The following is a 144,179-nucleotide window of genomic DNA, read 5'->3' on the forward strand; positions in this document are numbered from 1 at the left end:
AAAATCAGGAACCTAATGGTTCTTGAACATCTGCAGCTACAAGAGAAGAAAGGGAGTATGACATCTCAACAGGAAGTCAATGGGCCAATTATCTTCTGGGTCCTCCACTATGACGTCCAGTTTAACAACTCTGTTTATAGTGGCAAAGGAGGGGCAAAATAGTATCCAGAGAGATGGAGAACAAAGCAGAAGAGTGCAGTCAGTGAAGCAGGAATGGTTTTCAGCTGAACAGCCTGGTGCACATACCACATTTGATCTGTGATGTCAGTTTCCTCTGCTAAGTGCTTACTGAAGACCAAAGTCTGACCCACCAGAAACTTCAGGTGCTTAGCACAGGGCTGTGCTATATGCATTTGTTTGGGAATGTCATAATGCAAGTCTTCCAGCTCTACAGCACCCATGCATCCTCTAAAAAGGATCCTTCACTCTGTATCTCATGACTGATCCGGAAATTACTTAGGCACTGAATTAGAAATGCCACTGCTCTCTCCTCTGCTGCCCCTTTGTGGCATTATCTAAGGACTGAGCCACCAGGTTATTTTACTAGGACTGAACTAGATTTTTGTTAGCATGTTTAAAAGAACTAGTAGAACTTGATTCCACTCTTCCCTTAGGGTAACTACCTGTCCAGTGGGACAGGAGTAAGACAAGGTGTTTCTGGCCAGCAGTGGGAGCTGCTCAGATTGAGGATTGTTTCAAAAACGACAGGGTCACATGAGAGAGAGACAACATTACAGATTACGTTTTTGCCACTTCATAGGCAACCCTAGATTGATCTGTGTTCATCATTGCTGTACCAGAGCAGGGCACAGACTTCTGTGTCTGGACAAGGAAAGCCTGCATCTGTACTCAATTTTGGTGGTTTGTTTGTTTTGTTTGTTTGTGGGGGGTTTTGTTTGTTTGTTTGTTTTTTCTGTTGTAGCACTGGCTGCTTGGGCAGGAAGAGTGCTTTCCAGCATGACAGTTAGTAAACCCACAACATGACAGAGTACCACAGATGCTTCCTGCTGCTACTGTATAGATTTTCCCTTGAATATTATTTGTGGCTGATGCACAGAGAAAAATAAAGGGGGTGGTAGTTGTTTCAGACTCTCAGAAGTTTTATTATTAAATGCATTGTTCTGTTTGTGTGCCTGTATCGAGTACAAAAGCTGCCACTATAAATGAGACAGCTAGACACTAGTGGTCTGATTCAAAAAGTGGTACAGTTACATCTTGTGAAATGATGCTTATAAAATGATAAAAATCTGTTCAATGGGCCCTGTTCCACTGATGAGGCATGCAAACATAGTGGGTCATTTTGGGGGTAGAGAGTCCAAGCTGCAAATACCTTCCCTGTTCCACACCTCCTTTTTTAAAACTCCCTCTCCTGCAGGAAGGCTGTATACATGCATAGCTGGATGAGCTATGCTGATTGTGTCAGCCCCTTCTTGCAGAGGCTCTAATATTTTGAAATTTTATGCTAATTTGAGCATAATGACAGGTTTTATTTCAGAGAAAGACAACTTCTGAATAGCTGAAAAAGCCATGTACAGTAGAGTGGAGTGAGGCAGAAGGAGGCATCTGCTTAATGTCACGAAATGGAGCTGGGAAGAGTGTCCCCAATTTCCTCATTAGAACAAGTTTACAGGAAGACTGCTCAGGCTCCCTGTAGCATTCTGTTGTATCACAGAACATTACTTGTTTTTATCATCTTTCACACTACTAATTGCAAGGCTGCAGCATATGGACACTGTCCTGGTTAGAACGGCTGGGACCAATTCATCCCTGGATGGGTGTAACCCAAAACTGTGTATTCTATAGCCTCCATGCCATTTCCCAAAAACTGCTGTCAGTAGAGGCCTGCAAGGTGGGAAGATGTTCCTGTACCCTTTTATGGAATTCCCCGCTCTGATATCCTTATATGGAATTCCCCGCTCTGATACCCTTATATGGAAGAGGGACTGAGCATCCGCATGCCCTTTTATGGAATTCCCTACTCTGAGGGAGGGACTGAGCACTCCCGCCTGAACTGGAGAGTATATAACTGGGAGTTTCAGAGCCTTGAGACCTCTCGTGGGATCCAGAGGAAGACTGAGACCACCGCCTTCAACCAGACTGAGACCACCACCCTCGACTGGACTGCAATCATCACTTCTGACCAGACTGCAGCAGCTCTCCCACCAGCAGGCTTATCCCCTCTCCCTTTGCTTTGGACTCGGGGGTGGGCCAAGGTACACCACTTTTGTTCATACCCCAGGGTGCTGAGTTACACATTTGGGTTTTGTGGGTTAAAACCAATTGCCTGTCTGTATAATTGTACTTATTGCATTATTTTAATAAATTGTTATTCTGACTTATAAATCTCTCTTTTGAATTGAGTTCATTTTCCCTTGCTGGTTAACTTTTAAACCAGCACAGACACACTATATTAGGAATATCCATCACAATCCAGTTGCAATTCCCCAGGGTGTTTTACAGTGGCAATTAGCAATTCAGGTACTGTGGAGACTGGTCCCAGCTGTGGGGAGAGTCAACAGGGCCACATAGCAGACAGGATATGCAGCACATCACTGCAATTGCCTTTCAGAGATAGTAGGAATATCTGCTTTTGCAGATGCAGTAACAGGAATTGCCCAGGAAGCATCCTCTGATGGCTTCTGCCCATTCAGAACTAACCCAGGCAGTTTTCCTTCAGTATGCTGTGAGGCTGCAACCTAACAAGTATTTTCACACCACACAATCTTTCTGATGGAGACAAAATATTAAACTCACGCTAAAATAATCAGAAGGCAGCCTGTTAGAGATGATTGCACCTAATTTACTCTGTGCAATCCTTGTATTTTTGGCCTAAGTCTTACTTAGAAATTGTTTGCTGGCTACTTTCACTCTAGTTTAAGAAAATTCATCTTTAACCAGGTTTTTGTTGTGAAGAACATAGCCTGTTGTTAGTATAAAAAGCTTGTTCTTGCTTTTTTAAAACAGACACTGTTTTTTTAATTTCACAGTTGTCAGAAAAGGGTCCTACATGCTTGCTACAAGAGCTGCCTTCAAGATCGCTCCTGCTGCAAGGAAGTTTTTCTGCCTTAGTATTCAATATGATCGTGAAACTTATGTCTTCACCAAAAATATAGGAACACTTGCAAAAAGGCACATTTTACTGTGACACACCACCCAGTTATGTTATCCACATTTAATTTTGGTAATTTAAATAAAAAGCACTAGATTAGGTTTCTTACATCACTTTACCAAGAATATTTGGTGTTCTAGTCTTGTTACACTCCCTCAAACCTATCATCACTTAATGTGAAATCCTAGAATCCATAGTGTGTGTCAAATTTTGGTATTCAGATTTACAGCACAGATCATAGTGGGTTCTCCTCCCAACCAAAACAAGAAGGTAACTGAAATACTCAAGCAATAGTATGAACTGATAGAGGGCATAGTTTGTAGCACTCCTGACATTAGTGCCTCAAGCTGGATGAATCTGCTTTGAGAGATGAGCTTTTCAACCTGCATATTTATTCTTTTTCTTCCTTTCACTCCTACCCTGTTACCCTGCTTTTCTTCCCTAAAAGTTTTCAGCAACCTCCTCGCTGCTCATGCTTTTCTTTCCACTCTCCTCTTTCAAATCCTCCTTAACTCCCTTCATCTGCAGTTCTTTAGCTGTTCTTTCCTCCACCTCTAGACTAGGGCACTAGGAGTCACAGGGAGAGTACATTTCTGCTAGAGTTTTGCTATGCAGAGAACAGCTAATGCAGCCATAGCATTCCATAAGCATCAGCCTGCAGCAGCAGTTTACCCAGAAGCAGTTCCGGTGTGGTTGACAAGGCTGTCACAGAAGCTGTTGAAATGGCATAACAGAGGGGACTGTGCAAGAAGAGAGGAGCAGAGCAGAGGAGGTAACCTGAGCCAGCATCAGGCACTACAATCCCACTGTGTGAAAGGCTCAGTTGCAAACTGATCACATCCCCCTGCAACTAGACAGAGCAGTTTGCTCAGAACAGGAACAGTTTTGTTGGAAAGCTAAGGCTGACTGTATAGATATTTAACAAGTTGCAACTTATCCATGCTTTCCACTGGGATAGCAAAAGAGATCCCCAACACCAGCTGATCCTCCTTGGCAGGTGTCAAAGCTTGTTCAAAAGCTTGGAGATGGTAGAGTATCAGCAACAACAAGCATGAACAGAAAAATAACAAATCATTCTTCATAACACAAAAGCAAACCTCTTGAGCTGTATAATTTTATTAAGGTGGTTAGTACTTAAATATATTTTTCCATGAAGTTTCCTCAAAGGCCTGATTTCTGAGCTACACTACAACCATCAAACCTTACAAGATTGAAGCAATGCAAGAAAGCCATAAGAGCACTTCTGTTGTATGTGGCAATATCCCAGACACAGTCAGTTTGGAAATAGCTATCTATTGGTCAATTCCAACTGCAATGTTTCACATTGGTTTTATGATAGTATGCATGAATATGTTCCAGCATTCCAATCTTTTTGACAGTGATTGTCAGAGATGAAGCATGAGTTTGGAAAACAAACATGAGGGGTCTATTGGTTATGCTGACTGCCTTCAGGGACAGTAATGAGGAAAGCAATGTAAAGTAGTGTTCTCAAGTAGCATTTTATCAGCTCAACTCCTCATCCAGTGATCAAAAAGCCTGTAGCACTTCTTTTTGGTACCAAAATGACACTTGATCATTTAGTTGATATTCAGACTTGGACGGTTTGTGTCCCTTTTGAAAAAGACTGAAGTCAGTAAGATTTAAAGCTATAATAACTATATTCAAGTACTGACATGCCTGCAGAATTGGCTAGGCACCCCTGCTATCCCAAGCTCTTTAAAATAGCAGCTCCAAGTACTTTTAACCTCCTGCTGTTGACTTTCGTTTATTTTTTATTGAAACGTTAATGCATTTGAAATTAAACATGCTGCAATATACTGGTTTTACAGAAGAAAATTCAAAAAATTTCTGCACCTTTAAGGTAGGGAGCTAAAACACAGCATATTGGAACTTAGTGTTGTAGGCACTTCCTCACATCCTCTAAACATCCTTATTTTAAATCTGTTTTAGTTTAAAAAGCAATGTGGTTTTTCTAACAAAAAAAGGCCGTGACAACTGTTTTGCAGAAATCTAGCTGTTTTTTCAATAGTTAGAATATTGAATTTCTGTTTGAATCATCTCACATTAACATTTGGTCAGCGACCCAGCTAGTTTTACTATACAGCTTATACATGGACTCTTTGACAGAAGCTTTTTCCTGTTACACAATTTTTAAGATCAGAATGGCAGTTTCATAATGTTAGGCTTCCTACATCAGCATTAAAAGTTTTATAGGCAATTATGAGAGAACCATTAAAAAGAGAATCCAAACCTGATATAACACTGAGTTCTCTAAGTATAGCAAAGTATTTCTGGAACTCAAGGCTGTGGTGGTTTGGGCTAGGCCTTCCTTGGTGACCAGTTTGTAACCAAGGAAGGGTCCAGATTTACCCAGTATTCCCTACGATTTTTACGTAAGCCAGACTATAAGAAGAGAGGAGGAGAGGCCTTCACTCTCTTTCCTTCCGGCGGCTTGGAGGTGCAGGTTCCCTGCTGTTGAGTCTGCCGTGTTGGGGAGCGAGGCCTGGCTAGGCCTTGCCGACCTTGGGAGACAGAGGTTGCCGGCGATCGTTCCGGAGCGACTCTCGGTTGTCCCAGGAGAGTAGTGAGATATCTTCTTTGCTAACTCTTTTGTTCTTTAGTTACTAGATCTCGGGCTACTGATTGGGATATATATATATATATATATATATATATATATATATTTTATTATAGTTTTGTTCTTTTTTCCCCTTCCCCTTTCCCTTGTGAAATTGTATATAAGTGTAAATATATTTATATATATAAGTTTGGTTGTCCTCTCTCTCGTTTTCGGGTTTTTCTTAGTTTTTTTCTCCCTCTTCTCCCTGAGGTTTTTTTGTTGGGGGGGGGGGGACTTCTGGTGGTAAGGTTTGGAGACTTGGCAGGGAGCCAGCTTCAAACCATATCAAAGGCAAAAGGGAGCATTTGTATGTAACAGCAGAACTGGCACTGCATTTCATTTAATCTCACTGATACTTTACGCAATTCTAAAACTTAGGTAGAAGCCTGTAACACCACCACTCCATGAACTAAGGTAAGAAGAAAAGTCAGTTTCTCAATTCCATGTAAATTATAGTCTTCTATGACTGAAAAGTATGTTTTCAGTGCTCTTTGTTCTTGATCCACTAGAACAATAATATAGATTTCATTAACTTTATACAGCTGCAAGAGAATCTTCTTTTTTAAGTAACTGATCTTAAATTCATAAAACCAGAAAGAACCCCACAGTAACTTTGAGAAGAAGGAGCAGATTTCTAAGTAGAGAGCAGGGCAGTGAAACCACACAAATCTCCAAATAAGCTAGTTTTTAATTTTCCTTAGGAATAGCTACAACTTTTATTCTTTATACACCTCAAAGAGATAAATAACAGAATGATGAGAAATCTTCTTCTTCCTTAAGGAGCAGCTGCTTTCCACAGGTCTGCAGCATAGTTTTCTGGAGATCATGTTAAAATCTCCAGGCTTTCCTATGAATTACAGACTATTACTTGGCAGTGGCTAAGCATGCCTGGCTTGTAGTATAAAACACAAATGTTACAAGGCATAAGCAAAATTTAGCTACCCATTGAAGGCAGTTTAAAAATAGGATCTCAGGATAATTCGGGTTGGAAAGGGCTCAGGAAGTCACCTAACACAAACTCCTGCTCAAAGCTGTAGAACTTCATGGAGTTTCAGATTATTTAATGAAGTATCATTCCTTTAATGCCTGCAAAGACAAAAAGGCTGTGAATTTTCCTCACTAAAGAGTTATTGTCTGCTGAATAGTCTCCCATCTGCTCAAAAGAATAACTGAATAAGCTGTTAAACATAACATTTGAATACTGCTTTTACCCAGTATTCCTCTTCACTGCTCAGAAATCTCCTCAGACAGCTGCCTGCATAACTGCATTGCACTGTGATGGGATAAACTCAGGAAGGAGGGGAATGGCAGGGATTAGAAGCCTCACAAAATCTATGCAGTTCAGCAGTGAACAGTAAAACCTAAGCTCTGTGTTATTTCTCCTGCAGGTTTCTCGTGTAACAGGAGATGAGAAAAGCTCAAGTACAGTTTAAGCTTCACTGATCTTTACTGAGATTCACTGGAAGTAAGAAACCGAAATGCCAAAGCATCTGAAGCTTCCTACAATGAGTTTTTTATTCATGACCAGTAACTTAATCCTATCTCTGAAATTTAAAAACATCACCACTGAAGGCTTCAACATTAGATATTAGTTTAAGTTCACTAGAGAACAACTGTATGAACTGTAAAGAGCACTATTTGCACCAAGCTTTGTGTTACTTACATTAATCATAGGGCAAAATTTTAATTATTTTTAGTTTCTTTTCAACTTGTAAGGAGATGATATGAAAAAGAGCTGCTAGAATAAACAAAAATGCACGCGTCTGTTTAATAAAAGAAGCTTCTACAGAGGAATGGGCACAGCAAGTTTTCTTCCATGCACTTATGCTATCCCATTTCTTTTGCCCTTAATGGCCCCATCTTTCAAAAAAAGATCAAAGGCACTAGTGACATTTCAGATAACAAGTTCCTGTCTTGTAACCCTATGGGCCAGCACACACAGGACATCATCTTGCATGTGGTAACTTAAAGCCTGAAAGTTGTAGCATTTTAGATAAAAAACAAGACAGGTAAGCTTGCTTATACTTAATCATATAGTTTTGGGAGTAGTTTTTAAATGGTAGCATCTTTCAGTGCTGTAGACCAGAGCAACTCATAGAAGAGCTCTTTTGACAAGATGTATGGAAAGAACTAGCTGTCACATTGAGCATTACAGCAGGCAAGTATCAGCAAGCTCATTGGTAAGGTCAGTTTAAGGTAAGAGAAAGGAAAGTATCAGTTCTTTTCTTACTCAGGTTTGATCATTCCAGTGACTGATTTCTTTGTTGAATTCCATTTAAGTATACAAATAATATCTATGAGGCTAATGGAAAAACCCTATAGAATTACACCTCCTCCTCAAGAATTTCAGGATTACAGAATGGCCAAGGCTGGCAGGGGCCTCTGCAGACCATCTACTGCAAGCCCCGCTAAAAGCAGCATCAGCTACTGCAGTTTGCTCAGAGCTGTGTCTAGTTGGGTTCTGAGCATCTCCAAGGATGGAGACTCCATAACCTCTCTGTGTATTTTCTTGCGTTCAGGCAGTTTCACATGCTGTCACTTGTGCCTGTTGCCTCTTCTCCTGTCAGTGGGCACCACTGAGAAGAGCTTTGCTCCCTCCTGTGATTCCACCTATCACACATGCACAGTTGTGGCCAAATAGAGCCCTATACCACTGAAGAGCTTAAGGTTTGTTTTTGGGGTAGGGTGGTGGAGAGCAAGAGGGGCTGTTGAGCAGGGGATCTGTGCAGTACAGCACAGCCTGTGCCTGCTTATGTTAATTCAATTGTGGATTGATCACTCCTCTGTGTACAGGGGCTGCAGGTCAGGATCACTATGCTTGTTCAAACAGAAGTTATATTAGCTGGCTACCATACAACGCCTTCACATGTATTTTCCCTATTAAGTCCTCATAGACCTTTTATGCATATTTTCAAAAGCCCTGCCCTTAGGTCTTTAGAAGTGGATCCTCAAGATATACCTGGCAAGACAAAATGATTTCCTGTCCAAGGCTTAAAATTTAAAGTGTTAGCCTAATTCTCAGCATTCTGTACATCTCAAAACACGACCAAAGTACCACAATGTAGAGCAGAACCATGTCTATATACCGAAGTGCTTTCATATAAGCAGGCTCAGAGTTATGAATGAACATCAAGGGCCCAGCTAGGTAAGGGGTTTTTCACAAACTATCTGGGAGAATCATTTGGTCTTAAATGTTCATTCTTAGTCTAAAACCTAATCCTTCAAGCTTTCACACCAACTAAAGAGTGGAAGAAGCAGATTAAGGACCCTTCACTAAAAACACCAAAGGCCACATTGCACAGCAATTTTCCAATGTGTTTACTGACAGTGGGTGAGATCTTGAAGTAGAAAGTAGAAGAGAAGATCAAAAGTCAAGACAGAAAGATGAGAAAGGAGACAAATCCACAATTGCACCTTCACTGAGTCCCTATAATAGTCCTTGTCAGACTGGAAGGGAGAAGAAAGGAAGGAGATATTTTAGGTCATGTCTATATACTGCTAGGTTTATTAGAACAGAGCCTAATTGATGTGGCAAAAGGAAAAAAAGCTAGTAATAACTCATTTTTTTTTAAATTTAAGTATGACAGAAACTACCTTTTCCAGAGTATTTTTTTTAATTTAAAAACATTAATTTGAGTGCTTTTTGGATGATGGTTCTCAATGAATTAAATTGTTGCCCCGATCAGAATATTAATGAGAAATACATGGCAAGTGAGTAAAGATATACCTTCCATCTTTAAAGCAGTGTTGTTGTTGTCCAAAAGCAAATCCTATTGTTTCCTACCAAAATATCCATTCAGAGAATTCCCTATTTCATGTAATCTGTGCCTGACTCATGTATCCTTCGACAGGTCCTATGACAAGGATAGAATGTTGTTAAGTTCATTTTGCAGATTCTCTCCTGAAGTACATAGCACAAAACACTATGCAGTAGCTGCCAGCACAGTATACAAAATAAGCTATGGATTTCCCCACAAACATCAGCCAAATAGAGGCTTACCTTCCTGAGATATTGAGACTATCTTAGGTCATAACTGAAGAGGCTTCATACCTACACCTATCAGAGCAAACAACTTGTGGTAGACTGAGAACATCACGTTAAATCTTGTATTTGTACAACTGAAATTGTCAAAGATAACAATCAAGTCTTCTAAGGTTTACTTGTAGGGTGGCTTTGGATTTTTGTTGTACTCTAAATCAGAAGTTTTGGGAGGCTTTTCACACAAAGCATTTGAACTGTACACTCTGATTCTCTACAAGAGACTGAAAACTTTAAAACATGAAAAGCCATATTCACTCTGTGCCTTAGCATTGTCATAGGGCAATGCCAAGATTGTGCCTTTGCCAAGGAGGAAGACATAATAAGTTTTCTGTATGATCATAGTCTTCCAGCTTACTTCAGATTCATGCCCTGCAAGAGAGGCAGCCTAGGAAAGCCAGTGAAGATATTCTGAATAGTCAGATGCTACTACTAGCTTTGCACTGATTCATAGTGATACAGCATGCATACTTCCATTTCAGTGAGCAACTACTGTTTCAGATATGGATTGACATTTGTCACTACACCAGAATGTGAGATGTCAGGTGATTTTCCAGTATTCCACAATGTACACTTCCACCAAAAGCTGTTAATCCCCAGAAATACTCCCGCTAGTTATTTTTCCAAGGCTTAATTTCCACTGTCTTCTAGTAGGGGCAAGCCAAGGAACCCTTTTCAGCCTAATAATTGTACAGAATTTGTAGCAAACTAGATGTTAGGTGAGGTGCACATTAACAGTAGTAAAGACTCACTGTCTAGTGAGCTACCTTTTACATGCTGTCCTCTTACACATGTCTAAGCCCATCTCACAATTTTCTAAGCATACCCTCATCTTTGAGCATAAAGGACAAGTAGTACCTATAGGAGGCTTCTGGTTCAGACACTGTGTAAGTCATATCTCCTTGATGGATGCTGCAGTCTCCTGAGGAGGGTGGTTAGATAGTTCAGTTTATTCTGGCCCAGAATTTCTCATTACATGGCCCTGAATAAGGAGGCCAATGGAGATAAGTTGGAGCTGGACCCTCCATGCTGGCCAGGCTCACTTCAGTGAGGGCTTGAAATCTGTAAGAGTAGAAGATATGCACTACTGGGGGAGAGGGTGGAGGTGGAAAAAAGCAGGAGCTCTTCAGAACAAAGTATTTGCATCAGAAAAGCAGTACAAACATTCTACTTTAATTCATGTAATTCTTAATATGATCTGAATTATGCTAGAGCTCTGCAGAGGCTGAAACTACTAGCAGTAGCAAGTGAACTTATCAGGCCTTTGGAATAACTTCCCAATACAGTCAGCCACACACAAATTATCCTTCCATGAATATTACACTTACTTCCTTACTTCAAAACACATTGGAAAACTTCCTGTTATTCTTAGAAAGTCACTGAGTGTGTTAGTTTATATTTTCTGTCTGCTTATACTTGCTGCAAACTCTGCATTTACCCATTGGTTTGGCATTAAGGCATTTGTTTGCATTATTCTCTCCAGACTATTCTATGATGCAGCATTTTCCTCTTCCTGTTAAGACCAATATGGAAAAAATGAGTGCTCTTATATGACAAGTTTCATCCCTCCTTCAAAGCCAAGATGAGGTGTCCTAACATTTGCCTTAAACACAACTATAATAGACAACCTACCCAGGAAATAGCATTTTAAGCCGTTTAAAACAGCAGTCAGTCTAGAACTGAGCTTATGTTCAAAGTTGCTACTACTTGATCATGTATAACATATATACCATGACCTCTTGAAAGCGAATGAGCCTAAAGTTGTAGCAAGAGCTATTTTATAGAATTGGCACGCATTTCAGGTTTAAATCAGTACTATACTGACATTCAAGAATTTCAGTCCCCATACAGACTGAGATGAACAGCACTTTTATTTATTTCAATTACAAGAAGAAAGACAAGTAAACCTTACAACCAGAAAGGCAATGAAGGCCTCATGACCTTAGTGAAAACCATTTAATAATCTAGGCGATGTTATGATTTCTTGAGATGACAAAGAAAACATACCCTCTCTTAAAACAACTTTTCCTCATTTCTATAAGGAAATTTTCCTGTAGGAACAGCACAGTGATGTTAACAGAATCAAGAGGGACTACTGATATACAAAGCCTACATTCACCCTCCCATCCCCCCAGCAAAAGGTTTAAGTGTAAATTTTATTCCAAAAAAGATAACATGCAGTCATGACCACATCTAGAGGAGAGGGAAAAATTAAAGTCTGTTTTTCAAATTATTACTCATTAATGAAGTTAAATGAAGATACTTTTTCACATGGCAGTGTACTTCATGGCTAAAGAAAATTCTCATTTTAAGCCAATGCTTATCTGACTTTTGTAGTAGAGAGAAAACAGCTTATATAAAAACTGATCCCCCTACCAAGTACTCTAGATAAGAACTATGATGTAAGAAAAGTGCTAGAAACACATGGGAAAAATTACTATACAAAGTGTCAAGTGCAAACCCCCCCACCCATTGCCTAAAATTCAGTGTATTTACTGAAGTACAATAGAAAAGACTGAATTCAGGAGTGGTTGACAGTGGGATACAGTGCTACAGGTTGAACATTAGCCTCCAAAGGACAAACTCAAGCATGCATGTATCCCACCACAAGGGAAAGATTTGCTTGAGCTTCCCAGTCTGCTCATTTCTGCAGATTGCTCTGGTATTGACGCCTTCCTCATGACCAACTTAATTCCTGCACTCCTTTGAAGGGACTCCTTTAAAAATTCTGGATTATTTGACAAAAAAAATTCACTCGCTATTTCAAAGAATACAGAACTGGGAAAAAAAAAATTTACAACTCCTCCCTTCTGTTGCTCTTCTAAGTAGTATTAGACCTAGAAAGCATGAGAAAGTGCCAGATCAAGTACTGTTCGATCATCTTTTGCTCTTTGAACAACACAGCTGAGGCAGACCGTAACTTCTTCAGTCAATCTCTAGTTGGTCAGTTCTGGTGCATTTCACCCATGCTATATGTCAGTTCTCAGTTTCCCCTCACTTAAATTGTCAGGGATACATTTATTACACAGTACTCACAGGAAGTCTCGGAATTTCAGGCAGACCTATTCATTCTCAAGGAGTATACTTTTGGTTCAGTGAAGGCTTTTGAGTATCTTAGCTTAAACATTCATTCTGGAGGCAGCCACCAGGATTCCATTTACCCAAAGTACTATCTGGAGTGGGGCTGTTACCATCTTGAAATCACAGTTTAAAGTTAACCAGTAATACAGAAGAGTACTTTTCCATATTTCCAGTGAAGGAGCTGAGAAAAAAAGATCTGTAAGAAACCATTGCTGCAATTTTATTTTAACAAAAGGGCAGATTTATTCATGTTTACAAACAAGTTTCAAAAACAAAAAGGAGAACATGTATGCTACCCACTAACAACCTTTCAAAATGCCAACAGCCCTCATGCTGCATGAAGGATTCTATAGATTAGAAAAAAATCACAGTTCCACTCACAGTTCACCAAGACAGCACTAAACTAACATGATTAGACAAAAACAAAGGACTAAGATTCTGATGTATTTTGATTTAATCCATTTTGCCCAAGATAACAGAAATATTTCAAGCAAGTTCCATCACATATTGATGTCCTGCATTAAACAATCCTAAGTTCTGAACAAAAGTTATTCATTAAGTTTCTCAAAATTTTTAAAAATTAAACAGTTGTTTCAAAACCATTAAGTAGTAAATGTATTTAAGAAACTAATTAGGACAGAGGCCATAACTTCATTAGAACACCACTGCTCATGTTTTTACAAAGCATTAGTGTTATCTATTTGGCTATTAGTAGTAGCAATTTATCTACAATATTTAACAAGGTAAATTGCAGGCAAAATTTAGTACAGTTTCAATAGAAACACCCTTTTCCTGAAAATACAGCAGTATTTGAAGGACTATTTTTTTTTTGGTTTTTATTTTTTTGTTTTCTTTTGTTTTCTTCTCTGCATCATTTATAAGGAAGCTTCCCATCTATGAACAGGAACAAAAAAGTATCTACAAACCTTGTAAACAGATCTGTATCATTTATAAACATAAATAATTCAAATTATTAACAGCCAACAGCAGAAATTAAAGTATCAATTCAATGATCCAGGGCCTCCTTGCCCTTCCCAGCTTTCCCCTCAGAAAAGGATCATGATAAACTAAAGCTCTGCTAACACGCTCTTCAGGACCATTCTTAAATACAACAGATGATCCACAGGTCACTTATGCCGAGTTACTGTTTATCTGTCAGAGTTCATTATTACTCCCACCCCCAGAAAAGCACCCTCCAGTCTGGCAGAAAGCTTTTTTTAAAAAAATAAATCTACATTCGTACAAGTGTGTCTTCTGTTGAAGTCCAAGACAAGAATATCATCTTGTCCATCATAATGTGTGAAGAGACCCAGTTTCAACTTCTTTACAAAGCAGCTAGTGTGTTAACATTCAGCTTACAATCAGAGTGATGTTTCCAAACTATGTAGTGGGCTCCCTGGGGATGAAGAGGTAGCAGACTTATTCATGTCTGTTGTAAGGTGAATTCCACTGTCAACCGCATTGTTATTTTTATTGGGAGAGGGTGGGGGAGTAGAGTTGCGTTTTGTTGGCGCATCATCTTCAGCATCAGTATCATCAATAAGGGGAATATGAGGCTCGGAATCTTCTATTCTAAACTCAGGATGCGTCATAAAATTGTGAATTGAACTTCGTGTCTCAGGTTTCTCTAGCCCCTCGTACAAGGAGCTACGAAATGCATTCACCACTCGGATCTGTAAACAAAGAAAAAAAGGTTGTTAAAATGCTGCAGATTTTACTGGTAATGGCATGGTTCTTATGAGTTTGAATCCACAAACAGCTAGACATGAGTGAATCAAATTTGTATGATGCAGTGGAACTTGCAATAAACTGTAAAAAATGAAGAGCATTTCAGTAGAGCACTGCCAGTCTACACAGTAGGAATAAAAATTGTGAAAGTACTGCAAAAAGCTGAAGGGCCCTAAAAATTCAGACGTGGCACTAGAATTGTTCAATTATTTAACACGGGCTAAGCATTTTTCAGAAGTGAGGCCAACAATTATTTACTTCTTTACAAATTACATAAATCTCAATTAGTGTTTTATTGAATACTTGGGGGAGATTGTAGGGAGGGAAGGAGGGATATGCTGAAAATAAGTTAGGGGATAAAAAGGGTTACTAATTCTCATGCTAGGAATTAGGATGTCAACTGACTATGAAAAAGCCAAGCAAGTGTAAGCCAATGTCACAATGACTGAACATTAACAAAGTCATGCAAAAAGGATACCACTATAACAGCTGTAAAAATTCGAGTATATACCCATTTACCACACTATAGAAAGTTCCTCAGTGAATAGTGCTTTGGAAACTTAAGACCAGAACTATGAAATTGAACAGTGTATTGTACAGTTTAGTAGCCAGGACAGGTTGTAACTTTGAAGAGACTACTGAAGTACCAACAAGTATGAGAAAAGCAGGGTGATCAGCCTTTGCTCGAGTCTTCAATTTACCTTGAATTCATGGACAAAATTCCCAGGCTGAGTATTGTTTTGTATCTTTATATTGTTCAATATTTTTCAAATCAGAAAGCTTACAGATTCATAGTTGAACCTTTCATAGTTAAAAGTATAGCTTCATTTGTGCATGTCTAGGTTGACTTGAATTCCAAATTTTAATTTGAATGATCAAATTTATACTACAGCTGCCCACACCCCCCTTCTCTAAAGTCCCACATTTCCCTGACCAACTACAGGAATTCAGGATTCATTCTTGAACTGATAAAACAAGTCCGTGACCCCTTTGTCCAACACTTCTGCCAATACACAGTTTCCCCCTTCCATTAACTCCCCATTCAATGTCAATATCCGTAAGTCTCCAGCAAAGCAGTGTCAAACAGTGTTAAATAGTAAGCAGCAGAGCAACTCCATAGTAAATAAGAACTTACTGTTACAAACAGCAAGTCAAATTTAAAGCTTTCTTTAGCACATCCAAGATGACCTGTTTCAAGCTGAGAAATACATCATGACTAGTGCTTCCATACTGTTCCTTGATAGTAAAAATAAAGTGACTTCCAGGTGAAGGAATGAGGCTGGGAGGTCAAGCAGATCAAGAGCACAGACTTCAAAGCAGCTAAGATACAACAAGGAAGTTCACTGTAAACAGAGAAGGGCTCCCCAAAAGCAATGCATTAAATCAAATTTGTTGAACAGAATCACTGCACATGATAAAGTCTTATGTCCTGACTATGCTCTTTGACCTCTAGAAATAGCGTTGGTTCCCCATGGCTCCTCCTTCAGACCACTTGCACAAAGAATTTAACTCAAAAGCTATAACGTCCCCATTTTTATACTACAGGTACATGCTGAGCCCAATTCACCATGGAGACAGGGAAGAGGGCACAGGGGGTGTGGGGACAATACGGGGATGGGGCACGCACGCAAGGGGGAGGATATAACTATCAATAAAGGGATCACAAGCAATAGGATGAATGTGCTAGAGAAAAGATTACAAGAGCAGCTAGTACTTTACTGTTCATCCCATGAAAAAATTGAGCACGCTGTCAAGGAGTTGGTGCATTACATGAGGTTTAAACAAGTCCAGCCAGCTGCATAAACTGTCTTGGCACTTACCAAGAAAATTAGCAGTGACAGTGTCAGACTGAAAGTTTGCAATGCCTTTATTTGGCATGTTGCATCCCACTGTGCCATTTATGTCGCAACATGAAATATGAATGTCTCCTGGGACAGTTTTTTATTGCTAACAGATGAGAAGTTAGAACATCAGCAGTAAGGGAAAACAATTTTTGGCTTAGCAGGACAGCTGTAATTATCATAGAATATAAACATACCCACAATAAAGGCTCAGTTTCCATGCAAAATGCATACTACCTAAGTGGACTAGACACTCCAGCAAACCCAGGACCATCAAAGAGTCCAGCCACAAAGGCAGAAATCAAACTATCAGCATTTTAAGCTATATTTTAAAAGGGTAAATCTAGCGTTTTTAAGGCTTTCTTTTCAACTACTCACAATAATTAGACTAGAGGGATAGCTATAAATAAATTGCATAAGTGAGGAGCAAACAAGACAATTTGTTAAGTGTAATTTATACTGTCATCAGGCCTTGCTCATATAAGTACCAGAATATCATGGAATGCAGTAAGCACTCCAAGTCGTCCTAGCCAGATGGCTGCTTAAGAGTTGCAACCTTCATAGGAACAGCTGAACTTTCTTCCAACAAACAGTTCCAAAAGAGAGACAGTAACACATCTGCTTCCCATTAATACATATATTAGCTATCAAAAGTTGTCCTTCTAGAGGGTGTAGCAGAAGGCTGTACTACTTTGTGAGGATAAAAAACTAGTTCTCTCCTATGGTAGCTCTGTATCTGCATTGGTCATTTGATGCAATGAGATGCTGCAGTGCCCAGTAGATTCTGCTCAAATAGCAGCATGGAATGACATTGCTCTCTAGAGAATTCTGAATGTCTAATTAATGTTCTGGAGTGTAGTTAGGGATACAGGTTACTAATTAGCATTTTAACTAGGAGATGCAATCCTGTGCTTCATTTTGTGTTCTTGAGGCATGCAAATTTGTGAGCAGAGCTTCTCAGTAATACTGCAAGGTAGGAAAATAGCTGTCTCACCAATGGAGAACAAAAACAGTGTTAAACACTTGTGCAAGCTCACACACAAATTCTGGCCAAGCCCAAACATAAAAATCAACAAATTAAAAAAAAAATCTGAAGAGACCATTTCATTTAAGACAGCTCCTGAAATTAAGGGTCTTCATCCACCTGGTAATCTGAAAGATTAAGTGGGTAGAGGAAGAGGGAGAAGAAGCCCTCTCAGAGCTATTTTAAAAAACAATTATTTACCAGATCTCTAGAAGTTAGAGAAGGAAGTTAAAAGAAGGAAGTTAAACGTGATATATAATTAAGATGGAAAATTCTTTTAGCAAAGATATTGGCTATCAGTATTTAACTACAACTGCTATGCATCTTCAGGCTCCAAAGTTTAGGCCTACATCCAAGAGTAATTAAATCTCTAGCCTCTACAGAGAGGAAGGCTGAAACTGAAACGCCACTTAATAGCACAATATAGAGAGGGCAGAATTAAGGTGACACAAACTTCTCTTTCACTGATGGCTTATGAACTGCTCCCCGAAGAACCTAGAGAGGAAAAAAACCCTTCAGATTTGAATGGAAGTTTCCCCATTTAATGCTTAAATGTTTTTTTTCTTTTTATGTTAGCTAATTACATATTTCTTCTGACTTGTATGCATTTTAGAAGCCTTGTTTTGCCACCTGAATCCTGATGTTGAGAAAGCTATTATGCAGTAAATAAGGTCCAACGAAAGCAGAGAGTCATAAAGTTCCTCACACGCTACAAAGAAAATGCATTTAGTGCTCCATGCTCTAACTACATTCATATTTTCAACATACCATTTGCTTCCAAATCAGCTCGCTTATTTAAGTATTGTACTGCAGTGCAAGAGATCTATTTTTGTTGGCCTGGGTCCACGATTATACAGTTAATTCACTTATTCAATATAAGTCACCCTATGAGGCATATACTCGAAAATTTACAACAGTTTTCCCTGTTTATCTTAAAAATCCCTCTGTACACGAATGGATGAAGGCACAGGATGTGCAGGCTCACAGCTTTCGCATTAAAGTCTTGTTGAAATTGTTCCACCTGTTCTCAGCCCTCTAAGAAAAAAAAAGTCTTGAGGACTCCACTTTGTGGAAGAGCTCTATAAAAGCCTGAACGATGATTTAAAGTACTAAGGAGAAAATGAGAAACGTTAGGTACGTGAATTAGGAAATGTTAATTTCATGCACTTTAGGAACACACACTCACACCCCACAGTAGTAGAAGCAGTAGTAGAGGAAAACACTACATGTGTAGGGGTAGAAATATTTGTTACATCATGGTGCTGGCTGGCGATGGAGGGTTGCCGCCTTAGAGCCCCCTGAATGGTACTTCCACTCTGGAAAGCATTCACTACATCCATCTGCAAGGAATCAGAGATTGTGACAGCTTGCTCAGCAAGAGAGAGAGAGAACAAGAGAAAGGACCATTCCATCTATAACACACAAAAAAGTAAAGAAAAAAAGGCACTTTTTTAAAAATAGAGCAGATACATAGGCAAGAGTTGCATTTAAAGCTGAAGAAAACAGAGGACCCTGACGGATCACGCATCCACCCACACCCCGTTTTGACAGTCTCAGTCACACCACTTAGAACTGCCACCTTAGTCAAAAGGGCTGGAGATGGAGAGATTTCCCTCATAAAACCCACTGTGTCCTACCTTTTTCAAGACCATACCTGAGTTTGTATTCTGTTTAGGCCTCTAAACCACAAGATCTGACCACGACGCAATTCTCTCTCAGCATGATCAATCTCCTCTACATCTTCTGCTAGTTCTTCTTCAGGAATCTCTTCCTTTTGCGTTCCATGACCAGCTTCTTTGAGGAATTTCAGGCGGCTGGTTGGAATTGTTGAAATCAACTACCAGTGAATGAAATATATAAATCAGGATTATTCTTTTCTTTTTTAACAACAACAACAAAAAAAAAGCTTAGCATGATATCCTGCATACAATTAGCAAAGTTGAAAACAGCAATTACATAAATGCATCAATGTAGAGTGATCACTCCAGTTGAACAGCTGCAAAGCTGTGAATATCCTTACCACCTCAACTGAGGTGCGAAATTAAACTTGGACTACAAAAAAACCTTGCCAGGGACAAAGAATTCCAAGTTAACGTTAGCTGACAATGTCAGGAAGGAGCAGTACTGAAGCTAAAAAGTCATTAATTCTGTAGCTTATACTTGTATCTAGAGCTTTCAGAGCTCCATGAGTTTAATGAGCATGATGTGTTACCTCAAGTGAGACCTACATCACCTAAAGTAGCCACAATTAATTCAGAAACACAGAACAGACATTCATTCATTTGTGACCTGGAAGTTATGAATCCATTTCCAAGGCGAGTGATGTTTTTAAAATTGTATGTATCCCAAACTGTTACTTTGCTACTTGGTGTATAGCAGTTTATTTATCTTAAGCTAACCAAAAGGTACATCTAGCTGTTCCAGCTTTCCTTTTCATCCCCACGTTCAGGGCTATTCTGGTGAACTATGTAGTTAGGGGAGTCATCTTTTCATACATCCCATCTAGCAGCTCCACATCAATTCCAAGTCTGCTTTCCTTGATCATCACAAACTTAGGGGACTATTTCCACAGCTGCAGAGGAAAAAAGACTGCTCCAAAAGCAAGATAAACAGCCCTTCATGCTGAAACTGCTACTATGAATGCTCCCAGCTCTTTGACTTTAATGAGATGCTAGAGCAGCATGAACTGCAGTAGGGAAGCTTTGCCCTTGCAAGATATTTTGGGTCAAAGGTATTTCAAGCCACCTCAGTTCTCTTCTGGGCTACTTTTAAACCTCAGAGTGACTCTATTTGATTTTTTTAAATAATTAATTTTCCAGAGAACCTTATTAAAAAGTGTAACCACTTTTAGAATATGTGTCTATGTATATATTTACAACTAAAATACACCTTACCAATATTATGCTGAAACATGGAGTCTCTTTTATATAACAGAAGGAAATAAACTGTAATGGAAAACTCTTCATGTGGTATGAAAAGTTTAAACAACTGTCATTAAATAATAGAAAACTCCATAGCTCTAAAGTTTCATGTAAATAAGCTTGCTGCTTACAAGCACTGTCATACATGCAATAGTAATGAAACCCTGGGGAAGAGGTGCTAAGTCAAGATGTAATAGCTTAATAGATGGAAAGACTTTCCAATTATTTCACAATTATGCAAATGAAGATTAAAGAGAAAGTTGGTTTGAGTTTTGCTGCCTTTCTTGCTACTCCAGGACATTTTGAAATCAAGAAAATATTAGCAAGTTTAAAAACTCTGATTTTAAAAAAAAAAAAAACAAAAAACATTTAACACCTAGTTAAACGTATTTCAACATTAACATGTTCATTCCATCTTGTATTCTTACAAAACTTTCTGGTACTCATCTGGCTAAAGATATAATTTCATATCTAAAAGGTAACTACAGCTGATTCTAGTTTAAAAATACTCAACAAATCAGCCACAGAACCTAGTTATGAAATGTACCTAACTGACCAACTCTAAGGAATATTCAACTAAGGACTTTCTAGCTATTGAACTAGTCAATTTTCATCAGCATTCACCATTGATCCCATATACCCACATACAGTACACTTGAAAGATCTGAATGCTAGTGTATTTGTATTTTCTATGCAACGTATACTAATACAAGTAGATATCTGGCATTTTGAAAAATGCTAATTTACCTGGCCCCAGAGTAGTGTGCCCATGCCCAGGAAAATGGACCACAGCCACTGTTCAATCGAGAGTTCTGAGCAACTGAAAGGCTTCCCACCAAACTGCACAATAACTATCTGTGAAGAGCAACATCATTAAACACGTATCAGTGACCTGTTACTAGAAAATTCCCTAATGCGTCAAGATCACTACAGGCAACTCTGCATTAGAACAAGATTTCTCATCTTATTAAGCATACTCTTCCACTATCTCAGCAGTTGGAGCAGGTTTCCAAACCTAAGCCATCTTCTTATGCTTTTCAGTATTTCAAGAACTACTCATTCATTCTTCAAACGTCACACTCACAAAAACCTGTCGAGTCCTTCATATTGCTTGCAGTTTTTTCCTTTCATTTCACAATTACAGCATGTATTTGATGCTACAAATTTATAGTGATTATTTCTCCTATAAACACCCATCTCAGAACTAATTTGATTAATAAACTTGTATTAATAGAAATCATAGATGTGTAAGACATGAAATATTTCAGAAGTAAATCTACAGGATACTACTATGTATGTCATCAGTGTTAAATGTCAGATTTTAATCACTACAGTGTGACAACTACATAGGAATCGTGGGGGAAGGGGGCAGAGATCTCAAAAGTTTAATTAAATGAGTTCCTACTGACTTACCTATTACAACAAGCTGTATGAACTCTAATAAGCAAGGTATCCCTCTGGATAGGAACTATATGCATGAAAGTCTGCCCGGGAGAATCAACAATTTAAAGTAACAGGGCAGGCACGAAAAGGAGACAGTATTGACCACTAAGTAGGACACATGACAGCTGAAAAGCCAAAGAGTATCTTCTTTTATTAACACAGAATAAAACACAGACAAAAACTCAGGACTTGGGAAGGCCACCAAGTTTATAAAGGGAACACAGTTGCATGAGTAATTTCTAAATGTTTGGCTTTGTTGCACAACAACAGTCAATCTGCTGCATATGCAACCCTAAAAATAAGAGTAGCTTCTGTAGAAGTGTCATCTAAAAAAACCTAAACCTGGGAGAGTAAGTGCCCTAACTTTACATGAAGCAACAGTGCATAGATTTGCAATGCTTGGACTGCTATGAATTCCATCAACTTCGTAGAATCCCACATCTAAGGAGAAGCGTAATGGGTAGGTTACATCTTACATCTGCAATAAGTTAATTTAAAATGAAAGCGTTCTGAAATAAAGTAGTATATTGATTTGTTTGTTATTTCTTCTGATTAATTAAAGTTAAGGCCCTTCAGAAGGTGAAACTATTTCTTGTAAACTATTTTCTTTAGATTGAATTTTAACTTAGTGTTTTTTTAACACCAGCTTGTTAACCCAATCAATTTAAGATAATTTCATTTCATTTGTCAGCATATACTGAGTTAACTATCTAGCTTTTACAAATCCCCCTACATGCACCTGGACATCAGTTTTCTTCACCTAAAACAGCACCTCTACAGATAACTCTAAAATATATACCAATACATATAATTGATTTCTGCACCGGTAAGATAAAAAGTGATAATTAAGTTTCTAAAGCTTATTCATGCCCTACTCTCATTAAGAAAATATATGTTGTATCTTTTCTATGCTTGTTTAAATGGACTCTTGTTCAGATGCACAGGCAGATACTATAAGGAAGATTTGGGGGCAGGGGATGAACGGACAGATGACACACACAACTTCTTCATATTTTGCCAAGAGACTAGAACACTAAAATCAAATTGAAGGACTAGAAAATTCAAAAGGTACAAGTACTTCTACATTCTGGTTTTACCAATTTCAAAGAGGTCTTACCTGAAAACCCCACGAAGCTGCAAGTGACTTATAGCAAGTCTAACACCGAAGTTTTTTCACACTGCAGAAATTAAATCCCTGGCACTAGCTGACTGGCATTTCAAGGTAAGCAAGTACATCAGTGTACTAGATACATTTCCCCCAACCCTCCAAGAATTTACTTACCTGCACAACAAATGTCCCCAGAACAATAGAACAGAAGATAGCGTTGTTAAAGATTCCTTCAAAAACATTTCTTTCACCATGAATTTTTCGGGCATTAATTTCATTAAAAAGCTGCATCATCACGAATGTATTAAATACTATAGTATAATGCTCTGAAGGAGGAGCATGTAGAGGTGCATTTCTTCCACTATCGATATCAAAAATTTTCTCACCTGTGTATAAAAGGCATTTATCAGCAGCTTAATTAGTGTCTTTACACACACTACAACAAAAAATAGTTTTAAAAATCACATCTCTCTACAACATTGAGAATAACTTCATAAAGCCTCAGTATTCTTACCAGCAAACAGGAGTGTGAATACCACAACAAGTTGGTAGAATGCATGACCCAAAATGTTCTTCATCATTGTACGAGAAATCAAAGGTTTGTTTCTACCATAAGGCTTTCGTAACAGAAGAGCTTCAGTGGGTGGTTCTGTTGCCAGGGCAAGCGAAGCTAATGTGTCCATTATGAGATTTACCCACAGCATCTGCACAGCTTTGAGCGGAGAATCCTATGAAGATAGATACATAAACTCTCCAGTAGAAGTGCAAAAGTTTCAACTATTAAAGGCATTTATTATACAACATCGGCATGATCTGGAAAACATTATGTTCTTTGGACTACAATTTAACTGAAAGTTTGACAAGAGTTAATCAGTCATGACATTTTCAACATTTCTTAGCTGAAACAATGCACTACTGGTACGTACTTGTGTTATGCATGCTCCTGTAAAAGCAACAATTACTGCTACTACATTGACAGTAAGCTGGAACTGAAGAAATTTGGAGATGCTGTCATAGACATTTCGTCCCCACATAACTGCTTTAACAATACTTGTGAAGTTGTCGTCTGTAAGGATAATATCAGAAGCTTCTTTAGCTACGTCTGTTCCAGCAATACCCTGGTAGAAAAAGAAAAACACCATGAAATATAACAAGAAGCACTGACCTATGTGATAAAAGCTATTACTACATCCTTGGTCAGCATTCACTTTGATGCACCATGTCAGAAGGATTCCTTTAATGTAAGTATCTAAAGGCCTACTGAATCAAGTTCTCCTCAAGCATGGGAAAATCTGAACAAACAAACAAAAGAAGTCATGTCTTTTAAATAAAGACCTTAATAGAAATCCCCAAGTTGATGATAAGGACAAACCCGTTCCCCAAAGAAATGTTACTGAACCCTGTTCAAGCTGAACGCCACCAGATGGTGCAGTGCTACACAGTTCAGGCTCTGTCCTAAACGGTTTCCTGTATGGATTCCAGCAGCAGGCAACACATGCGCTCGGAACACAGTAGAATGATAAACATTACAAAAAACCTTTTGCAGAAGAACATTAGCATTAAACAGCGGAATATGCAATGTTATTGCATAGTCATTGCAATGCAATATGACATTCTTAAATTTTAAGCACCTATAGTCTCCTACAGTATCCAAACAATTAAGATGACTTCTGTGTAACACCTACTTCAGAGATCTTTATGTTGCTTTTGGCATTCCAAAACATCTAACTCAATAGCAAATTTAATGAACCTTATTCTTGATATATTACTTTGTCAACGATATGAGTGACCGGCACAACTATGCGTACACCTTAAAAGGTTCCTTTAGATATCATACAGTGGATGATACATAAACTTTAAGTGCGATTTAGATAAGCAGTTATGGAAAATAGTTTCTTACACAGATGAACATAGAAAGCAACTGCAGGAAACATTTAAGTTCTAGAAGAGGAAAACAAATTGGCCCCTGACAGTGGCAAATACAACAGCTACACAGTTGCAGAACACTCGTTGAGACAAGACTGTTACAGTTTAGAGAAAATTTCAGATGTAGTTGTCAAATTTGTAAGTCAAGCTTTTGAAAAATGCTCCTTAAGAATGATATGAAAGCTCTTCCTCTTCCCATTTTTTCTCTCAAGATTAGAATCTGAGTCAGTGCATCTGCATGTGGTGTAGGAGGAGTGTGGTCTTCATTTTGTTTCCCTTCAAATGCTTAATAATGACTTTTTAAAGACTACAGTAACCTGCTAGCACCAAACTGTACCTCTTCAGTTTAAGACTGAGACGGAATCTTGTGGCAAAGGGAAGGTTGAGGAATCTATCTTACCGTGTCTTGAAAGAAGCACAAGAAAGATGAAACCTACATACTTAAGGCATGAGTCTATCTAGTATTAGCACTTAAAAGCCAAGGGTAGTTGAGAATTTAAACTGAGAAATCTAAGGAATCATCCAGACAAATGCAGATCCTAAATTGTCATAAAATCTTGGAGCTTCAGATGTACTTGATATGGCCTCCAAAGCCAGTTTAAACATCAACTGGCAGTCTCCCTATTCCTATGTATCATTTCATTGGAAAGATGATTAAGCTCATTCCATATTGCATATAAGCTTTACTTAAAGTCAACACAGTATGCTATTTACTGCCAGAAGTCACTTTATGTTGAACATATCTCATTTCAGATATCTTCAGTATCTGTAATTCTGTTCTGACACTTTGTAACAAGCTTTGGTGTAAAAGGTTTTTGATTTGCAAGTAACTGCAAATCTGCATTTTTAAAATTTTATTCAATGGCAAATGCCACAAGGACATTTTCCATCAACTAAAACATGTTAAAGTTGGAAGAAAAACAAATTAATATTAGGTAAGAGAGAAGTTGACTGCATTAACTTAGTTGTTAGACTCTTAATCTTAAGTGATTTGGTAAATATTGATAAAATATTGAAGATTTTTAAAAAATCATACCATAGCAAATCCAACATCTGCCTTCTTCAGAGCTGGACCATCATTGGTACCATCACCAGTTACTGCTACAACTTGCCTCTGGTCAAAAACAGTGCTGTCAATTATACCTAAAATAAAATGACATAGCAGCATTACAGCTCTAAATTGACAACACAGCAAAGATTAAACTTGAAAGAGAAAGCCAGTTGTTGTCTTCCTCAGTCTCAAAAAAACCAAACACACCAAAACCCCTAATAAAAACAAAAAAAACCCAACAATCACAAAAGATCGTTCTATAGTTGGCTCTATTTCTCAAGCAGAAAAAAAAATCAGTTGGCAACACCTTAACAGGTGTTTCCCACCACTTAGTCCTATCTTTTTCCCCTAGAAGCGGGAAAAAAAAAATCTAGCTTTACTTAGAAGCTCAGAGTTTTTATTTACCTTTTACTAGAGTGTGTTTGTCAGTGGGAGAAGATCTTGCAAGAACACGAAGCTTTGGCCAAATTTTATCTATTCGCTCTTGCTCTATCTGCAAAAAAAGCATTGGTTATATTTTACAGTTAGGACACTTAAGATATCTGTTGATGCACTTAACATAGTCAGTATACTCACCTCTCCTTTTTCATTGCGTATTCTCCTGTTAAAGTCTTTGCCCTCTAAACACAGGAAGTCTTCCCCAGGATTCAGAATACCACATTTTAATGCAATAGCACGAGCAGTGTTAATGTTATCACCTGTGACCATACGTACAGTTATGCCTGCACGTTGACACTTCTTTATTGCATCAGGTACCTGTAAAAAAGAAAAAAAACCCACAGGCTCAGAGGTTGTACATTAGCTGAATAAATCTAGACATGTGAGTGAAAAGAATGTTTATGGCTCAGGCCAGGATAACTCTTATTTTAAAATGAAGACTGTAGTTATGGAAATTTTTTAAAAAATTAAGTAGCATATCACAATCTTTTTCCTGAAAACACACAAATGGCAATCCTGGCAAAGAGGCTTTGTGTTTCTATCATGTCAGTTCCCCTTCCCCCTGCAATTTTTCAAATACTGCAATATTCAGAAATACCACAAAAATCCTCACAATATGTTAAGCTGTACTGAGTACTGGCATTTCATTCACGATTCTGTGAAATAAACTAGAGCTCATACTCCACTACTTCACCCACAACTTCTACTGTAAAGTGACAACAGTGCTTATATGTGGCATAAAAGCTTTCACTATTGAAAAACCTCCTTAGACCTCAACCACAAGCCAAACTCCTTACCCACAGTTCTCAGGCAACAAACTCACCTCTCTCCATCATCTCCCATGAGAAGCTGGCAACCAGCACAAAGACTAATATTATCCTAACCAAGTAGTCCTAATATTCCAAGAGGTAAAAAAAATGTCAAGTTGTTCCATTTACTGAGACCCTGCATAGTAAGCACCTTAAGTTATTAGTTTCTACAGAGCTTCAGTAACACAGCATAAGTGACATTAAGTAGTTTTAATCTGCTTTTATAGCTCCATTAACTTTCCCCTCAAGAAATTAGATTTTCATTTATTAACTATGCTTAAGGCATACAATAGCAGTTCATTTTATTGTACTCTCTGCATGATGAACAACATGAATCTCTTGTAACAGAACCACTCCAGCTTAGTTGGTGACCCTACCTCAGGTCTCACAGGATCTTCAATCCCAACAACAGCAATGCATGTCAGACCAGTAACAATATCATTTTCGTTGTCCCACTCTGGCTCAGGTTCCCCTGCTGGGAAGTCTCTGAATGCCAGGCAGATGGTTCTGAGACCTTCAGAAGCCATTGGCTCAATTACAGTTTTCACAATATCATCGCGGTCCCTAGGTCTAAATACCTTTGGTTCTCCATTAGCACTCAGTATTTTGAAGCACCTGGAAAGAAAGATTTAAAGAGTTATCAAATTTTAATTAGAAGTTTGGCCTATTCAATGGCTTATTACTGAAGTCCAGTAAGTTTCCATAAGCTTTGTTTTCATTAAACTCACACACACACACAAAAAGCCAGTAGTGGCATCTGTAAGGCAATCTTCTCCATACGCACGTAATTTCTTCCCAAATGCAAAACGTACTTCCTGTAGAAAGTTAACTGAGCCAGTCATCCTAGGATGAAAGTAAAGCTAATGACTTTAGGATACAAACATTAGTTACCTCCCAGAAGTATCCATTTCTGTATTGTATATAAACAGACCGGTGTTTGCACTGGTTGAGTCAGGCAGTCCAGTTCAACAAAATAATCTCACCTTGTTCACAGCTACGCAAGTAGTATACTCAGAAGTACAGCACGATTCTAGAACATGCACGTGCTGCTTAACAGCTATAAGCACTAAACTTACAGCACTAAAAGCAAACTCTGGTACTGCTAATCTTTAAGAGCAGAAAAGTTTGCACCCCTCCCCCCCCAGTCTAAGTGTAGAGAATTCAGAAAGCATGTGGCATGTGGTAATGTGAAATACTAAATTAAAAACAAATACTTAAACTGATTTAAATGTTTGTATAAGAGACTAGATTTAACACTATGGACTCTACCATTTCAGCACATGTCCTTTAAGTTATGCTTCTTCATGCCAAAGATGCCACTACTTTCATAGACAGCACATATACTTTATTTATATTGGTCTCATGAATATAACACTACCAAATATTTTGAACAAGAAAATTAGTCTTGTTCATGTGTCCTTTGCAAAGTTTTGCCATAAAGCAACACCATACACATTTGATTTACAAATTAGTACAAATGCAGCACTGAACAAAAAAAAGTTCATACCTGGAAGATCTGCAAAGATGACTACAATTACATTTAAGTGTTTAGTCTGAGGAGTTAGGGAATTCCCTAAAATGTTTCTGCTTCATACAGGAAATTAAAATTAAGCAGTCCCTGAGAGTTTTAAAATATCCATCATAACTGAAACTTGAAGTTCATCTGAATTTCCTAATTTGGGTTATCTGTTCAAATGTAGCGGTCCTGAAACGTTACATCAGGCATAATTATGAAACAAAGCCCCCAAAACTCAGGCTGCTGGAAGAAATACAGGCATATCAACATCGGAATGATTTTAAGTGGAAGGCTGAGCCAGAAGCACCCATTGATTACTGCTATGTTCACCTGAATCACATCCTCACTATAAACTCCGTGTGCTATGAATTCTTCTGGCCTGGTAAGATGCCTTCAGTTCTTGACTTTCTAAGCAGGGAGTGGTTTTGTTCAGAAAAAAACCTTCTTGGGCCAAATTTTTCTTCAGTAGGTGTCTGTCTCAGTTTTTAGAAAACTTATCTGATGTTATAGGAATGCAGTTAGATGGAGACAGGGGTGTCTTTGTGTCTTCAGATCATGTAGAAATGATCAATTAGGCCCTAATTAGCACAGCACTTACAGAAACAGGTGCCAATAGGAGTAGTCTAGTAGTTTGGTAGTTAACTAAACTTAAGCATCCAGTGAAACCTTTTGCAGAATCAGGGGCTTAAATAAACAGTTTTATATCAGAGAATTACTGTTCATTAGCTATGTGAGAAAGCAGCCATAAACTGGATATGTTGGAGTGAAAGTTTGGAAGCCATACAAGGAGTGGCTGAGGACGTTGCTTTTGTTCAGCCTGGGGAAGAGAGGAGAGCCTTCATCATGGTCTACAGCTTCCCCCTGATGGGAAGCCAGAAGGGCAGGCACTAATCTCTTCTCTGTGGTGCCTAGTGACAGGACCTGAGAAAATGGCCTGAAGCTGAGTCAGGGGAGGTTTAGGTTGGATATTAGGAAAAGGTTCTTCACCCAGAGAGTGGTTAGGCACTGGAACAGGCTCCCCAGGGAAGTGGTCGCAGCACCAAGCCTGCCCAATAAGCATTTGGACAACATTCTTAGGCATATGGTGTAATTCTTAGGGTTGTCCTATGAGGGGACAGGAGTTGGACTTGATGATCCTTGTGGGTCTCTTCCAACTCAGGATATTCTATGAAATATTTGACTTCATGTTAAGGAAAGAAAAAAGAAAAGTGCTCTACTTGAAAAAATTTCTGCATTTCTTCTACTCTTATTAGCGACTCATTTACATCTTATAAATGCTCATGTTTAAGTTTCAGTGTTCAAGAGTAGTCATACTTGTTATAATAAAGATGGAGCAGCACAACTGACAAACCAGGCTACAAGCACCGCATAGCAAGTGGCTTATGATGACAAGACTTTTTCCTATTTGATATATACTCTGAAGTAGTTTGGATACTATTCCAATAGTATTCAAACCAGTCTAGGTTTTCTTGTTCTTTGACAAATGCCCTTATTATTTATTTTTTAACTCAGTTATGAAGTTAAGTGGGTCACGTGAGTCTGGGATGAATGACATCTAGCAACTTCTACAGTTCAACTGCTCAATGTAATAACTTACAAAATAGTTCTGAAGGTAGAAGTAATGCAAATATAGGCATGCTTATTCACCAATGAGATCTGGTTTAAAATCTAGCTATGCAAAAAATGCATGGACTTCAAGTTCCACATCAAAAGGAACAAGAGTCCTTTCCAGATTGACATTTTGTTCTGAGCACTAATATGAGGAGAAGGAAGAATTAATCTTTTCTCTTAAGTGCATTACAACTTTCCTAGATAAAGATTTGGAGAGTTACTAGCAAGCAAAAGGTACATTGATTATGTTAATCAGTTCAATGTGCTACTCAGACTAGAAATAGTTCGACCTCAGAACCAAAACCAGCCTCGTTACAAACTGCTGTTCCTAGAGAACATGAAGCATACACGTTTGATGTCTCTCTTCACCTAGTTAGGAGTTACCACAGCTGCCTTCACATCTATACAGGTTTGTCTCAGTGCTGTCTAATCACTCACTAAGTCTAATCTCATTCTAATAAATCCTCCATAGATGGGCAGATGGATAAGGAAGCAATTTGCTTTGTCACATTAAACCCCCTCAAGTTTCTTCATTCATGTTCAACCTCCCATTAAAATGATCAACTTGGACATCAACTTCCACAATCTAACTAATAGTATGCTAAAAGTAATCACTGTTCAAGGGTACAAGTCCTTCCTGGAATTTAGGCTATCAGCTGTTGGGACTTTACTGGAAGACAGGTGAGCATTTTGACCAACCACACCTAAAAGTAAAATAGGTTAACAAAAGAATAGATCAATTCATAGATGCTATCAGAGAAGAGTTTACAACTTCAAATTAATCACCACCATTTTTTTGGGGGGTTTGAAGTGCTAATTGCCCACCTTACTGTAGCAAGTCAAGCAACTGAAGGAGACAAGCTACGATGCTGGCTGCAACCCTAAGGGTATAGGACTGCTGCACTTGTTTGTGATTAGGGAGACAAATATTTCACAGACTATGGCACAATGTTGTTTAGCACGTCAGTCTCCTCACCTATCACAACATTTAGCGAAATTTAAGTGCTGAATCACAGTAGTAGTTGTTCTTACTTTTTAAGAACTATCTCAGAGGCACCTTTACTGAATATCCGGAAACTGCCATCAGAATTTTTTAACACAGTACTCATAGATTTTCTAACAGAGTTGAAGGTGTACACTTTGTACAAATCCTCTTCTGGTATCTCATTTCTTACGTCCTGATAATCACGTTTTAAATCCAAGAGCAATCCCAGCAAGGCACATTCAGTTTTATTTCCAACATGACGTGGTAGGCCACCTTCTTTTTCAGGAGGCTGCAAGAAGAACAAGAGCCATCATTGAATAGGAGGTTAACTTATAAACCACCGAAGCACAGGATTTAGAAAACAAGGAAGACCAAGCTTAGCTCTGGGATGGGGAAGTTTTACTTTTTCAATGATTACTTTATAAATTCCTATAAGTCATGATCCAAAGTCATACTGCTGCTTTTTTAAAGGTAACTTCTGAACCTGTTTAGGATCCTTCAGTCTGTTTCTCAGACTCAAAAATCACCCATTAAATTCGTATCAATCAACACGATCTTTCTAAAAGGCATTTTCTATTACTTGAAATACTTATCTGATCAACTGTAGACCCTGAACAATTATTTTGGATTCTAAAAGTACAGGTAAGTTCACATGAACTGATTTAAGCAAGTTAAATTGCATTATTTCTGCTAAATTAAAGTATCCTCTCCTGTAATAATTCTTCCTCAATGACTTAGACTACGATCACATCACCGGTTAGCCTTCTTCTGAACAAAGTCTTTAAGCTTCTTAAGTCTCACTACAAGTTCTGTTTTCCAGGCCATGGCCTACTTAACTGGAAAGAGTTCAGAATCAAGTTTCCAACCCTTTAATACCAGAACAAGTTTCTTATCTCAACAATGTGGGATATGCACATACTAGTCCTATAAGTAAAGGAGTATTTCTTTTGAGATACTTGAGCTTATATGGCTATAACACTGCAGTGTAGTTTGCAGCAAAAAAGGGAGAAGCACTTACTCAGTCTGACATGCCTCAGGCAGCTAGAGCTGAACTAAATTAATCGTAAGCCAGTGATCCATTTGCATTGTTCAGAGCCGCAAGATTTTGAATTTGGCAATACTGAATACTTGCACTTTCAAAATGTTCACTTTAACATGCAGTTTAAAGTGTCCAGTTCTGGGCTCCCCAGTATGAGAGGTATCAACATCCAGGCACAAGTACACCCATGGCACACAAAGATAATACAGGGAGGGACTAGAGCACCTGGCATATGAGGAGAACCTGAAAGGGCCAAGACTGTTCAGTCTGAAGAAGACTCTGGGGAAGAAACCTATGAGAATGTATTAAATGCCTCAATAAGGCAGGTGGGTGGAACAATGTAAAGACAGCCAAGCTAGACTTCCTAGTAGTGCCCAGTGAGAGGACAACAGGCAATGGGTACAAACTGAAGCTCTTGAAATTCCATTTTAACATAAGGAAATATTTTTGTACTCTAAGGGTAGTCAAATACTTGACCAGGCTGCCCAAAGATTGCAGAGTCTCCATCCTCTGAGATTCTTAGAGCCTGACTAGATATAGCCCTGAGCAACATGCCCTGGCTGATCCTGCTTTGATCAGGGGGACTGGAACAGAGGATCTCAAGCAGTCTCCTTTAGCCCTCTCTGATTTTGTAAAGCAGACTAACTCTGACCGCATTGGACATAATTCGGTTAAAATGGTAGCAGTAAGGGACTTGGTCAGTTTACATGCAGCTACCTTTATTTTTCCCCTTGCTTTAGAAAACAGATTGTGAAACTCTTCACATGCTATAACTCATCAGTAGTATTTCCATCTTGTTTCAGAAAAATCAGTGCTGTTAAACTTGACTTGCTACCTCAAGTACAGCTATTGAGGAAATTCTTACAGAAGTACCATTTTTATTGGTTGAAAAGCAGCTTTTGGGCGGAGTTTTTGCTGCAGTTTGTATACAAATCATTCATAGTGGAGGCTTCTACTAAATCTTGAAGTGCTAATTTATTTACTAAATCCTAACTACTACTTTTACTTTTTACTGCCTTAAAAAATGTTAGGTAATGTATTGGAATATCTACAGCAAGGAAGCTATGTTTAGAGTTTCAGAAAATAATGCACACAAAAGTGCTAAATAGTCCAGTATTTAAAATGTGTAATAGTTCACTTTTTAAAAAATTTCAAAATATTTTGCAAGGTTTAAACAAGATTTGAGCAAATATAGTACAATTCTAAAGCCTACAAACTTATACAATGGTATCTGAAAAAAAAAAAAAATCCATGAAGATCCTCAACTATACTTACTTTTTTTCATTAGTCTGCTTAATGTTGTACTACATATATATATCTATATTGAAGTAGCACTCAAATCCAGCCAAGACACTCTTCAAGTAAGGTAAACAGCCTCATTTATAAAAACAAACCTAGACACAACTGTGAACTTAGAGGAAGTTATCTTCCTGAGATTGTATCTTTGAATTACCAATTCCAACTGAAATAAGCTATTTTTTTTCCATTTAGTCTCAAATGGAGAGTTCAGAAATTTACAGCAGGTACAAAATACCTTATGCTGCATTGTGCCACAACTTAATTGCCTACCACGTGGCCCCCAGACAATTTGCATTTTTTGCGGAAGTTCAGTTATCTTGACTGGAATGAAGAAATCCACTTACCAGTATTTTGGAAGTATAAGCACAATTAACAGAAATTCCTGTCACAAGGTAAGCCATGGTTTTCTCTGGAATAGCTTCTGGTTCTGGAATTTTTTTATAATGTTTTTCATTGATGTAGGCTTGGACCACCGTCATTCTGTTCATGGTCAATGTTCCCGTTTTATCTGAGCAAATAGCCGTTGCATTGCCCATTGTTTCACATGCATCCAGATGTCTCACCAAGTTATTATCTTTCATCATTTTCTAAGGAAATAAAAGCAGTTAACAGCGATTCATAACCATTACTTCACACTTCAGAAATTCTCATTTAAGATGTCCAGTCTTACACAGCAGTTTCAGAAAACACACAGTTTTTAAGTTATCTGGCATCTTTCAGAGGAAGAATTTGCAGCTGCCACATTCAGTACAGATTCCTTTAAGTCTATTATGTCGCAGTAAACTTCATTTTGAACAAAGTACATGAAGACAATCATAATCTCACGTATCTGCATGTCACGCGGACTACAGATACCATTCCAACTGTTACGAGTAAATAGTTTATGATGATATTTAGAAAGAGAGGTAAAGTTTGAGCTTTATCAGATACAATGTTTAAAAAGTCTTTCTGCTTACAAGAAAGATCAAATAAGCTGTGTTAGACTTATGTGAACCACAGATAATACAGACTTCCGAGATGCTAGGTTCAGACTTAAACCAAAATACAAACTGGGAGCCTAATGTTTCAACTAAAACAGTGAGGACTACACAAGTTTCATAGGTTAAATATTGCTTTAAATTCTTTACTTAACAGGCTTGTATAGTATTTTCAATTCCAAGAGGCAGATTAAGTTCAAGTGATACAACAAAAAGGCCACTACTAGTTAGTGATATAAGTTAAATTTTAGAACATACCCTAACCACCGATTGTCTTTATAATTAGATTTTGAAATAAATAGTCTCAGCATGCTGAAACAGTAAGAAAATTAAGAAAACAAAGAGCTTAAGTTAAAAAACATGCTGTATAATAAACAGAAAGCTAAATGTTTTACAGTATTCCATCTTCAAGGAGAATCAACCTGGAAGCTTTTGTAGCAGATGCTTAACAGTTCAGCTAGGTAGAAGTTCAGGCTTACAGAAGAACTTTATTTACAAACTCCTAAACATCTATTTATTGTAAACAAATGGTACAATGCTATGTACTGAACCCATTCATCTTTAGTTGGTGACAACAGGCTGGCAATCCTCACTGTTCATGTCAGCGTGTATTCAGAGATGAGGAAAAGTACTGCAGTAGAATTCTTTATAGTTCAGGGAAACAAGAAAAGCTTCTTCCCAGTCTATTATATGCATGTGATGCAGCATAATCAGTTTAGATTTAAGAGCTGATGAATACACCGATCTACCTTTAATACCTATTCCCCCTCTATCCACTTACCTTAACAGAGTAAGCCAGAGATATAGTGACTGCAAGTGGAAGACCTTCTGGTACTGCCACCACCAAGACTGTAACTCCAATAATGAAGAACTTCACAAAATACTGAATATAAATTGGTGTACATTCAGCAAGCCAAGGTCTCTTCTGAACCCAGAAGGTATCAATTACAAAATATAACACAAGGATAATGACTGTGATTGCAGACATCAACAAACCTTGTTAAAAAGAGAATGAACAGTTTTCAGAAATTATCTCAAATATTTGGCAAGACAGACTGTAGGTGAGTCAAGTACAAAATACTTCTACCTTTATAGAAGCTAGTTTATAACTAAGATTTTAAACAGCCAAGTCAAAACATAGAGGTAGTTCTCAGGGGTCTTCCAACTTCCAAAGCATGTATTTCCTCATGCATTTCACCTAGCAATTTCTAAAATCTTTTTTTCTTCCATTTAATTGAAAAGCATACAGCTAATTATGAGCAGGAGAGACCAATACATAAAGTCAATTGACTAAGCAGAAATAAGAAGTAAAAAAATTCAGCAGGCCTTCAATGATTGTACTGCTAATTGGTTCAGAAGAGTGCTTCAGTGTCTCAAAGCAGCAGGATAGAAAAATCCATGCATGAAGTATATAGGTATTAAGGGTACATGGGTAATTACAATGGGTCAAAAGGTACATGAAGGAAAACGAGAGCTTTTGAAATATATGAAAAAAACACATTTGACAAGAACAGTAGTTTACACTAAACATACCATGGAAGCTTTATTCAGCATTTGTTAGTACAAGTTCCTCTGAAAAATTAACACTGCTATACATAACTATGGAGTGCTACAGCTGTAAGTTTAATTGCTTCGTCCACAGACTGTAGCACTTTAACGACACAGATGCTGAAGTCAGCCCTTCTTGAGGTTCTAGAAGTTGCTTCTGGCCTGAATCATTCAATAATTCTACTGAACAAAAATGAATCCTGAAATATTTGAATGAAACCACCACACACTAGATAATATAGCCAAAAATTTACACTGAACTTCACTGTTCTTTTAGTCTACTTTCAAGCAGCAACAATCTACCAAATATTTTGACAAGATAGCTGAATATTATCTGATAGAAAAAAAAAGTTACATATCAGCAAGGCATATGTTAAGTGGAAATTCCTAAGCCTCTGAAAGTACCAGAGATAACCTAGTTGACCCTACCACATTTCCTAGATTTCACTCAATCTATAATTCTCTAGATACATTGCTAATTGCCATATCCTATCTACAAAGATCACTCCTAACAGTTGTCTAATGTTATGAAGCTGGAATTTTCTCTCCTAGAAGCTGGCACTTGAAAGCCTGAATCTATTTAAATCAAGGAAAAATAAAAGCCATCCACATGACACAGTTTGAGAGGCCATCAGCATACTCAGGCAGAACAGCATACTTCCATGCTTTAGAACTTTGCACTTAACGTAAGTAGCTAGCCCTGAGTGCTTTGATTATTTTATCTCCTCACAAACTATGCATGTTCAAACTTAATTCCAACATAGTATCAGCATAAAGGAGGGTACTGAGACATCATACCTGCTTTGCCAATCTGAACTGCAAGCTTTGTGAGTTTGCCTTGGAGAACTGACTTTTCTTTCTTTGGCAAGTTTGCTTTCTTCTTGTCTTTCTCATCTCCATCCCCACCATCCTCACTCTTCAGTGGTTGCATTTCCATGGCTGCACCATCTTGAGCTTTAGCTAGAAGGTAGGAAAAAAAATTAGCCATTGGGGAGTCCCCCAGTGGTACTTAAAGAGCTTAACACCAATACTGTGTACTCTTGTATCCAGACAGACCATACTACATGTGAATGTTTAAAGAAGTGTATTGGGTGTAGATGCTGGAATCCCAAGTTCAGTTAAGCATTTGTTTTGGGCAGTTTCACTTAATGCCATCCTTAGCATAAGCACTTTGGATCTAAGGATTCAATATGTATTTTTATAGGAAAGTCTGTATTCATTACATACACGCTCAGAAAATAGAGACTTGCAAGAAAGGATCAGAGAACCTGCATTTACCTTTGTTACGGTTTTCAACAGCTCCATCTTGCTTTTTACCTGTCAGAGAGAGGAACAAGTTGTGTTTTAAATTGGCTGTGCAGAATTCATTTTAATGTTTATGTTTATATATAATGACTACATTAATCTGCTGAAACAAGCAACTGCATTTAAAAAAAAAGTAAAACGTGCAAGTCAGCTCAGAGAAACAGCTCACATCAGTTTTTTGGACTTTACTTTTCCCATGCAAAACTGCTGCAATGTTAATCTACCACGGTTAAGTTTGCACAAATTACTGACACAGACACTTATTGCTTGTGAGGAAAGCTTTAGAAAGACTTCTTGACACATTTTTCTATGAAATATATTTGTTATATTAAAGTGATTCTGGTTGCCTCCATCTTGCTCTGCTCTTCCAACACTTGCCACCAGCATCTGACTACTACTGCAAATGAACTGTAGGATCTCACTTCCAGAACCAGTGCTTTTTTGTACAACATTGCAGAAGCTACTGTAGTATAAAATATTTATAAATCTACAGCCAAGTTAAACAGAGGGATACCACTGGATTACTGGATCTATGCTAACCCTATTTACACAAACATGAACATAATCTGTAAGCAAAATATGATATATCACTATAAGAATAGCTTGAGTTCATAATAAAATATTGCTCCTACTTGTGTTCAGAAACAGAGTTCAACAAGAGATCATAAAGAAGGACAGTAAAATAATGAAAGAATTTAGCAAGTGAAACATTAAAGGTAACTGGAAGACCAACACATCTTATGTTGTTTGGGGGGCTTGGCAAGTGACAAACTTTACTTTTAAGTAGAGAAAGCAAGGCTAATTGAGGAACTTAGAACAAAACCCAGAAATTTTCAGTAGCTTTGATAACTCACCAAGTTTTGGCCCTAGGTTATGTAGACTGAAATTTACAAGAGTACTCAGGTAGAAGAAAATCAAGTTATCAAGTGTGTGTGGCATGACACTTAACACCTCCATCACACTATTACTGTAGACACATAGTCTGATTTCTATACCTAAGATTTCCCCCCAGGCATTCTCACAACAGCTGAGGAAAAAAAAATAGCATGTTCGTTTTCTCCAGATGCCACTTCAGACTTCTAAAGAACTTGTCATTGTTTCCTAATGTAGTATTTTTTCCTTCCTAGGTCCCCTCTCTCTTTTACAAGAGCAAAGTTCTACACTTGAGTTACTTGTAACTCCTTGTTCATACATTATCTCCTTGTACATACATACATTTGCTTTCACTCTGCACCAAGCCATACACAGCCAACTAAATATAGTCCCCTTAATCTCCTTAACATTCACAGAGAGGCTAATTTAGTTTAACCTGAATTTTACCAAGGAGAATCTTATTATGCACCTAACTTAAAGGAAAGAGGAAGCTGTCTATCTTGAGAGACAAAAAAAGAAACCCTGCAAGCGTTGAGGCCCTAGGATACACCAAAACACCACTTGTCAAAGAGACTTCTGCTTATAGAATAATAAACACTGACAGAATATTAATAAAAACTATAATCCTCTCCATATCAGAGGTAGCAGCTGGTACGGTCATTTGCTTTGTCCCCTCTGTAAGGGGAAGAGCAAAGGATGGCAACTGTTTCACACTAATCCCTGGAAGGCAGGTCTTCACTATCATGCTTGAAACTCATTTAGAACTTTCAATTCTTCTGGTAACCATTTTTCTACCTTCTGAATAAATTTACTACTTTTTTCAAGTTTCTAGAAGGATCAGAATTGTAAAGTATTTGTGTGTTAGGTCAAGACAAAAAGAGTTCAATCTCAATTCTTGCAGAGAGCACACACTTCATTTCCATTATTGTTTCATATTCCTTTGATGAAAAAGTATATTTTGATTTATATTTATATTTTTTGGTTCTGCTGTCAAGAACCCTCAGACTCAGTCCCATCCAGTAGACTTCATAGCAGTTTCTTGAAAAATTTGTACCATGGTGAAAAACTCAGTCCTGAACATGCCTTGTAAGCGCTAATATCAAAACATTACTTAAAAGCTTAACATTTCCAAGCTTTGATTCTAAGGGTAAAGGCTATGGCTTAGATAAGTAACCTTATAATAAGGAAGACAGCCCACTCCACTCTTCACGGAAGGGCTCCAAAATACACTCAGTTACAAGCCCCTCATCCCTCCAAAAATAAGGATTAAAGAAAAGTGCTACCAGGGATTTGCCTCGTGTATATGTCTGAGCATTCAAAACTTCACCTCTGGAAGAAACGGAGCAGCAGGAGAAGCCATCTGCTCATCTTTTATTAAAATCAGTCTCATATATGCTTAAACTATCCACAAACTCAGCAGTATCAAAGATACGTTTTTCCCTTCAAGCGTCCCAGAAGAATGCCCTAAAAGGGGCATTTTCTATCTGTCAAATGCAGAACTAGATCCTTACTAGGTTGAATTATATAATAACCTGTTTGCCATAAACAAATATTTGCTATTAAACATGAATGTACTTTGAAGTTACAGAAGATGACAGTTTAACTATTTATAAATAGCATGGCTGGTTAGGAGTTGTAAACTTTCCAAACTCTACTTGATCAATGAGATTTGAAGTTTAATTAAAAATCCATGTGACAATAGTTCGAAGTAGTGATGCACTCTTAGGTCACTGGACTAGAGTTGGTCTTTTTTCCTGTCAAACCTACGGAAACTATGAATTATAAAAAATGATTTCTGACTCCAGATCACTAAGAAGTTTTTATCCAGTAATGTTCAAGGGTTCACCCCTCCTTCCCTAGGGATTTGAGATTATTAGGCCTACTTTTCTTGTCCTTCTTCTCTTTTTCCTTCTCCTTCTCCTCTTCATCTCCTCCAGCCCCAAGTAAAGTGAAGATGATTCCAGTCTGAGAGTTAACACCTACAGCAGTAACCACCATTCTTCCAGAGCCTTCCATCACATGTGTACCTGAAAGATTAAATCAGGTTTTCCACCATGACTTCAGCAGTTATATGGCAGACCACATAAGTACTTTAAGGAAATAAGTATTCAAACTTCACGTTAACAAAATGAAAATGTGTATATACACCACTGTGCTCCTCTAAAGCTTTAATCGCGAAAGCTATCTGAAAAGGAAAATCATTAGCAGCTACACAAAATGTTTGTCAGTTTTAAGGGTCTGTTCCCTCTGACAGTTTTGTAGCAGTAACACTGGTTTGGATACTTTTAGGAGACAACAAGGTACAGTTTGCTAGATTTTAACCTCAAAATTTTAAATAACCAGTTTACCCTAGAAAAAAGCCACTTTCTTCAAGCATTGTCATATGCTACACACCTGACAGCAGCATAGGATCTCTGTCCAGCGATTTCTTAACATGATCAGATTCTCCAGTCAGTGAGCTTTCATCAATTTTGAGGTCATTTCCTTGAATGAGTACACCATCAGCTGGCAAAAGGTCACCTACAAGAGATCATTGGGTATGTTGACTGCTGTTCCTTTTTTAAAACTAAAAGAAAGTTCAACTTTAAAAATATGTTTACCATATTTCACTTGTGCAATATCTCCAACAATTATGTCAGCTACTGGTATTTGGATGACTTGACCACCTCTGATGACTGTGAATTTCTGTTCTTGTTCAATACGGCTCTGCAATCCCCGAAATTGTTTCTCCTTGCTCCAGTCATTGAAAGCTGTTACTAATACCACACAAACTACAGATAGGAGGATTGCTGCTCCTTCAATCCAACCTGCTTCAGATTCCTCCTCTTCTTCACCAACATTTACTGATCCACATACTGCAGAAAACAGGTTTTAGATTTAACAAAGTCCAAATAAATAGTTATTTCAACAATAAAAAAAAATTGCCAAAACAAAGAAACTACTAATAGTTGCTAAACATTTTCTGTGCTAGCCTTCTTCGCAATTTTACCTTTATTCTCCATAAGGGTAACACGTAAAGAAGCCAAAGAACCTGAAAGCTAGAGCAACTTGAGGAATTTAAACCACCCTGCTTATCTGAACACAAGAGAAGTTAATATAGAAAGTTACCTGTCCTTATTATCTTGTTAAGTGATGGCATAAGAATGCCAGACTAGTTAATCACCTTCTGCTTTCTTAACATATCCCACTTTGTCTTAACAAGTCAGATATCATTACAAAAATTCAGTTCAATGAGGGCCTGATCCCTTTATTTTCTGTTTAGAAGCATAAATATATCTTCATTTCTTAAAATTAGAAAGTTACCAGTGTCATATTGCAAATCAAGGAAAATTTAAGACTTGCTGACTCCTCAGAGAAAGCCCATGACTGCAAATTATAAATTCCTTAAATACTTGAGGCAAAGCTAAAAAAAAACCCACTTGCACAGAAACATTGCTGGATTTAAGAAAAGTCCTTGCTCCTGCTGCTTGCAATTTACCTCTGGCATTATTCTGGTCAGAATGATACCAGATCATGACCAGGGAAATCTCATGTAGCCCTTTTAAGGCAAGCTAGAGTTTCAGTAGTATGCTCTCAAATAAGGAACAATAAGCTGCTTTTCCACTGACTTACTGTCTCCCATCAGATTTACAGTACAAGCACGTTGGACCAGGAAAGTCAGTAGTATAATAAAGTAGATACCTACTTTTAAAAAAAAGTTTACTTACATGATTCATTTCCTCCTGGAGGCTGGTAAAAAGAAAGGCCCAAGGATACTACAGCTGCAATTTCTAATATAATTAATGTAACATCCTGTAGTGCTTCCCATACTAACTGAAGAAATGTTTTTGGCTTTTTAGGAGGTATAAAGTTCTTCCCAAAAACTGCTTCTCTCCTTTCTATATCTGCCGGGTTTCCACTTAAACCTATTTAACAATAAGACAAAGTTAGTTGAACTTGTATGCATTTCTCCCTCACTGATGTTTCCCATTCATGGAATCAAGTCCCACTCCATATTTCAGTAACAATACCAAAAAGCCATATCTCAAATATAATTATGTACGTATTACCCTTAAGTCAGTCACTTTAGAAAACCAGCTATATTTTATAATTCTCACCTTGCCAAAACAAAGTTGATGGTCTACCTGCTTAGTATGTCACTTAATATGATATAGTAACAGAGTAACAGTAACATTCATACCTTTGTTCAAAGTAAAAAAGTTTGCAAGACAAGATCATTAGTAGTTACAACTATTGAGACTGAGTAACACCATAAAGCTTTAGCAAGACCACAGCCTGTGAAGGCAGTACTGTTTCCCACTACAGGGATTCTGTATTAAGAGACAACATCCTAGGATCCTAAAATTAATGTAACATTTATAATCACATATTATAACAATATACTATAATATTAGTGTATTATTTAATATCTAAAATACTATTAACAGTTGTTGAAGCTCTTCAGGCATCATGTGGAAAGAGGTAACCACTTTATGATGCTACTTCCACCTGGACAGTAGTTTTTTGCTCTTCTGAAGCTTCACTTTCTATCTTCTCTCACACGGAGAGAGCCCATATTTAGCACTGTGCAGGATCTGTCACCTCAGTTCTGTACCTATCTTCATTCTTATATGGCATACTTCTTTGAGTCCTCTTCTATCTCAATTCTTGTACCAACCTTAAGGGACACTAGCAGGCAAGAATAAGGGTCTTTCGCTAAAGGGTACTGCATGCCAAGAATCTTAAAAATAAAGGAATACCAAGAATATTCAGTGCAAGGTCATGCACTCAAGGTCTTCTGTAAGTACCCCTCCTGTTTACTCCTGTAACAGTTGCCTCACCCACCATTCAGAATGAAGCCACTAGCATATTTTTCAAAGCAAAATGATCAAGCATCCAGCCATGCTTTTCAGAGCAAAAATCTCGATACTTCAACCATATTGCCCCCAAGGTTATCAGTACCTGTTTAAAGACAACTATTCTCTTAGAAACAATTTTTTTAATAGTTAACCCAACTGCTTATTGATAAAGGCATTGCAAATGTGCTAGGTAATCAGTAAGAACAGTAGCCACTGCAACTTGCTCTCACAATAAGTGGGGTGCTTAACACCTGTAATGGACATTTACTAGAATCATCACATGATAGTTCAAGACATCATAAGACTTTTCAAGGAGTGGGATTCAATGATCCTTGTGGGTCCTTTCTAACTTGGTATATTCTGTGATTCTGTGAAGACACCTTGATAAGACTACTGAATTGCAAAGCTCACTTTTAAAAGCTAACAACTGCTACATAATCACTTAACTGAAGAGCAAAATATTATGTGCAGATCTTCTCAAAAGTTAAATGAATTAATCATACTCTTTGTGTGTATAATACATTAGATTTATTATAACACTCTTCGATTCACCTTGCATTCATGCCTTTGAAGGTTTAATACAAAGGAGCAATTGTCTTCATCAGCCATAACACTACACTTCTTGCAATTCAAGCTTTAAGGTGCATACTTTCACTCTCAGCTCAAAGAGCACCACAAGACTATTTTCAAAATCAAGCTACATGTTACAGAAGCTCAGGGCAGCTTGGCCATTCCAAAAGGCTGGGCCATATTGTGATTTTGCAATAGATATCACTTCTCTATTCCTCTTAACATGGCAAAGTTTGGAAGATTATTTACATAGTGTCAGCAGTATCACTTTCCTCCTCCCTTTGCAGGGTACCACAGTGTAGAACATCAGAAATACAGCACTGGTCTATGAAGAATGAAAAGCATTTCTCAACAAGGCCATATAACGTCTAGGCTACTATCAGAACCACTTAGCCAATATTAGTAAATAAGTCTAGCAAAGACAAAAACCATTTGTAATTTTAGTATACACCATAATACACCATGCACCATTAATGAACTTGCTGCATTTAACACACAGCTGGCAATTTCACAATTAACACTCTACAATCCTGAGGTCAAAACTACTGCCATTATATTGTTCATTAGGTGTTTTAACTACGGTAATTTATGCTATTTGGAGTCAAGTGTGAAAAATATTAGGCAAGAGACTAGTTAATATACAGTACTCATATACAGTTTTTATTAGAAATCTAGAAGTTACTAGACAATCAAAACTATGTAGACCTGTGGAAATACTGATGGTGGTTTATCTGTCCAGAATGTAAGATGGACTTTTGCCATTAAAGATATGCCAAACATTCAATTTGCACATTGTATACATGTAAGCAGTAAAGTCTGCTCAGTATCCTTTTTTTGAGTAATACTGGTAAAGGACTGCTCCCATTTCTCATTTCAAATCAGATCGGACTGACACAAATTTTGTCTGAAAACAGATATTGCCTTACATTGTCAACAACTTCATAGCAAGAAATAAACCAAGATGAACTCATCCACTATGTAGCACGTCAGAACTACCTGTATTTTTCCGATGAAGCCACTAGTAATTGCGTAGTGGTCAGTGTTTCATATCATAAGGAAAGCACCTAATTAGGAAGAAGTGTCATAGGGCCTTGAAGATTACAAAGAGTTAGAACCAGTGTAACACAGTTCTAGTGTAACACTAGAGTAACACGTAGCAGTTTTCTGCACAGATCTTGCCTAGATTTTTTTCCATTAGAAATGTCTCCATTTCTATACTTACAACTTGAATTTGACAAAGTGGAGACCTAGTTCTACCTTTACAAGATCTCTCCAGTACTCTCCCCGAGAAATTTATAGCAGCTTACCTGACAGAGAGGCTGGTACTCTAAAGATTCATGCAGTGATTCAGAGTCAAAATGACACCTCTGTAGAGGACACTGCTCTAACTCATCTTACTTAATCTTTTCGGAGCTAATTAACATGTTCAACTGTTGAGGCCTCGGTGTGTTTATGAACTTCTCTCACACTTAAAAAGATGGTGCCCTTTTATCAAGTCAGTTGTTGTATTTAACTGATTGCAGCATACATCTAAATGCCAAATTCTTTTAAAAGGGAAAGGCCTTGATTACGCAGTCCTCAGTACTGCCCAATCAATCTGCAGGAAAGGTCATCTAACCCTTTCTAGTTTTAGTACGCTGACACTAATCATTCTTATGTGTCAACTTGTTTCTTACATTAAGAGACAAAGTGAAACCTGTAGTTTACGAGGTATTTGGTGCTTAGTGCATCATGACTATCTAAAATTGTATGCCCACCTAGTAATAATGAGCCTTAAACCTTGCAGATCACTGTAAAACAGGATTCAACTCTCGGTAAAACTCCTGATTATAGAAAACTATATCCCCTTCCACTGAGAAAGGAAACTGCCTTTCAGTATTATGCAGCAGGTCAACAGGGTAACAGGAGACTACTGGTCCTATCTAACGTGTTACACTGCTTGTACACTGCAGTGCTTCACACATACTTTACTAGTCCATTGATGCCAAGGAATAGAATTTTGCACTCCTTATATTTTACAAACTTCCTCATCCTGAAATTGGTCTATTCCCATTCACTGGTAGGTCAGCCATGTTAGCTGGCTACTTTCAGTTTGGTAAGAGAAACCCAGTTCATGTACTGATATAATTTCAGGAGTCTGGAAATCTGGTTTCAGAAGCAGATCAAGACAAAACATGCTAAATGCAAATGTACCCAGAGGTACCTTACGGCATTAGTAGGCTGTTCTTGGTCCAAGGAGACAAATCTTTCCATAGCATTTGTGAAGAACAGAAAGCAACGGCTCTCCAGGATTAAGACAGCAGGTATTTTACTGCCACCAACATGACAACACATTGGTTAAAAGCTGTGTGAGTGCTTAAATGCAGAGACACCACAATCTGCCGACATCTTGATTTTGGTAATTCTCAATCACTCCCAACAGCAGGACTTCACAATAAGTTTCAGTTACTTAAGTACTTCTATTTATCTACAGTTTACTGTAGGTACTACAGTTTAGTGTAGATACTCCAGTTTAAATATTTTATGAAGTGTGACTTGCATTTTTCACAAGTTAACACTTAGAGCTTTCATTTACATTGGAAGAAAGTAGTAAGAGATGGCTAGGTCCTTAAGGACAACTTCTGGAAGGTTTTCAGGAAGGAGACTTGATAAATTTATTTATTTATTCACATTTGTACAGTCTGTCTTGGAGTAGTAACTCTAGAGAGGAAAAGCATCAGGTAGCCACACAACAGAAGGCTACTTCAGTCAAACATGGCAAAGACTTTAAAGATGCTTATTTCTGGAGAATAAGATTGTGTAATCACTTTGCAAACCTTCAACTAAGAGTGACAGTACATGTTAATGCTTAAAGCTGTATGGATAGTTATTTTGGACAGCTCAAATGAAATTTACAGAAATACTATAGATTTAAAAACTAGATCCTGCTATTAAGAACTCAGTGTAGCACAAATAGAAAACAAATGCCACCAGTTTTAAAAATTGTTGCAATAGGGAATGCAAGAACTAGGTGGCAACACCAAAGCATTAATAAGCCCTGCATTAGACTATTAAAACCTTGGCCTCTACAACAGCATGATCTGAATTGTGAACTATAGGTCATATGGACTAGTCACAAAATTTATGCTTTCACAGTAAGTTGAACATTGCTATGTTGCATTGCTACTTCATATGTGGATGCCTACACCAATGAACTTTGTTCCAAAGTGCAACTTCACCACTAATACAGCATCTCACATGCATTTAGACCAACCGAAGAAAACTCTCAACTTACTTATTACTGTGGAATACCTTTGCCTTAGAGGAATAAGAAGCAATATTTTCTTATGGTAATTAAAATACTTCTATAAACTTGGTTATATTAAAACAAGTAGTTTGCTGACTAAGGTTTTTTCTAAATGGAGTTTCCTCAAGAATAGTGTTAAAATTGACTTACCTTCATTTGGTGAAGTTTTCAACTTTGTGCAGATGCCATGCACATCTCCATAGCATTCCTGTATTTTATGCAGTGCATCTGCAGCTCGAAGTTCCATAAGAGAACGGAGCTCTGCAAGAGTAACTCCAAAATCTCCATGATTAGCTTCTTTTACAGCATTTTTTACGCCACTATATGCAACCGAGTTGTTTGCCATGTCACCCATGATGCATGCAGTCTTTAGTGTAGACGATTTCCAGTAAGGAACAAGATTTCAACTTAAAATATTTCCAAAAGGAAAATAAATCCTTTGGGTATTAAGACAGTCAGGAGAGCAGACACATCACCCAAGCAAGAGATCCCGTCTGGAGAGATCTTTGAGGTTGTCCCATGGCGCGTTCTGTTCCCCAAAACCAAAAGGCATGTACAATCTAGGGAAAGAATAAATACACATTCAGTTACATAACAGCTATACTGAAATACCTAAGACAACCCTACTCATTGTATTGAGGATACAGAACAAATTTATTTATTTCCTATAATATTTTTAGTTTGCATTCAGCTGGCAAGAGTGACAAGGTATAAAATGGACGTTTCCCATACCAAAACAACCTTGCATTATTTTATTTCCTTAAACCATTAACTTCTTAGAACAACTGTTGTCTTTAAGACTTGCATTCTCCTTGGTATGTTGATATAGTCCATCATCAAGAGGAAGCCTTTAAAATCACCTAAAATTAAATCTGTTTCCAGGGAAATAGAGTTTGTAGCATCCACAACTGATGTCACATAGGGTAAGAACATACTCAAGTTAAAAATCCCCAGTTTTCAATGAGCCTTTCACCTCACAGTTTGGGAAGAGCAAGCTTTTGTGCGTTCCCATTAATTCATTTGTGCAAACCTCAAGAAAAACAATTTCAACAGTAAGCTAGGCCACGCAGTACTCTTGTATTATAAGTAGGATTATATCTTCAGCCAGACCTAAGTCTTAATACATTTTCACGTCCAGACAGTTTTAGCCTTGCTCCAGCCCATTTCATTCTAACTCAAGCCTCCCATAGTATCTGCATTTAGTTCTCTGAACAGAGCGGGAAATTGCATAATACCTGCCATCTTCCTACAGAAGGGATAAGGAGACTGAGAGCAGCTCTTCTGTCTGATTATCAATGCATTGTAGCTGAGAAATTAACATCTACCCACAGGACTCTAAACTTGCACAGGCATTCTATATATAATTCCTGCTCGGCTGACACATCTTGCACGTACACATGTATCTACACAATAGTACAGTGGTACAGTGCACACACAAACTCTTCATGCCTATATAAAGATCTGCTGTGTGTCAAAGACAGACACCTGACTGTGGTGTAAGTCAGCTTTATTGACATAATGGTGCATGATGAGCACATGTAACAATATATTGCCCTGCAAAACATTATGAGTCCCAGGCTCAGATGAACAATAGCTCAGACACTTCCAGGTCAACAAGACCCTCAGGTGTCATATACCTAGCAAAGGGAAATAGTTACCACTGACTGCACTGCTTTATAAAGGCAAAGAGTGAAACAAAAAATTCCTAGCTAGTGCCCTGCTGAGTTAGAGGACTGTTCAGGTGAACCACTGTGTCTATGTTAAATCCAGGTATAAGCACCTAATTACCTGAAATTTAAGGCCTTGGTTCCAGGAACAACTCAGATTTCTGCTCTGCAAACAATCAGTTTCAGCTACAGTAAATCTACCATTTAAAGCACCATATCACAGTACTTCGTTTTCACTGAGGACAACCACTGATGCTGAAAGACCCTGAAATGATGTCCTCTGACCACAAGTGACAGTCTCATCTCCAGCAGAACTAAAACTGCTCTTCTCTTTCCATCACAGGAGACTCTGAGAAAAGCACTGTCTACTGCTATTTTCTGAAGAGTGACAAAAAGGATAAAGCAACCCATATTAATAAGCAAAAAACTTCAACATCCTATAACATCAAAGTACCTAATTTAAAAATTAATTTTAAATCTTAATTGTTTTCTCTGTTAATTGCAAAAAAATATTACAACAGCTGAAGAGTCCATGATGATGGTGTTAACCTGCATGCTAGGATGTAGTTTTGACTAATACATAGCTGACTCCAATGTGTCCTGTTAGAGTATACTGCAAGTGAAGAAATTCATGCAAATCATGTATGAAAGACTCTTCTTTAAAGATGTACCACATTGTTATCTAATGCCCAAAAGCTGGATGCTGTTGGCCAGCTGGTAGCCTAGGAGGATTTATCAGCTGGCATCTGATCATAAGCTATGACAGTACAACAAGAAGCAGATCAGGCAAATGAGTCTGTATAGTTATGGAGAAGATGCTGCAGCTGCTAATTAGGCAAAAATAGACCAAGCAGAATGTCCCACAACCAATTACATCACATTTGATTCAACTTTAATTAAGAAAAGCTCTGTTCAAGCCTCTAGCAGGAGCCCTGCACTTGATGCCCAAATACACCCAAATCCAAGAGATGAGGATAGGAAAAGCTACAGCTCTAGTCACTGCTCACTTGTATGTATATTGAGTGGGCAAGACTTGCTTTCATATGCAAGTAAACTTGAGAGCAGTAACACTGCCTAATCATAACTCATTTTGCTTGCACTCCAGTTTCTAGCCTCTCTATGCATCTAAATCCATTTTATTAATAATAGTACAGTGATTAGCTATTACTAAGTTTATACTGAAAGGGCTTCTCAGGTGTTCCAAAGCACCTCAATAGCACCCTAACATACCAATGAGCCCTTAAGGTTCACAGATAAATTCAGTAAGCTTACATCAACACCACAAAAACAGTGCGGTTCTGCAGATCAGCGCTAGCAGTGTTACAGATTATTTGGCACATCCATGTTAGGAAAGAGCTGTGGAAAATTGAAAAGAACAGCATGAAGACTCTTCAAATTCTTAATACTGAATAACAGCACTTTTGCTCCAAATCATAAAAGTTGTTTAAACATTATCAATTGTTACATGAAATAATTCCAGAAAAAATCTGCTTCAGTAGCCCATTTTTGCCAAGCATTTCAACAGACAGCACAATAGCTTCTTGTCACACAGGTTCAGAATGGACTTAATTTAACATGCATTTTTCTGTAGGAAACAGCAAAGAAACTTTATTTAAGAAATATTCTTAATGCAGTTTGATGTAAAATCTTGCAACATCCAATCACTTCCTGTGAAGCAACTTTCAACAGTCCACTTTTGTAACATTAGTGGCGATGCATAATGAAACCATTACAGTGAAATTCAAGTATCATAAAAGAAAGCGTTTTTTAAGCTACATAGATCATCTAATAGCATTTACCTTATCAACTAATGAAATACCTTATTTGTTTTGACCACTGTTCCAGTTCTCAATTCTTGCATCAGCCATTTGAAATACGTTATTTGAGTAGCATGAGCTCTGGAGCGCTACAGTTCAAAGCAATTCACCTCTGAAATTCCAATCTGCTAACATCTCAAATTTTAAATTCAAAGAACAATTATCAAGCTAAAAGTCATTTAGCTGAAGTTCCAGTCTATTTTAAGTTTAATTCAGTTGAAATTATGTAATAGCGTCCAGCTTTAACAAGCTGCACACAGGACGATTTAGAGGAGTCTTTCATTAGACACATCAACTTTTGGATAATCCTTTGTCTATATATCACTGAGACAAGGAACAACTTTAAAGCTATTGTCTGTCACACTCAAGTGACTAAAAAACTTGAGCTGCAGAGGCACCTTTGAGTAGCAGCACCTACTCCCATAGGCAGGATTCAGCTACTTATGCAAATCTCTCCGAAAAGATCCTGCTGCTCTACGGCTGTAATAACTTCACAACATATGATGTCATTGCAACTGCTTATGAGGAATACTGCAGCTTAACTTTCTTATCCAAATCAAATTAATATTTATTGCTAAGGGAGTGTGCTTTGTTACCAGACAAAGATAATAATTCAAAACCATAACCCATGAAACAAAGGTTAGATAATTTTGTCACTATTAGATGTCTGACTACCTCGTAAGCCTCTGTAGTTGGACTGGAGAAAGGACAAGCTCCAAACAGAAGTCTACATGTAGAGATGCTTACCAAAGCATGAAGAGACTATAGATTACAAGCCTATTTAGTTCCACTGTGTTGATCAAGCTAGAAGCTGCAACATGTTTCTTAAAGTGTTCCTGTAATGACACTTTAAACATAGACTCACATTAACCTCCAGCCCCAAAAAGCAGCTACCATCAAAACAGTCTTGAACATTAATAGGCTTCAAAAAGGAGTCCAGAAATAGTCCTTCACAGGTGAAAGTATTTAATAATTAGTGATTTAGTATTTAGTCATTCCATCTATTTGAAAGAAAGCTATAATATGTGTTTTACAGTCATTAAAATTAAGGCTGCCTTGAAGAGATAGTTTGCAGAGGTCATGCACTGACAAGTGTAAACAGTAGAGTTAAAGAGTGGCACAACTACTATTACCCAGATGCACAGGACCTAGCATACCTTGGACCCCATCCCAAGCCTTTCCTATAGTTAAATTTACGTGTAATACTTCACCAACCTACAGGTAATGCAATTTTGTTAATCAATATTAAAACAAGGCAAACTCATACCTCAAAAGTCAAAGCTTGGGCAACTATAGATCTTGTGTAATTCAATTTAATTTATACATCTGCTCAAACACTATGCATTCAGATATTAAGCATTAGCTGGTACTAGCATTTGACCCTCAACAACACACTAAAAAAGCTGGGCACTGTAATATAGGAAAGGGCTTGCAAAGTGATTATCTCAGGAAAGCCTTTGTTTAATCTAATTAGTTCAATGAGTACCAGACAGATCTGCATACCAAAAGGTTGCTGTGATAAAAACTGTCCCATATGTTTCAGTTGTCATGCCTTTTAACCTGTTTCAAAACACAGCTTTTAAGATACCAAAAATACATAATATGCCTTGGCAGACTTTAGTGTAGGTATGCTCCACAGCTTCAAGCCATCACATTCAAGCCATTGTGGGTGAGGGAGGAAAGACAAGGGGAAGAAGCTGTCCAGAATACTATTAAAATGGAATATTATTATAATGGAAAGTAACTGTAACTTAGAAAGTAAGGTGGGAATCACACTGAAAATGACTGATGTCTTCTGCTCTAGAGGGTCTTAGTGTAAGAGACATACCCTCACACTGACTTGACAGGCTACAGAAACTCACTGCCTGTTTCATAAGAAATATGAATGAATGCTAACGAAACAAAATGTTAATACAAAACAGTATGTCTTTACAGGTCACTATCCCATAAGTTAAAATGTGCCTAACCGAACAACTAGGAGTTAAATCATTTCAGTGGCATGCTGTTGTTTTAGTGCAAGCATCTCAGACAGCCTGGCTTATGAAGAGACAAGTAAAAGTAGATTGAAGAGCTAAGAGGGAGAGGGCACAAACAAAGTTTAACATATCTTCAGCCTTAAATGTGCCCAATGTGTTGTAATAACAAGTTTCCCTTATTACAGCTTATGTGTTATAAACAGTAAATTCACCAAAGGTCATGACTTCTCCTTAGTTTTCAAAGAGAAATCTGACTTCATTCTGAAGCTTAATCTCTTAGGTAAGTACATCTGCTTCCGATCTGAAATAAAAACTGGCCTAGATTCTCCAGTGGATGTAAACATTGGTATTGTTCCTGCTCATTGCAGGGAGGTTGGACCAGATGACCCTCAAAGGTCCCCTGCAACCAAAAATACTCTGTGATTTATGGCACTTATGGATTGCTGCTGCCTACTGTGATTGAGACTTGTAGCAGCAGTTTCATCCAGCAGTGGTTTCCTGGCTTTAAGATCCCCAATTTTCTTCTTATTGAAATGGTGGTTAACAAATTAGGACTTCAGTAGCCTGAAGTCAGTTTGGTAGTAATACAAATTAGCAGCGTTCCCACACAGGTTTCTGCATAATTTCCCTCCTATTTTGGTACCAGCAAGAAAAAAAAAATCATTTAAGTATTGAAGGTGAGTTATTATGGCATGAAGAGAATGACTGCCTCTTATGCAGCAGCTTGCTCCACAGCCTCTGCAAGGAGCCCAGCAAGCAAGCAGACATTGTGTTATGCCATCAACCAGCTGCACAGGTCTGTACTGCCCTGCCTTGTCCAAGCCATGGCCTTTCCACACTCACAACACAACTCAACTCCAGCTGAATGGCAGCTGGATTAAGAAACAAGATCAGAATGTGCTGTATAGTGCTATATACTCTGAGTAGGAAAACTATTTTATCAAAAGCTTAAACTAATCATTAGCTTTATGAGATAACTAAACAGATATTACTGATCCAACAACAGACAAACCGATCCAACAAGAAGGGCTTCAGAAAAACCTATGAACGCTTTCAAGGAACATCAGACTTTGAGACATACTGGAAAACCCAAGAGCACAAAACCAATGTGATCATTAGAGAAAGCATTGAGTCTCCCATGTATTTGAAATACTAGGCTTTCATAATCTCCTATTTTATATTACAATGCTGAGTTGTCCATAGGAAGCCAAACATTTCAAGACACAAAACCATGCAAAAGAGTTAAGTCTTTAGCTACCTAAAACACTTTTCTGGAAACTGGAATTACTTATTCCAGACATCCATTAACAGAGTCATGTCTTGAAGGGTTTCTGCAGTCCACAGCTCTCATCAACACTCAGGCAGCTTCTCCTTTCTCCACCCATAGGCCCTGGAACTTCCTTTTACTAGGCTCATCTACTTTTTGCTCTGTGATGACATCAAACTAAACTAAGGCTAAATTTGACAGGACTGCTCGTAATAACAGGTTAAGACTATAATCCCAGGAGAAAAAAAGTTTTAACCTCTAGATAGGACTCTGTCCCATCCAGCATCATTTTAAACGTGTTCAAGTACCTAAAATGCATTTACTATGTGTGTCAGCTACCTCAGCTAACTCGAGGTGAGCAGACTTGCCAAAATTTGGACTAAGGCAGCTGATGGTTGAAGGCAAACCTGCTGGTGTTTAAAGTGAAAGAACAAAAAAAGTGTTTTCCCAATGCCCATCGATATTTTCCTTTACTTCAGATCCACTGAGTCCTACATAAGATGACTGAGTATTTAAAGTCTCTTAATCCTGCACAGTTTGGGACAAAAATGTTTATTTAGGATAATTATGCTGTTTAATATATAAGCCTAAAAGTGGATTTTTTTTTTAAAGTGTGCAGTAAATTATCTATTGACAAATATTCACATTAAAAAATTCAGGAACAACTTACCACACTTTTCTCATCAATATTTATCAAAACCATTTTGGCAAAAATAACAAGACAAAAAGCTGAACTTTTTTTTTTTAAAAAAAGGATAGTAGGATGGTAGCATAGCAAACTACTTACTAAAATTATGCATCATGAGACTACAGCAGAGTTTACTGGCATTCCCAAAACTGCAAGATGTGTTCTGGTCACAAAACCTGACAGGTGTATGTTAAATGAGGCATACGACATCACTATACACAACTAAGTTTCAAGATAAGGTAAAGTGGGATGATACCAAATTTCATCCAACAGAGATGGAATTGGATTCCCGGATTTCAGTTACTTGTTGCATTTAAAGCTTAGTACATGCCTGTAAGCAATGCATCCAGCTGGTCAGGTCTGACAGTAATTATGACTCAGAGCAGAACAGCAGCTGACTTCATCAGTTATTCCTACAGGTCATGAGAAATCTTACTTTCTCTTACTTGAGAAACCTAACTAGTCTTCAGAAATCTTTTCACATTTTTTCACAAAGCCTCTAATTTTTGCTACTTCTTCTTAACCTTGCTTCCAATACCTTTTGAGTTAAATTGCATATAGCACTTCATCCAGAACTAGACATTTACCATTTCATCCTGATTTGAACACTCTCCCTTTCTTTCTTCCAGAAAGTATTCTTTTATGCTAATATCCATATAAGCAGAGCAGTATGCTTTTGACTATGACCACGCCTCCTGATATCAAAGAGGTGCCAAAAGCTCCCCAGAGTTATGAGCCTTCAAGTAAAGGGCAAAAGTCCATCCCTACATGATTCTTCTTGTATTGAAAAAACTGCAAGAGAAATTTAAAAGTAGTTTTAAAACTCTAGGAAATATTTATACTTATGAGATTAAGCCTAATTACTTCCATAAAGTCACTCCGAACATGACCAATTCCTTTCTATTAGGTCAGTGAAATTAACTTAGGTAAGTGTTAAGGCTTTTCTTGCTATTTAGCACTAATTTACTGCTATATATAAACAGTACCACAAAATATCCTATATGCTCATTGAACTGTAAACAGATGATATACAAATAGTGATAGTGTGGTAAAGGTTCCCCTTATGATCCTCAAAATCACCATCCCCACCAAGCAATGGTTTGGAATGTAAAAAAAAAAAATAAAACAAATGTCAGCTGTGGTCACCCATCTCAATGAGCACACACTGTGATGCTAAGCTGGATGTATGTTTTGTCCTCTTGTGGCCAAAGTTTAGGAAGCTTCTCTCATGGCATGTAACAAGACAGTTTAAGAACCTTCATATTCATAATTTTCACAAGCCTTCTAGAAATATAAGAACACAATTTATCCTTATCCCCAAACCCTTAAAAAGCCTTACTTCTTGAAAAATCTGTATTTTGAAAACTATCTTAGCTTTCCCTGCATGTTATTAATCCCTGCCTGCCAGAAATACACTGAGTAAACGAGCTAAAGAGCCATTTTGAAAAAACTCCTTTCAAAAACAGTAGTTATTTTTGCCATCTTCTATTCATAAGAAACCAGAGGGTTTTCAATTCAAATATCATAACGACTCTACACTTGAGTAGCACTTTCAGAACTACTGCACAAGTTTACTGCTCCTGCTGGTGGTGGCAAGAGATTCAGGGGTTCTTTTTTGTTTGTGGGGGTTTTGGTTGGTTGGGTTTTTTACCTCAATATTTGAATTTGAGAACCACTGCACAGATTTGCAGAAACGCAAGTGTGGAATTTCTTGCAAAATTTTCATTATGATTATACTGATCCTCCCTTTAGCTCTTTTTGTTAAATTTTGAGACATTAGCGCACTAATCCATTCTACTGGGCCTTCTCTCCTGTACAGTACAAGAAGCATCTTCAGTAGGTCATGCCTCATGGTATTATCTGATGTGTTTTGTCATTTAGTGATGCTACATATGACTTTATCCCTCAGGCACATCTCCAGTTTCAAAACTGGTCCTTCCGAACGATTATACGTTTTGATCTTTCTGAAGTCCGACACCCACTTAAAAACTAACTTGTCATGCTCCCTGCACTGTCACACATTTTTAACTACTCCAAACTTTCTCATTTATGCAAGGTTGTTTTTTTTGCACATATTTTACCACTACTGCAATATAGCTACTGGTACCTGTCTGTAGAATGATGTTAAATTAAATGCTCTGTGACCAGTATATGTCCACCACTCAATATAAGGTAATAAATACTTCTCTGGGCAGTTTGTTTCTTTAACATAGACAGGGAATGTTAAAGCAGTGTCAGCAGACAGGATGCACAAAGCTGAGATTCTCATCATAGCACTTTGTAAGTCTAACAATGAAAGCAGCAAGTCTGTCACATCCTCAGGTGACCAAAGGTATGGTTGTGCTACATTTAAAGGCATAACACTTCCACCCACAGAGGTCCTGAAGCAGCTCTCATTATTTGACACTACAACTTATTCCTGCCACCCTTATCCTTTTGCGCTGGGAAAAGCCACCTACATTAATTGGCAACTGTGTTAATGAAGTCATAGACTATGGAAAGTCTGTCGTCACAACAGTCACACAGGCAACCCGAGGCTCAGAACTGCAACTTCTTGTGTGCCTTTCTACTCTTCTTTACAGCACCTCAGCCACTGAGAGATGGCATTTCATTTTCAGTCCTGCTCCAAATCCATCTCTCATGGGACACGCAACACTCTAAACAGTTTTAGCACTTCTTCTTTACTAATACTTTTTTTTCCCACTGCTCTTGCCTTCTCCCTGCACTTCCATGATCTTTAAAAACAATTTTTGTTCTCAGCCCTGAAATCTGCCCCTCCAGATCCAAGAAGCAAATAAGTACCACGCATGTTCCCAAGTCTCCACCCTTCTGCTAGCTGTGATGGTAGCTATGCATTTCACATCTCATCTGTGAGCAGGCTACTCACAGCAGCTTGGTGCAGAAAGCAGTTGTCCAAAAAGGATCTCCTTCCCTCAGCCAAAAAAACTTAAATATCAGCATTTCTACTGTCTAAAGAAGTTTTTTCACAAGATGCCAGAACTGCTGATTTATTTGTAGAAGTTATACAAACAATTTGGATATGCCAACTTAAGCGACACACATTCAGCTAATGCTAGAAGCACCTGCATCATGGAACTATGTTGCTGGCTCCTTTAAGATAACATTAATCTCCATTCAAGGAAAGGTTCATCTTCCCTCCGTTATTTCACATAAAGTGACATGCCACTTAACAAGTAGCATGATACAACACTTTTTGGTCAAGGGTGAACACCATTTGAACTGAACAGCAAGTTCACCTGACTGTCAAATAACAGCTCAAGCAGATTTAGTAAATCTCAGTTTTGGTAGGCTCTTTAAAATTGCTGTACAAACTGGCTATGTTCAATTAACAATTGCAGCTTCATTTCTGAAGTCTTCGGGTGTGAAGAACTGTATTGTGCGTAACTCTTTAGGTTTTTGAGATTACAAAGACATCAGCTGCATGATTAGTTAATTTGAAAAAAGTGACTGGGGAGAAATTCCAATGAAACAATGCTCCATGATAATATTTAAAACTGCTATTCCACCCAGTAAAGGAAATCCTTTCTCCAGTTTCCCATAAACCAAAGGTCTTAAGTCTTCACTAGCCTCAGTGGATCCTAATGCAATTTGCAGACAGGCTCTGCTTCCAGTTTAATCAGCAAGCATTAAAATTATGAGGTGAACTAGGTGTCTAATTTAGCTCTGGCACAATGCAACCCTAGGAAGGGAAAGGCCATGCCTTGAAAAAACTTCATACAACCAGCTGGACTTCTCCAGTGCTGAGGACTGGATATTTGTTTCCCCTAACTCCCCTGGTCTATCAAAGCACAAGGCCATCAGAACTAACATGGGAAACCAGCAGGCACTTGAAGCATAACTACCATTGACATACATAGCAAGGTGTCAGTCTTCTGCTAAGGCAGCTCTGAATTCTCAGCAGTAATTGCTAGCAGCTAGTTCGATAAGCTTAATACTCTTCCTTCCAAAAATGGCCTCTGAATGGGGAGCCTAATGCAATTAGTTCAGCTGCAGCTGAACTAATTGCCTCAGGGCCAAGTCTACCTAACCATGAAGACTACAGATCATCATTCTGACTCAGCAAATTCAGACCTGTTTTGTTTCTTTTACATAAAGCTTTTTCCCACAAATGTTTGTTTTACAGTGGCACATAGTAACATTGTGCACCCTTTGCAATCACATTGTCTCTAGCAATACCAATAGCATCCAGTATCTCTGAAGACAGGGAAGGGCAATATCAGCTCCTCCACTCAAGTGACAAACTTCAAGCATCCTGCTGCATTTATTCACGTTTTACTAATTCAAACTGGTCTCTGCTGAAGGAACAAACTCTTTAAATAACCAAGATTCTTATGTCCGGCTCATGGCTTCCAATGAACTTCTTTAAAGGACCAGTGCCATTGCACATCTCACTGTAGCACATCTCAGCTCAGCATGACTTTCTTTCCCTCTAGAGCCAAGTAGGGGCTCACAGACCAAGCCTTGTTAGGGCAGAAGCCAATTACATTTTTAATCAAAACCCTGCAACTCACAAGTTTCTCTTATTGTAGAATGCAGGTTTAAGCAGAGTAGGGAAGACAAGAGCTTCAGCTAGCCTGAGATTAGCAAGACTCAGGGAAATGCCTGTTTCTCCATTGGAGAGAAGTGACTGAGAAGAACATCACAAAAACGAAAATGAACAAAGCACCATGAAACAAAAGATAGCATGAATTACCAAAACTCCCACAGATAGGGACTTAGTCTTTCTAGAGGAAATTTTGAAAGATGCATAGAAGTTTCTCTGTTCCCACTGCTCCACTTTCCTAAGCAAAGTCTGTATCTGTTTTTCTCACAGTATACCATCACTTGGTTTCTCAGCACTTTCAATAAACTAGGTAGCTTAAAGGAGCATTCTATCTCCAATTCTGATGGAGAAGAGAAAGTAGACTACTAGGAAGCAGCTGTGCTAGGACTGTTCTCCAAAAACCCGCTTGTCAGTCCCATTAAGGATGATTCATTTAAATTAGTTTGTCACAGGAAATACAGGAAGAATTATCTGAAAACCTTTATAATTGAGGATAACTTTAGCAGCATTTCCAAAAAAAACCTACCTGAGACAATATTTAGAAAAAACTGGTGCAAAAATGAAGTCTGCTACTAACAAGTAGCAGACTTGTTTTTCACACTTTCAGACCTGATAGTACCAAACACTGGTTAGGAAGATGAAGTGAAACCTCTTACTGAGGAGTCCTACACGTTGAAAACCAACCATACACCTCATTTCAAAGTTATGTTATGAATGTGGCTCCTTTATGTTACATACATATTCAAGTCTGTATACCAAGACAAGCAGGTTGACAGCCAAGTTCTACCATGCTCTCTAACCTATTAATTTCTTAGTTTTATTTTATTTCAATTATTTTATGTTTTTTCCTTTTATGAAGGAAAGGGATGACTCAAAACAGAAAAAAAAATTTATACCAGCAGAATCCTAATTATCCTTTATGTTTATTCACAGATATAACAGCACAGCTTATAAACAATGCTCCCAGTTCCCCTTCAGAACAAACATGCATTACACTTAATATTTATATGCACTTTTGTATGTTGTACTCATAGACTTGATACCAGTAGTAGCTTTCTCTAGATTAATAGCAAGTTGCTATAGCCCTGCTACTGGGGTGACATTTTTGAATATGTATCCATTCCCTTTGAAATCTTTCACTCTAACCAATACAGCATGAAATTGGAGTGGAGGTTGGTTTTGTTTGGGTTTTCCTCTTGTTTTTTGGGGGGTTGGCATTTTTTTGGGGTGGGGGGTTGGGGGCAGAGGGCGGGGAATAACTCATTTTATTGGTATTTGAACAGTTTAGAGCAGTTATCTAATTAGAGGAGCTCAGAAAAGTGATCAAACAATATACAGTCAGAATCCAGAATCAAAGTGTAGAAGAACAAACAATTTTAGGCAGTCAAACAGCTGTCTGTCAAAATCACAATCGAGTTTGATGTGCGATGCTTTATGCACATAATTAAGCTAAACAGCTTTCAAGACAGCTTTCTTCCTTAAAACTGAAGTAGTGTGCAGTTACTAAAACACCACCTTGTTGTTGAGCAACTATTATTAAAATAAGCCATTAGCTGTCACAAAGTATTTTTCACAGAGTAAATATTTTCAAGTATTTAAACAATTGCATCATGGCAAAATAGTCCAATGGAAGCCTAAACCAAGCTATTTTAAGTTATTTTATTATTTTAAGATATATTAAGATCAGGAATCTCTGACTCCTTAATTTGGAGGTTTCTGAAATACACTACTAGGTTTTCCTAGAAAATGGGAGCATTTCCCTGTGCACTGAGAATTGTCAGTTGTTTTTGCTTGACAAGACTAGGGTCGAAGGCAGACATTGTTAAGCTATATTTTCTGGCCTACATTACAGAGGTCCACAATTTTTGATTTATTTGTCAACTAAAACGAACATTTATAAAATACGGTTTTGGAAATTAAAAAACCCACTCTGAATACTAAGTGGAGGATAACCAAGTCATAGGGATAAACTTCAAGACCTTAATCCACAATAGCATGTGGAAGAGAAGGATATTCAGTAGGGGGAACACACTTGCTGTGAGAGGAAGACTTGTTCTAACCTCTGGCCTATTTTTATACAGCCAAAAAGTCCCTTCTGAGTACAGCAGTGCCTGAAGACATCTGCAGACAGCCCCAAGTATACCCAAAGAGAAATTCTACAGGAGGAACTGCAGTATTTGGCTGCACTGAATTCTTAAATTGTGTTTACTGAATTCTTAAATTGGGTTTGCACAGTAGTCTTACTGTTCTGGAACATTTGATAGTCATGAATTATACAAGTAAAACGTCTGGACAAAAGGCTGTGCTTTCCAGGAAATGTACCTTGAAGGGACAAAAATCCAGAAAACGTCACCAGACTTGGCAATCAGGGAGGAGCCAGACTCTCCACAAGGCTCAGAGGGTAAAAAGGCAGTTTGGCTTGTTATTCCCCTTACCTAGTTACTAACCAGTATATCAGGGTAGGTTATCCTTTCAGTCCTCTAAAGCTGTTAAACATCACTGAATTCCACAAACCAAAATTAACTAGAATAGTAGTATAACAGAGTAATCATATCAGAAAGTAAGAAAACAGAATTAACTACATTGGCATGTAAAGATGTCTACTGACTTCCAAGAGCAATTGTTTTGATTATGTACATAACACCTGTCTATACCAAGACTTTGTTCAAGCCCCGAACTTCTTCCATTCTGGTTGAGAATTTTTATATCTCTTCACACAGAAAAAAACAAGTAGTCTCAGAATAAGCAAATAAATGTACAGAGCACTGTCATTTATGGAAGTATATAAGTTTTCTTCCCCCATGGGACCCTTCCAGCTATCATACCTCTGCGTACATATAGCACACAATGCCTACAAAAACAGGGCTCAGACGTTTGACCAGATGTACAAGTATTTGGTATCTTAATTTGGATAGCCACATCCAATTGTTGATACACAAAAACAGACCAGACTACAATTACAAAGGTATATACAACACCAGTGTTTACCATTATAGCAGGAGATAGCATCTGAGACACCTGATTAGCTTTCAGTAACTATTTGTTGACCCATTTTCCAGGAAAATCCCTCCTCCATTCATTTAACTGTTTCTAACTCAGAATTTCACATAGGCATATTTGTAAGAGGTGATACTAGATGATTTAGGCTCATGAAAGCTACTTTTGCAGAGCCAGCAGAGGGAGTACAGACATCATTTTACTTATCAGCTGTGAAAGAGATACCTTGTAAGAAAGCACTAAAAGAGCTGTGCCTGCAAACCTAATGCGCTTAATTTAAGGCATGCCAAGAACTTCCTCAGGCTTTCACAGACATGTATGTCAATGGACAGTAGACTTGGTGTTTTGTTTCTGATCCTCAACCAGCTGCCACATCTCAAAATCTCATACTTGAGGCAGGAACAATTCTAACAGTACTAACAAGTACCATAAACTTGATGCCTTGTATGCAAAAAGAAAAAACAAAAAAGAAAAACAAACAAACAAAAACACATCAAAAAAACCCAACCAAAACTGTTATTTAGTTACAATTTAAGATAATCAAGTTTTTATTCCTATGGATTCTGCTGTCAGTTTCAGAAAAGCTAAACCCTTTCAGTTATTCATTTCTTGAAAAGCAGCTTCATCTAGAAGACAAGCTGAGAAACTCAGAGTTTAAGACGACCCACAAGCAAAGGAGCCAGGAAGGCACAGAGTGGTGTTGGACTAGAAGGCAACAAACAGCAAACCTTTCTGCTGGCATTCACAGAGGCACACATCCACTGGCAAAGCTGGTTTTACACATCCTCTGAGGCAAGAGCTCTGCTGCTTTATTTAGCATTTCCATTGATCAGCCTGCTTTGGAGTTGGCACTTACGACTGAACAGTGTTGACACAGTGGCGGCTGTGGAAATGGTTTTTGCAAGAGGAACAGGCTTTAAGCAGACAGATTGATAGCTTTTTGCCATCTCATGGAGGTAAGTGCAAAGCTCTAGGCCAACATGAGACAACATACCTTCCTGGCAAAAGCTCCACAAACAGACACTCCCTTCTTTTTTAGACTGCAAAATTCCAGGGATTTTTTTTTAAATAAAATCAGCCTATCCCAACCTGTTGGTAAGAAGCTAGGTTAATACAAAATTCTTGCCAATCTTCAGCTTTTTTGAAATCATTTTATTGGATGGCTATTTCTGAGTTTCACTATTTAAAAGTCTGCATATGAAAAACTCACACAAGTGAAATAAATGCCTTTGTCTCAAAGTTTCCTCTTGAAGAGCAGCCAAACACTCCTCCTCCCAAAGAAAAGATAAATTTCCATCATCTTAAACTTCATATGAACTTTAAAAAGCTTTCACAGCTTGAATCATTAGATTTTGATTACTACTTACCAGAAAAAAATGTGCCTGGAGTTACGTAATTTAGCCTTCACTTGTTTTAAGTTTTAAAAATAGAAGAACCATCCTTCAGTAAGTTAGACGGCTGCTTCTAATCCCCATCTACAGGAAAGTGGTGTTCACTTCTCAGCTTTTCAAACAGTAGATTCACAAAATTATTAAGTCAGTCCACTCTGAACTGGTTCCCATCTTACAGAGCTTACATGATATTTTATAGCTCTTTTACCCCTAGCATGCAACGAGACCACCTCACAGTTTTGCTGTTGAATATCAGGGTTCCTTCCAGCAGTGTTCTCTATTTGTGTGCTGTGCTTGGTTGGTTGGTTGCCAAGACTCTGGCCAGGCTGCTCAGTACATTTTATGTAGAGCAACCACAGCAAGAAAAGCCATGCTTTTTTCATCACAAATATGGTGATGATCAAGTATCCAGATGCATCCGAACCACTCTGATCATCCGTCCCTTCTCCAAGTTATTGCAGTCTCTTGTGACTGTTTCTGCAGGTATATGAGAAGCTTATCCAGATAGGAAAAATGCTGGTTTTTGGGCAGACTGGTTATCTAACCAGACTCACCATACAGATAATCCAAAACAAGTGCCAACTCAAAACATGGCACCTGAACCTGCTTGAGTCAAACAAATATGAAACCATACTTACAGGAAATATACCACAATTCTAATTCATCCTGCAACTGGAGCCTTGTTAATCTCCCAAATAATTATGTTTATAACACCCTTTACATTTGAGAGGCTGACATTAGGCTTCTAATCAGCAAGTTAAAACACATGATCCATTTATATAGACTAAGTAGGGTGGGGGGGAAAAGGGCCGAAAAGCCCCTTCAATCTGAGTATATTTGAAGAATCCTTCTTCTCAGTTAAGTGCCTACAGCAAATTCCACAGAACTTTACACTTTAAAATTACTAGAGCTGCCTTTATGGATCTACAGAGGCTTGTTGTTATCTCCATTTTTAACCTGAAAAGCTAAATACCTTTCATTTAGTACACAGCTGAACAATTACTGATTTCAGTATTAATCACTCCCCGAGATTTAGTACTTCAATCGTTAGTAACAGACAACATGCAGCAGATGCAAGAGTTTTTTAGAAGTCAATATTGAAGTTGTGCCCTTCTCCATGCCCTGCTTTTACCACCTGGAGGGCCTATCTGAAGTTCTGACGACTGTGTGCATTCCATGGTTCAAGTTTACATTCCTCCCATCATATGCAAGATTCACCTGACCAAATGGAAACACCTACATTTAAGATAAGCACTTCAGGCTTTTTTTTTTTTAAATAGGTAATGGATACATTATAACTTCTATACCAAAATATTCAATTTAGCCACTTAGGACAAGATCTAAAATAGTTACATGAATCTCATCTTAGATGTGCTTGTGTCACTTCAACAGAAGAGGCCCAGAGTGACCAGTTTCAGTTTTTAAGATGCTTATGTAAGCTGCCAGGATTGCTCTGCCAGTCGGCTAGGCTGAACTCACATATCAAGCAGCTGCACTACCATGTCAGAGCAGGCACACGCAAGAGGAAGGATGTGGCTTCACAGTTAGTTTAGGAATATCCGAGCCTGTGCTACAGTCAGAAAGTACAGCCCTGCGCCAGCACTGCCGCTCACCTGACCTCAAGGTCGGGGACAGCCCTAGATGAGAACCAGTGACAAGACGACAGCAGCAACGCCTGCAGTTCCTCCTGAAGGTCACATGGTGATGAGGACTGTCCCCTTCCAGCTCAAGTCAATCATGGAAGCTCTTCTCCACACCCCCACACTCATCCTGGGAAACAGAAGTGCCTAACTCCACCTTCTCTGCAAGGCCCGACTGCAGAGCCGTCACCAGGGTCCCACTTTAGCCTTCCCCCTTCCAGGTTAAGCAAAGCCATCTCTCTTCACCTCTCCCCACACACTATAGGATAGTCCCTTACCAACTTAGTGATGTCTCTGCCAGCCTCTCTCTGTCAGGAGAGGTGCAAAACAGGGCACCATTTTGGATGTGGCCTCAAGAGCATGACTGAGGGCAATAACCCACTGGTCACGCTCTTGCTCAAGCAGTCCAGTATGGACCAGTCCTTGCCAGCACAGGAGAGCCCTTCAGCTGGCTCAAGCTCCCTGCCAAGACCTTTCCTACAGAACTCCTCCACTCCACCACATGGTAGAGGTTCCAGGCAGCAGAGGCAGCCCCAGCTCTCCTTTTCACTCTCAACCCAGGAATTTAGACCACACAGCAGTCCTACCCCCATGTAACCATTTTCAGCTACTGGCAACTGTGGCAGTGAAGATGAAAGTCCATCAGAAGGATTTTTACTTTGCCAGCTCAGTGGTGCAGAGAGGGGCCTTTGGCAACTCCTCATAGAAGCATGAAACTGGCCTGTTCTATGATCACTGCCTCAAAGTAACATTTACTTCATGCAGTTCAAAGCATTTTGCCCATGGTTATATACATAGCTTTATTCTCCATATTAATTTCTGTAGCTTTAGATTTGACAATAGAAGGAGTCTATGAAAATTCACTGTTGCAGTTCTGGAGATGTCCACTCTGGAAGATGTTACTACTGTATCTTCCCAGAAAACAAAGTACTCCCCTCAAGCATCCACTCCTTGTATTTTTCCATCTGGTAAACTGATTTCCTGTGCTACGAGGTTGCTTAAGTTTACAACACAGCTTTAGGGTATCAAGACTTCATACAAACAAGACAATCTTTTCTAAACAATTGTGCTAATACAGTTTAAGAAGTTGCTGTCCAGTGTCCAGCAACACCAGGATCAACACAGGAAAAAGAATGCCATATGTGAATTGTTCGCTCACAAGCAGACTTAGCATGTCATGGCTAGGCTTCGCGAACGAAGATTTGGGAAAGGCTCTATCCACATCTGCTACAAGCGCGCTGGTGGCTAGGTGGTATATTCTGCAAGACACGGTTCTTTCTGCGTTGCCTTTTCTCGAGAGTGATCCTGAACCTGCCACTGGCTGCCGCAAGAGAGGAGCCCCGAAGAAAAGACACAAGGAGTCCCTGAAACAACATCTCAGCCTTGACCATATTGATCAGCATAACTGGTCTACTCTGGCCTCAAATTGGGAGGCCTGGAGACACACCATCTATAATGCTGCTGTTTCCTTTGAGACTTAGCATGTACCACTGCTTTATATGCTAAGTATTTCATTTTGGATGTGCATGCGTACTAAAGCTCTTTCAAAAGGTTCCCATAACCTGGTATGCAACCTGAGAGCCTGCCCATCTGAAAGGTAACTCCACTAATAGTAACCAACACATAAATCCAGAAAGCAAGAGATCATGCTTTCCTCAAATCCTAGAGAATTTAGCCCTTTACTACCAAATCTCAATTCGCTTTAGAAATACAGTTTTAATTTAGGAACAAATCCTTAGGTCTGCAGTCACCACAGCCAGATCTACCTATTACCACAACACATTTGAAATTAGACTCTGTGAAGATGTTTCACTATGCAAATCAAGCTCATTTTAGAATGTGAAAAATCACTGTCACATGTGGATTTCAGAGCAGAAGTAGGTGAACACAAGCTGAAACTATTTGCGTTATTAATGAAGCAGAAGCAAAGTAGTTGTATAGCCAGTGGTAAAGCACCTTTCCTACCCTCCCCAGCTGTCACTCTGAACTATGGATATTTGAAAGCCACCTGGCACAGATCCTGACAGCCAGTTTAAATCATTTCATGTTTCATACAACCTCACCAGAATGAGGCTGCTAGACACTGCTCTAATTTAAGTATTGATTTGCACTGTATTCAATAAGCTTCATGAAATTTTGCACCAGCTTCATTCCCAAGTGAAGAAAAATTGGCAGACCCAAGCAACGTAAAGCAATTTGAAGTGCCGTATCAACGTTAACTGCAGTAGCACCTGGATGGAAGTGAAAAACTCCTGCTCAATATGCATATTAAGATCCTGATTTAGTCTCTACTGTATCTAAATAACCAGAAGAGATTAAAAAATACCACCCTTTCTCAGATAGTTTAAGGACTAACCATACCTGTAATCTTTTCCGCCCATTTCTTGTTACTATCTACTCAGCCTTATCTATGTAAAACCCTCAGGAAGCAAATCTAGACACACAATACAACAAGCACATTTTATTTTCCTCCACTGTGGTATCAGAAACCACCTAGGAATACAGCTCATGTGTTCTAACATTTTTAATATTTTACTTAGTGCAGAGATCCATACGGATAGACACTAACTCTTCTGGAACATCGCTAGTTGAAGGCTGGCATTCAAACCACTCTCCCGTGTACAGTCAGAACAATAGCTTCAAGTTCTCCTATGTCAAAAGGTTAATACTCTCTAGGGAATGGTTTCACATGACAACTGCACAAGGAGGACCATTTCCACACCACCAATCCAAAGACTTGTGCTGCTTCCCTCATGCAAGCCTTGCTTCTCACCTTGAAGAGCCAAGTTTGTGCCCAAGGATTTTGTAACAAAGCATCTACTGGTGCAATGAGTAGATGCAAAGGGGCAGAGATGGCACAAAGGAGGGGGGAGTTATTGAGTAGTCTAAGACAGGGTGGAAATGCAAGTAGCCATGAGGCCACCTCAGCCAACCAATGAAACTTCACACTCACAGTGACAAGCCAAATAGGAAATTACAAATGAAGCTGATTCTGTCCTCACAGTCTCTTGAATTATGCTGATAAACCCAGCATCTCCAGAAGGTCATCATAGAAGTCTGACATAACTTTGGATATCAAAAAAGCATCAAACATATTAACAGAAAAAAAAATCTTTCGATGAGGACTTAGAAGACTCATCTCTTGAAACACCTACCATACAAAACCAAATGTTTTCCAAGCTTTTGGAGAGTGACATCCTTATATTTGCACAGACACAGAGGCAATCCTGAAAGAACCACACAGACAAGCCACCAGTCACTGCTGAAATAACAAGTGCAAAAAAAAGTTGTGTGATCTCTTTGTAAGGGCACTTCCATAATGCTCCAGCAAAAAGAGTACTTGATTTTTCTTTCACTGGTGTATGTAATGTAAAGGTGATAAAGATCATCTTTGATTCAAAATCTTAAAATTAATACTAAAGTTTGAGTTTCAATGAAGACATCAGCAGAAAAAGAGCACACCACTGTGAACCTTAGGTTGAGTCTCAGGAAGTTAGTTGCTTAAAGCAGAGTGGCTAAATCATCTTTTCTGTCTCCAGATGGGGTTTGTTGCTATCAACTATGCAGAGTATGGTACATCCCAAGCCTCCTCTGACCAGACACTGTACACCAAGTGGTGAGAACCCAATAGTGTTGTTTTCCCCGCTGCCACCTTATCTTTCTGTGAATATAAGGGCACAAGTAAGGGTAGCAGATTACAAGTGATAGGCTCCCAGAAGTGTGTTTTAAGAACATGGTGTTTCCTGTGCTCACTGGGAATTAAGGCAACATCCAGCTCATGTGCAGTTTTTAAAAAAAAAAAAAAAAGGAGACGTGAACCACTGAAGTCCATCACAAGTAGGAGGCCATGCAGGTACTTACCTAATTGTCTCCTCCAAAGCAGCATCAGAAAATTGCCAGCAATAAGCCAGCACTACCCCTAGTGCTGAGACTGGTCATGTTTTATGTGGCAAAACCAGCCAGACTGAGTGGCCAGCACCAAAGTTTATCAACTGTCATCCTCAAAATGCATCCATGCACTCTAACTGCACAGCACAGTTGCAAACAGCAGCCAAGGTAGATATACTCTCCTCCTCGGTCCATTCCCCTTCAAAGGCAAGGCTTTGTTATTTGTCTGTCTTGTAATAGCATATTACATTTTATGTCTTAGTGGACAAAAAGAATTTGTATTTATTTTCTGAGCTATTTCTGGACTTTTCAAACTGACTCCTACATTTTCCTTACATTTCTTCTCCCACCAGACCTTTGAAATACCAATGGAGAAAGCCTTATGCCTATTTTACAATTCACCAAAATTAAACTAATAACACTCCCATAACACCATCTGTCATTTAGAGTAAGATTTTTAAATGGCAGCAGAAATAATTTTCGTAATGTTTATTGGAATATGAATAGCTTTAACAGACAGATCCTTTAAAGTTACTGCTCACATAAAGAGAAACTTGTCATGAAAACTAGAAAGTTATTTTTATGAACTCTATTTGAAAGCCTGATAATTTAGAAATAAAAGGCAAATTGGACAATATGATGTACTTGTGCTGAAATTACATTCAGTGTTAATAGGTATAACTGTTCCAAGATGGGTTAGTCTAGTATTTTGCCTGTTGATTTCATGATGCATGTTACCTTCAGAAAATCATCGTTCTATAATGTGTATTAGCATTGCTTACCTCTTCTCTATGAAACTGCCCTGTTTTATGAACAAAAATCCTTTCTTCCTTACTTTTTTATCACTCTGCTTTTCAACTAGTGGACACAGTCTTTTCAGCTAATTGAAGTCTAAGCTAGGGGAACACTAACATTAGTCATTGAAAAGTAAAGAAATCTAATCTTTAAAAAGACAATCTATTTTGAATTAGATTAGTAATTCTTAATGCTTGTCAGAAATACCCACTCTCCACATATACCATCATAGGTTCACTTTTCCAAATAAGCAACATCACTTTGTGTCTGCTGCCTTCCTTGTTCTTCAATCTGTTAATTTTGTAAGGAGAAATAAAAATTATGCCTTCAAAGAAAATTTAACAGGTTTGAATTAAAAAAACCAGATAAACCTACTTGAGACTGTTGCACACACTATAGCAAGTCAGTAGACAGAGTTAATCTTAGCTTTTTAAGCAAAATACTGCAACCCCTAGATTTTATCTAATACTTAATTAAAATACTCTACAGAGAAATATCCTTATCTCCCAAACTGCAACTTTTAGCAAGTTTTATTATTATTATTATTCATTTTAAGTCAAGTTGCAAATACTAGATGGTACAATTTTAAGACTATTATTGCAGGTTTATTGATCCTTTTGGAAGAAAGTAAGCATGCATTTCTACAACAAAAAATCTTACAGATTCAAGCAGTCTTCCTTATTTCTCAAAAGATATTCAGTTTTAAATGCCCTGGACTAATCATGGCTGTTCGTTATTCTGTATTAGATTAAATTTTGCTAACTGAAACCCAACTTCAACTCTGACTAAAATGCACTAATATTTTTTTCTCTTTAAAAACAGAAGAGAACATATATTGAAATAAACAATCCAAACTCTGAAAGACATTTCTGAGGTCACATTTCAGCGGTAAAGAATGCTCAGTGCCATTAATATTTAGTCTACCTTAATGGAAGAAATTTGAGTTAGAAGATACTTTAGGTTATCTTGTCCACCTTATGTCAAGGGAGACTTGTTTTGCCAGGTCCATTTTGAACTTGTCAGCTAATATTAAGTTCCCAGCTCTAAAATCTTAAATATTGGCAAAGTCAATTCTTCCAAACCATCTGTTTTTGAGGTGGCTTCAACAGATTCAGTCTATGTTCCTCCCTTCTTAGTATCTTCATCTTATGACTGTCTCCAGTTTATCATATTCTTCTTTTCTGAATAAATTCAAACAGTAAAAAAAAAAAAACAAACAAGTTCTTTATATTGAGGTCCACAAGAGTGCCTTTCTAAATGAGACTAACTTCTTTAGACTGTAGTGCATTTTAATTGGCAGGATCACTCCCAGATTATTAGCTGAATGAATACTACACAAATGGGGATCCTTTCCTTATACCATTATCTGTATGTAATGCAACTTTGTGTAAGAAACCAATACACAGTTTAGTCAATGCTATTGTGACACAAGTCTTGTTTTCTGCTTTAAGTTCCCAAAGACAACTGTTTAATATGCAATAGTAAGTCACTGTATGTGTGCATACAAAGACCACAGCCACAATTCCCTTTAAAATTAGTTTTGACAGGTATCATTTTAGTAACCTACAGGGAAAGCAGCATTTTTCTTCAAACAAATTGAAGTAATAATGTTGCAATTCAGCACTGAGCAGCATTGATTGGGAAAACCTGCAAGTGGCTGTATACAACACAGGATCCACATTTCCGTCAAATAATCCAACCATGGTGGGTTATCATAATCAACAGTAGGAGTACCAATCAACCGAACCACACAACGATGCTGTTCCAGACCAAAAATTTCACATTCAAGTGTACAAGTTTTCTTTCCTCACTGAATTCAGTGACCACTTTTTCCACTAACACCAAGAGTTTCCATTAATTATGCCATAAGCATTAAAGTCCTAGTACACTGGAAGCTATTTCTGTCAAAATAGCCAATAGTTTAAAGATACACAAGTTTACTTCTATTGGAATTCATTATTGGTGGTGTTTGGAACAAATCCTTGAAATGCTCCAACAAACGGGGGGGAAAAATGGCCCTGGCTGTAGCTACAGCTACCACCTTCTGAATACTGTATCATGAACCAAGGAGTTCCCAAGTTATCTAACAAACACCTTTTCAACCACCTGAAAAACACTATTTCAACTCAAATTCATTAGGACTCATGAATGTTTTGAAGATGCAGAAGCTTTTCCACAGGCAGTGGTTTTCCAAAGGCACACTCATTTCATTCCCCAGCAAATCAAGATTACCAACCACTAATGATGGAGGATGTTTCACAAGTACAGTGGGTTTGAAACTTGATTTCTAAGAAGGGACACGAGTTGAATATTCACCTAGCTAGTCACCCCTCAAGCACTGTGAGGCCACCTATCAGCTACGACATTCTCAGAATGACGGTTTCAGACACAGCGTAAGGTACTACCGCCAGTTCCTTCCGAACACATCTTGAGAGGAAAGCCTCAGCGCCTGAATTTACAAATTCAAGAATATCGTATATAACAAATAGTTAAAGATTTATCTAGTGTGGATCTTAAAATGACAAGAAAAACGCCACGGAAATTTTGCTACTGTGCATCTTTCTCTTCACCCGCCCGCTACAGTTCAAAAAGTCAAACGTAAAAAAGATTTATATGGAGTATGGAACACTCATAGCACGGCACAGACTCCTGTTACAGCTGTGCTAATACGCTGCCCCTCAGGCTGCGAACCCTGGGACAGACTCACCCACAGCTCTCGGTTTCCAAACGCGCCTCCGAGCTCAGGCCGAGCCCCCTCTTGCCCCCGGTAAACACCGCTCGCACCGCCACGCTAAAGGAAACGCTCCCGAGGACCACAGACCACCTCTGCCCGTCAGCTTTCCATGAGACCTTCCTCCCGACATCCTAAATCCTTCCGACCTCAGCCTTTACCGACAGACCGAGGGGCTCGGGGGAAGGTCGGGCGGGCAGCGGCGCGGACACCCGCCCCACTCCGCTCCCCCTCGAGCGGCGAGCACTGACCGCGCTCGGCAGCGGCCAGCCATCCCCCGGCGGAGGCTCCAGCCAGCTCCCAAACTCACGTGGTGCTACATCAAAGGTTACACGCACCGCCGGGACGAGGATGACACCGCCGTGAGAGGCGCTTCCCATCGCGAAGCGGCCCCGCGCGGGGTCAGGCTCACCCGCGGAGCAACGCCCGCGAGGGCTTCTCTTTCCCAGCACCCGAAGCGATGCCGCATCCCTTCCCCGTCCGCGCACACCGGTCGATGAGCAGCCCGGCCAGGCATCGATAAATCAAATCAGCCCGCCCGCTCCGTCGGAGAGCGGCGTACGACTCAGCCGCGGCCAAAAACACCGCCCTGGGGGCGCGGCGGGCGGGCGGGCGAGGGACGTAGGGAGGCGGCGGGGGAGGCTGCGCGGGGGCGGGTGCCGGGCTCCCAGCCCCCGCGGGGCGGCGAAGAAGCGCCAGGGATGTCGGTGTCGTGCTGCCGCATCGGGCTAATCCCGGCTACTTAACCCGGCGGGCGGCGGGGGCTGAGCACCACCTTAATCCGCGGCGTGAGCGCGCCCGCCCGCCCACTGGGGGCTGCAGGGCCGTGGCGTGCCGGCCGTGTCCGGCCGCGGGGTCCCCGACGGCGCGGCGCTGTGCTCCCGTGGAGGCTCAGCTCCGCATCTGCTGCCCTCAAGGTCACGCCGTGCCCCGGCTGCACGGCAGCGTCCAGGTGCGCGCTCCGGTTACCTGCGCCGAGAAGCGGCAAAAGCCTGGGAGCGCGGCACCCAGCCCCTCCGGCCACGCCGCCCCCCTGGCGAGCCCGGCCCGCAGCCCCGCGGGGGAAGCGGAGCAGCACTGCACCTGCCGCCACGCTGCCGTCCGCCCCGGCCGGCCAGCCGGGACCTTAGCCGCCCCGAGCCGCCGCCGTGCTTACCTCGGCGCCGTGGGGCCGACCAGCAACCAGCCAGGGGCCGGGATGAGGCGCCCGTGAACCTGCTGCCGCTCGCTCGCCGAGCGCACAAGGTCCCCGCGCTCCCCGCCCTGGCCGGCCCCGCCGCGCCGCCCCCGCCCTGCGGCCGCGGGAGGAAGGCGGGAGAAGGGGCGGGGGGGGGAAGCGGCGACCGAATTGGGGAGGTAAGGAGGGAGGGAGGGGGCACCGGCGCGGGGAGAGCCGGGGGAGGAGGAGGAGGAGGAAGGAGGGGGGGGGCGCGGACCGCCCGCCCCGCCCCCGTCGCCTCACCGGCAGGAATCGGCGATTTGCCCTCCTCGCGGGCGCTCCCGCCGCCGCGGCCGCTCCCCGGGGACCGCCCGCCTGCTTTCCCCCGCACGCACCGGGCAGTGCCGAGCGCGCCGCCGAGCCCCTGCGCCGCAGAGCACCCGCTACAGGAGCCGGGCGCCACCGGGCAGGGCAGGGCGGGGCGGGGCGGAGCGCGGCGATCCGCCCGCCTCCCGCCTCCGCCCGCCGCGGTCACTCACTTGCCCGCGCCCACCGCGCCCACCGCCCCCTCCCCTCCCGGCGCTGTGCCCACCGGTTCGTGGCGCCCCCCTCACCGCCCGCGGAGCGCCGGCCACGTGACCGGGGCCCCTCGCCCGGCCGAGGAAGGGGGGTCCCGGCGTGCAGCGTCTTCAATGGGGGAGGCGGAGGCGGGGCCCCGGTAGGCACGGCGCCCACGGGGGCGGGGCCCCGCGGCGTTGCCCGCCCGCCGCCGCCGCCACTGGCGGGCGGGAGGCTGACGCGGTTGTTTCCATGACGTCGGCGGGCGGGGCCGCGGCGTTTGATGGAGCCCGGCGGGCTTCGGGGGTCGGTGACTTTGCCACGAGCGGCTCCCGCGGGGCGGGGCAGGGGCGGGGCCACACGGGACGTCGCGTTCCTCCGCCCGTGGGCCGCGGGCCGCCGCCAGCGGGGATGGGGCTGCCTCGCGGGGGCGGGAATCCCCCGGCGGCGGGAGAGGCCGCGAGCTCGCGATGGAGGGGCGGTCGCCGGGCCCGACCGAGGCGCGCCGGTTGCCCCGGTGGGCGGGAGCCGTGCGCGGGGCCGAGCCCGTCCCGGGGGCGGGGCCGGGGCCGGGGGAGAGGCGGGGCCGCCCGAAGGGACCGCCGGGCGCCCGGGGCGTGGTCCTCCCCTGCCCCAGGGGGCGCGGGGGCGCCGTGCCTGCAATGCTGTGCCGTGCCCGGACCGCAGGGGCCCGGGATGGTGTCGCCCCACGGCCTCCCCCTCCTAAGAGCCGCTGGGCGGTGCCGGTGGGAGCCGCGCTGGCGGCAGCTGAGCAGCGGGCGCGGGGAGCCTGGGCGAGACTCTGCTGGAGCTGCCGGGGTGTACTGCGGCGGGAGGTTCCTGTGCGTGGGGCCGCCGGGCGGGTCCGGAGCGGCAGGAACGAGCGCGTCGCTCGCTGCCCGTGGTGAGGACTGGGGAGCTCCGGGTCCAGCCTCTCGTCAGGCGTGCCCGCCTCTCGGGGAACCCTGGCAGCTCCCTTGGGAGAACGGGGAGGTTGCGGAGGCCGCAGGTGTTCAACGCCTCCCAGTCTCCAGCCGAAGGCTCTTCGGTTGGGGAGAGAAAAACAAATGGGGTTATCAGCGTTTGAGCCCAAGTGAGTTCTCTGGGGAGATGCTGGGAATAACAGGGCTGGGAATTAAACTGGAAATGAAAACCCTGATTTAAGTTCTCCCCTTCCAGTGCAGTAGATCTTCCCCCGCCCCCGCAAAGAAAAATACCCATGCATAAGCTGTATGTCATTCCATAACCCCTTTGTGTGGTTTTTTGAGCTGTGTTTTGACACATTTCCCACCCCTCTGTTGGGCATATCGGTGGAGTGACTGGCCAGCTGTGTCCCAGGCTGTCAGGTTCTTTGAGCCTGCATAGGTAATACCCTTCTTTGCTTTTGTTACCGTTCAAATCCCACTGCTGTCAGAAACAGTGCTGCAAAGGAAACGGAGAAGCTTATGTATCACTACAGTGGCAGACCCGAGATGGTGCAGAGCCTAGAGGGTTAAAGCAACAGGATGAAGTCAGCACAAAGCAGCCCACAAAGGCTGGCAAATAAATAAATCATCCTAATTACGTTATTATTATGGCTTGCCTGAGGTTCATTGTCTCTTTCTTTCTTACCTGAATCTCTGTTACATTTTTCTCCTTGTTCGAGAGCAGTAATCAAAGGAGACTGTGAGCACTAAATGGCTTCTGCCCATTTTGATGTTGCTAAAAATACTACCTTACCTCTCCATATCCAGAGGTCAATTGAAAAATCAAAATAATGACGTAAGCAATCCTGCAAGATTTCTTGCATTTCTTCCGAAAAGGAGAATATAAAACTATCTGAACATATATAAAAGAAATTTTCTTTCCTTCTGTCTGCAGTTCAGCACCCTCCTTTGCACTGATGGCTGTAGCTCAGGGAGGCTTCCCCAGGCACTTGGAAATTGCATTTCTTGATACAGCTTGTAGGACTGGCAGATGTGTTCTGCACAGTTCTGTCCTCTCCTAGCTCTAAGGCAGATAAAACTAGCTGTGGTACAACTAAAGGAGATGATGTGTTTAACGCATTGCAGTTTGGGTACGTGTCTGTACCTGCTTCTGCTTGTCTTGAGGAAAGGTAGGTATATTGTGCTTAAGTTCTTTGTCTATGAAATAGGAATACTGTCCTATTTTCTTCACAGGAAGGAAGCAAATGTGGGAAGGGTACATATCAACATCAACTTTTTGTGATACTGTTATACTAGCATTCTCCAAGTGGATACATTTTTCAAGGCATAATAGTTACTTAATGCTCCTCTTTCACTGTTATACAGGGTTAGCAAAAAACATGCAGCACCTTGACTGAAAATAAGAAATTTCTTCTGTCTCCACAGAATCTTCTTCCTGAGGATTTAAAAATGTTTTCCAAATTAATACTCCATCTCCCACACTCTTAATAATTTTTTTTTTGGTGAGAAAATAGGTGCTCCTGCTATTTCTAAAGGTTAATACGTGTAATTGACTAACAGAAAACATTCCATGTAATGTAGGTCTCCAATGGTATAAAGCAAGTAAAACCAAGATGCACAAAGGAATATTTCTGGAGATCTTTCATTTAACTTTTGAGGAAACATTACTGTTTCAGGAAAATTCACGGTAGTTTTGCAGACATTTTGAAAAGGCCAGGCTTGACAAATAAGTGCCAACACCTCACCTTATTCTATGACTACCACTCTACAAACACAATCATGATACATTGTAACAGATGAAGAAAATGTGTCGCAGAGAATTTAAGTGGGTTGCCTGTATGTAATGTACTTACTATGAGACTTTTAACATAAAGAGTATGAATTTGGAGAATTTGGACTGTTACAATATTTGGTGAAAAATTAATAAGGTGATGAAAGGTCTGAGGGACCACCTCACCATCCCATATCAACTAGGGGCCTTTTGGCCAAATCTCATGATGGGCATGATCTGAGAAGAGAAAGTAGAAAACAGACTTTTCATACTTTGTGTATAGATCTTAACTTTATGGAAACTGTTTTCTCGGCTATTCTGCTAGTGCTGATATCGTTTAAACTCAGTCAATTTATTAAATTGCATGAAAGTGGAGAGCACAGAGAAAGTGTGAGAAGTCAGGAAAATATTTCTATTTGAGCAGGGAGAGATGAGTGTCTAAAGTTTCCACGGGTTTTACAGAACCGAATGTTTTCCATACGAGCTACACTTTTCCCAGTCGTCTTTCTCAGCTGTGACCACTGTTTGACCACGTTCTGCAGTCCACCCTAGAGAAGATTCCTGTTCTCCATGCTCCTGGCTGAGGTCCTGCCCTGATTCCCGACAGGCCCTGAAGGCTTCGTCTTGTGATGTTTCCACTATCCTACATCCTAAAAGATCAATCTGTTGCCTAAAAGACTAAACGGCCACCTAGATAAGCAAACAATAGACCACTCACTCGTCTTGTAGGTGCCACAATGACCAAGTTGCTCTATTGTTCACCCCTGCAACCTAGGAATGACCTTGTGAAACAAAACAATATCACCATTTCATCCTGAAATCGTTCACCCCACCCTTAGGGAAGAGACCTATCTGTAAACATTTGCACTTTTATCAGCTCAAAATTCTTTTTCTTGATTGTTCAGGAGCTCAGGATTTGTGCATGATATGTTTCCTCTTGTGAATGCATATGATAATTTAAAATAGCTGATTTTATTTTCTCTATTCAGTTTCCCTCCCAACATTTTTTAATTTTTTTTTTTGCTTTTACTTTTATGTTCTTCTACTGTGATAGTCTTGTGATACTGCAGGATCAGAAGGCTGAAAGTTTGAAAGAATAAGCAAAGAAATGTGAGAAGTAATAGTTATTGCACTGAACTTAATATGTTAACTGTTTTTTCTTTACATGCTCTTTTCAGGTACCACTGCAGCCCAGCACCATTGCAGTCCTAGACAAGATGAAAGAGCGGAACGATATTTCATGAACAAGGGCACAATGTCTACATGCAAAGAAAAAACAAACCAAAGCACAAATCCTGGAATTGATGGAGAATCTGACCAATTAAAAGACTTTGATCAGGCATGAGAGAGTAGAAGGGAAAAAACAGAGCAGAGTAGGATAGCAATAATTTACATTACTATTAAGAGTAGAGGAAAAAAACATGTTTGGGAAGCTTTCCATGATAAAAAAAAAAATAAAACCAAGTATGGATGGTGATGAAACGGTATGACCATAGCTGCCTCTTAGAAAGTGAGAAATGACTGGTGAATGCATGTATGCTATCACTCCATAAATAACTACTGAAAAATGCATAAAGTGGGCACCCAACAACCTGCATGGAAGTGACTTTTCCTACATAACACTTCCCTGGTTTAGAGCTGATACTTTCTCTGCCATGGCCAGACACGTGCCAATTAAGACTTGAATTCCTAAAGGGTGGCCAAGGTTTTAAGCAAGGCTGTCCTGGAAGCAATTTGGTCCAGTTCACTAGGAGTGTTTGTTAAAAATACACTGCTGTTGCTGTCTCCCTGGACCTGCTGTTAACCATCATCTCTTGGTGTCTGTCCTCAGTATGGATATGTGTTGCTCATGCACTCACCTATCACCCCAGGACTCAAAATGTGACAGTGTCCATTATACTTACTAAAGTGCAAAAGTGCTTTTGGGGGTTCATGGTATGTACAATTCTGGACTGAAATAAAAGTTTTAGTTCTTGGTTTGTGATACTGTGGGTGCTTCTAGATGTGTTGCTTTTTAAGGCTTCTCTGCTGAACTTGTGTGCTGAAATTGTGGCCTTATCTTTGAGAGCCTCTTCTCAGTTGATGCTTGTGGGGCTTCATCGATTTCACTGCTTTTGTGAACCTATTCCCATTAATTCTGACTGAATAGCTGGTTTGTAAATTGTAATGTTGTGATCCTCTCCTCTGTGATCGAGTGACAAGGGCCTTGTTTATTTTTCCTCCTCCCCAAGATAAGAAACAACGGGTAACCGTGCTATCTCTCTCTGAGGCTGACCAGTCAGACTCATGCTCCTGACTCAAAAAAAATTGATTTTAGGAAGAGTGAATGTAGCCCCTCCCTCTCTCATCAGTGCTGGGTAATTGTCTTCAGAAGAACAATAAATCTCTTAGCAATGCTACTTCAAAGTCCTTTGGATAAGAAAATAGATAATTCAGTTAAGCCTTAGGTTCCTTCAGCAAACATTAGCATTTCTGCCCCTTGGCGATTGTTCAAGATGGTTTTGAAACATTTAAAAGTCATTAGAGCTAATAGTTCCCATTTTACATTTCCTTCAAGTAGGATGAACAGAAAAAAGGCACTACCTTATCCCTACTACCTCAGTTGAGAATTAATCATTAAAATGATAAACGATGACCAGAACATAGCCAAATAAATTATTTCTTCTCCTTGTTGATCACATACTGCTCTAAATCATCTTGGCTGTTTTTAAGATACCAAGAAAAATATCCTACCTATATAAATTTGCATTTAAAGAATATTACTAATGTCCTATTTCACATGCATAATTTAAAACTCTAAGCTCGGCCTTGTAAGCCTTATTCAGGAATAATCTTTTCAAATTACAAATAACAGATCTGAAAATTATCAAGATCAAAATTTGGATATCTATGAAAAAGTGTGGATATAAAATATCTAGCATCAAAGCTTCAAAAGAAAGCTTCTCTCCATAGTAATATAAATTATAGCAAAAGTATTGCATAAAATGTTGATATTTGTGTTTATATAAAATCAAGTATGCTTATAATGTTTAAGCATAGACTATGAGCAGTCAAAAGAAGAAAGTCTTGACTACAGCACTGTCTTATTATCAGGTAATAGTACAGTTGTTAAGGTGAGTAGAAACAAACTTTTAAAAATAATTCGGAATGTTGCTTGTTAGCTGATAAAACCAAGGGAAATTAACTAGGTACTTGTAACATCAACTGTATTTCTATTATGTACTAGTAGAAAAATTAAATAGGATTTTCCTCTACCTAAGTTCCCTTTTGTCAATCTCATACCGTGGCAGCTTTGTATTGACCTACCAGAGCTTGAATATATGATGTTATGGGCACATCTAGTGATAGTACTGCTGCAGGTTTTCTTCAGGCTACAACATGTTATGCAGCAGTAAAGGCAGTTTGTTTTAGGACAAAAGTGGATTAAAAGATAGAAGAATATTTTGTATGTGACAGCAGTCCAAACATTAGCAGTTCTGTTATCTTCAGTTCTGACTGGATTCAGCGAGAGCTGCATATGCCTAATAATTACTAAATCTGACACCTATGTTACTAAAGATATACTGGATTACTAAAAGGGGTTTTAAAATGAATACACATAAAAGGCTTTTAGATCTATTCAATTTTAGATTTACAGTAAAACTTAGATTTGTCTTTTGTGTTTCACTCAGCTTGATGTTGAGAACAACCAGTTTCTTTCACTGTTCAGCCAGTTCTCAGTGCCTTTCACATTCCAGCCCCCAAGTCCTGGCCACTCTTTTAAACTGCAAGCCATGCACTGAGAATGGTTCACCAGGAGACCAGAAAAGGCCCACAGCTGGTCTGTGAGACTATAGTTAGGAATAATTGTATGAGATGTCCTTGACAGCATATGTAAGGTCTAGTGATAATCCACTGGTTGAAAGCATCTGAGAATCACTATCCTAGCGCATTTGTGCAGTTTTTTGCTATCTACATTGAAAACACATGTTTACTTACTGATAATGAGTCACTCTCTACAGGAATACTTGCTCTACAGATCATTGCAGAAGGACTTGGAATGGCACTGGAGGGTAGGAGGTTTAAATCAAGCTCAGCTGGAATCACCTCTCCTTATCATCTGGTCCAGACTAAGGTAGTAGAGAGGAGAATTTTATTGTATAATGGGGATGACACAAGTGCTCATACTTCCCTGCTGTATGCAGGGAAAATGCAGAGGTGGACCAAAATTCAATCACGTCATACTACGTTTTCAGAAACAGTTGAGGTAGTCATTTGGGATCTTCTGGAGATCTTCCTTTAGGACTTGCCCAGTCCTGCACTAAGTTCATGAGCCACACTCTTCCACCCGTTTTGTTTCTCTGTCCAACTCCCTTTGTCTCTTTTCGTTTTATGTACTCTTTCCTTCACTTTGCCTTTTGTTTAGCTTTGTTTCCCAAGTAGAACCTTTTCCATGCCTCCTGCCAACCAAACCAAACCAAACTGAACTCCAAGAACATCCTGTGGAATTAATGAATCAGACGGTGAATTTGCAGTTTGTACTGTTCATGTGTGTTATTTCTTCCCTTGCCAGTGCGATGGGATTTGTTTGTTTTCACATGGGCATCTAAAAGGAACAAATCTAGACCTGTACTAATAAACTTTTATAGACAGTGCTGAGAAGCTACAGCCTCTAGAAGACAATGTATGTATTCTGAGTTAAATGTTTAAGATAAGTCTGTAGTTCTTTCTATTTCTTCTTTAATTCTGGAGGTAAACAAGGGTATGCAATTTAAATTTAAATGTCTATCTCTTAAAAGGATAACAGTGGGTACATGAGATGAACTTCTCTTTCATTCTGCATGATTTTTTGGATTCTCTTCATCTACCAGCCATTATTCTTAAGTGACCCTTGATCTGGAGAATGTATGCCAAGATGTTAAAAGGAGGAAAATACACCAGGATAACTAGGTTTTAAAACAATCCATTGCTAGTGATTTTTAATGAATGAAACTTTTTTAACTAGTGCAATTTTTGTTAGTAGCTTTTAGTAATTAACTCAAATTAAGATGAGTAATCTTGATCCAATAAATGACATGATCTTAAGTAATGACATGAATGAAGTAAGTTGGAGTCCAGTAGAGTTATCTGTGAGGAAAGGGATATTGGTGTACAGAACGCTTGCAGGACATTCCTGGCTTGAATTCCACTGAGCTGGTCAATCATAGTCCTGATAGAAGACTCAGTTTAGACTAAACTCCTCTGAGATGGCATACTTTGTTGCTAGACCAGCCAGCTGTAGGAAGAAAATGACTGCAGGTCCCATAATGGATGTAGTGCATGGAGTTTCTTAGGAATAACGTTTGAGTTGCAGAGGTGAAGTGCCAGCGCTATCACAACCTGTTTTGAAAATGACATTGAGACTTAAGCTTAGATCTTTGTAATCACTATATGTTTATTTGCCTCCCACCTTTTTGTGATTCTGTTGATGTTTGTGATGCTCTGTCAAAGTACAGGGAAATGTAAGCACTCAGAAAAGGGTCAAAAGTACCCTCCTAAAATTTTGTTGTGTGTATAAATAAATATAAGAATATGCATATTCATAAGGAGAACTTACTTTAAAAGGAAACTAATCTAAAAATATGTCCAGCCAAAACTCTAAAACAGTACCATAATTAGCAAAACTAATAAAAAATTAAAAATTAAAAGCTAATAGTAAAATGACCATAAATTCTGTTGGTATTAGAAAGTCCACCTTGTTACCTAAAAAAATGGTTCCTTTCCTTATTGTTGGTCATTTTCTCATGCATATCCCTATCCATTTTAATTTTGCTGCAAAGACAAGCGAAAATATCCATTTTAGAAAATAAGTTAGGAGGTCTGATGGTTTTATATGGGAACCATACAAAAGTTTGTTCTTTTTTTAAGAAAAAGAACCAGAACTTTTATGGTAAACAATGAATGTTAACAATAAGAAATGAAACCAGCAAAAATTAAGACCTTTATAGCCAGAAAACAGATCGTGTGTACAGATAAGGTTTGTTTTTTTGTTTTGGGTTTTTTCCCCTTATAGTCTATTCCTCTTTCCTAAATTAAATAATAAACTATCAAACATTAAATTGGCAGGCAAGTAAAGCTAGGATAAAGCACCTCTCTGAAATTCATGATGCTAGGAAATTCAGAGATGAAGTTACAACATTACTCTTACCCCATACTGCATGGAGTTTCTCGTTGTTGACTGAAATAGAGAGGAACACAGATAATTTTTTGCCTTTCCTCAAAAATTTTTTTTTGAGGTTGGTTGAGGGGTAGAGTTTTCAAATAGCTTACTTCAACATTTCTATTTTCTCCTTCAGTGTGTTCTGCACATTGGAATGTATTCTTATTATATTTTTGGTTTTACAGTTGACTAAAGTAAATACAATGATGTGAGAAAAAACAAGGAATATAATATATATCTCATACCTGTGTTACATGAGGCTTTTTTTTTTATCATTCTGTCACAAGCTCCAAATAGAATACGTATGTATATTAAGTTGAACTTGTACATGCCTTTGTAGGTTTAGCACATAAACTGCCTAAAGGAACTCATGAATATATGTTACTTGCATTGTGTCAGGGAGTTTCTGTATCCCTCTCAGTATAGTCATTGTTTTCCATATTAAAAAGTATTTGCCAGATCTCCAGTCTGTCCTTTGAAAATTTTAACAAGTGCACTTATTTTCCATTATTGTGAGAAAAAGGATTTTTTTTCTTAGTATATTTCAACTTCATTTCACTCTTGAAATACATCGAAGAAGCATCTGATCTGAAGCCTCAAAATCTGTGTCATTTTCAGCAGGGTTACAAGAATCGTCAAGTAGTTTTTAAATAGAAATCACAGGGCAGGTCCAATTTATTTTGTTGTTCAACTTTCCCCAGCTCTTAACTATGGTCCACTGGGTGGGAAAGAGGAATGACATTGCTGACTGTTCACCTCTTTCCTGAAGTGGTAGGAGGGAGGGAGGAAGGAAGAAAATTAAACAACGAAGTCCTGGTTCCACTTTGTATATGTTGATCTACTAGAATATAGAGATTGAGAAAGACATTTATTAATTGTTCAGAATAAGGAGAAATTAAAGGGGTAATAGATCTCAAGCATAAGTCTCTGAGTCATTGTATATTAGATATTCATTAGTGGACTGGTGCAATCCATTCATATCCTATTTTTCAGGGCTGTCTTTAGAGGAATTCTGTCAGTCAACAGGAATTAAAAACTAATTGAGCACAAAAGTACAAATAATTAATCATATAAAATGCATTCACCTGTGTTCCAATTCCTTCAATCTGTATTTTGAACCATGAATGAAATGAGATGTAATAAATCCAAATGTATCTAAACAATATTTCAAAGATATTTTATTAGTGGTTAAGACAAATATTGCATTTTTATACCATAATCTATATGAACGTCAATGGTATGGTCGGTTTCCACTTGGCTTTAGTCACACCAGTTTTGGGGTATTGTTGTTTTATTGTTGTTGTTGTTTATTTTTTATTTTGTCTTGCTTTCAAATGTGACTCATGAGGTTTCTTTATGCAGCTTACACAATACTTCTTCCTTCCTGACAGTGGCTCTCTGTTCTCTACTTTTGGCTTGCTTTTCCATTGTTATTTCTAAATTATGTACATTTAGCTGATGACTGAAGGATCTGTTTAATTAATACAAAGATTACAGAATAGTTGCCATATTTTGCTGTATATTAAATGTCTTGGGAGAAATAATTTTTAGTATTTGTTGCTTTCATTTTATTCTTCCACAGTGTTCTTATACTATGATACATGTTATGCATAAATCTGATTAAAAAGCAAAAAAATTCAAACTATAATCAGATTTCCCTGAAGAAGGAGGAGTTTCATGTTAAAGGTGGTATTTGTGAAAATTGTGGAAGACATATCAAAGTTTAATGAGAATTCAAATGAACTAAAATAATGTTTGTGTACATTGATAAGAAAATATGGTTTCTTTTTATTGTGGTTAAAATGGGAACAGCCTTCTGATGGACTATCAATGCAAGAACTTTTAAAAAAACTAATTCACTAATTGCTGGATAGTACCAGTTTAGTTAGTAAATAGAAAAAGCAATTATCACCCAAAATGAGCGTGACAAAGTCAAGCTTCTAATCTTCTAAAGAACTGCTGAGGGAAAAATATCCACATTTTATTCTTGTCTCCTCTGATATTTGCTGTTCTCCATAGTTAATATTTATTCTAATGATGGGTTTAATATTGCATTGAGAAAAAGATGATATAGTGAAAAAAATATGTATCAACCATGTATGCTATCAGATTGTTCTCTAAATTATAAAATTCTAATGTCCTTAATAAAGTTTACAATGCTTATTTTTAAAGATAAAATCTAATCTACAAAATGAGATTTGTTATCCTTTGTTACACTTTAAATTTCATATATTGTTCATACATTAAATTTAATTTTACAAGTTAATAAGAGGGCTATATTTTTATGAATATAGTTTGATATAATTGCTACTCCCTATTTAATGATAGTCTAACCTTGCAATTAAACAATTTGCTTTACCCATACAAAAGGTTTCCATGATATATCTTTTTTTTTAGTCCACTGAATTGCTGCCAGCTCTTAGGTGAAACTATTTGCCTTTTCATCACATTCTCTTATCCCTTTATTTAGTGTGCACTTAAGTGTTCTCCTGAACTTTGAATGTTTGATGGCAGGTTTGCAAGATTGGAAACATTTGGTTTGTTAGGCACTGCCTTTTGGAAATGGAAAACACAAAAGAAAACACATAAGTAAAAGTAGTGTTGCCTCTGAAGACTTTAATGGAATATAAATTGTCTTTCATGGCCAATATAAACTTATGAGGGCTATGCCTCTGCAGGATAATGATGGAGATGCTTACAAGGACAATAATTTGAGTTTCTATTTTCACTGGATGGTTGTCTTCCTTTAATTGTATCTGACATAAAATAAGTTATGTGGTCTTTTACTACTGAGTTTTGTAGTCTCTCACTGCTAACTTATATAGTCATTCCAGAGTCCTGTCTGTAGTCTGATGTCTACTCATCAAATCTGCAATCAGGCATGACTTGTATAATGGTCTGAAGCATTGTGGCACAACTGAGTTTTTACAACAGCATTACAGCGTATCTGATAGAGACCACTGCATATTTCTGATGTATTTTCGGGGACACTCTCTCCTTGTTTGTTGTCAGAGCTGCTTTATCCTTGAAACACCTTTCTCTTCCCTAGCAGCTTGAAAATCCTTAAAGCGTATTCCCATTAGAAGAGGGGACTTGCACACAATCTGATGACAACATCCATGATCTCTTCTTCAGAAAAAAAAAAAAGAAAAGCAACTAAACAAAAACCCCCCATACTGTAGGTAATATGGCACTGAAGAGCTTTCAGAAAATTCTTTACTAAAAATTATCTACCAGATGGTTTATGCTATGGGGAAACAAATGGTAGGGAAAGAATAAGGCAAGAATTAACAAAGCATAAATCTCAAAATCCTGAAAATGTAAATCCAGTCTCTACTTAAGCTATGTGAGGGAAGCAAACCATATTCTGTTTCACCCATATCTCCTCTGAAAACATTATCTGCTAAAGGTGAGAGGAAAAACTTGCCTATATGTCTATTTGACCATACCATTTTTTAATTTATAAATTCATCACTCTTTTACTTGTACCCACTCATATTTGTAGTTCGTTGGTGACTGACAAGCAATAACCAGAACACATACATGTCAGCACAGCTTACCTACTCCAACTTGAAATCTTGGCTAATGGCTAAGATGGGTTCTTGACTAAGTTTTCCTACCTTCTGTTCAGTTTTTACATCAAATATTGCATATTACATCCAGATTTTGATAATGTGAGACACTACTTCAGCCAAATGGCCTCCATGGGTAAGGCAGAAACATTTTTTATTTTCTGGGGCAATTAAATAGACATCTGCACTGTCACTCCCACCCTTAAATTAATGTCCATATGTTCAGTTATTATACAGGGGAAAAAAAAAGAAAAAGCAGAAGAAACTGAAATGAAAACTCATAGCCACAGATCTGCAGTGTATTTTTCAGACACCTAAATTTCTGTCAGCCTGTTGGGAATTCAAAACCTCTTTATTACATGCTTAACTAACCAGCACACCTCAAAATTTCCATACAAACAATGGCCCTGTCACTTTTCATCATATATTTAAAATAGACAGTGAAAAAACCAGAAGTCTCACTCATGAGATTTTCATACTTTTATTAAATGCAGCTTAGGATAGTTACTATTTACCCACGAAATACTACTTCTAATTTAAACATCGCTTCTCAAATCACCTGTTTTGTGATATATTGTCTTTGGTTAATTTCATTCTCATTTCATTTCCTTGTTAATTTGGAAAGCAAAATCCAGATGTTCTTGCTGATTTTTCTGAATTGCCAAAGTTCTAATAGGTCTTGTTGGAAACCTTTTTAGATCACTTTTAAATTAAGTGTCTTGTGTGATGGGTGGCTGCAGGTAAAAAAAAAAGAAATATGAAAAGCAGGTCTGAACTACTGAAACACTTTAACACACAGGAAAAGTTAAGAACTTGAAGCTAGTGAAATGTCGAAATATAACCTGTGCTTATGTATCCTTGGCCTGATACAGTTGTTCTTTATGTAACATTCCTGTGTTTTAAGGCATTAAAAATGTTCCCAGCCAAAAGTTCCCACTGTTGCCTACAGTGTTTCAGTTGCACAAGAGGCAGTCTGACGGACCAGTACATATGAGGGAACAGACCCTACTGCTGTATGGGGTTAGGCTGATATGGAGTTACTTTTCCCCATGGCAGCCCTCATGGTGCCGTGCTGTGTGTTGGTGACAGAAAGATGTTGATAACACACCAGTGTTTGGCCACTACTGAGCAGTGCTGGCACAGCAGCAAGGCCGTCTTTCCAACACTCTGCCCTCACCAGTAGACTGAGGGTAGGCAAGTTCTTGTGAGGGGACATAGCCAGGACAGCTGACCCAAGCTAATCTAAGGGACATTCCATAACATATGGCATCTGCTCAGCACTGAAAGCTACGAGAAAGAGGATGGGTGGCATTCATTAGTATAGTGTTTGTCTTTTGGAGCAACAACTACACATACAGAAGCCCTACTTCCCAGGAAGTTATTGGACATCTCCTGCTAATGGGAAGTAGAGAAGAAATATTGTGTTTTCCCTTACCTCTGTGCATGGCCTTTACTTTTGCGTTATTAACCCTGAGATTAGCTCAGCTAGTTAGAGCATGGTGCTAATAATGCACAGGTTGTGGCTTTGACCCCTGTATGGGCCATTCACTTGGGAGCTGGACTCAATGATCCTTGTGGGTCCCTTCCCACTCAGAATATTCTGTGATAAACTGCCTTTATCTGACCCGTGAGGTTTTTCTCTGCTTTTTTTTTTTTCCACCTCACTCTGCCTGTATGATAGAGCAGCTTGGTGAGCACCTGACATCCAGATGGGGTCAACCCACCACAACCATACAGGCACAAATCTTTCATGCAGGGCTGCCCATCTAGCAAGTCACAGACTCAGCCCTTCTTCTAGGCTGGTGCACACCCATGTTAAGGATGCTTGCCACTGAGGTCTGGCTGTGATAATGAGTTTTATTCTCCCAATTTTTGGAAAGGAGTATGACAAAAAAATCCTAAACTTGTACAGAGGCTGTTGAACCATGCTGGTACTATCATTCTTTTCTCTACAGTACTTCAATGCATAGCAGGTACTTGAAACCATAGTTCTCTGAACTGGTTGACCTGCAAGTTTTTATAGTTTCAGTAAACAAAACAACATTAGGGAGGAAAGACTTCAAGTCTTTATGTAACGATCTTCTTGATAAGCCTTATATTAGTTCTGTGACCTTCCTGTCTTTAAGGTTTCATTTTTAACTTCTGCATTTTTTGAGTTTCAGGATCTTATTTCTTATTTGGTTTAACATTTTCCTCCAGCCACTACCTACCTGCTTCCTGCTTGTGTTTTTTTTTTTCCATTGGGGTTATTTTCCAGTGTAGCATTGGGACCATTAGGACAGAGAAGACTGTTTAGTTGTAACCACAACTAAAGCCACAAGTTGTAGCCATTTTTTTTTCATTTGTAGAGATCGAAGAAAGGTGTTGGAACTTAATCAATTGTGTCTAAAAGTAGAAGGCCTCCCTCCTTTCCTTTCTTGTTCTTGTTCTTCTTCTTCTTCTTCTTCTTTCTCCCTTTCCTCCCATCCTTCCTCTCTTCTTTTTTTCTTTCTCTCCTTCCCTGTCTGTAGAACCACTAAAGAATTCAGTGAGATTTCTTAATTGATTTTAACTATATAACTAGACATTAAAAGAATTGTTACTCTGTGTAAGGGCAAATAAAACAGATGTTTAGTGAGAAAATTGCCATGGAAACAATACTTCTGTGGCAATGAAAAATACTTCTCACCACAAAATAACTTCACAAATAACTTCATAAAATTGGAAAATTTTTTATTGATAGCATGGCAGGCAAAACCATTGTATTTTTCATCAGGAGGATAGTATGCCTCATTCTGAGTTCTGCATCACTAATTCTTTAATAGGATAACTTTGCATTTGCCAACCTGCTTTTTTAAGCCTATTCTGATGTTAGTTATTCTTAATCATCTAGATACAGGGATTACAAAGCAAAGTGGGCTACATTGTGTGCTTGGTTGCTTGCCACTTCCCAAATTCTTCTGCATTGTTGTTATTTCACAGCAATACTAAGATCAATTTTCCTGGAAAAGAGCAAGCAGCTTGGATCTGCACAATCTTTGCTATCGCAGGAAAGCTATGTCTTCTTTTACCTTTCTTACAATTTTTATAGAAAGAAAGGTTGATTGACAGTTCCTCTACAAGGCACAATAAAGCACTTAAATTGGATAAGCAGTCCTTTGTGAGAACTCTCACTGTACCATATATTCTGCTTCTTCTATCATTGGACTTATGAAATTCCCTTTGGGAATCTCAGTTTTATGTTAGTACCTCCAATAATCATATATGTCCTTGGTTTTTTTGGTTCCTTTTTTTCTGCATTTAATTTTCAAGTACAAATATATAAGCAGATATCTGTGATGATTTGTGTCTATATGTAGCTGATTGATACTGGTTGATCTTGCAAGGTATACACAACTGGGTTGCAGACTGCAACTCTGTTTTGCCTGTAAGGATTGTATGGTCATACTTTGTTTTTCCACAGTGCTTCACTTTTTTAGTGAAGTTAAATTTCAGTGGAATTATCTGTATAGTTGGTCTGTGTAGCTAATTGAAACATCATAGTCATAGAGGAAGGAGTTGATTTTTATGAAATGAAGTAGAACTGTACAGATCACTTGGTCAACAGATTTGTCTAGCAGGGTTTTATGGTTATCTGATGGGTCTTGTCTGACAGACAGACTGGAAGTCTTAGAACAGAAGGAACTAAAGTAAATACATACACCTTAATACATACACCTTTTCTTTTTTGTCATCCTACTTAAGGAGAAATTGTCTACAAGAGCAGTTTGAAGGAAGAGGAAATATTCCTGTCTTTTTGCTGACTTCTGGACCCCAAGATGAATGGGCTTGGAAGTCCTGTATTTAGACCTGTTACTTACACAGCAATCTCCGACTATCTTTATTTTCTTCTTTGGGTAAGTGAAACTATACTCTTGAAAGGTCATGCAGAAGGACAGTTGCTCATAGTTATTGTGCATATTTTTTTTTCTGAGAACAGATATGTTTAGGCTTATGGTGGTAGTGGGAACTGGATCTTATGTAGACATAGCTGGGTTTGGCTCTTAGGGGAAATGTTAGATGTTGATCTGTGTTCTTTCATTAGAAAAGTAGCACTTCGATTCCAAACAGATAGTGGAGGTCTCAAAATGGGAGTCACTAACTGAATCTCCTCAGTTACATGAGAGTGTCCATAACTGAGTGCTTTATCAGGTGCTATACTGGAGAACAATACAGGTTATGCTCCTGTAGTATCTTCTTTACCAAGGACCTGCTTCTCGATGTCTTTTTGTGAACTACTCCCAAGAAGAAGCATGTCACCAGCTTAAGTGCCTTAAAAAATAACTTGCAGAAAACTAGGCAAACGATCACAGCTCAAATGTGTAAATACTTCAAGATGAGCAAAGCCTTTAGGAAGTTTGGGTTCATAGACCAAGACTTCATAGTCTCCTCTAGTCATATTATAGTAAAGCAAATCTAATGTTCTTTTGAACATGAAATTATGGAAAAAAGTTTGAGATGTAAGATGGGACATGCAATTATAAAATAACGATAATTTTGTGGTATTGATAAAAAAATAATTTTAAAGATCTATGTATTTTTCTTCAATGTTTTGTCCATCTATCTAGTAACACTTATTTTAGATTAGTGCAATTGAAAGTGCAATTGAATATCTGTGACATATTTATGTACTGATGGGAAAGAAAAAGCCTAAAATTTGTATCCTGAAGAAGAAATTGAGACAGAACTCTGAAATGAAGGCTTGGCTGAAATAACAGATTGGAGGGGGAGGACATACTCTTATTTACAATTTTGATAGAAAGTGAAATGAACACAATAGCTGAGATCATTGAGAAGGGCCAATAGAGAAGTGAAAAGATAATGAAATCTGTTTTAAATGCAATTTTTAAGATGACTAAGGACAGCATCAAGCCCTGTTGACCATACTGTACAGGGTTTTGTAGCTGACAAATTAAATAGGGTCAGGACCCATCCATCTTGACAGTCAGAAATGCCTTTACTCTACCAGTGGCCTTTTCTAGAAGAGTCAATTCTTTTTTAAAATAGTCTTTATATGCAGGTTTTATGGTGTAAATATGTTCTAATTAGGTATACCTGGGTTGATTGAATGACTCTAATTTATTTGTGCTTGGAAGTTTTTTGGCAGTCTTATTAGTGATGCTTAAAAATACTTGCTTAGAGTAGACTGTCTTCTCTGCTCAGTGGATTTATTAAATACCCTGAGCTTCAGTATTTGCAGTCAGAACTCATTTTAAATGGGTTTCAGAATGTCAGATTGAACATACTCTCCTGCCTGTGATCCAGAGCAGTCACCCATATGAAAGGTTTTCAGCCTCTATTTGTTTGTGCTCTTGGCTCCACTGGCAGTGTAGGTCTTGCACAGTAGATTTAAGCTGACTGTCAAGAAGCAGTTTTCTTTGCTACCTGTTAAAGATTCTGGTAACAGCTTATGCAGAATATGTAGACCATAACTTGAAAACCTTCAATTTAAGAAACTGTTAAACTACCTTATATGACATATTAAACAGTATGTAGCATACCAGACTTGAAATGGGCTTGTAATAATGAGCATCTTAGGCAATAATTATTTTAACTAGATCCCTTTCTTTACGTTACCTGAGCCTAGATCCAGAAAAGCATATGTTTATGTGTGTCTCCACTGATAGTTCATTTGACCCTGATAGTGACCTCCAGCCAAGACATAGTAGCCATTTACATTGCTTATAGCTAAGCTTTATTCCAGCAGAGTCTAGCCTCATTCTGAAAGATGTGAATGTCCTCCCCAGAGGCTAACCTTGCTCCTGTGGACTTTGGAAAGTGAATCAATGCTGACATGCTATTTATAGGCTGCAAATGTAGGTAGTTAATTCCAAAATATAGAAATTCAAGTTGGGCATTGCTTGTCACCTGTGTTGAGATGGGTTCTGTTTCTTCTGATGAAAGATGAGAAAGAAAAGTTATTTGTGGAAACACAGTGTTCACCTAGATGAGGCCATATCCAGAGTGCCAGCAGCTCTGGTGAATACTTGAACATCTGTTGTGATCCTCTTCCCAGGCTGATAAGGAGGGCTCCTTCTTCTTGGGCTGCTTCAGTTTTTCAACTCATCCATTCTTCTCAGAAAAGATATGAGACTTTCCTCGTCCTGTATTTCCCAGAACTGGGACTGACTCTTTTGTTCTTGCAATGAAGAGAGGATTTTTAATTTTTTTTTTTAAGTATTCTGGAATATAATTACTATTTGGGATAGGTTGGTTATTTTCCTTGTGTTTATATAAATAAGTTGTCAGTGTTTCATTCAAAGCCAAAATAAAGCTGAGAGAAGACACAGTCTAATCTAAATGTAAGGACTGCAGGTGCTATTAACTCTCCTCCAGCTTGGTAGCAGATGCTGCTTAAGGGAGATGGGTCAAACATTTCTAGAGATCTAACTCTCCTCAGCACAGGGAAATGCTGCAAACTAGTCCCAGTGCTGCTAACAACTGTTTTGCTCCTCAGGTGCTGGCAGCATTTAGAGCATCGGGGTAAACAAAGCTGCCAGCATTTTCAGCGTTGTTATCTATTTAGAGCAGACCTAATCAATGCTGCTTAAAATATTAGCGGCTGTCTGTGCTCTGTTTGTGCTATAGCTCCCAGCTTTACTGAGTAGTTGAATCAGTCAAGGTTAGGTTTTGACATGGTTTAGAGCTTTTGTAGATTGTGGAGTGTAGTAACTACTCCTTAAGAACTGGGATGATAGTGAGAAGCATAGGAAGTTTGGAAGGAATGCAGGGGGTGTCACATGGTGGGCCCTGAAGAAAACCTGCTCATAATCTTAGTCCATGCAGAAGGCTGCTATTTGAGAATTGTCATCAATTGTTATCAGTGATGTAACACAAGTCTTCTGTAATAGGAGGATAAAAATGATTACATTTTTTTCCAGTTAAAGTTAGTAAATGAACTGTGCTTGCTAACCTTAAGCTAGATAATGAACCAGACTGCATAAATATAGTCTTGTGGCTTTCAGCTGGATCAGAACACACCTTCACAGTTTTAAACAGTACATGGCTCTATTAAAACTCTTTATTTCTATTCAATGGGTCAAATCCTTAGCTTCTAAGACATAAATCATATTATGATCTTGTAAATCCTCACATATGATGCTTTGCACTGTAAGTCACATATGTTTTTCAATATGCATTGTACTGCAAAGTAGAAAACATCTTTTTAAGAGTCAGATATAAGGAAAAATTACTGTTACAAAGCACAACTGGAAAACTGCACCGTGCCTTTTATTGTGCCTTACGTAACATAAAAATATATCTGATCATAGGGTAATAAGGACAGAAAGATTGGTAAAGGCCCTTGGCTATTTTGGTGACACCTTGACTGTCTGCTTTGTTCTGCTTGCTTTGGTTTTGTTTCCCTTTTACTGAATATTTCATACTTTTTTTAAACATTCATGAATATCCCAATTTTATTTTAAGCTTTAGTTTCCTTTATGTTAATTGTATATATTTCAAACCATATTTTGTCATAGACTTATCAGACTGTAAGCTTTAAAGGCTTGATTGGACTTCATTCTTGCTTGTTAAGTGAGATTTTTGGGGAGACTCTATGTTCATTTCAACTGCATTTTTTTCAAGTTTAGGATAACATTCCTAAAAATGGAGATTTAGTCTACACAGAAATTATTTGTCACTGACCTTTTGTGTTGCTACTCTGCCAAATTCAAAGTATTGCAGAGCTGTCTTTTTTTTTTGGTTTTGTTTTTGTTTCTTTTCTTTTTTTTTCCTTTGAGTTTAATTTGTTGCTAAGTTCCCACCACCGTATATGGTGTCATTGTTTCACTTATTCTATGTACTTTTGTATTCTGGCTAGATTTAGTGGAATGATTGAAAACAGAAAAGTTCTAAGCATATTCTGTGGGGTACCAAAGCAGTATTTAGTTTCTGGCAACATATTGTAGGTATTATCTCAACTGTGTTTCAAAACTACTTAATATGGATAGGAGGAAGGAAGACGAGAAAGAGGCAAGTCTTGCTCTTCCTTACATGGTTGTAGAAGACAGACAAGGTTGTGGAAGGAGCAAATAACATCTCTTTTATAGCCTGTGTAAAGGTTTTGGTAAGACCACAGGTTACCTGCTGTCAATTTGCTCATTATGAAATAGATGTTGGAAAACAACAAAGAAATGGGAAACAAGGTCATTAGTTGGTCTGGATGAATGACTATTTTAACTGCCAAAAATGTACACCAGCTGACTTCCCCTCCTCCTTTATTGACAGAGCAACTTACTTCAGGAAGGTGCTGTGAGTAGTAGAATGCTTCCACAAGAAACCCAAAAGCACCACAGAAGGTTGAATAACTGGTTTGTTCTTCCATGCTATGCAAAAAAACAAAAAAAAAACCAAAAAAACCCCCCAAACAAAACCTGGTTCCAAGCATGAAGATCTTCCAAAGGTAAGCTTTGGACAGCACAGAGCATGGAAAAAGTTCAGGAAGAGGAACGCATGAACAAAAACTGGGTAGGGTAATAAAGGTGCAGTGAGGTATTGAGTTTTAAATAGGGCTTGAAAGCAAAGAAAGATGCTTGACTGACAATGAGTGGGTGGCTTCCAAACATAGGAAGCAACATTAAAGAATCTAAAAGCTGAAAGAGACAGAAGGATAAAAGAAATGAAGAAAGAAGTCAAAGCTTAGTGTAGGGACAGAAAGGGTCACTTGAAGTTTTACAGTTGTATTACACTTATTTTTTTTTACCCTATCAGAATCTCCATCTCTTCAGTTTTCTAACTTTTCAGTGTTTTTCTCCACTTTTCTTTCCTTATGGAAGTATGTAGTAAACATTTATTTCAATATGTTTGTGTTTAAAGCCACTAGGCAGTACCAATTCTACTCCCTCTTTCCCCTATTCTGCTAGTGGAAGGAAACTTAAAAGCAATTTTAAGTCTGTTTGTGAAGCCCAAATGAACAAGGTTGAGTGCTGAGACTTGTGACTGAGAACCGGAATAGCAATTCCTTTTTAGCTGGAAAAAAATATACACTGATCTGAGACTTGGCTTGGCAGGTTTTACATTTTCATTAAATATTGATACTCAAACATCATCTTTGTTCACACTGCATGCTGCTTCCTCTAGGTTTTAAACAAGGTGGATTTTTTGCAGATAGTGTTGAAGCCAGAAGCTCATAACAACTTTACTTATTTATGTGTGATAGGAGTTTGTCAGTGTGTATTGAACAATATGGATATTTTCAGGTGTTGTGAATGATGCTTAAAAGCTGTGGGTTTTGTAATATCAGATTTCTGACTCCAGCAACCTTAGAGAATGCTTTTAATTAAAGCAGTCATAGTCTAATAGATAATATGCGTAAATGTAATGCTAGATTTGGTCTATGCACTAAAGTGAGACCTAGGACATCAACATTTGAAGTTGATTTAATCTACAGTCTTGTTCCAGTTGTTTGCATTGTATTTGCTTTCTAGTGAAACATATTCTGATGATTTAAATGAGAAAAAAATGCCTGTGTGTACAGTTCTTAGGTTTGATTTCCCTGTTTTCAGTAAATTACTATATTTTCTTTTGTATTTCTATCAGGGTCCAGGGAAAGGCATAAAGGAGGCTGAGAAGAAAAAAATTTAAGCTGTTTAGAAGTACCATTTTTAGCTATTGTGAAGATAAGCAAGGTCCTGCTTACCTTACCTGTTAGGTTCCCAAATCAGGGTCAGATCTTTCCTTGAAGTGGTTACAATAGGGTAAGTTGGCTGCTGTTGGCTATTGCTGCCCTGTGGATGGATGTGCAGGAACTGCACAACCGCACAACCAAAATCACTCATAACGTGACTGAAAGCAGAATTTGCTTGAGGTACAGTGGAAAGGGGAAGGGCTGCCTCCACTTTACTTCCTCATGTTTCAGCACTTTTTAACTTCTCAGTGATATCAGTACCCTGTGAGTTCATGGGAATGGAAAGTTCAGGATATCTACACAGTCAGCAAATCAAGAGACGATGGATGTGTCATGGTGATGAAGTTTGTATATTGCTAAATAAACCTAGATTTAAGTGGTCCTTACTGCCACACAGAGCAGATGAGAGCATGGAGCTGTATAATGAATACTTACTGCAAGGGTAATATGACACCAAAAAGCATGTTAGAAGGTATAGGAATAGGGTAACTCCATTTTACATCTTCCCATAGTCACCCGCTCAGAGCTCTTCTTGCTTCCACTCTATGCACGTAGTAATTTTGGTTAACCAAATCTCAAATTGTAATCCGTAGCGCTAGAGACACCTATGTCATATCACATATAACCACCTCTGATCCTGTCAGATATCATCCACTTTCTAAAAGGAAGCTGGTTGAATCTTCTGGTCTCATATTACGGAGAAATGCCCAGATTATACAATCACAGCCTTCCTACCAACCCCCTTTCAGAAGGCACTCAAATTACTCCAGCCATTGTCCACTTTCTGCACTCCGCTGGACTGGATCCACTAGTTTTCCTCCTTACACTGGTATTGATGACACTCAAAACAAATGTAAAGTAAACTAACTTAAGAGGACAAAAATAAGTGTATGCAAGATACAGAGTTACATGTTAAGCAAGCTTGATGGACATTAGAATAATTTATCAAAGGAGATAGTGGATTCTCTGTTCAACTCTTACAGACTGTTTTTCTCTTTCATAGAGATACTGTAGTTCAGTCAGAAGTTATGGGCTCCATCCAGAAATTAGTTGGATTAAAACTGATGACCTAGATTATTACTGTGAATATATTTGTTTTGTAAACAGAGTCCACGCAATAATCTGCTTATATCTAGCTGCAAAGAATAGGTAGGCATCAACATAATTGAAAGAAAGTAAACCTAAGCATAAATGCAAATGGGAAAAATCATCCCTGAAGTCAGTAAACCAACTCTGATGTAAACTGGCACAGGTTTGCAGTGAATCACAAACAAGTAATAAATATTGTTTCAAGAAGAAAGAAGACATATGGAATATTAATATCTAAAGCAGGGAGTAAAGGTGAGTTACTATCACCAGCTCATTTTTTTATCATAGCAATGACTGGCCAGGGAGGGAAAAAATTATTTAATAGTTTTTCATGAGTAAGATTTTCCATTGTATCTTTTATGCCCACACATAGCAATCAAAGATGCCATGAGTTGTAAAATGGCTTCTGAGATTGCATGCCACTGGTAGGCTCAGGGCAGAGGTAGATGTATGTACCTGCCGCTGCACAGGACTGAGCTCTGCTGGGTCACCGTGTGAGGAAGCATGCCAGGACACCCCGCTGTCAGGGGGATACTCCTGCCCAAGGCTCCAGATTGGGCCTTAGTGTCCATCACAGGCACCAAATCTTATCGGTGCTAACAGAAGCCCAGCATTTGAATGCCCATTGTGTCAGTCAGCAGATCTGAGAAAAGCAAGAGAAAGAATGCTGAGTGAAGCCTGGATCTTCTGTACCAGGAAGATTGGGCAATAAATGAATTAAGCTTCACAGGAGTCCCAGAAATCTGGGCATCCAAATAAAGGGGGAATTGGCTGTTGAGTGTCTTTCCACTGGACTAAATAACTGATACAGCTAATGCCCTGAAGAACACCACCATCCCTTCCACTTGTTGATATGTGTCTGACGGGGAGAATCAAAGGCAGGGTGAGAGCTGGAGTATCATGCACGGTGCAGGCACGTCTAGCTTGTCTGTCATACATTCTATGTGCTTGGTTTGTTTGCATGTTAGCCTGTGCTCTAGGTTCATTAATTAGGTCATTTCCCTCCTGTACTCCACCCCCCCCTTCTGTTTAGCACTTCTGGGAGATATCTTGCATCTGTTACTTAAGTTGAATGTTTTGTGCTGAGAGAATCCCCTCTGACTGCATGTAACCTGCAAATTCAGCAGCTCAGCTTCTCTTCTTCTCATACTTTCCTGAAATGTCACACAGCATCATTCAGATCTGTACAATGACGGGGCAAGAATCAGTATGAAAAGAGAGTTTTGGTATTGATGTGGTTCTAGTTTCTTTTCAGCTGAATGGAAAAAACCTCAACTATGTTTTTGATGACCTTTAATAGTGAATTAGATAATTTTTCTGTATGTGCATGTGAATTGTACCACCCTGATAGCAGTAAAGTATGGAAATTAATATACGAAGCCAGCTTGACCACTACTCCTCAATAATGCAAACCCAGTTGATTAATCTGGATTTACACTGGTTCATATTGCCAAATAAAATAAAGCTAGATTTTATAAAAACCAATATATCAGATAATCTTATAAAAGTTGTAGCAGGACATATTTTCCTCTATTATCTTATTGTCTGTGTATTTCCCTACTCTCAGAAATGCATCCTAAGCCATGCAATGGCAATGGGAATTTCAATTACTGTGTGCATTGCTGAAGAGATCACATAATTTTGTTTAGACTTGAGAGAAAAGAGTGGTGAGAAAGCAGCACTAGAGTCAAGAGATTATGAAAAATATATTTATAGTCGTTATGTTTGACTGGCATAGACTGTCTAATTGATGGATGCTCAAGGGGAACACTCTCCTTTTCTGGCACAATTTACATGTCACAATAAAAGCTATGAAGAAAGAAGTGAGACTTGAGCTGACACAGAATCGTGAGTTTGAGTGACCTCTAAATGTTCAATACTGCTTTGTCTACAACAGTACACACTAAGTCATATATAAGTTGGTATAATTTCTTGATTGCAATAAGATCTGTGATCTCTACCATGAGACCTAAAGTCCAGGGCAGCATGGAGGAGGGGAGAGGGAGTTGGGTATAAAAGAAGACCACACTGCATGATCACAAGCAAAAAAAATCCAAGTTACTAAGACTTCAAGAGCTCTAATGGTTTCTTTAGTCCTGAGCTCTGGTGCTACAAAGAATAGAGAAAACATGCATCAACTGAGAATTCATTTTACAGATGTGTGAACTCTTTTCTGCAAAATGCAGTTTGATCAGTGTTGACCACACCTTTCCTGTCTTCTAAAAAAAGCTAAAAATATAAACGGGGTTTATGTGGTTAGAAACTGATAACACTTATTTGGTTGCATGGTTACAGGCTGTAAGCATACAATATCTGTTAGGGTAAATGGATTTACATTGTTATCAGCTCCCAGTGTTTTGTGAGGTTATTTCTAGGTATACTTTCTAGAAACGGTTGTGTAGGTCAACAGACTTAAACAATAGTTAGTGTTTTGATGAAAAACTGCTGAGTTTGGTCAAAAAGGAAAAAGAATGACTGAAATACTAAGTAAAGTTCCATATGCTGAAAATAATATTTACATCTTATTGTAATTTCGTTAGGGTATTAGTGGGATTTGGCTCTGCATTTTTTAGGGGAAAAGAGAATGAAAGATGTCTTAAAGTAGCAATTGCAGAACATAAACTGTGCAGAACTGTCCTACAATATTCTAAGTATCTTGAGCTTTCTTTGCAGGGCAGAGTTACCATATCTTTAGAGCATACCTGCACTTGGGCTAACCTGGTTTGGATGTGCTTAGCATTCAGTATACATGATACAGCTGCTTCCACTTACAATCTGAAAATAGACTGAGCACCTTAAAAAAAAAAATAGGCACAAAGAGCAATATAAGAAGTAGAAGCATCCAGTCTTTAAAACAGAATAAATTAAAATAACAAATATAGAAATAGACCTGAATGACCTGAACGGGGTCCTCCAATTATTTATGAACCTAAGTTTCTTGGAAAAAGTCCCATGCAGACAGTTTGGTGGTTAACACAATATCCTGTGAGGGGGAAGGGGCTACTCAACTTCAGCTCCCTACTGGGTACATTGCAGGAATAAAAAGTAATGTAAAATTCAGAAAGTTTCCTGGAAACAGATGATATAGTAATCCTTCAAACAATGTGCTGTGGATTTAGAAACAAACAGAGCAGGAGCTGTTGTGTAAATCCTAATGGTATTCCCAGATTGTTTTTACCCTCATTGCAGTCACTGATAACTTTGTTGGTTGCTCTCAGGATGAATAGAAGCGATCTGAGTGTGCAAGTACTAAGCCCATCTAGCAGAACGTTACTTCTACTTTGGCTTTAATTTGTGAGGCTTTGAGCTGCACAAAGCCTTGCTAGATCCCTACAATTTGCTTCCTAGCAGGGAAAATTCTGACTTGTTATCCAGTTGTCATAATGGGTTGTTCAACCATACAGCTACCAGACTTGGGATGAAGGCATCTATTTATTCAACTTGTCTGTAGAAAGACAGTAATAAAATGGTACTCAGCGAGAAGTGTCCTCTCATTCTTAGTACGGACAAGCACAGTAAATGGAGAATACTACTTTTCTCAAACAGTCCTAAAAGGTCATTTTTGCAGCAGGTCATTATACTATGCAAACTGGCATGACATTCATTGACTGAAATGGAAATAGGCTCATTTATGCAGAAGGTATTATTTGAAAAAGAAAATATTTTTGCAGAAGTCTGCACTGCTGCTAAAACTCTTGGGAAAAAATGCAAGCAGGCCAATAGAAAAAAAAGGCCCAAACATTTTCAGATTATTACATTAATTTTACAAAGTATGAATATGCATACTGCGAAAATGAGTTGTGAAAGATAGACTGATGGCAAAATGATATATTAGATGATGGATTAAAACCAGGTGCTTGCTACATTAAGAACACTTGATATTTCATCATCATCATCATCTATATATTTATCAGCATAGTGACTGAGATGGCATGTAATTTGCTTCTGAAAGTATTCTCCTGCAGTCCTTGGGTCTTCAGAAGCCATTAAAGCAAATTAGCAACAAAAGTTTAGAGATCAAAGATAGGCTGCCAAATAGCTGGGCATGGATTTTCAAACTCATACATATACTAAAAAGAGATAAAAATCTTAATGTGTCCCTGCAGCTGTAATCCATGTCAAACTACAGGTCTGCCAATGGTTATATGGTAGTGGAAATATTTCTGGCCTGCAAAATTTACGCCTTTAAGAGATATTACACATGAAGTTCAGTAAAAGTTAATGTTTTAGTTTTTGAAAATGTGGTAAAAGGGTTTTTTTTCCTTGGGGTTTTTTGTTTAGTTGGGGTTTTTTAAGGCAATCCAGCTGTTACTGGTGCTCTTAGCAGAAAATGGAAGTAATTTAGGAAAAGCTTGTCTGCTGAATCTAGCTCTAGTATATATAAGCATGCAGGTCTGTAGGATCTGCAGCATTAAAGACAAGAAAAACATTTGGCAGAGAGGAGTTATCTGAAAGGGAGGTTACAAACTGAATAATGTTGATAAAGTAAGCTCACATTGTTTATGTCCGCACCATATGGCCTATGTATAAACACAGTAGTTCAATACTTATCTCATTTTTACCCAACATTCTCTTCCTCTTATTTTCATCCTCACTTCCCTGTTTATTTTTTCTGCTAACATTAACAGCATTGTCTATGGACGAGACAGGCATGAACACTGGAGTTTCATACAAAGTTGTAATTCCCCTTACTGGCTTTTTTTATTATTATTTTTGCAATGGTCAGCAACTTGAACTATTCAGAAGTGTATACAATCCTTAAACATGTGAACATAAATTCCTCAAGCCCAATTAGTAGCTGGGTTCATTGAAACTATGCTAAAAGGGAATTGAACCACTCATGCCTAAAGAATAAATCCAGTGGAACAAAGAAATATTGTGATAGGTTATCACTGGACTGGGTTGACAGTGAGCAATTGGACGTTAAATGGTCAATAGTGAAGTTTAACAAAACCATCATCCAACTGAAGACGGACACTGACTCAACCAAATCATATTTTATTTGTTTCTAGTTTGGCTGATGATACCTATAGCCAGCCAATGGAATAATGAAATCCTGTTGCTGCTGCAGGATTTTCCTTTTCTGTGCCTAAGAACAGCTGATTATATTTACTAGCTCTATCCTGTCTCAGGTAGTTCAGATATGCAAACAGAAACTGTTTCATATTATCTTTGTGGAATCCCATGGGCCTCCACTGGCACTGCTAATGCTGCTAAGAGAGTCAATATTGGAAGTACCAGAAAGATGGAAACCTATAGATGCATACTTGTTTTCATATTTGCATATACATTCTCACATATATGAGAAGATATATCAGGCTGACAGATGAAAACATATTTGGCAGCATCAAACCATTAAGGATCAAGCATGAGCCGGCAGAATGCCCTCCCTGCAAGGAAGGTCATCAGCACCCTGGGTTGTGCTAATAGAAGCACAAGCAGTAGATTGATGAAACTGATTTTTCCCCCTTACTCATGAGACCATATCTAGGTATTTCATTCAGTTTTAGGCCTCCCAATACAGGAAAGACATCAGTGAGTCAAGCAAGTTCAGCAGAGGACCATCAAGTTGTTTGGGGCTAGAGCACCTGGCCTGTGAGGAGAGACGAAAGAACTTGGTTCAGCTGGTTCAGCCGAACAAAAGGTTTCAGGGAGACCTAATAGCTACCCTTTACTCCCACAATGCCCAGTACCTACAAAGTATCAAGAAGACAGAGTCAGGCTCTACATGGTGATGTATGGTGGGTGGACAAGAAACAGTGGGAATTTATCAAGGGTTCCTACCCGATAAATATTTTTTTTACCATGAGGACATTCAAACAGTGGTTGTCTACAGAAGTTGTGCAGCCTCCATCCTTTGAAGTTGCCAAGAGCGGACTGGATATAGGGCTCTGAGTAATCTAGTCCGATCTCAAAGATGAATCTGCTTTGAGTGAGAGTTTGTACCAGTAGACTTCCTGAGATCCCTTCCAACTGAAATTATTCTGTGATTTTATGGTTCTTTGATTCTACATGGATGAACACATTTAATATCCTGAACTTTATATTAAACCCTATTTAAGCAAAGTAATAATGGGACACTACTCTTGTCTGTGATTCCAGATGTTTCTTGGAGGAGATTTCTTCCTGAACAAACATCTATATTTGCATGCTACTTGCATCACCAAACAGGTAAGAGTGATGTTAAGTGCTCAAGGTTGCTCAACGAATCTGTGGCATAGGGAGTTAGCTCAGATCTCTTGGACCACACTCTATTTTGAATTTAGCTGTGAAGACATGGGCCTCACAGGTTTTGAATTCTCTCATTCTGTAATATACACACTTGTGCTTAAAATGCCACGCTAAAAACAACCATCTTTAACTAAATATTTTGTTTTGATAAAAAATGCTTCCACTCTTTTAAAAAAAAAATACATAGACTGATTCAGCAATAGGATCAAACCCATATTCTCTTTTAGAGAAGGGCTAACTTGTGTCAATCATTCATGCAATCTCATTTGTGATAGCCATATCATCAAAACATTGCTTGCAATTTATTCTCACTCTGGGTGAGTATCATATTTATTTATGGTTAGTTATTACAATAATATGTGCACTCCAAATAAGATTGTTTCTATGTAGGTGCGAACAAATAGAAAAGATTGTTCTGCCTGTGGAGAGTTTTTATGATTAGCTAGATGTCTGGTTATTAGAGACATATGATGTCTATATTTCAAGTCAAGCCTTTAAATTCACCAGCTGACATTCCTTAGAGGTGACTCTCCATAGAGGACTTTGGGTTCATATATGTTTAGTTTCAAAATTCATCGAAAAAACTTTTCTTCGCCTCACATCATCTGAAAGCCATATGTAAAAGAATGCAACAAAACAGAATTGCAATTGTTTCTTGTTTATAAACTGAGTTCTCTCCAATTATGTGAGCTCCATTAGAGCTTCATTAGAGCTCCAGTAATACTCAAGGTCTTGTCATTTACCCATTGTAGTATGGAGTTAGTTTCCTCTTTCAACTGTCCTCATGTCAGGACCTGATTACTTAACAACTACTCCTGCCCATTTTATTTTCATCAGAGAAATAGCAGATAGCACAGATAGCATGTTGACCATTTTTATTCTGCATAGAATCTGTAGAACCTCCTCCTCACAAATGCTGAGATTGAGAAAACCCTAGTTTGTTGGTGTTTCTTCTTATTATTATTACAGCTGATCCACAACATCTTCTATTCTGTTGACCTATATATTGCCACAGAATGACTTTTCTTCTATTTGCCTCATCAGGTATTTGCTCCTATTCTTGTAAAACCTATCACAGAATAATCTAATTACCTTATCAAGAGTCCCATGTTGAGCCCCATGCTACTCTATTGAGGTGACTACTGTCAACTAAAATAGGTAGTAGGTTAATGCTGGCTTAAGGACAAGTTTTTACAGTGCAATGGAGGTGCTGTGCTAATATATGTTATGTCATTCAACTTCCAAAATACCTGATGTGATCTTTCTTTTCTTTTTCAATTTGAAGAATGACTCCTACCCAGACTGAAAAAAACTATGATAACAATTATCTTTGTTACAACACTTCATGGCTTCTGTCTTAGAAATTAACAAAGTAATTATGGGGAGCTATGCAAAAGAATTTCTCCATGTACTTTGCAAAATAAGTTCAAAGTTACAATTTCAGGTGCAAATCAGTTGATTACGTTAGCCACTCATGCAACAGCTCTTTGGACAAAATAAAACTTACAATTTAGAGGCTTTTCTTTTTATGCAAAGGCACTTTTTCATGACAGGAACAGTATTGTTGTCTTGATTTTGTTATTGAAAACCTACCCTTGAAATTCAAATTAAAGATAATGTGTAACAGAATCATATTGTGTTTGAAGACTAATGAATGTAAGAAATTATTAAAATGGTCCTGGAGATTACTTTGATATCGTGGGTGGAGGCAGAGGTAGAGGGAGAGGAGGGAGAGGGGACTTTGTTTATGTGGAATTATAGGCATTGAAGATGAACCCCCAATATGACAGTGTAGCTAAAGGCTCTGGTGTAGCCTTTAACAGTAGAAACAAAACCCATGAACATGGAGACTCTATCACCTCTCTGCTTGTGCAAGCAATGTCTGCTGGAGTAATGTATCCATTTCGTGTGTCCAGAGGTTAAGAGAAGTATTGGAAAGTGAGAATGAGTGAAAGGAAGAGTTATTGGGAGGATGTGTTAACAAAGCAGTTTTCAGCAGACACATTGTCTGCATTTGAAGTTCAATCCTGAACTAAGGAACATATGGTTTTTGTTCTTTGGGTTTTTTTTTTGTTGCATTTTGTGTTTGTGGGGTTTTTTTCCCCAAAGAAAATTAGATATCAGAATCATTTACCAAGGTGGATTCTTTGTCAGAAATGCTTAAATATAAAATAGTTTTTGAGAGGGATTGTTTGGTTTTTAGTTTGTTCATTTTTGCTTTTGTTTTTAAACATGCTGTAGCTCAAACAGGAGCAATTTGGGAAAAGTCCTGTTGCCTAGCAGAGATCAGAAATATCAGTCATTACACTCTAGCTGACTGTTGTACAATTGCTAATCTGCATAATTTCTGATTACACTAAGGGGAAATGTGGGGGTAAAGAGGGATCTTAATCCTGTCCTTACTCAGCTCACGGGGGTGATGGAACTAAAGAATAGGAAGACACATCAGCCACTAATTGCTATTACTACAAAAGCAATGGCAAGTATTAATATTTCATCATGGGTCTGAGTGACTTTGGATGTATTTTTCTTAGAAGTATAATTCTTGAAAGCCAATAACTGGTTTCAACTTTTCTTAAAACAGAAAAAACAACATCTTCCTAACCTTCTCCTTTCAAAGAGACACTTGAAAACAAGGCTCAGAAAGTGATAGATAAAAGCATGCATATACATAATTTAAAAAAGTCTTGTTTTTTGAGATAGCTGATTCATAAATTTTACATATTTTAGGTTGGTAGTGCTATCACTAATACACTTGATTAATAGATTAATACACTGATCTGAGTACTCTAGACACTATGTCCTGTGCTTCATCTTCGGAGAACGTGGAAAATAGCAGATGTCACCTAGTTCAGTAGCATTAAATCCTAAAATCACTTAAGATTCCTGGTGGGTTATTTTTTTTTTTTTTAGTGCCTGTGAGTGTCATTCAATTGCAAACTACAGAAAAAGTCTCTAGACAAAGTTTCTAAATCCTGTTGAGGCTATGAGCAGCCGATATAGCAGGAGGCAAAGGGTGGATTCTAACAGAAGGGATAGGCTCCTTCAAACACTGCCTGCTGCCTTCCACTGCCTTCTGTCCTTAATGATGTTTTCACCTAGGGCTGGTAAGAAAGCTTGCATACAGCACTCATTAAGTCTGAATAAGTCCAAAAATTTTCACTGCATGTTTGCTTCTTATGCTCCAACCTGGACTCATAAACTAAGGCAATGGCTTCCTAAGGCTGTTTAGTAATTTAACAAGAAGCCAGTTCTTAAGGATATGGGCTTCTCAGATGAGTTAGAGACCTATGGAGCAATCAAGATGAACTAAGGATGAGACTTGAACCACAAGTACCTTACTTGGTCCTTTGCTATTGTTCATGTAGAAAATATTCCTTATCTTAGTTCCTTGAGGTGACAATACATTGAGTTTTAACTCTTAATTACAATTTTAAATAATGTTTCTTTTTTATTTCATTTAATTATCTTTAGATATTAAATAAGACATTTAAAAATTTGAAGACATTTCAAATAATTTTTTTTTAATGAATAGTAATTTAATTCAATTTTAGTTTTCTGAGTTGTTAATTTCCAAATGTTTTTCTTAATGTTTTCAAGTTATTTGTGCGCTTGTTTTTTTGAGTAGATTTTTTTAAATTCTTGTCCGTTGTGGGTAGGACCTATCTTGGTATACTCATCTACTCAGAGCTAGCAAAGTCCGAACAATTTATTTTGTAGTATTACTTATATATATATACAATCATTAGTCATTAATTGCAAACTAGTTTGTACTCCAACTGGTAATGTATGATCCCTAAAAAGAAGTCTGGCTAGCAGAGAGGTGATAGTTTGGAACCTGCAAATTGACAATATGAACACAAGGTAGTCAAAATGAGTTAATCAACTTTTGTGTAAGATACTGTACGATATTTTTAAAATATGTTAAATCTCAAAGTAGATCCTTAGTCAGCCAAGCTTTTGATAAAGCTTGGAGGAGAGAAGCAGTGGACTTACATAGAGCAGTAATTATATGATGTCCATCTTGCTCAAAGGTCAGGTCCCTGGCCTCATGTCCAGTTGCCCTAAGGTTTTCAAGCAGTGCAAGACAGCAAGGAATCTGCTCTTACTATGATCAAATCCCTGTTGTTAGAGACTTCTGGTCCCTTCTCCTTACAACCACAAGATACTAAATCAGGAATAGACAGCTTTTACAGCAATCATCCCCATGGTTCTGCCTAAGTAAACTGTCTTAACTGGAGATTTGGATTATGAGGAAAGCCTTATGAATTCATCTTATTCTGGACAGGTGGAGTGGTCCTCATGAATCTGCTGTAGCCAAAAGCCTGTGGAGCCTTGGGCAACCAGAGAAACATTATTCCTAAGGTGATCCCAGATTGAGGAAGCCCAAAAAGGAAATTTAGGAGTTTATTCTTGTGTAAACCACAATCACAAGTAGCTCAAAATTGTTCAGCAATGTGGAAAACATCGGAGTTGTATTCCCTGGGAGCATTTAAGCTTGGACAGTTCTTTCATATGAAGGCAAGATGCCAGAGAAGTGCTTTGAAGTCAGCACACTTTTTTTAATGCAAGGAGTATTATAAAGTGTGAGTTCTGCCAGTGTCTGCTTCTGCCTGGAAAAGGTGCTACTAACCCTTCTGTTCCCAGGTTCTCCCATCCTTCTCAGCAGCAGCTGCAGACCTGGCTTTCTAGGACTCAAGCAGCCATTTGTTGTCCCTGGCTCTACTACTGCGGACAACTTACTTCTTTACCTGTATGTAGAACTTGCCCCACCTGTAGTGCCATTGAAGATATTCTAAATATTTAAGTAATTCTAGACCAGTTGAGAAACCAGTCAGCACCCCTCTAGTATGCTGTACTCCACTGCTGTTGCTTTTCCAGACTTTTCCTTGTGAGGTTCTTAATTTTACAGAAGCAGAAATTGAATGCTTTTGGTACCAACTGACCTTGACATCACCTAGACTAAGGTTGCTTTGTGCCCTTCGTTTCTGTGGTTTTCTCCACATAATTGAAATTAAAGGTCTGTGCTTATTATTGCTGTCAAACAAAGATCACTCCTTCCTCTATTCATGTTGTAAAGGTTACTCTAACTTCACAGGAGAGACAGAGAATTAAGGTAACTGTGTGGAAAGAACTGGTTCAGAGTGAGAAGTCTCAGTATACAAAAAGGATTCTTCATATTCTATCCTGTATAGAATTCTTGTTTTAAGATCTCTTCCAAGGCAGGATGCCACTTCATCACACATTGTATTCCCAGTAATATATAATTGAATTGCCCATCTAATTATGCTTTGACCACAAGAAACGTGTTATAGGACTGTGAGAAGCCCTTGTTTAACTTTGTGTGTTAACATGGCATAAAGGCAGCTTTTTTATGTAGGAGACAGTTGTGCTTCTATCCAGAAATGCCATAGCTTGGTTTTGAAACATATATTTCTTTCCTATACTAGTGTCCTAAGTGCTGGATTTGGAATTCATAATAGCTGAATTGTTTGTAAATATATGTATGTGCAAATTAAGATACTCATATACTTTTGAGTAGTGGTGGAATTATAAACCTTGATACAGAGGAGCCTAATGGATTTAAGCGTACCTAAGTAATTATTGAAACGTTTAATTCAAAATTTAAATTTTCCGATACTAGCATAATTTTTAAAATTAAGTCCTTTACGCCAGTATTGGTCAGTCAATTTTATGGAGCTATGGTACTAAGGAAGAAACAAGACTTTAAAGAGGGAAGAATGATGCTGTTTGTAATTTCGAAGTGACTACTTTCAAATCCTTGAATAGACCTATTATTTTTAAGAGTAGATCTTCATCGCTTTGCAGAAAACTAGCATCTGTAAAACTTTGCAGTGTGGATATCAAAACACTGATATATCCCAAAGCATCAATTTCTGTTTGATTAGAATTAGTGCCCAGAAAGTTATTGCACATAAGACTATATAACAATCTTGCTCATATATCATTGTATTTTGTAGTAACAGCAAACATTTCTAAAGCATGTTGTTTACATTCTGCTTTTGTACAAACTTTTTGGTAAAAATTTGTATTGTTTCTAATCTGTTAGCTGCATTTACATCACTTTATTATTATACCTTTGTTAGAAAGTGTATCCACATTCACAAAGAGGTAAAGCTATATATGGACTGAAATATTTGCAGAACACTTGAGGGGATTAATTATCCCACCACATTGAACTCGGCTGGCTGAGGTGAAGTAAATGGACAACTCCTACATCTGGACTGTTTAAAGAAGCAGAAATTTAAACTCTTAGGTTTATTTGCATTTGACCCATGCTTAGAATTTGCCACTGTAGTTGAACATGTGATAGCCATGAAGTGTGCTAACTGACTTCTGTGCGTTGGTGCTATAAAAAGCACTGTTCTGTTTCATGGCCAAATTCTCTTCATCAACAGAACATTTTAAAAATTTTGACTGCAAAATTGTACTAGCTTTCACGTTGGAAAAATTTTAGTAAGATACTGGTTTTAGGTAACTACGTATTTCCTGGCAAGCAAGTAAAGCAGGTTGAAAAATTTTCCTCTTGGAAAATGTAGCTTTGCTGAAATAAAAACTTCTGTGGGAAAATGTCAGTTTCAATGTATATTTTTTTATTTTACAATTGGAGTAATCAAAACAAAGCCCTCTACATTTTCAAAGTCACAGTTTGAAACAAAGATACTTTACAGTTCCAAATAATTGTTTGAATGAAAAAACAAACAAACAAAAAACCAGCTGAATTTACTCAGGAACTTTTATTGCAATCACAGGTGCGGTAATTTTTCACTTTGACATTTTCATTTTGAAACTTCTTATAGTTTTTTATCCTAATTTTTTTGATAGTCCAATTTTTCATTCTACTTTGAAGTAGAAACTAATTTCCCATGGAACAAAATTTTGTTTCCCAGCCAGGTCTGCAAGAGACCAATCAGTGAAGATTTTCAAAAGGAATAAGGGAGAAATCCTTTATAACCATATGTATATCAGTTGCAGTTACCTGACTATTCTCCCAAGCTGTTTGAAAACAGCTTGGGAGAAAACAATGTCATTTTCAGATGTGATGTAAATCAAAGTGCGTGTATCTCAGAATATCTTTATAAGCAACACTACACACGTGAAGCTGTTTTAGATTTTCCTTTGTCTGGGTTACACAGAAAACATCTGGTTTTTGCTCACTTCAGAAACCTTCCTTGGATCTGTCACTAAAGTCTGTGAGAACTGGGAAGTATGTAAAGACCTCACCAACACTTTTTGTTACCAAAACAAAACCATCCTCCATGATCAGTGCCCTTAAGTTAATTTTGTTTTCTTGTCTCATGAAGTTATATTTGTCAGCGTGTGTAGTTAAGGACCTAATAATCTGAAAAATCATATCTGAGGAATCGCCTCTCCATGATTTCCACTCTGCTCAGTAAATAACTTTTGTTCACCACAAGCTTTCCAAAATCACGCTCTGTCATATGAGCAATGATCTATTTAACAAATGCTTTGTAAACCGTGACTGAAGATCATTGCAGATGACCAGTTAAATTACTATTATAACTAGAGATGACTGAGTTTTCTATAGAAAATAAAACATTCTCTAAACGTAGCTTTTATTTGTCCTGATCACTCCTATCTAGACTTCACTATCTGTCTCCCAGAAATACTGGATTATTTTTTATTTGAGTTTTAATCTCTGATATTTTGAGTATCTAGATATACTGAAAAATGTTCCTCTAAAAATAATACACCCATCTCACGTATTTTGGGAAGATTAATCAGGAAAGTTGGGAATTCTAACTAATTATGTCAATGTTCATGATTTTGATTGATGGTAGCAGACCAGCACCATTTTGTCTAGGACATAACATCTAACTAATATATTTTCCAGTAAGGAAGTGATGCTAGAAACAATATCAGTAAGCCTGGAATTTACCCAGTGAGGTGTAATGCTGGATGTTATGGAAGAAGAAAATAAATCTGTGTTTGTTTCTGAAGGCCATATAGTTAAAAAGATATATAATGTTAAAGATATCGTGTTTCAGAACAAGAATTTAATTGCAGAAGATTTCTCATTCTTTCCTGATTCATTCTAAGTATCATCTAAAAGAGTGCTATTAGGCATAAATAACAAGGAACTGCTTCGTAAATCATATAATAAAAATCAACAGTTTGATTAGCCAAACTGTGTTTCACAGAATGAATCAGAAAGCAAGACCATTCCCTGCAGATAGAACATGGTCTTAAGAAAGGATTTTTGGAACAGCTTGTGGGATTAAGATTAAATGTCTTATACACACATACATGCCCATGCATCTTGGATGTATCCCAAGATTCAGGATGTAATCAGCGGAAAAGAGTCAGCTTTCCCAAAGTGTTATAAGATGGAAGTAGATAAATGCACGTATGGGCCAGGGAAGGTAGCCTTGCATAAGCTCTGCAGTTTACAGCAGAGTGGCCATCAGTGCATGGCTGGGCAATAATTAGGGTACTGGCTTTCAGGGATAGCATTTATACCTAGACCCAACCCTCCACAGAGTTCATGGATGTTTTGTTTCAGTTCCATACTCACGTATTTCAAGTTGTTGTCTCAGACTGGGGTGGTCAAAAGACTGCTTGAGCAGAGATGTTTTAGAAACATCAAATCTTCAGGAAGAAAGATGTACAGCACACTTCTTTCCGAGACCTTATTACTAAACCATATATCTGCTATGATACTGTGAAGATTTTTATGCTACTGTGGGCTTAAAAAAAAGTTCTCAGCTTCTTATAGCTTTGGAACTTTTGGATTTGCTCCAATTCATTAGCAGGAGGAAGAGAAGAAGCTGAAACTCAGTTTTCACTCTGCTAAGGTGCTCTCTTCCATGGTTTCCATGAGGTGGTAAAGTTCAAAGGGGAAAAGTTATCTAATTTTATTTTTTTGTAAATCTTAGAAAGAAACTGTCTGTATGAAGTAAACCTAATCTATCAATAGGAGCTCTAAAGACAGTACATGGTTGACATTTCTTTTTCTATCACAGGGGTGACATTATTCAGCAAGCAGTTAAACCAATTTGGAAAGAAAAAAACATAGTTCCCTGCCATAATGCAGTAGACTATTATCTAATTAAAAATGATCTGATAAAAACACTTTTTAACATTTGTTACATTTTTTGCCTGTTTATGATCCAGCCAAAGAATTTTTATAATTTTCTGAATGCAACCAAGATATAGCTAACTGTTGTCATATCAGTAAGTAGGAAGAAAATGAACCTCCTCCACATGGACTACCTACACAGATCTGATGGGCACAGTTTGTGAAATGCCTTGGGAATAAAATGGTGTGGTGACTGAGGGCATGCACACGGCTGCTGCAGTTGGATCTGGCCTGGGACTTACACACTCTGTGTGTGTGTGTGCACATATGGCTTGTGTGTGAATCACTGAGGCGTTGTATCTGCTCATGCTCACAAACACATATCCCATTTAAGTCACTGGCTATTTTTTTCCTCACTCTGTCAAGCTGTACTGTGTCAGAGGAACTGTGTGCCTGAGTGTGGTTCTAGCTCTCTAACAGTATAACTTGCATAATCCTCACAGCAGAAGAATAAATGAGGTTATTCTCATTTTTCTTTCCTCCAACTTGAGGGCAGTTTTGTCTGTGTATCATCTTGAGTTCTGATACCTATGTGTTTAGTGATACCTGTTCACTGGCACTAGATGTTTGGCCATTCATATGTAAAGTGAGAAAGTATTTATATAATGCAACTTTCTCATATGTTCACTTTTAATATGTCCACTAATTTTCCTTTTAAAGTAGAATTTCTTTTCCCCTCCCTCCTCTCTGTCTTGGCTATTTGATTGTGAGTATCTTGGAATAGCATTCAACTATTTCTGGATGATGGCAGTGGGCTTAGCACATCATGAAAATTAATACATATATATTTTAAAAAGGATAAGGATCTGAAGAAGTGTCTGAGATACTTATTTCTCACATTATAAAACAGCAAATAAAACAAAAAAAAATCTGTAGTCCATGGAAAACACTTAGTAGAAAAGAGAATGAAGAACATATAGTTCCTTAATCTTTGGACTCTCAAAGACATTGAATTTACTACTCAGTAACTGTTGTCTTGTGATGCTAATGCTGTGATATGCCTTAATGTTATGAATAAATATAGTCATTGAACCCTCAACACTGAAAAAATTAGGCCAGTTCAAGTCAAAAGAAATTTTGCATGATAAGAGAGGATTTCTGCAAACTGAAAAAGGAAATCCCATGCTGCTTCATTTTCATGTAAGTCAAAAAAAAAGCTGAATATAAAATAAAATGTTATTTGGTTGTGGGCTATTTAGGTTTTATAACACTTCCTTCCTAATTTTAATGTACTATGAACAATTCTTCTATCTTGAAAGCATAGAAAAAAAAAGAAAGATTTTGGCCTTTCCAAAATGAAAATTGTAAAAGTATTTAGACTTTCAAAAAATTGTATTGTTTTCTTTTCATCTAGCATTTTTCATTACTTACACTTACAGGTAGCTTCTGCAATATGTGCCACTTCCCTTCACTGAAGATGCCATTAAAAATAATACTAGCTTCACTGGTCATCAAAAGCATGCACCCCCATTTTAACAATGGAGTTATAATTTATATACACTTAAGTGTCTGCAAGGTTTTATAAATCATGTTCCAGTGCAATATATGCAGTCTTTTTAAATGTGTCTAACGCACTCTTTATTGAATTCAAGCTTTCATCACTCACCAATCTGCCTTCTCACTTGATTTTTATGCAGTGCTTTGTTAATAACAGGACCATTTTCACGTATATTTGTTATGAATATGTCTTCTGAGATATTTGATAGGAAAAAATGCAGAAGTTTAGGATAGATCTACCTCTCTGGGAAACTTGTTCCAGTGTTTCACCTCCCTCATTATATAAAATTTCTTCCTTATATCTAGTCTGAATCAACCCTCTTTTACTTTAAAACCATTAGCCCTTGTCCTATTGCTACAGACCCTATTAAAATGTCTGCACACATTTTTATGTGCTCCCTTTAAGTATTGACACGCTGCAATGGGGTCTCCCTGGAACCTCCTCTTCGTCAGGCTGAACAACCCAAATTCTATCAGAGTTTCCTCACAGAAGAAGTGCTCCATCCCTCTGATCATTTGTGTGTATCTAACAGGTCCGTGTTGTTCCTGTGCTTAGCACCCCAGATCTGGATGCAATACTCAAGGTGTGGTCTCAGAAGAGCAGAACAGAGGGGCAGAATCACCTTCCTCAACCTGCTGGCCACACTTTATGCAGCTCAGGGTATGGAAGCAATCTTCTAGTGTTCATAGGATTCACCCACTTGAATCCACAGTGGCTCCAGCAACTCATGATGAAGAAAACTGTACAGGGCATTTATGTCAGATTTGACAAAATTTCTGCTATCTATTCAAATAGGTCACAAGTTTTAATGGTAAATTTATGAACTGTGAAGAATTTGTTCCTTATGGCTGTCAGTAGATCTGCTCTTCTGGAAAATAAAAGCAGTATTTAGTTAAGGATACAGCTTTCCTCTGGGACACACATGTACCACTTTGTCTGATTTGACTGGAGCTTACGAAGTTGTACTTAAGGATTAAATGAGTCCTCTAATAATTAATTAAAAGGATTTTTAGGTTAACTTTAAACTGTTCCAGTTAAAAGTTCAAATGCAGAACGATTTATGATAACAGACTGAGCAGCAGAAAGGCATCAGTTTCTTTTGTCACCTGGTATAGTAGTCACAAGTACACACATAGTAACTCTCTGCTCAGGTTAAAGGGGAAAATACATTAAATATAATTTCTCTATCTCCTCACTGCTGTGCTTGTAGGAAGGTTGGCTTTGGTTTTCCATAGGAAATTTCAGCTCAAGTTAAGTCAGCATCTTCTTATGTCTTTACAAGACCTTTTATGCTACAGAGGCATTGATAGCAGGGGCCAAGAGCTAAGGAAAAACCTGTCCCACATTGTAGTGGAGTGAGTTGGGATCACTGAATGCACAATCTCTTCTGCTATTTCCTGCATCACATCTGCAGATGTAACATCTGTGTGTCTGTTCTCCTAATGGTGCATACAATTGTATAGGCCAGACTATAGTCTAATGTTAAACTAACTTTGCACTGTTAATTAAAAATTCATGTCTTTCCAAATATGATAACAGGATTTTATTGCCGGTGCAGAAGTATTTCACTCCAAGAAGTTAATTTCATAAGAGGTTTTGCAAGTGATCCCTCAAGTTCCTGTCTAGTGTTATATATTTTTATACTTTCTGTGCTTTTATACTCCTTCATACTGACTTTCTGTTTACCTAATAGAAAGGTATTTAGCTTTTGGAGCTTTATGGTTTTTGGCATACTAAAAGAATCCAACCTGCTTTATTAAATTCATGATTGAAGGAAATCACTATAAGCCTAATAAGATTTATGTGTTTCCATTCAATGTCAGCAGGGAGTCAGATTAAATCAAGGCTGAAAGTCTCAGCTGCATTCAAACCCTTGATCAAGCTACTAATGCTTCAGTTTGAAAAGTATGACAAGATGTTTATATGATTTAAATAGTCCTATGTTTTTTGAGATGGCTGATATCATGAAATAAATTATTTTTGCAATAAAAGTATGTATTTCTTATAATCATATTAATAAAATGTGATGTCATGGTTTAACTCCAGCTGGCAGCTAAGTACCATTCAGCTGCTTGCTCACTTCCCCACCCCCACAGTAGGACGGGGAGGAGAATTGGAAAAAGGTAAAATCTGTGAGTTAAGAACAGTTTAATAATTTAAATAAAACAAAATATATATAAAATAATAATAATACTGTTATTAAAACCAAAAATAATAGTAGTAAAACCAGTAACAACAGTAATGAAAAAGGAGATAACAAAAAGAGAGAAATAAAACCCAAGAAAGACAAATGATGCACAGTAAAATTGCTCACTGCCTGCTGATTGATGCCCAGCCAGCCCCTGAGCAGTGTTCAGCCCCTCCTGCTAATTCCCCCCAAGTTTATATACTGAGTATATGTTCTATGGTATGGAATATCCCTCTGGCTAGTTTAGGCCAGCTGCCTTGGCCATGCTCTCTCCTGGCTTTTTTATGCACTTGCTCCCCAGCAGAGCATGGGAAATTGAAAAGTCTTTGACTTAATGTTAGCACTACTGAGCAACAACTAGAACATCAGTGCGTCATCAACATATGATTTGTCAAACTTTTCAACAAGGTGGTTTAATGAAAAGAATAATTTATTTTGTTTTGTATGGTTACCTGTTATAGAGGTTGTCTATTACTAAAAACATAATACCTGATATATAAACTTTTCTTCAAAGCATTTTACAAAAGAGATCTGTCTGAATATCCTTTTCTGTAGATATGGAATGCAGTATCTTTAATATTGCAGATATTTAATGACATCCCAGAGTTTCAACATCTATGCTGATCCAGGGTGACTAAGGAAGACCTTTTGTCTTATTCCATAAATAAGGTTAGAGTACATCTAAAGAGGAGGAGCCATTTAACACACACTGAGTGTTTAGAAGAATTTTCTTTTACCATTTGAAGATTAAGTAGCATTAGCTGGTATGCTTTCATGAGGAATGGTCCAAAAGCTGCCTGTGAATGTCTACAAACTGACTTGTGCTCTTCATTTCTCCATCCAAGGTGAGACCAGTGCTGTACCAATGCTCTTAGTACCTGCTGCATACATGAGACTTGTAGTCAAGGATCAATGTTAGACCATCTGCTGGATTTAGAAACATAACTTTTATAATTTTAGCAGTATGAAAAGTATCTTCAGTTTACTCCAATTTATGCAAAATAGACTTGGATTTTGGGCCACTAACAGACTACTGAAGTAAAACAGGGATATGACATGAAATTTGGAACCTTATTTTCATGAGCTTCATGTGATGACAATATTGAAATCAGTTAATCAAACTATGTTTCTGATAAAGCACATGTTATGAAAGACAAAATTATTAACATACCTTTTGCCTCAATGCCTGCAAACCAGACAGTCAGTCTGGTAGCTAAAAACTGTTGATAATGGATCCATGTGTAATCAAGTCAAAAGATAAGCCAAGCATTAAGGAAGAAGGTGGATACGGAAGGTTAAAAAACTTTCCTAGAATTTATGCAGAGTAAGTCCTTTTCTAAACCATGCTTTTCTTCCTGCATTAACTGAGAGATCATTGTTGGCTTTATAGGTTTACAGTGCTGTGCATCTTCTTCCAAAAACTGATGGGCACTGCTATAAAATGAATGAACAAATCAAACTTGGCTTTGGCAACAAGGTCTTTTCTAGTCCTTACTAGGACTAAATGACAACCTATGACACTGAAAGCTGGCAGGAAAGCGTTTTTAGACATTTACTAGAGTCATCTTTCTGAAATTTTAACCTATATCCTATACTGAGCTTCATGCGCAGGCATCAAGCACTTGCAGTAGCAAATAGTAAAGATCTAACCATGTGGAGTTAGAATTTTTCTATAGTGAAAGAGGTAGAGAGTAGAATAGAAAACTGCTTTCTGGGTTCTCACATAGAGTAGAGATAACCCTAACACTCTTCCAAGCAAGGTGGATGTGGAGTGTAAGAAGATCACAGATTGACACTTCATTGGGGTAGATCACTAAACATGGAAAGACTGACTCCTACTAGGTTCAGAGACATCATTGTTGATAATGTCATGAAATTGCCTGAATTATAATCACACTGCACCTTGATGTCCTGGGAGATAAATACTTTCCATTTGCTCGTAGTAAAGTGATAGCTGAGACCTTGCCTTGTAATGTTTTGGGTCCCTGAAAGCTATTTTCCCCTGAATGAACACCTGAAAAAAAAGGTGATGAGCAGATGGACAAAATAATTCTTCAAAATATATCACTCAGGACTGTGTAGTCAAAGATCCTCTAATGGAGTGAAATGCTGTGGGCTGATATAAACTGTCAGTCTTGTCCTCTACTGCTACTTGGCAGTTTGTTGTGGCTGTATAATGCTATCAGTCTACTGTACTTGGAGAAGGTTGATATATAGAGATAAAAAGTTTCCATTTTTAACCAAATCAGAAAAAAGTAATGGCAGTCTTAAATACAGTCACCTCTTTAATTTCAAACTCTATGGGTACACAGTTTTGTTTGACTAATGTGGGCTGTAAAAATTTCAAATAATGCAATGACTGAAGCAAGAAATCATTAACACATTGCATTCTAGACGGGTGAGTACTGCCTGACCAATTGCAGCTCCCTGGCAATCAATTCTATAATGATTCAGGAGTCTTAGTTGCAAAAGTGTCCTAAATATGTTAAATTGTCCTCTAGGAAGTGCAAACATGCAAAAATGATTTATTCGATATGCAGAAAGCAAGAAATTATATATGTATAATGTACATAATAGCATTACAGAAAAAGTGCCAAGGGTAAAGGGACATATGTTGAAAAGAAACTCCCTTTTTTTTGTGAGTAAATCAGTAAGGGAGTATTTTGTAAACCCATCCAGTGAACTGACTGAGCTTTCCAACATTACTTTAGGCTACTGAGCACAAAACAAAATTCTTACGCATCTACTTTGTTACAGGCTACGAAATGTTGTGTTTGCATAGAACTCATTTAATGATGAAGGTCTGGTAGAGGAATTTCACTTCCTACATCAATATCCTATTAACACGAATGTCTTTTCTCAAGCAGCACTGTTGGCTAAGACTCTGCAGCAACCAGCCAAGCTCACACAAGTGAGATAAGACTTCTGAATGGCAGGTGTCAGCAGTGTAGGCAGCTGCGTGATGTGTAACTGCTGTGGAAGGAGCTGGCTGGCTGCCAAAATCTCCAAGCAGCGATGTGCTTGAGGTATGTGTGAAACACTGAATTTTGTGCTTCAGTTGCAGGGCTGCTCTGATCCATTTTGTGCTCACATATGAAATGTGTCTACAAGTACCAGAGTTAAAGCTAAAGCAATGTGAGACCAAGAAGCACATGTGCGTTCATAGCACTGAGCACCCTTAAATAACTTGAATGGACTCCAAACTTAGAGGAACTCGTGTCTGCTGTGATACAAGTGCCAAATTAAGGGCTAGACTGATAACTGGCAGTACAAAGGCATGATGTGGGCTCTGACATACTCAGTGGCTGCCATAAGTTTAATGCTAACCTCTCCTATCCAATAAACATGGGAACCCAGTGGCTCCCATGAATGGATAAAGAGGAATTGGAGTCTGTCAATCCTGTTCCTGTCTCTTTAGAATCATACAGGCACTCAGACTGTGCTCAAGGGGTTTTCAGATGCTAACTGCTAATTTACAAAGAGATAGGAAACTACTGTGACTGTCAAATAAATAGGAATGACACAATAATAGCAATAGGTTCTAATATGTCTTGGCCTTAGCTTATCTCTGGCAAATGCTGTCTGAAGGAGTTCTTGCAGAGCAGTTTTCCTAAGGAAAGGTTCTGGAGTGTTACTGGCTACTTGGATACAAAGCCAAGCCTCCTTAGTGACTGTAAATCAGTCCCATCTTGTTAATGGCAGTAAAGCTTAGCTAATTTATGCTAGCTAAATACTCAAACCTGCCAACAAGCACCTGGTTAAACAGGTATGTTTAACCTGCTGGAGTTGGTCTGAAACAATTAAAGCAGTAACCACTCCATTAGATGTGGAAGAGTTAGCGTCACCCAGTTCAAGTCCATTTCTCTCTTCACTGTCAGGGGCATTAGGGTCCCAATGTTCCTTTCCCCTTCCAGTAAAGCCTCTGATGGAAATATGAAGGCAGAGTATTCTAGATACCAGCAGCATGCTGTAGAAGCAACTGAGGAAGAAAGTTGAGGGTTTGCTGAGACCTTGTCCTGCTGTGCCCTGTGCTGAATGATGTTATGATCCAAACTTCCCCCGCTATTGCCTTCACAGTCCTTATTTTTCCCTTCTTGACCTACTGTATTTTGTTGGTTTCTTTCCTTCAGTTCTTGAACATATTTTCATTTTGATTATCATTACCACAAAAAAAAGAAGAAAAAAAAGACAAAAAAAAACCCCACCTGATTTTTGCTACTGCTGCTAACTCTGCTTACATACTGCATGCTTTTCCTCTTTGTATTGTCTACTTGGACTGTGAACTCTGAGCACTGTTTTCAGCTAAGTGCTGTACAAATAATAGAGACCCAAACTTGGTCTGTCCTCAGGCATTACCATAAGAAGAAAGGCATTTCAATTAAGTGCGGTATTGTAAAAATGTGCCTGTTCTTAATGAGAGATTGTCTTTCCTAGCCCCTACCAAAACAAACAAAGCAGAGAAAGACCAGAATATTCATCGTGAATAATGCTTCAGCACAATCTTACTATTTCATTGCCTTCTGCAGTCTACCACCCACTTATTTTCCTTACAAAATACATATTTTTTAACAACAGCTAAATATTATCAAGAAACTAAGCAAAAGGACTATTATAGTGTGGCTAGTTGTGCCCTTGCAGGACTGATGACAGAAATGATAAGAGAAACATGCCAAGAAATTAATGTTTAAAATAACATATCACATGAAGGAATAGTTAAAAAACAGAATACGCAAATTTACAATGTAACTTTTTGGAGACAAGACAGTTTATTTTCCTGGTTTTGGTTTGATTTTTTTTCCTTGTCTTTCTTGTTAGCATCTTTTTTTCTATCTTTACATGGGATACTACTTTAATACACTAATACCAGCTTTTTATCAGGATTTTATATGGGTGGTGAGATGTCACAGAAGATTTTGGTTGCTTGATGTTCATGACAGTGGCTGCTACTGTTCTCCCAACTGCAAATTTTTTTGTGGAAAGCTTTAACCTGGGCAATATAATAAAAAATAGCCACATAAATGTGACATGCTAGTGTACTTATTCAAATGGAAGGGGAATGTAAGTGTGGATGATTTTTGCAACTGAATTTGATGCAACTCTCCTATCTTTATTTTATGGATATATGAGACATCTCACCTAACAGTAAATACCCACACTGTAGATATCTCCTTTGAGTAAGTTATGCTACTCCTTTTATAGTCAATGGAAAGAACTGCCTTATTTTAGCCATTTCCTTTCAGATGAGATAGATTACACTCTGTAAGTGCCTATTTCTCCCTCTTGACTATAAAGGCCACTTAGCCTACAAGCTCAAATGGGGACGTTTACATTATAGATATTTGCATTTTGTCAACTGACTAATTTTTTTTAGTGTCAGGTCTGTAAGGAGAGAAGAAAATGCATCTTCTGAAAGGCCTCACTCGATATGCACACATTGCTCCTTTTGTGCACGCCAGGCTTGGACCAGAACTGAGTCATGGCTTCTGAGTTTGAAGCAAAACTGAATTAATTTCTGGGAATGGGAAGGATAGTCAGAGCATGGTGTGCAGCACAAGAAGGAACAGGGCAAGTATGGGAAATCTGGAGGACTTGGCTTAGTGGTCCCACCATCTCACTCCTCTCAGCTGTCCTTGCAGCACCACTTGCTCTGACACTTCCCCTGGCTGCAGCAGGCAGCCTGACCTCCAGCTCTCTGGCACATGGAAGCCATGCTCTGAGCCCGTGGCCTTTCTGACACCTCTGTTGGTTGTTGCTTCTGGTGTTTCTGATATGAGCTAGTTTTGGCCTGAGAAGAGGAAAACCTGCTTCGAGATCAGGTGTTCTCATGGATAAGTCCTCTTTCCTTTGTCCTCTGTCCAGCTGCAGTTTTTATTTGCCACTTACTTGAAAGACTCTGATAAGTGGCTAATTAGTGGAAGATAGTACAGGCAGGCATCTGTCTCCCTTAGGAATGAAGGAAATGAAATATTGTGAAGGAATTTACTTCACTTCAGAAACTTAATTCTATTTAAAGACCTTCTTGTCATTTAAATACCTAATCTCAGAGGTGGGATGTGGCTTGAGGGATATGGGAACAGTTAATTCCTGACTGCCACTTGCTCCTTGTGAGGAGTAAATCCTTCATGGTTCTCTTTCTCAATGTCTTTCTCTCTCTCTCACTCAAAGATGCCTGAATCTAATATAATGATCAATATTAAGGATTATATATTTTAAGGATTAATTAATTAATTAATTAATTATTACTATTTTGTGTGTCTGTGACACAAAAACCACCACGGAAATTTTGGTGGGAATTAAATTATGGGTGAAATTCACAGAATAGTCTCAGAGGTGGCAGAAAGGCCCAAAATATTTGTTTCACTAGTTAAAGAATTATGTATACCATCTTTCCAGTCTGTAAAGACCTCTTATTTTGCAATTATTTTAAAGATATTTTTATTCAAATAAAAGAGATTCCACAAGCAAAAACATAAACAACATATTTGGTTTCTGAACCATTCTGAACCAATCTTTTCCTCCAAACCTAAAAGACCATTATTCATAAAATTGTAATTAGAAAAACTGGAGGCAGATGAGAGAAACACTTTTTTCCAGGCTCCTTGGAGACCAGTGAAGCTGTTAGGAGCTTGCTTAAATGCAGAACTGGAAAAGGTCGCTGCCTACCCACACAGTATAGCTGTATTTATCTGAATGTATTCCTATTATTTCCTTGGATACAATTAATTATTTTGCATCTATGGTGTTCTGTGGCATACCATTACATCACATTAGTCTTGTGTTTGGCATCAGGCTGATGCAATGTGGTACATTAGGAGTTCTACCAGAGCTGTTTTAATTAGGTAAGGTATTTTATTCATTTAGTGAATATTTGCTTTGAGTTGCCTATGCAAGGCCATAAAGTACAAGCTAAATGCTCCCAACTAAATGTCAGATGGGGTATCCTGCACTCTGCTGATTAATTGTATAATATTTAGATAATTTAGCTAATCTGTTGAATGCATATTGCATAGTTAATGAAAGAATTCAAGGCTGCAAGCAGACTTAAGGAATGAATCACTGTGTACAGTACAGTCTTCATTACTCACTGAAGAAATGCAGCATCCATAATTACCGAGTTTGAACTGGGAGAGGTGCAAACGGCAAGGCTACCCTGTCAAACTCTGCTTGCTCATTATTTTCTGCCCGCTCAAGAAGTCACACACTACAAGGTGAACAGATACTCTGGCTGCTTTTCAGTAGGGCAGAGACTGATCCCTGAGGTACTGAGGGGGAATGGAATTCATCAGTATTGTTCCCTTCTCTAGAGCACTGCAATGCCCATGAACCTGGCTGTCCACTTGCACTGCTGCCCCGGGTAAAATTTTTAGGCGGTAAAGGAAAGTGGTAATGCTTGTTCAAGCAGAGAAAGTTCTTGGAGGTTCTAGAGACTATGCACACCTGTGGAGTTTGGGTTTTTTTTCTTCCCACACTGCATGAACAATGATTAGCAAACAGAGGTTGAAAAGTCCAGACATTATCATCACCACCTATTGTCACAACTTGAGTAGTTCAATCCATTTTCAGGGTGGGTTTTTTTTCAGCCTATTAGCAGCAATTAAAGGTATCAGTTTATCAGGTGACTTCTAAAATGACCATGAGTTTTTTTCCATAACTCTGAGGGCTGGAGGTTTATTGAGTTTCTCTGGGATGGTGGAGGAGAAAAGGTTGCTTGTGTCTTTTTTTAATTTTTTTTTTTTAAGGAAAAAATCTGGGAACATGAAATAGAATCTTCATTGAACTCTAGCTCATTGATGTGTTGTGATCCAGCTCATTCGGTCTGCTCTGGAAGCTTTAAGCTTGTAGCAAAACACTTTATGAGGGCTTAGGTGAAAAGCAAATTAGAAATGGTAAGGAAAAAAGATGGGTTAAGAAGGCAAAAATTAAATCTATTTAGTTATTATGATTTAGCTGATCAGGCAACTCCTCACTCACAGATTGCCTGTGGAAAGAAATTATGTGAACAGTGTGATGCACTATCACAAACTAATTAAAAATAGTAGAAGCTCTCCTCTGGGATGCAGCCAGGAGACTGCAGAGCAACATTCATCCCCACATCTCTCTCACAGCACTGTTCTGCACCATTATCAGTGCTCAGGAGCATTGGGTGTCATCCTGCCCTCGTCTTCCTTGGTGGGAGGAATTGTGAGTGCTCTCCCTATCTGACTCACCCGAAGTCAGCTGGGATAGCTAATAACCATCTACTCTTGTTTTTTAAAACTGGTTCTGGCTGAAGCAGATTAAGAAGCATGTGAGCTATCCCTCTGTCCGCTAACCCTCCAACAGAGGAGTGGGAACAAACATCTGAGGTGGGAGTGATAGTGTCTTATCCACTCCAGACACTTTCTGAGTTAATTTCCGTTGGGGTATGGGGGATATATAGCAAAAAGCATACATATCCTCCCCTTCTTTAAAAAAATCCTTTATGTGGTCAGGACCTGAGTTTTTTATCTCATCTGAAAGATAACACCTCCAGGAGAGCATCTTAGGAGAGCAATTTAGTACTGAGTCAGAGGGAATAGAATGAGTCACTGCAGTTCTTACATTTTTCTTGGAAGTTTCTCACTAAAGCATTGCCCCAATCTGACACTGTTAAGTAGATGACATCAGGGAGACTGGAGTTTATGCTAAATTCAGAGTGGGTAAAGGCTAGGATCCTAGGAAAATCTTTTTCAAAGAGTGGTCAATTTTTTTTTGTGGGGCATTTAAAACGTACTTAATTGGGATATATTCATCATGCACTTACTGTAAAATCAGTAGACAACTGCAAAAAAACCAGAATAGACGACTAACCAGAAATCTTAGGCTGCTAAGTAGGATACAGCATGTGTCACATTGCAGATCGTTCCTTCCTTTAGCAATGGCACACAAAGTGAACTCATTATAATTGAATAGTAACTGGCTAGAAAAAGTACCAGTCTTTTTTTTTTTTTTTTAATCTTACTATGCAGCTACCCAATTTTTGCAGTAAAGCTGCCTGCAATCCTGTGAAGGATCCCCTCCTCGACAGCAAGACATCAATGGCAGCGCCAGGTTGTCATTGTGGAGTGGTGCTCTGGTGATTATCAGTGAATTGACAATGATTAGTGACTCACTGTTGCTCATTCTTAATCCAACCCACTCCACCACTGCTTGTACTGCCTTGTGGGAAGCAAATCTAAGCATATGCACAGGAAGAAGCCTCAGTGTTATTGTGCTGGCTTCCTTCCAGAAACCTCCTTTGCACTGTAACTGCCTGTCTGCTACCCACGGAGTTTGCCATCCGGCAAAAGATTTTCTTCCAGCCCTACAGGGACTTCAGAGGGTAGACACTGTACATTAATGATGAATGGTGAAAAAGATAAAAATTATTTAAGCCAGTGAAGCATGAGATCTACATGTATGTATTATGAAGCTATCACATATCATGAAGGAAAAATAAGCTGGTAAGAATAACTGCAGTAAGTCTCCTGAGGAATCTCCCTATGCTGAAGAGATCACCTCCCGTGGACCACAATGATACCTACCTCAGCATCCTTAAGAAGAGACCCAAACCCAGAAAGGTTTATACAAGCTTCTTTTCTTCTGCTGCAGGCTTGAAGCTGCATGACATGCAGATCACTATAGACGAGCAAAAACTGTGTTTGCTGTGCCTTACCCTCAGTATGCTACTCCAAGACTGTTCAAAACTCAGACCGGGTTGAAGAGTGGTGTGGCTTCTGCCTGGCCCATGTGCCTTGGCTCACCACAGTTAGATACATCAGAACTTAAACACCTTGTTTAAGGCCAGAAATCCCCTCAGCAGGAATCACAAGTGTATGAGATCAAGAAAGGAGAGTAGAAGGGCAGATCAGAAATCAAAAGGAGTTCAGCTGCAGAAGGACTTTTAACAACCTGAGCTGGCAAAGCTGGAAATGAACTTGCCAGTGAAAGTATCTGATAGTCACTATGACTGTCTCAGTTCTCTTAAAATGCTATAAAATCTGTCCCTTTCCTACTATCCCCTTCTGCCTCTGTTGTGCCTACATATTTCCTCCAGGAAGCTGTCTAATAAAACCCGAGCCTCCTCTATGATTAAGCACTCAAGGTCCAAGCAAATAGAAGCCAAATGTATTTTCCATAGGCTATTCTTTAAAAGATGGAGGGAAACAATAGCTGCCTATACAAATGCCTGCCTTTCTAGCCTAGCCCTCATATTTGAAGCATTATTTCTCAGAAACCAAACTGAAGGCAAAAGCATGCTTGGCAACTATATGCTCAACAGTATTATTCCTGGAAAGGAAAAGCATTTCTGATACTTGAATAAATTTATAAAACAAGGCAAAGTGTTCTACAATCTCTTTGAGAAAAAGAGGTAGGTCTGCTAGGGTCTCTAGTCTTTGACAAAATATATTTTGTCACTTTTGCTCTTATTGCTTTGAGCTGTCTCCTGGCAAACCAAGCAAGTTCTGCTTACTGCAGCTATACATCTCGAACAAACATAAAGTTTTTTATATGTACTGTTTTGATGGATGGAATGAAAGTTGGCATTTCAAGACACATTTCGAGAGTTTACATCCAGAGTTCTAAGCGCACTGGTGTATCCTAAAAAAAAAATGGTTCTGCCTTAATAGTATGGAAAATCTCAGCTCTGTTTAATGGGTGGCCACAGGTAAGGTGGCATCCACACAGCTGCCTGCCAGGCACTCTGTGCAGGTGTCCAGACACAGAATCATAGAACGGTTTAGGTCCTTGGAAGGGACCTTGAAGATCATCTAGTTCCAACTCCCTTGCCATAGACAGGGATGCTGTCTATACGCCCATGTTGCTCAAAGTCCTATTCCACTTGGCCTTCAACATTTCCAGGGATGAGGCATCCACAGTTTCTCTGGGAAACCTGTTCCTCATCACCCTCAGAATAGAGAATTTTTTTCCTAATAGCTAATCTAAACCTGCCCTCTTTCAGTTTAAAGCCATTTCCCTTCGTCCTTCTCCAGCCTTCCCGTAGGTCTCCAGGTACTGGAAGGCTGTTACGAGGTCACCCTAAAACCTACTCTTCTCCAGACTGAACAACCCAAACTCTCAGACTGTCTTCATAGGAGAGGTGCTCCAGCCCTCTGATTATCCTCATGGCCCTCCTCTGGACTTGCTCCAGCAGGTCCATGTTCTTATCTTCTTATGTTGAAGACCTCAGAGCTGAATTAAGTACTCCAGGTAGGGACTTATGGGAGCAGAGTAGAGGGGGAAAATCAACTCCCTCAGCCTGCTGGTCACACTTCTTTTGCTGCAACCCAGGACATGGTTGGCTTTCTGAGCTGCACATGCACATTGACAGGTCATGGCATCCTCAAGTCCTTCTCCTCAGGGTTGCTCTCAGTCTCTGTCCAGTCTGTATTTGTGCTTGGAATTGCCCCAAATCACATGCAGGACCTTGCACTTGACCTTGTTGAATTTCATAAACATGGGTGTACTAATCAGGGCAGCATGTCTACTTCTGATCAGTGATACCAGTGGCTGGTCAGCAAGCACAGAGTAGACTTACCAGCCGTGGCACAGAATGTTGGAATGGAATGGAGACCTTGACTTTGTGCTGCATAAATGAGACACAGCAGATCATGCTCGCTGCTAGGCAGGAGTCAGTCGCAAAACTTGTATAGTGTGTGAAGTGTGATGGGTCTGCTGAAGGCTCCCATGGCTTACTGTGGCTGGCTTCTCTGTACTTCTTCATTAGCAGATGGCATGACTGAGAAACCTCAGGCTCCTGCTTTAGACATCACTTTCAGACCACTGTTGCCTAACTCCAAGCAGCAACAAGTGTCCCGAGGACGAGTGCTGTGTTTGTGCTCCTCGCTCTGGTTCAAGCAGGCTCTCCTCCTGCTGAGTTGAAACCAAGGGACAAAACGCCCATTGAAGCTAATGGGAACATGGGCAAGCCCACTTCCCATATGGTGCCTGTCAAACACGTGCTTGAGAAACATCTGATATATTTTTATTCTAATCATGTGTTTCATATAAAGATTGAGATTTGTAAGTCCTGAGACTGTAGACTTTAAGTAATTCCCAAGTTCTTTATAAATATCTAGCTTTGTTCTTTTGTGACAGAATCACATGCCAGCGTGAGAACTCATATGATTTTGGGTGCAACTTAGAGAAACCATCTGCTTTAAGATCCACTTATAGCACTCCATGGCAAACCCTGTGATTCCTCTCAGAGCAATATTTCTTTTTACAAACCTGAAGTAGAGGTAATTTTGATTTTCTGATGAATAATTTAGAAATATTAAGGCTGAATCTTATAACTTTTTTATATTTCTGTTGCTTTTATATGGCTTTAGAATATTTGCGACCATGGCAGCTTAGTAATTGTGAAGCCGTAATGCTATCAATCACCTTTGTTGTAAAATGTACTTATATTTGAAACATAAACGGAAAAACTTTTATACAAAATTTTAGCTGAGACCATCACCTTTACAGTTAAAATACTTCCTGTAATAAAGCTGCTATAACATAAAATAATTGGAATGATATTAGATCCTGATATCTCTTCTCCACTGATTAATATCTCGTTAGGTGGTTCATTTCAATTTAAATAGGTCCCTGAACTTCAGGTAGATAACGAAAATGCTAATATGACATTATAGTGGACAGGATTTATCTGTTATGAAACAAGCTTACTGTTTTATGTCACCTTGACTTTGAGAAAATGTATCACATTATAACTGAAATTGTTCAGAGTACAATGGAGCATAAAAGAAAAATGATTCTGAACAAGGCACAGGCACAAGTTGACTTTTGTGCTTCCTAAGGACAGAGGCTCAAGAAAAGTGTGGAACATCATCTTTATTGGTTTGTGTTTGCTCTCTGGAAATGTCTGGAAGCCCTCCAAGACCCGTGAATTGCACTTGAGTGAACTAGATGTGGATAGCATGTGGTTTAGGAAAGATGCAAAAAAACCCCGATATCGTTGCAAAACTTATTTAGGATATAGTAAACTGCTGACAGTGTCACCAAAGCAGAGACTGTCTTATGTTTTCTTATGTTAATAGTAACATTCAGGAAATTTTTTCTTTTTTTACTGTTTCATAATTGTTAAACTTCATGTATCAATTCTATTTTACACATAACTTTGTGAGCAATAAAGGGTTGATAGAGGACAGGAACAGAACTGCACAGCAGCTATGTTATTTATAGGAAGCCAGTGTGAATTTCATATAATTTATTCTATTCAGGATAAAAATCGATATCTAACTCCAACAGCTAAGAACCTAACTTGAGTGGACAAAAATCTTCATTTATTTCCACTGCACCCACAGTGGTTTCCCACTCTGCTGCCTAAGGCTCATTCTTCACAGTTAATAATAAACATCATTGACTAAATGATGACTGCAGTTCCTCTGCTAGAATCACAAGTGATCACTTATGTTCCAGCCAGTGCTGTTCTTCATTCAGCGCCTTCATTCAGAGTGCACTCTGCATTACCAAACCCTCTGCTTGATCACTGGCTTCAGTCACCATCAAACTCATGTAAAGTAGAGCTGTAAACATTTTCCAAATAATTGTGGGACATCTAATAAACTTGAGTGTTATCCTTGTGCTTCAGTTAGTCACTGCCTATTTACCATAAGGAGAAAACAGAAGGACTTTGACCTCTAGAATAGAATTTCAGGGATGATCTCATCCAGAACATCTGAAAAATGTGTCACCTCAAGCCACTAACCAATTTAACCTTTACTGTGTTTCATACTTAACAGGGAAAACAATTCCCTCTAACTGTATCCTAAGGGTACAGGAGAGATACTGATATCACTTACAGTGTATTTGGGCAGATAAGGTTTCATTTTAATCTTTGGTGTTTGAAGATACTAAGTCTAATGACACTGTATAAATATGGTGATCTCTTCTGTGTTAATTTCCAAAATGCTAATTTGGTAATGCAAAAAGTGAATGGTGATGAACATCTGAAAGTAGTTAATTCATCTACTGTTATTAGAAAATGTTGGCTTGATTTCTCGGTGAATAGGTGGCTGAGAAGTCCTGGACTGTTAATCAAAATAATTGTGAGTAATCTGAGAAAGTCTAAAGGTTGTTTGAAAGACTTCATTATTTTTTTTCCAAAGTGGATTGCAGCAAACTCTTCATGTGCTGATTGTTAGTCCTACAAATAATATAAAATGCCTGTAAATCCTGAAATGCCACTTGAAGCATTTCTTGGGGTTATGGTTGCAAAGCATCTATTTTAAAAGTTAATGTTAATCAAGGCTTAGTTATGAGTGAGTGAAAAATGTGCCTGAATGGCAACTCAGTATATCTCCTTAATTTAGACAACTTGTGTCCTGCTTCCATTCCACTGAAAATATATCTCTTCCTTGATTATTTTCTTCTTTCTTGTAATCTAAGAAATAGTTTACCATAGAGGCAATAAACTTTCCATGATAAATGCAATAAGAAAATGTTTCAGTTCAAAATTTATTTATCTTTCTGGCAATGCCAGGCACACACCAGCCACGTAACATAATATAATGACATGCTATGCAGCAGAATGGGAGTCGCCTGAAAAAACCATGCTCTGGTTGTGTAACCTCTTGAGCACAGTCCCATGAGTCTGTGCCTACCTCCTTGTATTAAACCTATGCACCAGAAATACTGTACATTATGTTTCTGTCTTGAGTAACTTATTAATGAAGGCTGAAATAATTAATGATGAATGTAACAGAAACACAGCATAGGTACCGAGGTTAAAAAGTTTATTTTATTTCTCATTATCTGTACATCTCTGATATTAATTGGATAAACTGCCAAATCAAGAATTGGGTAAGTATCATCCAAAACCTATGAGTCCTGCAATATTACAATTACATTTTTGTCAGTGTGAAAGATGTGTGGTAAGTCATCAACATGATTACTGAAGCGACAGTGTTGCAGGTAGCACCAGAAGATCCATTCCCTGTCAATAATTGGATCTTTAGGACTCCCTATTATTAAGCAGGGACACTGTCTAAAGAACAGCAAAATAATTATGGTTTTTTAGTTCAGACTGAGCGCTGATGTTATTCTTCTCAAAGTGAGTGTGAAAAAATCTGGTTGGTAGACAGACTTCATCATGGCTTCAGTTCCTGCTCAAGTGTTGGCGGAAGGCGCTTAGGATAACTCAGGAAAAAATTAGCAACTCAGTGAACCAGGTTAAGAACCTGGAGAAAAGGGAATCATTCTTATATCCACCTCTAAAAAAATTCAAGAAAATAAAATCTTTCCTGTTATTAAAAATGAATTTCCCAAGAGCATCTGGGCTTTCTAGATGTTTAGCATGTGGATGACTCACACCAGCTTTATGCTAAGATATCATGCTGTTATTTCAAAACTGAAATACAAGCTTTGACATTTTTATATGTTGCACAGAGATCCATCGTCTTTCTCATTATTAGATATTATTCCAGCTTTTAAAAATCTAGAAATCTCGGATTAAGCATGATGCTGATTTTCAGTCTAGGAATGTCTCTTATACAAAGATTTTTCTCTGACAAGGAATTTGGCAGAGGAATTGTATTTTTAAAACCTTTATTTATCTTCCTTGACCAGACTCTCATATTTGCTGAATTGTACTTGTTGTAGAAATTGAAATAGGAATAGAAAAATTTTCCAGTTAGCTCAGGACTTAGAATGCACCAAAGGCTGTCCTGAGCTGGGCCAATTAAGATGGTCTTTCCAGAACTTCTCTGCTCACTGTGTTCTTGCTAGAAGACAATTCAAAATTCAGCTCTTCCACAACTGGCTAACAAGCCTTAACTGCTTAGAAACATAATTTTTAGAGAGGGTGGGAGGGAAGAAAAATTTTAGGTACCTTATGTACATATATATATATGTACATTTCCTTGTTTTTCAGAACTTTCACCAATATGAGTGGTTTATATAAGAGCTGGGGCTTTGTGTGCTTGGTCAAAAAGCAAAATAAAATGCCCTCCTTAAAGAGTTTACATCTGCAAGACTTCATTTTGGCTTCCGTGACTATGTGTAATTTTCATGCGTAAGGAATTATATGTGCACAAGGAATATATACTAAAACTCTCAGTGATTTTAGCATATATTTAACTCCAAGTTATGACTTGGAACAAAATAAACTAGGAGTCTTCCTGAATGACTAATACTTGGAAGGAGAAAGTAATCTAAGCCAAGGAAGGGAAAGTGTATTGCTGAGACCCACCTAATGCTTGTGATATAATGGCCCATCTTCGCGAACGATGATTTGGGGAAAGGTCTTTTACCTTTCCAGCCTGCGCAATGGATTTTTTTAGGTGAGACACAGCCTGCGCTGAACTGAGCCCACCCTTTAATCCTAAGGTTCATCTGCCGGGGCCAAGCAAGCTTGGACAATGGCAGTGAGGTCCTCAGGACGTAGGTTTGTTTAGAGTGTCCTCATAGATGGATGGCCACACAGGGCTAACGACCTCCATCAGGCCAGGAGACCGGGATTTGAACCCGTGGTTGCAGCAGTGAAAGTCCTGCACGCTAACCACTAGGCCACCAGGGGTCTCAATGCTTGTGATAAGCACATAAAGAATGAACTTGTTATTTTTGCTACAGTGAAGGATGAAGTTTCACATAAAGAAAAACGAAAAACTTGGGCCCAGAGGTTTCCAGATCTTCAGCTAAGAGTGATCCTTTGGTTGTTGTAACAGAAAGACCAAGGCTGAAGTATCTTCTGCAACTGCATCTGGGAATCTTTAGGTTAACTCATTTTAGACTGATAACTAGATGATCTCAGGATAAAGAAGAAAATGGGTATGTATCTCAATGATTTAGTGCTCAGATGGCATTATAAAATGTGTACATATATACAAAATTCAGAGAGAATGATTTTCAAATCATTCAAATCACAAATACAGGAATTCAGGTGTCTGTGTACATAGAATAAGAAGCTCTGGACTTGCTATACACTACTTTTCATGATAAATTCTAATTTTTCTTTAAAACCACATAGGCTCGTTAATTTTATATTTCCCTAGGTTCTCTCCAGATAGAAGGAAGGCTACTTTTTACTGTAGCTGTATTTGTATCTAGTATAGATATCAAATGATTTGTATTTATTATATAAAGAGTCATGATTGTAGCAGCGAGATCCAGGAGTACAGAGTCTATTAAGCAATTGTTAAAATATATTTTTTGTCCTGTTCCCAGAAGACCTTGCTTTTATGCACCTGAATGCAGGTGTCTAAAAGAGATATAGGTGGGAGAAGAGACCAAAATCCTCTCAAAAAGCTGCACCATTCATTGTCCTACCAAAGTAAACTAGAACTACTTAGCTACACTTTAACAAGATGGATGGACTGGACATGCAGATATAATAATTTTAACTTCATAATCCCCCTGTATGTGGTCATCATTATTTTTCTATATCTCTGTAAATGTTGTAGTTTAAGCCCAGCTGGCAACTAATACCCAAACAGCCACTCAATCAGTGGCCTCCCCGGTGGCATTGGGGAGAGAATTGGAACGATGAAAGTGAGAAAAATTGTGAGTTGAGATAAAGAGAGTTTAATGTGACAGAACAGGAAGAAAATAATAATATTGATAATAGTAATAATAATAGTAATATACAAAATAAATGATGTACAATGCAATTGCTCACCACCTCCTGACTGATTTCCAACCAGTTCCCAAGCAGCAGTGGCCCTCAGCCAGCTCCCCCCCGCCCAGTTTATATGTTGAGCGTGACACCATGTGGTATGGAATATCCCTTTGGCCATTTTGGTTCAGTTGTCCTGGCCATATCCCCTCCCAGCTTCTTTTCCCCCTACAGCCTTCTTGCTGGTAGGGCATGAGAAACTGAAAAGTCCTTGACTTAGTAGAAACTACTTGGCAACAACTAAAAACATCACTGTGTTATCAACATTATTTTCATACTAAATCCAAATGACCACACTATACAAGCCTTAACTATTCCAGGCCAAAGCAGAACAGTAAAGAAGGTAATTGAATAAGAGAGGGACAACAGTCCCTCTCCTGGGGAACAGACTGCATTTTTTGAGCCCTGAAAATCCCTTTGCCTTCTCTGCTTCTCTGCCTGCTATCCATTGCAGGCCATTAGGTGTACAGTTCCCTCTCAGTAGCTAATGAGACTTAAATAAACATACTGAGAGGCGAACATGGCCTCTACACTTTAATAAATTATGCTGATTCTGGTTTCAATTACACTAGTGTAAATCTGGAACATCACCACTGCTTACAGTTGAATTACTCTAGATTTATATCAGAACTGAATTTAGCCCATAGATTTCAGTTTTTTAACCCACTGGAATTTTGTCATTGTGATTTAAGCTTTTAAACCCCAAATATAGAGATATTTTAATAGATCAGGTTGTGTACCTATTTTTTTTCCTATCTTTTTGCATACTACTAGTTTTATTTTTATATGTTTTTAAACTTTACTCTTCCAATAATCAAGGAACTGGTAATATTGTACTGATAACTGATAACATTAGATATTATAATTAGAAGATCAGTGCTTCTTTTCTCAGAGAAAGCCCTTTAACTCTGCCCTTGAATTTTTGTACTTTTGACTGCAAGTAATGTGCAGCCTAAGTTTATAAGCACAGTTTGACATCCTGTTCAGAATTAAAATGCAGTGGTTTGATGGATGGAAGAAGTACAGTGCATCTTAAACTAGTCAGAGGAACAAAGTACTGTTTTGTTCTGTAAAGCAAGTAGTATCAGATATACAATGATACGATGATCATATCACCGGTGTTATAATGAATGATTTGTTCAGAATCTGCCAAAAATCAATGGAAAAAAACAATTAAGAGGGCAACATAGACCTTTAAGTGCAGCAGCTTTCTAACACAGTCTTCCCTTTAGGTCAAAATAGTAGTAAATGACAACACTCTGTATAGAAATTGAGTAGCCTTCTTTTAAGTTGTTCTTAGCTCAGACAGAATGTGAGTACCAATAATTATGTAAAGAGGAAAATTTCTATGTATTTTAATTCTAAGATGGAGATGTCAAACATGCATGAAATATCATGATTTTAATCTTGTTGAAACTGATTGAGCTCAGTAATATTTCTGGAATGTGTTAGAATTTGTTGAAAAAGAGGAATATTAATTGACATAGTAAAGGTATGAGTAAGCAGGAACCTTGGATTGTGGGAGTCTTGAGAACATAATATATGAAGATGATCTAAGTTGACTTTGGGTTAAATGCAATGGCCAATCTTGATGAAGCCAAGCCACTGATCTTCAGTAGTGCTGAGGACAGGAATCCAAACATCTCATAATAGTTACCCATATTTCTTGTTATAATAAGAAAATCTGTGTAGGAAGGGGGAGGGGGAAGAAGATATAAAAACCTGTTCAACAGAAGCCGTTTAAAAGACAAGATTTGCCAACTATCGTTACCATAGTTACCTTGCATTATAATTATAGGAGAAGGATCTGTGGTGGACTTATTTAACCATGTGTGGGATATATCGGTGATTGGATGATGACCCCTCTTCTATGAAATAAAGACTAGACATAGCCTCTCCCAGCACATCAGGCTCATGAAAATGAATTATCAAGCTCATTAAGAATGTCAACCTGTCAGTGCAATAATGATGAATTATATTTATTTTGAGATATCTGGTCACATTTCCTGGAGATGTGCAATTGAAAATTTCTTAAGAATAGGAAAAAAATTGTCTGTGTGCTTTAGTATTAATTTTCAAACCTAGTAAGTCAGGACCCATTTTTCAAGAGAGCTGATACACATTTCTATTGAAGAATTAAAGTACACTGACAAGTCTAGATTAACTATGAGAATTGGACTCTGTTTGTTAAAGTGATATATATAAGACTTCATGGTTCTTTGTTCTTCCTATTTGTAAACTGGTCATCCCTGGGACATGTATGCTCTCTTCCTATATTTCATCACTTGCAAGTTACACTGGTGCAGACCTGGTGTGGGGCTTAGAAGGTGCAGAAGTTCTGGCATTGCCATACCCTGTTGCATCTAAACTCTTTGGATTCTTGTGTCTGGTACAATCTATGGACTACTTGTAGGTCATTTGTCTTGCCATTGTTCTAACATTTATACTGGGGACACTGATATACAGGACTGCACAAGGCAAAGGTACATGCTAACTCATGTACCTAGGAACTGCTTACTCATAGAAACTCAGAGATGCAAACAATTTGAACTTCTTGTATGCCCTGGAAAGAATTTACAGTATCAAGTCTTTAATCCTTCATAATCGATTGGCTCCTCAAGTTGATATTTTTTTGTCTTTCTGAAAGTTTCCTCCTATATACCATTATGAAAACCCAACAACTTAGTAAAACACATAACCTTACCTAGTTGAGAGGGGGATTGTTTTGTAGCCTGATGGGTTTTGAGTCACAGCTCTGTTGGCCTTTTCAGATGCTTACATATATTTACATTGTGGTCAAACAACTTATCTTGCTAATAGCTGTATTTGTCTACTTCTGGGGCAGATTTTGCAGCCTCCTTTGAGCTGGCAGCTGCCTCTTCCAGCAGTGACATCAGGACCTGAAATAAGACTTAAAATTACAGTAGGTATAATGGCAAAGGTTGGAATGCATCCCTTCGACTATAAGCATAAATAATTATTTTTATGGTTCTCACATTGCCTTATTAGTCTCCATAACATCATTAAAACAATCCAGAGAAGCAATCCATGGCAACCTCACTATTCTTCTCAAATTCTATCCTTTCTTTACAGAGTGACACTTATTGCCCAGAGGGATTATCTAAGGACTGGAAAGACCCAAATATTCCATACCTGCTTCATTATCATGGAGTCTACAAAATCTCTGAAGTTGCTTGATACTATTTCTGCAATCTTCTACAAAACCTAACAGACTAAATATGTGCAAAAGTTCTGTTAATTAATTTTCAGTGGGGGAAGCTGCAGCTTTTGACTGATGCTCCACATTAATGAATGACTAAATTTAAGTCTGATGAACCTTCTCTTCAGGTATCAGCCATGATAGAGCATGGAAGAACATTTCCTTTCACATTTTGAGTAGCCTCCATTTTACTAAACCAAAGTGGTAAGTATCACAGATTCTTCTGTGCTAAGGGTAAGGCTGTTAAGATGTAACTGCAGATTATCTTTATTTTGAAGTGAGTTTTCTTTTTTTTATCCCAGTAATGAATATGAATAATTTATTATTGCTGTAAAGCCAGATGCTAAATTGTTTCACAAGCAAATACTTTGCCTATATAAGTGAGATAATAGGCCCCTAAACTCATTTTGCACATGTTAATATTGCCTAATATTAACATACTAACACGGAGTAAATATGTTTGCAGCCATATGAACGTGTGGAGGCATATGCACAAAGTACCTTGCTGATACAGTTCTGGTCCAAAAACTCACACTAAAGAAATCAGCCTCACTGAACTCTGTGATTTAAAGAATTAGAAAAATTATTTTTTTATTTCTTTCTAATAAGAATATTTTAAAAATTCATGTTCAGCATTTAATTCAGCAGTGCTGTAGCGTGTGAGAAACGCGTAGTAGTTCATTGGTCTACTCTGGGGAATTATTAAAGAAGAATTTGCAAGTCCAGAATCTTAAATTTGAAACTTTTCTGTGGGGATGATAGTGTCCAGTTGCAGTTATCCAAGGACAGAATATTCATTGCGGTGAGCCAATGTCAAACATCCGACAGCTGGAATCTCAGTAAGATTTGAATCTTTTTTACAGTTCTCCGTCTTCTATTTTACTCCTACATCTGCAGTTTTGAATATTCAAGCACAAGTTGAGAGAGGGAGTACATTATTTTGGGCTACTGGTATTTAGTTTGAAATTGTCAATCAGCCTACAGTCAGTTTACAGTGAAGAACAAATACTGCCACAATCTGAAAAAAGCACTCATTACTGTTGATATAAAATTAATCTATACAGAATGATACTAAATTAAATGTTAGTAGTTCCCAGATTCTGTATTAAATTTGGGGTTGTGTTAAATTCCTCAGAGTTCTGCAGTAGTGTAAGCAGAAGTACACATGGTGCTAAAGTAAAATTGACTTCCCACAAAATCATTTTTCTTACAGTTTTCTCAAGGTCAGTAGCAATTTGCCTGCATTGAATTAAAAAAGAATACAGTTTTGTTTTGTCTTCTCTGTATCCTTCACACAGCTGGATTTAGACTTAACACTCCAAAACTGCTGCTCACATAAAACAGGAACATCTGCGCATGCTCAATCTGTCAACTAAATAAACTCAACCTTCAGAAACTGTTCAAAGAAAACTGAAAAAATTCACACACATCCAGTAGCTCTGGTGTTAGCACCAGCTCTGAAGGAAATATACGTGATATAAGAAAATTTATAGAATACCTCTAAATAAATTAAAATTTCCCAAAGCATTGGAGATATGGGGACGCTTCTACATAAACTTGGGAATTAAAAACTGAAGAACAATGTCATTGCCAAGTTGTTGAGAAATGGGTAGATTATTACCTTCTCTATTTCAATAAGTAAAGGGGATTTTCAGAAGAAAGATTAGATATCACAGTGACTTCAGCTAAGCTGATGGCTGAAACTTGGCCTGAGGAATGTGCCACGTTGATGTGGTGGCCACCTGTTTTGTTAGTGGTGGAATGGCTTATAAGAAACCTTGCTGAACCACTGATAGGCAAATGGGATGCTTTGAAACTGGAAAATGACAATTTACCAATACAGAAAAATTGCATTTCTTTGGGGGAAAGAATTTACTCAGAGAGCAACTCTTAGTATCCAGTGTGAAATTTCTATTCAGAAGGAGAGAAAAGGTCAAAACAAAACTTTTTGGCATCTCAGGGCGCTGTAACATCTCTTTTGCCTGACCACTGTTCTCTTGAATCCTGGAAGAACACAGTACACTGTGTATTTCCTGGCTTGTTTTTTAAAAGTGGATTATATTTTTAATGCCAATTTAGGAGAAAATAATCCTGAAAACATCCTTTTTCTTTCAATACTTGTTGGATTGTTGATGTTGCTGTTCTTTAATTTTCAGGTAAGTGCTTGCTTAAAATCATAATTGAAGCTTTTTTTTTTTAAATGATTAACGTATATTCGTTTGATAAATTTGTTAGAGATATGGGAAGCAGAACATTCTCATGCATGTTTTTGAATACACAGTATTTCCTCTTTCAAAAATAAGCTTAATTTCAACTTCTATTCAGGATGATATATTTAACCAGTTTCATTTGCATATTAAAAGTAATAAAATATCTGATGATGCCCAAACTACTTAGTTTAAAAAATACAATTTCCTAGAATTTACCAAATTACTTCTTCCTGTGTTAGTAAAGCAATTACTCTATTGTAACTAGTAGAAATCAGACAAAGTAGTAACATCAATGTGAAAAGATTGAGCAGGTCTTTTGAGGGCAATGAGTAGTTAGCAATGAACAGTCTGATATGCACCATCCTACTGCTAGCTATGCAATGAACTCTGCCAGAAGCAACCTCTCTGAAAACCTAAACAGAAGCCCTTTGTGGAAGAGAAGTCATTGATAATGATAAAGGTGGAGCAGAACTATCATTACTGGTATAACTGAGAGGTGGTCTCTTGATTTATGTGCCATAGTGCGAAACTGCGGAAGTTCTGCTTTCAGAGATTGTTTCATGAAGGTTAATTTCTTGTGTGGATCCTTTTCTTGTTCAATTATTATTGGACATGTGCCCAAGTCAAGATTGCATTTGGGCAGGTTTAGTTCTTTGAAGGACATTCTGTGAATATATTTTAATGGGAAGAAATCCACTTATTTCTTGCTACTCAGATTCATGTTCATGTCCTAATATCTGTAACCAAACCAGCTGAATAGTGAAATAGCTATACACTTAATGTCAAGGTTTTTTGGCTTGTTCGTAAGATTTTAATTTTTAAGCTTTTCAGTATAATTTTAAATGGTAACAAAGAACCTTTGCATGGGTAAGGTAGATACATGCTGTTTCTAGTCGTGTAACTACAACTTTGGAAAGTGATCATCATATTTTCACTGAATGCCTATCTGGACTTCCAAAATGAACAAATATAACTTGATCTTGAAGAACTGCTTGGTATGTGAATCTTCTGTTGGCCTTTCTTCAATACTTTGATATGCATTGAAATCACAAGTCACTTTTGGCTCCAAGCTACCATCAACTAAATTACATATCAGTATAATCATGCTGCATCAACAGTACAACAATACAAACACAAGATCACCTTAAATACTGAACAGAATCACTTCATTTGCACTTACAGTTCATCTCACAGTTTTTTTTTTACTTTTGTCTTCTACAGGATATGGGGACTCTAAGCTACTCTGCTGGTTGTGAAACCATTTTGAGCAGCACTGTGCTTCTCAATGCTGAGTCATGTGAAAGAAATAAATTGATATAATCCTTTTCAGCCTTGCCTCTTGACAGGCATACACTTCAGGGGAAGGTGCACATTGTCCACATTTTTTGAAGTCAATAATTTTTATGTAGCTTTCTGCATTTTGAAGGAAGGGATCATTCCCATTTCCACTTGCATTTTAACATAATTTTGTCACTAAGATTATGGCACTTTACTGATAGGCTTTGACCTGCTAAACAGCCATAAGATTTGGTACTGTACAGTGCAGCTTCAACATCACTGATTCTAAGAAGTGGAAAATACCGCCCTTCCACATTTGCAAATCCAATCTTTTATAAAGCAATGGGAACTGCCTGTACATATCAGAAACAGAAATTTCTCCCGAATTAAAATGACCATATAAAAAAATCTTAGAACACAGAACGTATAGAAAATGTTTATTTGCCTTTTGGCTCCAATGCACCAGTTCAGACAAAGGACAGGAAGGCAGTGACTATTTGCTGTCACCATTTGTTAGTCTGTGTGAAATGTGAGAGTAAGTGCCGCCAGTTAAATTTTCTGACTAATCCCATGCCTGTTCAGCTACGGGAGTTGAGAATGTGTGTGAATAATGAAATATTTCCCATGCTCAAAATCAAGTGTGTGGTTTAGTACCTTGATGAGTCAGGTGTCATAACAGAAAGTACTATAACTCTTAATGCTTGTTGGCATGTCTATAGGAAGGCTCAGCCAAGAGGACAAAAAAGGAATGGACTTCTCAGTCCAAGAAGCTTGTTGGCAGCATAACGTGGGAGCTTACCCTGTCACTGCCCATGCGGCTCTGGAAGATTAATGGTTATTTTATTCTGACTGCCTTCAAGTAGGAAACTGTACTACAGCTTCTTTAAGAATGGATAAAAGTTTGTGCGTACATGCCTGTATAAATACACAATTACATATAAAAAATGCATACACACATGCACAGCACATACATACACACTCTCATAAGTGGTTCTGCTCCTACAGGGATTCCAAAGAAAATTAAAAAAAAGGTTTCACCAGCGTTTCTTTGCACCATACAGCTATCATTCTCTCAATCAATCTTTTCACTTTTTTTGGGGGGGATGAAATTTTTTCATTGCAAAGTGAATCTAAAACAAAGCAGAAACATTAAGAGTATTAAACCTTGTGTCTAATCAAATGTTTCTCAAGGGATTTATAATTACAAATTTTTTTCACAAGAGGATTGTGTGGAAAGAACCTCTGATAAATTCCTATAGTTAAAAGGAAGTGGAAAATATTTATTTTATGATTTCCAAAGACAGGGTTTTCAACGACTTTTTTGTTTTGTTTATAGGTCTCAAAGCGCACATAGACAGACAAGAGTTTAAAGTTCTTTCCCATGGTCTCCAAACCCAACAGTTTATTCCTTGTTTTGAAAGCAGAGGCCTAACTCACAGCTCAGAGGAAGGGTAAACCTGAGTATGCTCTGGGAGAAGTTAGTTATTGTGATTTTGTAGCTGAGCTGGCCCATCACCCATATGAGCAAAGAGAGAGGCTCATCATAACACAGTTTGTCTGGAAGTTGTGCCCTAGTTAATGCTTCAGGGTCATTGGCAGGCACTGGACCAGCTGTGGTGTATATCCAAGTGCCTGTAGCCAAACTAGGGGGCTGGAGTGTAATTTTCTTTGCTCTCAAAACATTTGAGGACTCCTGTGCTAGATTTTCATTGAAAGCTCAGTGCTCACTTGTTTTGCAGCATGATTTTCTTCTCGTGCCCCAGCACCTCTCACTGCCTGCTTGGTTAGCAGCCAAAGGCCACTTACCACTGCCTAGAAAGGTGTATTAAAAAACTAGAGCTTCACATTTATAAGTGTGACTTGGTGGTAAGTATTGCCTCAAAAAATTCCATTTCTTAGGGAAGGACAACCACTGGGTTGTGCTGGGAAAATCCTTATCTGTTGTCTAATGGCAAGTTCACAAGGGTAGTGAACTGCCTTAATGTAATTAATATATACCTAAGCCATACATAGCAAGTCAAATGTCATGGGACACCCATTTGATGTGTTTTATATTTAAAAAGAAAGAAAGAAAGAAACAACTTTGTCACTATACCCACTGTGGTTAGTGGTTATATATTATTGTTATGCCAATAAATAATTGGAATAATAAGTGATGCATTTTGATGTTTGGACTCAATAGTCTTAGAGGTCTTTTCCAACCTTAATGATTCCATGATTCTATTCTGAATAAGTTGAAAAATATGTTCCTTATGTAATAAGCTAATATTGACAACCATAGATAGCATGTTGGGTGTGCAGCTAAGATACTCAGAAAAAGACTAGTTGACTGAAAACATGAACAGGAAGACCATCCTCTCTGAAAATGGATCAGCTCAGCTCTGAGATACTCTACATTAGGCTGCAGAAATCTAGATGTCCTGAAAAATTAGATATTTTGCAGTTCTGTTTTTTTGGTGTGGATTTTTTTGCCCCCTTTTTTTTTCTTCTAATGAGACAAAGGGAGAAACTGATTTGCAAAACAGACCATTGTTCTTTCGATGGTTCATGAAACAACCTCAGATCTCCCTCTTGTACCTGCTATACCTAGGACCACCACATAGAACCACTAAGTGCATGCCCAGAGTGTAATAGTGAAAGGCAATAAGTTCATTCCAAATTCTCAAGAATTTGAAACTGCCGAACTACTCTACATTTTTCTCTGTGCTTTTGTCTCCTCAATTGACCTCTTATACCATCTTAAAATATTTAATGTCTATCTAAATTTAATCTAACCTACAACAAATAAGACTGTGAAAAAAGAGGAACTCATATTTGTACTATTACACTAATAGGCTTAATAACAATAATCCACTAACATCTGCAATCATAAATAAAAACTTCATTATCATTTCAATACAGTTAATACAAAACCTCAAGTTCGCCAGTACACCAGCTGTGTCCTGGTGCTCGACAACAGAAAACAGCAATTCATGCAAAATTACCAGTCTTTGTTACTGACTCTTTTTTCTGGCTCCAGTCCCAAAATACTCCTGCTGTTCAGGTCTTTTGTTTCCTCTCACTGTAAGTCTTTTATTTCCTAGGAGAATACAAAAAATCATCCCCAAGGATGCCTTCAGTAGACTTCTCACCTCCAGTATCATACCTCCAGCTTTTTATTCCTCTCAGTTAAGAGACTCAAGTGTTTGGTCAACGGTCTCTACTGATTTGGACTATGTGCTTCTTTTTCCAGCACTGCTGGCATTGCTCTAGACATGTCCATAATGTTCTCTAGAACCTCTAATCACCTTGGAAGATTGGAGCATCAGGAAAACATATGCATTTAACAGTAGTATTTTCTGACAGCTGTCCTAAAGGATGGTAAAATGTTCAGAAAAGCAAATCAACCAATACCTAATGCTTCTCTTTGAATTAGTGTTGATCTCTGTTGAGCTAGAAACTTAAGGCCTTAACCAGGAGCAAAGCCTGAATGTGTTGGGCAGTGTGCACACTTTTCTAGGAAAAGTTCCTCAGAAAG

At 38.5% G+C, this 144,179-nt stretch overlaps 1 protein-coding gene and 1 long non-coding RNA gene across 9 annotated transcripts; one reads left to right on the top strand and one right to left on the bottom strand.

The window, feature by feature from the left end:
• Positions 1 to 13,046: 13,046 nt before the first annotated feature.
• On the bottom strand, positions 13,047 to 74,261 carry ATP2B1 (ATPase plasma membrane Ca2+ transporting 1). 8 transcript variants are annotated; one of them, XM_027679852.1, is made up of 22 exons: positions 74,180 to 74,261; positions 47,136 to 47,545; positions 41,999 to 42,196; positions 40,892 to 41,146; positions 40,686 to 40,811; positions 40,175 to 40,318; positions 37,392 to 37,430; positions 36,912 to 37,073; positions 35,347 to 35,561; positions 33,933 to 34,175; positions 31,298 to 31,539; positions 27,516 to 27,753; positions 26,468 to 26,647; positions 26,297 to 26,384; positions 25,877 to 25,983; positions 23,841 to 24,032; positions 23,429 to 23,642; positions 23,089 to 23,300; positions 21,111 to 21,218; positions 19,097 to 19,279; positions 18,696 to 18,854; positions 13,047 to 14,522 (listed from the first exon to the last, which is right to left on the bottom strand). In XM_027679852.1, the coding sequence occupies exons 2-22, from the start codon at positions 47,338 to 47,340 to the stop codon at positions 14,211 to 14,213; spliced, it is 3,822 nt and encodes a 1,273-aa protein (XP_027535653.1). In that variant the 5' UTR covers positions 47,341 to 47,545; positions 74,180 to 74,261; the 3' UTR covers positions 13,047 to 14,210. The 8 variants fall into 8 exon arrangements, with proteins under 8 accessions (XP_027535653.1, XP_027535656.1, XP_027535657.1 ...); XM_027679855.1 differs by lacking the exon at positions 74,180 to 74,261 and adding an exon at positions 73,869 to 73,994 and having other exon boundaries at positions 18,631 to 18,854; XM_027679856.1 differs by lacking the exon at positions 74,180 to 74,261 and adding an exon at positions 73,869 to 73,993 and having other exon boundaries at positions 18,629 to 18,782.
• Positions 74,262 to 74,974: 713 nt separating this feature from the next.
• Positions 74,975 to 78,804, top strand: LOC113965878. Its single transcript, XR_003533671.1, has 3 exons — positions 74,975 to 75,884; positions 75,984 to 76,218; positions 77,999 to 78,804. It is a non-coding gene; the product is annotated as an uncharacterized LOC113965878 (long non-coding RNA).
• The last annotated feature ends 65,375 nt before the right edge of the window (positions 78,805 to 144,179 follow it).

The sequence above is a fragment of the Neopelma chrysocephalum genome, unplaced genomic scaffold (genome assembly GCF_003984885.1).
Source record: "Neopelma chrysocephalum unplaced genomic scaffold, ASM398488v2 Primary Assembly neopelma1_59, whole genome shotgun sequence".
In the NCBI taxonomy this organism is placed as follows: domain Eukaryota; kingdom Metazoa; phylum Chordata; class Aves; order Passeriformes; family Pipridae; genus Neopelma; species Neopelma chrysocephalum.

Coding starts and splice junctions, on each gene's coding strand:
- ATP2B1 (XM_027679852.1), bottom strand. CDS start 47,340: ATGGGTGACATGGCAAACAACTCGGTTGCATATAGTGGCGTAAAAAAT. Junction 37,074..37,391: donor TGTTGAAAACCGTAACAAAG/GTAAATGCAGGT, acceptor CCTACCTTCTAG/CTAAAGCTCAAGATGGTGCA. Junction 23,643..23,840: donor CAGGAGCATGCATAACACAA/GTACGTACCAGT, acceptor CTATCTTCATAG/GATTCTCCGCTCAAAGCTGT.